The sequence below is a fragment of the Emydura macquarii genome, unplaced genomic scaffold (genome assembly GCF_026122565.2).
Source record: "Emydura macquarii macquarii isolate MOO-44397 ecotype Brisbane River unplaced genomic scaffold, CSIRO-AGI_Emac_v2 contig_1119, whole genome shotgun sequence".
NCBI lineage: Eukaryota > Metazoa > Chordata > Testudines > Chelidae > Emydura > Emydura macquarii.
Window position 1 is genome coordinate 1 of NW_027131256.1, and position 119,300 is coordinate 119,300.

The 119,300-nt window shown below is 52.1% G+C and overlaps 6 protein-coding genes and 1 long non-coding RNA gene across 11 annotated transcripts; 3 read left to right on the top strand and 4 right to left on the bottom strand.

The window, feature by feature from the left end:
• Positions 1 to 19,785: 19,785 nt before the first annotated feature.
• On the bottom strand, positions 19,786 to 36,493 carry PEX5 (peroxisomal biogenesis factor 5). 5 transcript variants are annotated; one of them, XM_067545879.1, is made up of 16 exons: positions 36,021 to 36,493; positions 35,128 to 35,313; positions 34,612 to 34,647; positions 34,299 to 34,431; positions 33,938 to 34,072; positions 32,354 to 32,459; positions 27,800 to 27,890; positions 27,390 to 27,512; positions 26,945 to 27,037; positions 26,631 to 26,750; positions 25,698 to 25,841; positions 22,902 to 22,972; positions 22,310 to 22,519; positions 21,955 to 22,120; positions 21,533 to 21,690; positions 19,786 to 21,038 (listed from the first exon to the last, which is right to left on the bottom strand). In XM_067545879.1, the coding sequence occupies exons 2-16, from the start codon at positions 35,275 to 35,277 to the stop codon at positions 20,837 to 20,839; spliced, it is 1,938 nt and encodes a 645-aa protein (XP_067401980.1). In that variant the 5' UTR covers positions 35,278 to 35,313; positions 36,021 to 36,493; the 3' UTR covers positions 19,786 to 20,836. The 5 variants fall into 5 exon arrangements, with proteins under 5 accessions (XP_067401980.1, XP_067401981.1, XP_067401982.1 ...); XM_067545880.1 differs by lacking the exon at positions 36,021 to 36,493 and adding an exon at positions 35,926 to 36,010 and having other exon boundaries at positions 35,131 to 35,313; XM_067545881.1 differs by lacking the exons at positions 34,612 to 34,647; positions 36,021 to 36,493 and adding an exon at positions 35,926 to 36,010 and having other exon boundaries at positions 35,131 to 35,313.
• Positions 36,494 to 37,990: 1,497 nt separating this feature from the next.
• LOC137151612 (uncharacterized) lies at positions 37,991 to 39,079 on the bottom strand. Its single transcript, XR_010919320.1, has 2 exons — positions 38,940 to 39,079; positions 37,991 to 38,629 (listed from the first exon to the last, which is right to left on the bottom strand). It is a non-coding gene; the product is annotated as an uncharacterized lncRNA (long non-coding RNA).
• Positions 38,594 to 53,255, top strand: LOC137151611 (solute carrier family 25 member 36-like). The gene is made up of 7 exons (XM_067545885.1): positions 38,594 to 39,471; positions 47,215 to 47,391; positions 48,975 to 49,052; positions 50,081 to 50,181; positions 51,440 to 51,506; positions 51,740 to 52,023; positions 52,122 to 53,255. The coding sequence occupies exons 1-7, from the start codon at positions 38,717 to 38,719 to the stop codon at positions 52,316 to 52,318; spliced, it is 1,659 nt and encodes a 552-aa protein (XP_067401986.1). The 5' UTR covers positions 38,594 to 38,716; the 3' UTR covers positions 52,319 to 53,255.
• Positions 53,256 to 53,660: 405 nt separating this feature from the next.
• Positions 53,661 to 78,886, bottom strand: CLSTN3 (calsyntenin 3). The gene is made up of 18 exons (XM_067545884.1): positions 78,707 to 78,886; positions 75,969 to 76,091; positions 75,198 to 75,393; positions 72,905 to 73,113; positions 72,308 to 72,457; positions 63,768 to 63,953; positions 62,990 to 63,247; positions 62,460 to 62,572; positions 62,213 to 62,375; positions 60,495 to 60,551; positions 59,638 to 59,795; positions 59,323 to 59,471; positions 58,555 to 58,781; positions 57,086 to 57,256; positions 56,242 to 56,387; positions 56,019 to 56,154; positions 54,428 to 54,645; positions 53,661 to 54,340 (listed from the first exon to the last, which is right to left on the bottom strand). The coding sequence occupies exons 1-18, from the start codon at positions 78,768 to 78,770 to the stop codon at positions 54,176 to 54,178; spliced, it is 2,889 nt and encodes a 962-aa protein (XP_067401985.1). The 5' UTR covers positions 78,771 to 78,886; the 3' UTR covers positions 53,661 to 54,175.
• Positions 78,887 to 79,788: 902 nt separating this feature from the next.
• RBP5 (retinol binding protein 5) lies at positions 79,789 to 83,006 on the top strand. Its single transcript, XM_067546339.1, has 4 exons — positions 79,789 to 80,011; positions 81,066 to 81,244; positions 81,849 to 81,950; positions 82,551 to 83,006. The coding sequence occupies exons 1-4, from the start codon at positions 79,939 to 79,941 to the stop codon at positions 82,602 to 82,604; spliced, it is 408 nt and encodes a 135-aa protein (XP_067402440.1). The 5' UTR covers positions 79,789 to 79,938; the 3' UTR covers positions 82,605 to 83,006.
• Positions 83,007 to 88,508: 5,502 nt separating this feature from the next.
• On the top strand, positions 88,509 to 97,169 carry C1R (complement C1r). The gene is made up of 11 exons (XM_067545886.1): positions 88,509 to 88,633; positions 89,534 to 89,762; positions 89,969 to 90,161; positions 90,316 to 90,459; positions 90,620 to 90,816; positions 91,403 to 91,550; positions 91,626 to 91,747; positions 92,562 to 92,640; positions 93,361 to 93,501; positions 95,059 to 95,133; positions 95,417 to 97,169. Coding segments are annotated over exons 1-11 (2,145 nt in total). The 5' UTR covers positions 88,509 to 88,631; the 3' UTR covers positions 96,232 to 97,169.
• A 5,041-nt stretch (positions 97,170 to 102,210) lies between these two features.
• Positions 102,211 to 114,361, bottom strand: C1S (complement C1s). The gene is made up of 12 exons (XM_067545887.1): positions 114,280 to 114,361; positions 113,714 to 113,783; positions 113,047 to 113,251; positions 112,087 to 112,264; positions 111,667 to 111,792; positions 110,406 to 110,605; positions 109,996 to 110,149; positions 109,683 to 109,798; positions 109,082 to 109,160; positions 108,668 to 108,805; positions 106,452 to 106,526; positions 102,211 to 103,543 (listed from the first exon to the last, which is right to left on the bottom strand). The coding sequence occupies exons 2-12, from the start codon at positions 113,731 to 113,733 to the stop codon at positions 102,738 to 102,740; spliced, it is 2,097 nt and encodes a 698-aa protein (XP_067401988.1). The 5' UTR covers positions 113,734 to 113,783; positions 114,280 to 114,361; the 3' UTR covers positions 102,211 to 102,737.
• Between the last annotated feature and the right edge of the window lie 4,939 nt (positions 114,362 to 119,300).

Consider the following 119,300-nt stretch of genomic DNA (forward strand, 5'->3'; position numbering starts at 1 on the left):
GTGTTGGTGTGTATTACTAAACTGGCAGAGGGATTTACTAATACTCATTGTGGATACTATACTTTTAGCTTAGTAAGAGGTGGGTTTTTTTTAATTAGATGGAATATTTTTACGTGGTAGTAGCTAAAATCGGCTTTGTTGTAAATTACTTTAGACCGATTTTGACACCATAACAGTGTGTTGCTTTGTGGTTTTTTGGTTTAATTTATTTTGTGTACATAAATTAAATTTTTTTGGGGGTGGGGGGGGGGGGGGGGAGTACTTATTTTGGTGACATTAATTGTGAGTTGCCCCTTAAAATTACAGAAAGAAATTACCAAAAAAAAAAAAAAGATATTACAAAAATAATAATTTTAAGCTTTAAAGCATTTTTTTTTTAGTCACACGGTAGTGGGCAGGAGTACTATTTTGCAACATTTGTTTGATATTGCATTTTTTTATTTATACTAGCATAGCACAGCAAACACACAGTCTCTTACCTTCTGAACACCACACCTTCTCTCCCTGCTGCCTTAGATCAAAGACTGAGTATCACACCCCAGCTCACAACTCCCTCTAGGATGATCTCCTTGAGTAGGAGTGAAGTGATAAATCAGACCACCAGTTTGCTGACCCGTCTCGCTGCAGTGGGCCCTTCTTTACACAATGTATGGTGGCTCACATGGACATAGGGTTTGAATACGAATGAGGAAGGAGGAGATTGTGGCCAGAAAGTCATGTGTTCCTGTGAGGTTTCCAGCCACTAGCCAAGGTAATGGAAGTTCAGGAGTTATACATTGGGTCCCTTAAACCTCAATAATATACCAATCACATTCATTTCTGGATACTTTAATTTAACAACCCCTTTAACACTGACACCTGAGAGGAGGTTACAGCTCAGAGCTCAGTGCATTTGCAGATGTGTGTGAGAAACGTGTTCTCAGAACTGCTTCAGCCTGTTACAGAGCTGGCACACACACTGTGCTCTCTCCTGGAGATTTTACTTTGGTTCTTTCTGATTATTTTCCTTTAATCTAGTCATTCAGACTGAAAACCAATGTTTGCTCTTAGCATGTGGAAAAACAGCAGACAATGTGACTGAGCTCGGACTTTCCCAGTCTGCACTAGGTACCTCGGTAGCTTAAGGACCTCAGGAACAGGAGGGCAGAAATGTCCCCTTCATCTTGGATGGATGATAAATAAGAGGCTCCCCAGTTCTGCATGAGCCAAGAAAATTCACACATGGCAGAAAAACTTACCTCAGCTCTGAGTGTCACGGGATGCTCTGCACAACCTGCCCTGGGACCTCAAGTTGTAGGAAGAGGGATGTCAAAGCTTCAACTTCCCAAATAGCTCCAGGTTTGCGGGGATCCCTCTTCTCAGGTCAATAATGTTGTCAGACAGACAGACAAAGAATACCAGCATAACAAGCAGGGTCAAACCGGAGCTACTTACACACTGACGTGAAAAGCAGAGCAGAGGGGCAGAGGGGTTGCGGATCAGGATTGAGGGGCAATGGCAGCTGGTGAAAAGCAGAGCAATAATAGGGGTGTCAGAAGTGAGGGTGTCTGTGGAGAGTTCAGGACAGGAATAGCAGGGGGTCTGCAGGGCTGGAACTGGCAATAAGGACTGGAATAACAGGGGGGTTACAGGGCCAGACTGAGGTTTAGTGACAGAGCTGTGTGTGAAGAGCCTAGGATTGGAACAATAAGGGAGGGTGGGACTGTCCCAGTACAGGGCAGCTGTACCTGTATTTCCCCTAAGTGGTTCAGCCAGGCACTCACTCCAGGCTTCTGGCTCCCCTTGCCGGGATCTCTCTGGGGTCTCCTGACCATGGGATTCCCAGGTTGAGCAGTTCCCTGCCTTCGTTGTATCATTCCCAGCAGCAGACAGACTGCCTGAGCAGACCTGCTTGCTTTCTCTTGTGGAATCAAAGAATTAATCATAAAATTGATTAATAGAATGCCTGGTCTGAAACTGGTCATAGAAGGCCTGGCCTGAAGTTGTAGCCTGATTCTGAAATAGAAGCCACAGGCTAAACCATTAACAGAATGCCTCAACTGAAATTAGGATAAAGATGTTAAAATCACACAAGAGGTCTTTGAACCACACCCAAGAGGCAAGTCTCTGTTATGAGCCTTAACTGAAGTCTGAACAGACTTCACCTGTTTTGATAAGTACCAGTACCTGCCCCCCTTTGTCTTACTGGCCCATAGAAACTCACTCCATACAAATTAGCATTTGAACAAGTATTGTGTCACCACCCATCTTCGGGAGTTAACCAGGGTCCCTGAAAACCTGATTGTATAATCAAGTGACTCATTGGGTGTTCCTGTGAGGGCGTCTGGTGTGCCCACTGTGCATTGTGATTGTCTTTTCTGTTAGGTATAAACTGTTAATCCAATTCCACTATATGATCAATGTGTAAATGAACCTAAGCAACCCCTATATAAGTCTTTGGTATCTGGTAGCCAGGGGAAGTACATTTGCCCAGCATCCAGACATGCTGCTTGACTTCCCCATAGCCACCTGGGTTTTCCCTATGGCTATAGTATTCCCCATAGCTATGATTATGTGATTGTGTGTGTCACAATTAAAGCTGCACCCGATCCAACTCTAAAATGTAGCAGTGTGATTCTTTTCCACGACACTCTTCAGATACTAATAACACAGGGACTGCCCAGTTTCAAGTTATCACACGGTGTAGCCCGTGCTGAAGCCCTGGGCCAGGCATAACTAAGGGTATGAACTAGAATGGCCCTTTGCAGCACAGTAACACACAAAGCATTGGCTAACCACGTAAACACATTCCTGACCGGAGAGGATGGTGTAGGAACACCCAGAGTTCTCACGTAACTACGGAAACCAATTCCCAGGAGATTGTAGAGGAACACCCGGACCCCGCCTAGGATATGGAGGGGTGACAGGATAACGGATGACAATGTTTTGTTCCAGCTAGCAGGTACAAGGGTGGTAACTGACAACACCTGGAGTGTTGTACGTAACTTCTTGTACGTGTATCAATGTACAAAAGGCGAAGTCAAAGGAGGGACACCACATACATATGTCCTGCATCTATATGGAGGGGACAACATCCCATTATGCTGATGGAACATTTGCCTTGTTATGGGCTGTAGCAAGGCGCTGTGGCCTTCCTCAGAGAGGAAGGGTCGTGACGCCCCTATTGGACAGAACCAGGCCCTACAGGCCAAACACCCTGGGAGCAGGGGGCGGAGCCAAGGCAGGAAAGGGAGGTATAAAAGCCGGCCCAGCAGCTCAGTCAGGGGGCTGGTGTTGCTAGAGGCAGACGTGTCTTCCCAGAGGCTGTAGTCTAGGCTTGATCCAGGCCCTATGGCTAGTCGGAGCAACCACCCCACCAACTGGAGCCTCCAAAGCCTGCCCGGCCTGAGTGACTGGAAAGGGCTGCCGGACTCTAGTGACTGGTTGGGATCTGTGGGCTCTAGTGACTGGAGAGGGTCGCTGAGCCCTAGTGACTTGGAAAAGCTACCAGAGACTGCTGAGTGGGAGAAACCCCCTGACCTGGAGGAGTCCTGACCTGGAGGAGCTGCCTGACGTCGGGGACCCACTGGAGCAGCCTGAGCCTGGTGTACCGGAGGATCCCCTGGGACCTGGAGGACCTGCCCTCCACTGAGGACCCTCAGGAGTTTCCAGCCCTGATGTTGGTCGACAGTGAGGGACCAGTGGGACTCCTCCTCGCCGTCTACCCCAGCGACCCAGACTATTTTACTAGCCCAGCCTGTGGGAAGGCCGGGGGCTGCTGACTGCCCAACCAGCGCTGCCCAGCTTGTGGGCCAGGGACTGCAAACCGCTTGCCTGCCATGCCCTGCCGGAGGGCCGGGGGCACCAGACCGCTTGCTAGCCCGCCCTGCTGGGGGCCGGGGTAAAGACTTGTAAACGGGCAGTGCTTATTCCCTTAAAAGAAGGCACTGTGGCATTTCTCTCAGCCTGGGCCTGAGGAAGGGTCACGACGCCCAGCTGGACCATGCCACCGGCTTACATTTAGGTAAAAAGCACTACAGAGAAAACATTTCAAAAACAATAAAAGAACCTACACGCATGCGAATAACTTCCCAGAGATCAGCCCAGCCCTAACAAGGGCTCTGGTAGGAGCAGTCCTTCATAAATCCCACCCAAGAAGTTTCTTGGTGGTTTCAAGTTAATCACAGCTTCAGCTCAGAACTAGCACACTCACGAAAAGTTTACACCAACCTTTACACAGTTCATGGGTCTTTGACCTGGAGTTTCCAGGAGCAGGTAATCAGCAGACAATGGGTTTTTCTCCCCAGGGTGTAGCTTCAAAAAACCACCCAAGTATCTCCTGGGAAACCCACTTCCTATGTGTTGTCCCAGACAGTTCTTTGGAGTTCCTGACATTTACATTAGTCACGTCCTTAGAAAAGTTCCACACACTCCTACAATAACACAAACAATTGCATTTTTAATACAATGGACCTCAAAAGTATTGAACCTAATAAGGTTTAGCTTAATTCCATAAGATTTGTCCAGGCTATTGCAGGATATTGTCTGTCTGTCTCAGAGGCTTGTCGTGACAGTGAGACAAACTGAGGTAACTGCCTCTGTGAGAGAGACTATAGCAGATTTAAGGTTTATGAACTATGGACTTTTGTAGAAAGGCAAGGATGATTTAACCAGTTGTGCTAAGAAGAACTCAGTGCATTCAGAAACCGAGTCTGAATTTTGTTTCACTAGCTGGACATTAATGTGTTCCTGGACTGTTTAAGAATTGATGGCTTTCAGAGCTGTTAAGATCTCTGTGATCGGAGATTGTTCAGGGTTGCCTTGTTTTTCAATTAAAATACTTTGTGTTAAAAGACCTCTGGAAAGAACTACGGAAAGCCAGGTAGTCTTTCCTGGAGTAAGGTGTTCTGAGAACCAAAGAAGTTTGGGAGCAAGGGGCAGGCTTGTTTGTGAATGTTGCAGTGTCTATGCCAGGGATGGGCGACTGGCAGCCCAGGGACCACATCCAGACTGCCAGATCATCTTATCTGGCCCACCACAGCCCAGCCCAGGGCAGGTGATCTGACAGTACCTGGACCAGGAAGGGGATGGGGTGTCCAGGGGGAGGGCCCTGCCTGCCTGCCTGCAGATGTGTGCACCACATGATGCAGTGGCAAGAGTGTCTGGTCCTTGTGAACATGAAGTCTCTCTCAGTTTCTAACATACCATAGCCAGGTTTGGATTTGGTCTCTGTCTATTCATCTGACATTGTCTCCACTAATTCCTGCTACCTGAAAAGGGAAGCAAATTTCATCCAACAACTGGAATTCACATCCCACCTAGTATTCCAGCCGTCCTCAAATGGACCGCGGCCCTGCCTGCCTCTGAGATCTGCCACTGCGGCAGCCGGCACCAGCAACACCTGAGAGCTTTTGTATGCCTCGTCCTCTTCTGCCTTCTCGTTTGTGTTTGTTGGGGAAATGGATTTGACAAAACCAACAGCCTTGGTGAGTAAGCTGAGAATTTTGTTATCACAACCCCATTAACATTTCCATCATTTACACAAACGCATAAAGAACACAGCTGGTTGTGTAATTTACAACAAGGCAGGGTCTGCGTCATGGTGGGGTTACTGAGAAGTTAATATTTAGACTGTGACTAGAATCTCAGATAGTACCACTGGCCGTGGGGTGTGTAAATTAACATCTAAATAACTCATAAACCATGACAGGCTGCCAGTCGAGATTCAAGGACATCTACAGAGCTGTGTGTGGGGATCCCAGGCCTAGAACAGTGCGTGTGGCAGGAGGGGCAGAAGTTTGTCTGAGGTGGATCAAACTGAGCAGCACAGAATAAGGAATCATTTAATCAGCCTCACAGACCCTCCTCACTGAGGAATCCTTTCCCCAGGGAAGGGGTGGAAGTCCCATCTCTTGGGACATAGACTATAGGTCAGAGCAAAATCCCAGAGAACAGGCTGTAGAGAACAATCCTACATTAGCCACAAGGTGAGAGTGGCAGATGGGGGAAGGGAGAATAAATAAGTCAGGATTTATATTTCTTTTCCACCTGTCATTGTTTGGAACCTAGAAGAATCATCCCAGGGCTGGATGTATTGTCAGTGAGGTACGGTCTGAGGACATGCCTGAGAACGGATACTATGTGGGTGCTATAAACTACTGAGAAACTTTGCACTCCTGCCCCGCAAACCATGACCACCGCTATTTTCTATCCCATGAGGTTCAGGTGCTTTCCACGATCACACCTAGAACCTCCATGTCTGAGAAAGAAGGCAGAAGTGGTCACAGTTTCCACACACTGCAATGTGGGTACTATAAACTATTGAGAAACTTTGCACCTCTGCCCCACAAACCATGACCACCGCTATTTTCTATCCCATGAGGTTCAGGTGCCTTCCACAATCACACCTAGAACCTCCACATCGGACCAAACACAGGGTCACAGTTTCACACATTGTAGTGTGAGTGCTTCAAGTTCCCAGCCAATAAAGAAGCAGCATTTTCAAACATTCAGACAAGAAACATTCTTCATGGTGCATTCTGGCCAGGATGGAGGGTGTCAGCAGAGAGGGGGAAATGGGGCCCAGGTCAGAATAGTAGGGACATGCTGCAGTGCAGAGCTGAGAGGCACTGGCAGAGCTGTGTGGGGAGCCCAGGACTGGAACAGCAGGGGAGCTTCCTGCACGGCAGGACTGAGGAGCTGGAAGAGCAAGGGATTGTGGGTGAAAGATTCCCTACCTCCATAGGATGTTGTGAGGGTAAAATCCATTAATGATGGTGAGGTGCTCAGATACCATGATGATTAGGGCCCTATAAGACTCTAAATAGACAGAGATGCATGAAGCCGAGCAAAAGAAAATATTACCAACTATGGCTAGAGACAGCTAAGGTGCTGGCAGAACTCAGCCCATCCACCCAGACCTGAAAAGCAGGGAAATACCAAGTTAGGGGAAAGACGTGTGCATTTCTTGCCACCTTCCTGTTTCCTACGACACTGTCAATAACACTCCGACCATCCATCCCTCAGACTTCCACTTCCACCTCCAACAGATATCCGCACGCAGTGTGTAGGATGGTTGGCCGTCCCTCCCTGTCTGTTCTGGAGGGAGGCCGCACCCACTCCCTACGCTGCTCCGGCAGGGGCTGGCCCAGGGCGGGGCAGGGGAACCGTCTCCGGGCTCGGGCCCTGCTGCCCAAAGACGATAGCCCGAGTGCCAACAGGCCACAAAAAGTTCAGGGCCCCGGTGGGCAGCAAAATAGTCTAGAAGCCCCAGACGGGGCAGCACACAGTTCAGAGGCCCCAGGCGGGGTGGTCAGGGAAGGGGGAGGGGGACATAAGCCCACCCGACTCCACTACGTCCCAGCCCAGGTCCCTAGCCGTGGCAGAGGGGTACGCCATGGAGTCAGCAGGGTTCCAACCACAACACACTGACTCACAGTCCGGTTCCCCAGTCCCCGGACCGGGTGGCCCCTCCCCTGGGCTACCTCCTTCCCCCTTTCCCTTGGGTACCTGGTGTGCCGCCGTCCAGTCTACCTCGTCGGGGTAGGCGCCCAGGGGCAGGTTGCAGAACCCCTCGATACCATCAGGGGGTGGTAGGTCGGGGAGGTCGGCGGGGGGGCAGTTCCTCCAGGTCCGGCCCTGATAGGGCCTGCACCTCATCATCATCCTCTGGCGCCTCCAAGGGCAACTCCTCCAGGTCTGGCCCCAGTATGGCCATCTTCTCCCCGTCTGCATCCAGCAGCTCCTCCAGGTCTTGGACCCTCTGCATCACCAGGTCCAGCGGGGTGGTCAGACCCAGGGTACCTCTGGGCCCCAGGCCATGTGCTGCTCGCTCGCTAGCACCCAGGCCCTGGTCCACTTACCCAGGTACCAGGCCGCAGGCAGCTGTGGAGGAACATCCTTCCCCTCCGGGAGCTGGCTGCCGTCTGAACTCCTGAGCCTCTTTTATACTTCCTGTCCCGCCCTCTCGCTTCTGGGTGGGCGGACAGGCAGTCTCTGGCTCCGCCCCCACAGGCCCCATCTGTTTCTCCCTGTCTGTTTCAGAGGGAAGCCACACCCACTCACTACACAGCGCTCACCCAAACTGCATCACACTTTCATCGGACACAAAACCTGAACGATGCCTTCGTACGCTTTTATAGCAACTGCTCAGCACATCTGACTGTCCTGCATTCCAAGCATTTGGGAAGCTAGTCTGCCTGAACACAGCAGAGAGAAGCTTTTGCATTCTGCATTTTCACTCCGAAAGGCAGGGTGGTGCAGTAGCTACCATTGGATTTGTCCTGTTAGAGACCTGGGTTCTGTGTGTACAGTTAGCCTGCTCATGCTAATTTGTTTTAGGAATGGCAGAGGGAGCATTCCAGAGCTCGTCCCTAATTGTCTTCTAGGTTGAAGGTCATGCCTGCAGACAATAATAAGAGTAATGAATTGCATGGAAATGTAAACAGTGCTTAGAAGAGCTAAGAGTCAAACTCCTGGCCTCCTTATTCCTAGCTCAGGGAATCTGCCCCTAGATGACATGGTATTTCTCTCTCTTCACACACACACAAACGAAAAGTTATAAAATAATCCATGGACAGCACACCCTGTGTATAAGGGATATTTGAGCAATCAGCACATAAGAAGCAACTATGTGGCCAAAGGCCGGATCCCAGAGTACTTTAGATTTCCTGCAAAAGGACCACAAAGAAAGTGAACAAATTGTCAAAAGGGGTGATTTTTAAATTCTTATTATTCTCTGAAACAATTCATTTTTTCATCAAAGCACCATGAATGTAACATTACATTTGGCAAGTCTGTGGTTTGGCTTTTGCCTTTTCAATGAGATCTTTACAAAATAAAGGTTTAAAATGCCTGTTAAACTGAACTTTGTAATGCAGCTTTGACTACAATGCAACCTCCACTACCCCATAATACAGTTGGCTTTCATGTAGCTTGTGTTAATGGTGAGAATTCAGGCTGGTCTCTGAGATATTTAAAACCAGGGCTGGAGAAAGTGCTGGAGAACTGGAGAACGATGACACCAAGATTGGCTCCACTGTGGCCTACAGGGGGGAAATGGGGTAGACGTAGGCGGAATGTCCCCTGCTGTTAAACAACTGAGCCCAAGGTCCCCCTGTTGTGAGTGTGCTGGAAAAGCAAACACACACAAACCGGCCTGCCTGCTGAACTCTAACAATGCTCATGACACATTCCCCACAACATCTGTCATATCCTCCCATGCTGGGTGAAGAACAGCAAGTGTGAAAAGTCACATAGCCTCAGCCTTCCTCACATGGGAGCACTTGGTTTATGCAGTCTCTACTTTTTACTTAGACAGAATCAGAGAAGGGTTTCAAAAGGTATGTTACCAACAAGAGGAAGATTAGGGAAAATTTGGGCTCCTTACAGAGTGCAGGATGCAATCTAGTGATGGAGGATGTGGAGAAAACTGAAGTACTCAATGCCTTTTTTGCCTCTGTCTTCACAGACAAGGTCAGCTCCCAGACTACTGCACTGGGCGGCACAGAATGGGAAGGAGGTGAACATCCCTCAGTGCTGAAGGAACAGGTCCAAGACTATTTAGAAAGATTGGACATACACAAGTCCATGGGGCCAGATGCAATGCACCCGAGGGTGCTGAGGGAGCTGGCTGATGTGATTGCAGAGCTATTGGCTATTATCTTTGAAAGCTCGTGGCAATTGCGGGAGGTCCCTGATGATTGGAAAAAGGCAGATATAGTGCCCATCTTCAAGAAAGGGAGGAAAGAGGATCCAGGGAACTACAGACCGGTCAGCCGCACCTCAATCCCTGGAAAAATCATGGAGCAGGTCCTCAAGGAATCCATTTTAAGGCACTTGGAAGAGAGGAAGGTGATCAGGAACAGTCAACATGGATTCACCAAGGGAAAGTCATGCCTGACCAACCTCATTGCTTTCTATGAAGAGGTGACTGGCTCTGTGGATGTGGGGAAAGTGGTGGACATGATATACCTTGACTTTAGCAAAGCTTTTGATGTGGTCTCTCACAGTATTCTTATCAGCAAGTTAAAGAAGTATGGGTTGGATGAATGGACTATAAAATGGATAGAGAACTGGCTAAATCATCGGGCTCAACGGGTAGTGATAAATGGCTCCATGTCTAGCTGGCAGCCGATCACAAACAGAGTGCCCCAGGGGTTGGTCCTGGGGCCGGTTTTCTTCAACATCTTCCTTAATGATCTGGAGGATGGGGTAGATTGCACCCTCAGCAAGTTTGCAGATGACACTAAGCTAGGGGGAGTGGTAGATACCCTGGAAGGTAGGGATAGGATACAGAGTGAGCTAGACAAACTGGAGGATTGGGCCAAAAGAAATCTGATGAGGTTCAACAAGAACAGGTGCAGAGTCCTGCACTTAGGACGGAAGAATCCCATGCACAGCTATAGACTGGGGACCGACGAGCTACGTAGCAGTTCTGCAGAAAAGGACCTGGGGGTAACAGTGGATAAGAAGCTGGATATGAGTCAGCAGTGTGCCCTGGTTGCCAAGAAGGCTAATGGCATATTGGGCTGCATTAGTAGGAGTATTGCCAGCCGATCGAGGGAAGTGATTATTCCCCTCTATTCAGCATTGGTGAGGCCGCTCTTGGAGTATTGTGTCCAGTTTTGGGCCCCCCACTTCAAAAAGGATGTGGACAAGTTAGAGAGAGTTCAGTGGAAGGCAACAAAAATTATTTGGGGGCTGGAGCACAGGACTTATGAGGAGAGGCTGAGGGAACTAGGCTTCTTTAATCTGCAGAAGAGAAGAGTGAGGGGGGATTTGATAGCAGCCTTTAACTACCTGAAAGGGGGTTCCAGGGAGGATGGAACTAGGCTGTTCTCAGTGGTGGCAGATGACAGAACAAGGAGCAATGGTCTCAAGTTGCAGGGGGGAGGTCTAGGTTGGACATTAGGAAAAAGTTTTTCACTAGGAGGGTGGTGAAGCACTGGAATGGGTTACCTAGGGAGGTGGTGGAATCTCCATCTTTAGAGGTTTTTAAACTGCGGCTTGACAAAGCCCTGGCTGGGATGATTTAGCTGAAGTTAGTCCTGCTTTGAGCAGGGGGTTGGACTAGATGATCTCCTGAAGTCCCTTCCAACTCTAATATTCTATGATTCGATGATCATTTATGAATAAGCTGAACAGCACTGGTTTCCGTACAGACCTTTGGAGGATGCTGCTATTTACCAAGTTACACAATGACTATTTCTATCCCTTGTTTCCTATCTTTCAGCCGGTTTCTGATCCAGCAGAGGACCTTCCCTCTTATTTTGCTTAAGCGCCATTGGTGTGGAACCTTATCGAAGGCTTTCTGAAAGTCCAGGTATACTCTAACAACTGGATCAACCTTGTCCACATGTTTGTTGACACCCTCAAATAATTCTAATAGATTGGTGAGGCATGATTTCCCTTTACAAAAGCCACGTTGACTCTTCCCCAACATATTGTGTTCATCTGTGTCTTATAACTGTGTTCTTTGCCACAGTTTCAACTAGTTTGCCTGGTACTGAAGTTAGGCTTATCAGTCTGTGACTGCCCGGATCGCCTCTGGAGCCTTTTTTAAAAATCAGTGTCACATTAGCTACCCCCTAGTCATCTGGTACAGAGACTGATTTAAGTGATAGGTTACGTAGTTAGCAGTACTGTGTTCTTTGTGTACTGCTATGCATTCTGTAATATGTCTTGTGAACTAATAAAGATAATTCTATTTTCAAAGAATAGAAAATTGAGTTGCAAAAACATTGCAAAAAAGCATGTGCAAAAAACAGGCAATGCAGTATGAACTTTGAGCATAAATTAATGGAACAGAACTTTGAAATTAGAAAGTCAGCCAACAACTGTTTTAGTGCACAAATGTGGCTACTCATTCAACTGCCATAGTTCTCACACACACTATGTGAAGCTGTGGTTTTACTTGCTGGCCTCCAGTGTGGAGTGGTAGAGGTAAGGCTGCAGCTCATGGTTTGTTGTGGGCCGTAGGGAGCTGCTATCCTGCAGACGGTGGGGAGTCTAGGATTTTTGGACTTGTAGGTCAACCAGGAGCTGCAGCATTTGGGTTTGCTGCCTGAGAAGTCCTGGTGCACTTCCTGTACCTGCTGGGACTCTTTCCTGTACCTGCTGGGACTCTTTCCTGTCTGTCCTTTCCAGCTCCATGCTGTCTGCCTTGTTTGCCCTCCAGGCCCTTTGTTCATGGTCCAATGCAGCACTGACTTGCAGGATCTCGCTGAACATGTCCTCCCTAGTTCTTTTGTTTCTCCTCCTGGTCAGGGTCAGGCATTCTGCAGGTGTGGTGGGGGCACCCCCAGGACGTGACAGCTGCTGATAAAAACAGACAGATGTATCCTTGGATGTACTGTCACAACACAAAGGAAAAGATAAGTTTCAAAACTCCCTTCCCTTGCTCCCATGAAAATTTGTAATCAGACATGCTTATCTTCAGTTCCGCTTTGGAGCACTCGACACAGCATTGTTCTCCAGCACCAGCCATGGTGTGTATGGCCTGCTGGGGGTGAAAGGGAGGGGAAGGGATTCTGGGTGCATGAAACAATTACCCATGGAATAGGGTCCAAAATGTCCGAGCATAGGGCAATTGGACTGAATACTGAGACTGGTTTCCACAGGCGGTGGTGGTGTTGGCAGATAGCTTGCTCCTGAGAGTTACAAAGGTGCAGAGACTACAGCTGCTGCTAGTGAAGCTGGCTGGGCCTGTATGCCACTATTCTGTTTACTAATATGGTGCCAGCTGAATTCATTGTGGACTGGTGCAGGAAAGTGTCCCGCCGCAGAGGAAGACATGAGGCAGCCATCTGTAGAAACCTTGGTGAGAGGATTGCAGCGTGCTCCATGGACGTTTCAGAGAGATTCCCTCAGGAGGATACAAGGGGCATTCTTATGCACATAAACTGCTCCACACGGCCTCCTCCTGCTGCCTAGCCCTACAGAGAATGAAAAGCAGATAACTCTCCCGCCCTGTGCTGTGCTGAGCTGTGCCACTACCTCTTCTAGACCAGGTAAAACCGTGACAAGGCTGGGCCAGGTGCCATCTTTAAATGAAAATGGTGTAAGGAAAAATGCATGTACACACTGACCAGAGGTCCCTTCCCCTTCTCCAGGCTTGCCCATGGTTGGCTGGCAGGACTGTGGCAGTGTCTTGAACAGGTCCTGGCTCGTGGCATGGCGGACCCTACCATGTCTCCCCTCTCCTCCTTGCTGTTCATGGCAGGGGTCTCTGCCTTGGGTTCCTCCGAGGTATCCACAGGGGTCTGCAGGGTGCTGGTGGGATCTCTGCCGCATATGGCATGCAGCTCATTGTAAAAGCAGCTCAGCACCAGATCAATAGTTGGCTTCCCTGGCCTCATGGTACCGCTGGCGCAGATCCTTTGCTTTTGTACAGCACTGCTGCTGATCCATCGTAACATCCCCCGTGCGATCTCTTTGTAGCTATCCATGTTTCTATAGCTGCTCTGTAGCTGAGCTTGCAGTGTCTCTTCTCCGCCATACCTCTTGTCTACTCCAAGCAGGAGTGCAGCTAGGCGTGCTTGTCAGGAACAGGCATTTCAAAAAGACACAGGGGTGGCTCCCAGGCTCCGTGCCCCTGGGCAGGGGAGGGTTACAATGGTGAGCAGAGCAGTCACTGTCACTGTCACAGGGGATGGGGCATTGTGGGACAGTTGCTGGAGGACAGTCAGGGTCCACACAGCCCATGCAGTGTTTACCCTCGCACTGCGTCACCCTCAGTAGGTCGACAATGGCTCGATGCTGTTTTGAGGAGGTGGTTTTACTGCGTCGCTGTAGCGGGGCGCTTCTATCGGATGGAGACAAATCTCAGTAGAGACGCACGTGTAGAGGTCCAGCTAGATAAAAGGAACTGAATTTATATTCCAAATGAATTGGCTTTACTGTCTATATAACACACACTAAAACCACGCCAATTGAGCCATTCATAAAATCACACCGTGTGCATATTAGCAGACGCTTGGCAGAGCCGCCACTTTCCTGCGTTCTCTCAGGAAGCTGCTCCTGTTAGTTACCACTGACAAAACTGTCTCCAAGTCACTTGCTGCTTGCTCCTCTGCTGCTTAAATCACTTCTGCTTTTATTATTATCACGGATAGAAATTGTCTGTCTTTTAAGGAGCTCATTCTTTCATGGTAGCCATTAGAAATTGCCTTTCGAGTATCTGTTAGTCAATATTGTGTATCTGTTCGTTAATGTCATCACTAAAGTACCTCTGTAACTCTGTTTGGTTACAGTGTAACAGGACAAGCTAGTCATGTCCCACGAGACTCCATATTGTAAATTTGGAACTCCATCTAGAATAACGTACTCCATTTTGTACTCTGGATGAAACTTGCTTTTAGGTGTATACTGTGTCATTTCATTTAGATGTGTGACTGAAGGGTGCGTGTGTGATGGGATCAGACTCCGATGGCAGCCTGTCCTGATGAAATGCAAGTACCACCTTAATGGCTGAAGGATGCAGACAAATCTCTGAAAAAGCAAGAAGAAGGATCCACCCCAGAAAGAAAAGAACAAAAAGTATAATCAAGACAAGATGAAAGTCATGTCTGCAACTGCCTGGTGATCAATGAGCACTGAGGCAGCGGGACATAGCGGGACTCAAAGACTCACATCAAAATTAAAACCTATAAAGAATGGGTGAGATAGTAAAGCTGTGGGTAACGTTCTGCACAGCATCAAAGATAGTCAGTGCGCGCCCGACAGAGACCCCGCTCTCCCTCATGTCCGGCTTCCCGGGCCAGGCAGCTGGCACGAGCTGTGAACACCAGCAACGAACTCAAGCTGCGAACTCAAGCAATGGTCAGGACTGGTAACTATACCTGACAAACTGCAGAACATTGGGGGAGGGGGGAAGGTACTAGATATTAGCTATTAACATAATTGTGTTTTTCTCCTAATAAATATGGCATATTGATTTGTCCCCCTGAATAAGATCCTGCTAGTCTTTTCTTTTACAAGTATAACATTTTGGTGGAGAATGCACAAGGGGGAGCATAACAGTATCCCACGATGATTATAAAAACTGGTGTGCACACCTCTGGCTTTAGTGAGCTTGGCAGTATAGAGGAAGATCTAAAAGTTTGTTTGTGTTTGTTTCTTTGTTTTTCTTTTCAGTTAGCCAGACAAACTCTGAAGAATATAGGAGTTCGTCTAGCCTGACTCTGAAGGATATAGGAGTCTGGGTGTTATCATTGTTCTAACCAGGTTAACCAGACAGAGTCTCTGAAGGATATAGGAGTTCAGGTTTGGGTGTTATTCCTGTTGTTGTTCTTCCAGGAGTTGATGTTATACAGAGAGAGAGATGTTGTTTGTTTTATTGGGGAAAATGTTTAAGAAAACACAGTCTAGAAATATCGCCAAGGAAAAGCAGGAAGCGCTGCCTTTTGGATAAGAACTTACACCCTTTAAGCAGGTTTGGCAAAGATTCGGGCACAGCTCCTGGCCAGCAGAGCCACTGTCATGTAAGCCGGGATAGGGGCTGTGGCCCGGGTTCAGATGCTGTGGCCCACGGAGCCCCACTACCAGATCTGTTGTTCCTGTCTATACTTTTCTTGGCTTAGGTTTTTCTTCTTCCTCTGCTAGTGCTTCTCTCTTCTTCCGCCCTCCCTTCTGTTTTTCTGAGATTTTGATGGGAATGATATCGCGTGTGCAGATGAGTGGAAATGGATCCACGCTTGGGTAGTAAACAACCCTAACCTACTGCAAATCCGACACATTAAGGCACATAGCAAGGAATCAGGTGCGGAAGCTATGTGGAGCAACCTGTCGTTGCCATCGCTCCGCAACATAGCATAGCCGCGGTTACTGGAAGCCAGAAACTGGCTGATAGAAACATTTGTTACTTTGCTGCTACCTAGTGACAGAAGTAATGATTGCAGGAGAACCCCGGGCAAAACTGAGAGACAAGAATTTATCAATGTAGCTCCCCAGTTTATGCATGAGGGAAGAGAAGGGACTCTAAGAAGGCTGAAGCAGGTAGCTGGATAAAAGGGGTGGAAGATGATTTAAGGACATGGGTGCAAAATTGTGTCCATTGTGCAAGGGATAGAGCTCGCCCTCCACACTGGCAACCAATGATGCACCGGCAATGGTTGGGACCGTGGCATAGAATTCAGATGGATTTTATGGATAAGTTGCCCAAAAGTAAAGAAGGATTTCAGTAGCTCTTGGTTATCGTGGACTCCTTTTCAGGATGGGTAGAAGTATTCCTGACCAAGGATAATAGCGCTAGAACAGCAGCTTAAAAAAAACCTTTTTACTGAAGTGGGTGCAGATAGGGGACCCAGAGATCATAGATTCAGATAATGGTGGTGCATTTGTGGGGAAATTTTTACAATGATGATGCAAGCCCTAGGGATTACCCAGAATTTCACATCCCCATACCGACCACAGGCCTCTGGCCAGGTGCAGAGGATGATTCGCACCATCAAGGAGGCATTGCAGAAGTAAGCACACTGGTAAAGATTGGCCTGAGCAATTGCCTTTGATCTTAGCTGCTATTTGCAGTAGTGACAGGCTGAGAACTAAGATCCAGCCATACCAAATTCTCTTTGGACAGCCACTGAAGTTAATGCTGATTCTGAACATTTTGCTGTACACCCCAAAGACCATCCCACGGCACCCTAAAACACCTACTGCACTGGCTAAAACAATTACCGGAGGATAAAACCACGTTGCAGTATAGGATCAATCAAGCCATTGAACAGATGAATCAGAAACAGCAAAGGCAAAAAGCTACTGATTGCACCTTATGGGAAACTGGAGACGTGGTGTAGTGCCTTGTCCCCCTGAATAAGATCCTGCTGGTCTTTTCTTTTACAAGTAGAACACATGCAATCGGTTGATGCAAGGCAACTTATGTCGATCTAATTTTGTAACATAGCCAAGGCCAAAGAAACCACAGAACTAGACGTCCCAAGCTGAGATCTAGTGCACTAACTGTTTAAAGACAGAACTTGAAATATGAAGTTAGCCATTTATTTCAGTGCTACGCTGGAGAGAATTGGCGTGGAAGTGTACCAGAGAAGCTGAGCTGTTCGCTGACAGGTTAGGCAGGGAGAGGGAGTCACCGGATAGCTGAAGCTCTCAGGAACACAGCTCCCAGCTCAGCCCAGCCTGCAGCTGCTGAACTGCCAGTAGTTCACGGGCTGCGTGTCCAGGGCTGGTTTCTTGGACCAGGAGCGGAGCTGGGTTTAAGTCTAAAGAAGGTGAAAGAGGCAGGACTGTCTTTTAGTCTCTCATGTTCTGTAAAATCATTGCTGAAAGGAAGCTCAGACTAGAGCCTAAAGACTGATGAAAACTGAGTTTGTCTGAACCAGAAGAACTATTGATTAAGGGAGTTTTCAAGTCTCCTACCGTGGTTACAGAATTAACAGTGTTTAGCAACACATTCAAACACTGTTAAAATGACAGGAAGTGGCTGTATGTGAGACCCTGAATACTTGCCTGTTTTGATAGCTACCGTGTCAACCCTGTTTTGATATTACTTGGCGGAGAGCATTTGACAAACTCTGGGATGTGAGATTTAAGAGTCCTGCCATCTCCCCTACCTGTGTCTCATTTCATCCCCACTCTAGCCGCTCCCCTCTCTTCCTTTCTGGCTTCTTCTTGATTCCAGAAGTGTTGCCACCCCTGGCCATTTTATCACACATCTCATGATCTGTGTTTTCCTTAAACCCTTGGCTGCTGGAGCCACTTGCCTGTGGGAGAATCTCCGCTTCCAATAAAAAATAAGTTGCTATCCATCCCCTCCTAGCGCTGGAGAAAAGCCTCCGACCGTGAACAGACTGTGCACCACAGGCACAAAGCCCAGCAGGCAAAGAACAAGAACTCAAGGCGTGTTCTTTTTAAATCCTGATTTTGGGGGCCCGATGCTGATTTTTGAAGGATAGGAGCTGGTAATAGCATGAACTCCAGGATCCCGTCACCATACCCAGTCTGCCTGGCTAAGACCACATAGCAGCTTTGGCCCAGCATGAAGGAAGACAGCGAGCGGGAGGGCAGCAGGGCATGCCAGGTAGATACCATGCAAGACCAGGGAAGCGAGCAGGGGCGCTGCATCTCCTGAGCTGCCCGTCCTGCCTCCAGCACATGAGTGAAGCCAGCCTCAGTGAGAGGCGTTCATTTCCCTTTCTTTTCTGTCCTCCCCCCGCCTTACGTGCACAGGTCGGTCACGTTTGTCGAAAGAGCAGGACTAGGCTGCACGCCTGCTGAGCCCGACTCCCACCATCAGCTGTCTTTTCCCAAACAAAGTCATTTGAGAGCAACACGCCCCTGTTGTCTTGGATGGCAACGTTCTAAGTGGTGAAAACCAGACACCAAGCACTGGAAGCTTCCCCGCCTCCTGCCCCACCTCTTCCCCCCACGCCCTGCCCCTGCTGCGCCTCTTCCCGCAGAACCCCCCCCCTGCTCCCTTCTCTTCCCCCTGCCCCTCACTGCTCCTGACTGAGGCTGGACGGGGGAGGGAGAGCCATGCTCCGGCGGGGGGATGGGGGATATGGGGCAGGATGGGGGGCAGGGGAGGCTCCAGAGGGGTGGCTGCTATAAGGAGAGCAGACTGCAGTCAGGCTGCACAGCCTCCCTGCAGCGCGGGCCCTGAGCGTCCCACTGAAACCACGCAGCCAGGACCAGCAGGTCACACTCCTGGGCTCCTTCCACGCCATTTCAGAGCAGTAAGTCGCAGGTTGCAGGGCTCTGGACTCACTCGAGTGTTGCTGCAGCTGAAGAAATGTAGCAGGGAGGCTGGAAAGCGCCAAAGACTGACAGGAAGTTTACGTCTACACTGACGCACCCCTCCTTCTGAGGGCCATGGAAGATACAGGTCTTCACCGCCACGTCTCACGCTGGGCACCCGAGAGCAGTGGGTGCTTCTGAATAGTTCGGCCTTCGAGCCACGGCCAAGGTCTTCCCACGGGGAGAAATTACCCAGGCGAGGGTTTAGCGCAGCACGGCAAGGAGACGCCGCCCTGACAGCCGCGTGCTGCACTCCACAACGCGGGGGGCCACGAACGAGAGCGGCGGGGGCCACGCGGTGCTGTATGAGCATTCGCCGCCCATGGAGCCATCCGTTACCTGCTGAGCCGAGAACGGCTGCAGCTCAGCGCACCTGTCATGTTAATGGGATTAACCCCTTCCTTCCTTCCTATAAACTGATCTGGGATTTCGGGGGGGGAGGGAGGGAGGGGGAGACCCTTGCAGCAGAAGCAGCTGTCAGACTTCTTCGAAGATGAAGTGCACCCCCCTTGCTCCTGCTCCAAGAAATACCAGGGCAAAGCCCCCCCGTACGAGCAAGGGGCAGGGCTATGCGGGCTGTGACCTGTGCAGGGATGCAAACTGGCAGATTTAAAATGTTCCCCTCACTTCCTCCCACAAGAGGAGCAGGGGACAGGAAGAAACCTAGGACAGACAAAGGTACTGGGCAGGGGGCCGCTCTCCTGATCCAGCTCAGACAAAGTTCCCGGTGCAATTCTCCCCCACCTCATCCCACCCCACCCCACAGGGGGAAAGGGCCCAGGGCAGCTAGAGTACATGCTGGTCCTAGGCAGGGACAGATCAGGTCATAGGCCCAGACTGCCGTAGTGTCCCAGGAAGGTGCAGGGTAGGGGGGAGACACACACAGACAACAGCAGCATCCCTTTACAGTTACACAACATCCTTTCTGGATGGGGGTGGGGTCGAACCATCTGAGAACAGGGGTAAAATCCTCTCAAATTCCAGACACAAGGGCTCATACGCCCCCCCAACACCCACCCACCCAACCACCCACACACACAGCCAGAAACTACAGTATTTTGGCAAGTTTAATTTTTTCCCTTCTATTATACAAAATATTTTACAATTAAAAACATTTTCCCAACAAAATCATATACAGATATTTATAATTCACAAGTTTCAATGGCAGGCTGGGGGGCGCCACCCGCACAGAGAAAACAGCTCCCATTTTATTCTACAACGATGGACGATCAAGAGAAAATTAAGACCTCACCCCTGCCTGCCGCCAGGGTGCTTCTATATTCAGCCAGCTTCCCCCTGGTCCCCGGGTGACCCTCAGACTCCGCCTCAGCAACTCCTCTCCTGACTGCAGTCTCAGAGCCTCCTCTCATGTCTGAAGTGAGAGTGAGCCCTGCCGGGCCCAGTGAGACACGCGCACAGCCAGGACCCCGCGCTGCTCTGTAAAGTTCCTAGCAGCCAGAAAAGGGGGGGAGGGGGGGAATCCACAGCCTCACAAAGCGACCCCCCCACTGCACACACCTGGTGCAGGAGGTGCTGCACGCTCCGCCGGGAAAGACCCTGGTAAGTAGTCACCGCACGCACAGACCCCACAGCAAGCCGAGACAGGCACCGCCAACACTCCAGGGCAATCCTACATCTCACCAGCACACCCAGAGCCAGTCACTCGAGCTGCACGGCCCTTGTAGCGCAGGCTCTCCCAGGGCAACGGGGGCAGCCGTGGGGAGGCGGCACAGGTGCCAGCTTGTTATTCTGCCTGGTAAGAAGTGATCCCGACACACTTCTATTGCCCCAGCCCTTCCGCCCCCACCGCTCTGCGTCCCAGGGCCGGCAGCTCACGTCCCAGCAGAGGGTCAGAGCCACGTGGGGAGATGGCGCCACGTGAGCTGCTCAGGCCACACGCCGCAGGCGAGAGAAGTTACGCTCGGCCTGGGAAGTCCTACAGAAACGGCAGCCAGGGACCTGCCCCCAGAAAGCGAACGGCAGATCTGAAGAGGAGACATGTATGAACCCCGGTACACCCTTTTTTTTTTCCCCAGAAGGGGCTTGGGGGCCATCAGTGCTGGGTTGGGCCCATCCTGCATTCACAGGGGAGCCCGTCCTCTAGTCACTGCTGGAGGCCAAAGGCCTGGAGCAGGGCGGGAAGGTCCCGGGCATCGGCCGCCCCATACAGGTCGCTCTGGCCCAGCATGGAGAGGGCCATGCGGAGGGTGCTCCAGATGTTGTCAGACATGGCGCCCTGCTGGCCCCGGGGGCCCCGGCTCTTCTGTTGCGTGTGCAGGGCCTCCAGGAAGTGCTCCACTGCCTCCCTGCCAGCACGGGGGGAAGGGGGAGAGAGCGTTAACCGGGGAGGGCAGCGCATCAACTACATCCCTTCCCTGGACAGCTCAACCGCCGAACTCCCACACGGCCTCCAGCCCCTCTTCCCACCCCGGCTCCTCCCCGGCCTGCACTGGCCCCGCAGGCCTGATGGAGCCGACAGCCACGCTGCAGCGGGTCTGGCTGGGCAGCCTCGCCCCCATGCACCAGTCTCACTTTCCGTCTAGGCAGAGAAGTGGTCGTTTTAAGATGCTCCCTGCCTGGGACGCAAGGGTGCATGTCAGCTGGGACTTTGCTCCCGGGGCAGAGTCTGCAGACAGGTGTGCTCTGCTCCCTCTCTGCCAGAGAATCCTGTGTCCAGAGAGACCCCGCGGCTCACCCTCACCAATAGCCCCTCACCCCCCCCACTGATGGGGCATTACTGATACTCGGGTCGAAGCAGACTGGGCTGCCCCGCCGCCCGTCCCCCCCGGCTCCCACTCACCGATGGGCCCCCAGGTTGATGCAGCTGATGCCCAGGTTGTAGCGGGAGCGGATGTAGCCTGGCTGCAGCTCCAGCGCCCGGCGATACGCAGCCACGGCCTCCTCGCTGTGATTCCCGTTGGCCAGCGTGGCGCCCAGCTTGTTCCACAGCAGGTGGTCCTGGAAAGGGGAGGGGGCAGGAAAGATGTGAGGGGGGCATCAGGCATCCCACTCTCCCATCCCAGAGAGCCCGTCCTTCACAACCCTCCTCTCCTCTCCCCCCGTCCACCCCGCATTCAAACCTTCCCACCCCCTCAGGCCAGGCCGCGGCTCACCGCACCATCCTTCCGCCCAAAGCAGGGCCCAGCCCCACCCCCCAGCTCCACCCGTGTGAACCTGAAGCAGCCCCCCGGCCCCGGGCTCCTCTCTGCCCTGCCCCCTTACGTTGGGGCGCACGCTCAGCGCGGCGCTGAAGCAGTCCACGGCTTTCTCATACTCGCCGCTCAGATTGAAGAGGACGCCCAGGCCGCACTGCACGTCCGGGTCCACGGCGGAGGGGTCGCTGCGCACAGCTGCCAGGAACAGCTCCTTCACCTCCGTGAAGAGGGAGCTGGGGAGGGAAAGAATGAGGGAACTCGCCCATTGATGGGTAACAAGGCCCCCTCCAATCCTCGCTAGGGTCACCCCTCTTCCCCTCCTCCCCCGTCTCAATGGATCCAGCTACAAGGCCACAAGCAGGACTGGGACCACCCTGGGGAGATTCTGCACCTCCCCCCGTCTCCCCATCCCCCCGACTCACTCAGACAGCAGGGAGCCCAAGATGCGCCGGGAGGACCCCAAGCCTGAGCTGCTCCCTTCTGGCTCCTTCGCCATCAGGTGGGCGTAGGCCGGCTTGTGGCGCAGCCAGTCCCGCAGGGTCTCGCAGGCCTGCTTCTGCAGAGACTCGTTGGTGAAGCTGACGGCCAAAGCCATGAGTGCAGTGAGGTTCCCTGGCTGCAGCTCCAGGCACCTGCCGGGCAGAGGGGAGAGAGCACGCAGCATTAGCGTTGTTGGAGATGTGGAAGAGAGGCTCAGTGGCCCTGCAAGAACTCTTCTCCAGCAGCTGACTGGGCTTTGAACAGGCAGAACAGCAAGCATCAGCGTCCAGGCAAACTAGGAAGGATCCAGGAGACCTGGCTTGGGTCAGAAACCAGCTCTCCACTGCAGCCAACAGGCCACAGGGAATTTATCCGTCCCAGTTTGCATTTGGGGCAGGGAAAAAGCTCTGGCATTTTGTTCAGCCTTTACGCAGGGCACCAAGATAAAGTGTGTCTTTAGTGGCCAGCTCTTCTGGGAGCCGCGAGCCGAACCCAGGAGTCCTACCCGAGATCCCCTCTTCACGGGTTACTCACCGCCGGAGGGCGCTGATCGCAGACAGCTCTTGTTCGTTCTCGGCTTGGGTGGTTCCCAGGTACTGCCAGGCCTGACACAGAAACAAACAGAGACAAGTTTATTTACCCCTCTGCAGACTGAGGGTACAATTGCAGGCACCATCTTGTGCCCTGGGCACCATTTTTGGAGATTAAAGAAAAACTGATATATCCACGTCAGTCGCCTCAGCCCACGCCACAGAGCTGGTGTTAACGAACCTCTCATCAGCACCCTCCCCTCTCCCACACACCCCAGGAAAACAGATGTGCTCTGCAAAGCATCCTGGGAGCCGGCAGGTTTGGCTAGTTGGGAAGATGGAGGGGAGTGATTTCTCCCTCACAACATGCTGCCAGCAGGCCCTGCTCTGCTAAACCCAGGAGCTGCAGTTTTAGCACCTCCCCCCGTCACAGCTGGGACTAGATCCCAGGGGGAGGAAGAAAGAGGGGGAGGTCCCAGGTCATTGAGAGCTTCAGAGAGCTAGCACGGCCCAGCGGACAGGACACTGGAGTGGGAACGCCAAGAGGTAAGAGACTCAGCCACGAGCAGCCCGCTGTGGTCCACAGGCGAATCATTATTTCATGATCAACAGCCCCGAGGCAGCCGAGAGATCTAAATGTAGCAGCCTTGACACCTGATTCGATCTGCATCCATCAGCAGATCATCTACCCACGCGGCCAGCACAGCCGCCTTGCGGCACCCACTCTTGTCCCCTGATTGACTCCGGTGAAAGAGGTTTAAATCAGCTAGATATTGCGCGTGGTCTCACCCCCTGCCCCAATGTGCTCCATAATCTCACCCAGATATGGAAGGTTTGAGCCAGGCTGACGGCTGGCTGGACTGACAGCATGACGTGACGTAAGCCACACACAAGTTCCCCTGACTCGCAAGGAAGCCAGCACCCTCCTTTCTTTCAGGGAAGCGTTAATCTCCACCAGCAACGGACCCAGCCACTTGTCGATGGCCTCCACGAGCTAACACAGGCAGTGACGGAGGGTCTCCACCCCTCCAGGGTCTCAGCGTGAAACTACCGGAGACTCACGCAGAGCGGACTCAGAACACTGCCCTGTCCCCAGGAAAGCAGAGTTTGGTCCGAATCGGTTTCATCCTCACAGCGAGGACTCAGACCGGCCTGCTGAGCAGGGCTCCGTGGATAGGAAGAAGGCAAGGCACCTCTCTTTGCCTCCCGCACGGCCGTAGCGCACCATAAAGAATGGGCCCAAGACTTCCTCCACTGCCATTCCAGCCACGCTGCCTCTCGCTGAGTCTGTCACAGCCCTCCAGAGTCTAGACCATGTGATTTGTGAGGACAAAGCCAAGGATGTGGGGGCCTAAGAGGCAACACGATCAATGAGAAGGACAAGAGACCATAGCCCTATCACACCACTGATGGAATGGCATTTTCATCTCCTCCAAGTGTTCCAGTTCCAGTGCCGACAGCAGATTCAGAACCGGTCCTTCACCCCAAGCGGAGCAGCGTGCCCTGGCCTCAAACCACAGGAGATGGCTTACTCCTGGCCTGGCCAGATCACTATCCAGTTGCCCAACCACCTGGCCTAAGCAGGACACCAAATCAGGAGTGAGGCCAGCTGCATGAGTTGAGCCAGACACCTCTAGCTATCAAGTCCTCAGCTGATTCAAAAGACTCAACATTTCCACGGCTATTGAAGACACCGAGCACCACCACCACGGTGACTCCACTGCCACTACGGTAAGGACTTCAGCAGCTCATGCGTGAAGTCCTGTCCTTCAGGAAGGCAGGTACCCTAGAACCTGATGCATCTCAATTATATCCCCAAGAGTCTAGCCAGCTTTGTGCTGGGGAGACTTTCTGCTCCATAGGTCAGGTGCAAACAGCCCGACCATCTTCTCAGTGAGCCCCCTTGCCTCCACGTCCAAATACACAGGCAGAGTTACACACCAGAGAACTGGGGCCACTCTCACCACCCCCTGCAGCACAACTGCCCCAGTGGTGTGACATGCTGCAACCCCAGGCTGCATCTTTGTATAATACTGGTGACAGTTCTAGGTACAACATGGTGTTCTACTCCATGGGGCAGGTGACCACAGCTCCTCCAGGAACTAAAAACAGCGGGGAGTGATTGTAAACATCCCCAGAGAAGCACCACGCCGTAGGGAGGTTTGCATATACTGGGTCAAGCTGGGTCTTCCAGAGACCAAGAGACAAAGAAAGGGCTTTTTGGTATAAAAGGCTGAATTTAAACAGATTCAGGACCTTCATTTTGATTCAACAAACGGACAGGATCTTCTGCCCCAGCGGAGGCCCCAAGCCTTACGGAAGGGCGTTGGCCTACCAGATGGCCCCATGTGGAAGGTGGCGATGGCTGGTGTGTTAGTAAGCACGTAAGAATATGGTTTCTCTGTAGTGCTTTTGCCCCAAGAATAAATGCACTTCGCTTTGGAAGAGCTGTGTGGTCACTGATAAAACACTCTTGCCCTTGGAGAGAAAACAACACGAAGGCGCTAGCCATTAGGCAGACTGGCTTGCTGGTGATATCAGTCTGCGGCAGGGAGTTGTGCAGCTTTAAAACTCCCTGACAGAAAGGGGTGGGACATGGGCCCCCTGCCGAGAGACAGGGGAGGGCGAGAAACCAGAGACGTGACCGAGCACCCCTGGAGCGGGCCAGGAAGGGGGCGATACAAGTGCCGTTGCTTCGAAACTGTGACAAGTTGGTCTCCCGTCCATAGGCGTAGGGAGCTGGGCCAGGCTCCGAGTGGCAGGATACCTGGAGCAGACCTGTTCTCCTTGCGCTACTCACCTCCATGTGGTCGGGTTTCTGCTGCACCGCAGCCTCGAAGAGCAGGACAGCATTGGGGAGGTTACCCTTCTCCAGGCACTTCAGCCCTTCTTCAAATGCCTGCGGATGATCCCTCATGGGATTGTCCTCCTCAAACTGGTAACCCTACCACAGACAGCAAGCCAGGGGTTACAATATGGGCAGGAGATGGGGACCGAAGACAGGACTCAGAAACAGCTGGCATGCAACCACATGCCATATCAGCAGGTCTGTGAGCCCGCCGTCCTCCTCTCCCGCCCTTTTCAGCTCCAAGCCAGACACACTCCAACAGCTGATGGTCATGTGGTCATGCTGCACACCAAACAGCTGGTACTTCCTCCTGAGAGCACAGGGGCGGAGTGGGCCAGCTCACAGCAGCTCCTGCCCGCTCCGACCCCCACCCCGTCTGGGGTGGAAGATGCCCCAGTTCTGGTGCCTCCACCCCGCCATCGTGGGGAAAGATGCATCAGTTGTGCAGGGCTGTGTGTGTGAATTTACACAATTCAGGGAGTCTGCATCAGTTCGGGGGCACAGAATGAAATGACCTGTGTGGTGGGGGCACCAGAATAACTGGCGCTGTGATTACGGCTGGTTTGTGTTTTCAGCAGGGGGCAGGGCTTCGGCAAGAACCACCATGTATTTCTTCCAGTCTGACCCCTGCTCAAGGGTACTGACAGAGACTCCGGCAGCAGCAAACTTCCTCACAGCCGCGCTCCACCCATGCCCAGGTAAGAGCCGGGCTGCCAGGAGCAGCGCTGGGCTGGAGAGGCGAAGAAGGGATCCCAGCCGCATGAGCCATCTTACAGCAGCCCTCAGTGCCCAGCTTGGCAGGACAGACACTGGGAGCGCTCTGGGCTGCACGGCACCGCACAGCACTAGGATCTGCATTCCCTGCCCGCCCTCACCCCCCATTACCTTGTCGTAGGAGGCGGTGCTGAGGTCCTCGTAATCCGAGAGCCAGGGGTGAGCCTCAGCATCTCGTTTGGCCATCTCCTCCCACTCTGCCTGCAGCTTGTCCCAGAAATCCACATCTGACTGAGGAGAGGAGGAGGAGGAGGGGGTTAAAGGATAGACCCTGCTGAGCTCTATGTTCCCCACAGGTTCCTCTCTCTAGGGCTCTGAGCCCCTCTCCTTATCTCTCCCCTACACGGCAAGGAAGGGGCCTCATCCAGTTCTGGGGCCCTAATGCACCCTTCATACCCCATCCTCTTCCTCCCCTCCATTTTTACCTCCACGGCAGTCTTGGCCTGCTCAAATTCTGTATCCAGAGTCGACACAGTCCCGGCTCGGGTGAACTGATCCACCCAAGCATCTGACACCCCCTGGAGGGAAGGAAATAAAAGGGAGCGCTTGGAGATTGCAAGATCTGAAAGCAACGCACTGCATCTCTCCCGCCGGCAGGAGGCACTGTGAGGACTTCTCCTCTCTGTGAGCCAACACTAATTGCACAGGGATTCTGGATTCTCCCCCCTGCCCAGGCATCACTGTGAGGAGTTCACACTGCCAAAGCCCATCCCTGCTCCTGGCTAGGCACTGCTCTGGAGAAGCTCATGCTCCTGGAGCCCCACACCACCCTGGGCAGAGCATTAGGAGGGCATGGCTGAGGGAAACATCACCCTGCTGTTCTGCACGGAAGCTTGCACCTCTGTGAGCAGCTGGGGCTGGGGGTCCTACCTGCTGCTGTATAAACTCAGCTGCCCACTGCTCTGCCTGATCCTGGTCTCTGGGGCTCAGGGTCACCTGATTAGCCTCGATCGACACCCTCCCGTCTCCGATCTGGCGGACAAACTTTAGGAACTGTGGCAAAGAAACGAAACGTGGGAAGAAACCTTCACCAACAACCCCTCCCCCCCAAACTCCCCAGCCACACATACCCCTATTTGCTAGGCAGATATGGGCCCCCAGAATCAATAGAAGCAGAAGGAAGAGGGGATCCATCAGGGTTGTGTGGTGGAAGGCATGGTCCTGGGGGTTGCAGGGCTCAATCCCCAGAGCTCCGGGGAGAAAGGAGGGGAGACGCAGAACGGCAGGAGCTCTCTCACCCCCACACACGCACCTTTGGGGGGCACCAGGGCATTACTCACCTCAGAGCTGCTGAGTTTGGGGTCATCCACTTTAGAAAGGAAATCGTTGGCAGTTTTCTTAAGATCCTCCTCAGGCTGATATTTCTCATACCTGTAACCAGACAGAAAGAGTCAGATCTGAGACCAAGCAGCAGGTGGGCTCCATGTTTATTCACAGTCTGCCCCTCTCTCTCTCTGCACAAGGCCACTCCACAGTCCCTGGGGCTGGAGAACCCACAAGATCTGTTCTTCACCCAACACGATTCAGTCTCTTCATCAACCATCTGGAAGTCATTGCTGGGTTAACTGCGCCAGATGAGACAGAGATTGGCGGAGTGAAATAAGAAGGATACGTCAGTTATAGAGAGCAATCTGGATCACTTGATAACCTGGGCACATTCAAACAACATGTGTTTTAATACGGCCAAAACCAAGGTCACACATATAGGAATAAAGAACACAGGTCACACATACAGGATGGGGGCTGTATCCTGGAGAACAGCGACTCTGGAAAGGATTTGGGGGTCAGGGTGGATAACCAACTCAACAGGCCCTCTTAGTGCAAAGTTTGGCTAAGAGGGCAAATGCAATCCTTGGATATATAAACATGGGAACATCAAATAGACGTAGGAGGGGTGGCATTACTTCTGCACACACATTGGTGAATTCACTACTGGAAGCGTCCAGTCCTGGTGTCCACATTTTAAAGAGGATATTGAAAAATAGGAAAGGCTTCAGAAAACGAGAGCAACAAGGCGGATTCAAGATCTAGAAACCAGCCTTCCAGTGACTTAAGACTGTTAGGCTTCTTAAAGAGGCGGTTAAGGGGTAATTCAGTCAGAGTTTATATGTATCGACAGAGGAAGAAGATAATCTGATGGGAGAGAGCTCTTCTCTTCAACCTAACCAACAAAAGCAATACAAGAAACTGGAAACTAAAGCTAGATACATTCAGACTGAAGATGAAATGCAACTCTTTTTTTAAAAAACAGCAAGGATAACTAGACATTAGAGTAACTGCCTAGGAATGCAGTGCATTCTCCATCTTGAAATCTTTAAAGCAAGACACTGCAGACTCATATCCAGCTTCTTATCCACTTCTGCAGAACTGTTGCCTAGCCAGACAGTCCCGTCTGTAGCTGTGCATGGGATTCTTCTATCCTAAGTGCAGGGCTCTGCACTTGTCCTTGTTGAACCTCATCAGATTTCTTTTGGCCCAATCCTCCAGTTTGTCTGGGTCATTCTGTATCCTATCCCTACCTTCCAGGGTATCTACCACTCCCCCCATCTTAGTGTCATCTGCAAACTTGCTGAGGGTGCAATCTACCCCATCCTCCAGATCATTAATGAAGATGTTGAACAAAACAGGACTGACCCCTGGGGCACTCCGCTTGTTACTGGCTGCCAGCTAGACATGGAGCCATTGATCACTACCCGTTGAGCCCTATGCTCTAGCCAGCTCTCTATCCATTTTATAGTCCATTCATCCAACCCATACTTCTTTAACCTCCTGATAAGAATACTGTGAGAGACCATATCAAAAGCTTTGCTAAAGTCAAGTCGTATCACGCCCACCGCTTTCCTCACATCCACAGAGCCAGTCACCTCTTCAAAGAAAGCAATGAGGTTGGTCAGGCATGACTTGCCCTTGGTGAATCCATGTTGACTGTTCCTGATCACCTTCCTCTCTTCCAAGTGCCTTAAAATGGATTCCTTGAGGACCTGCTCCATGATTTTTCCAAGGATTGAGGTGAGGCTGACCGGCCTGTAGTTCCCTGGATCCTCTTTCCTCCCTTTCTTGAAGATGGGCACTATATCTGCCTTTTTCCAATCATCAGGGACCTCCCCCAATTGCCACGAGCTTTCAAAGATAATAGCTAATGTGATTTCAGAGCCACTGGCTAACTCCCTCAGCACCCTCGAGTACATTGCATCTGGCCCCATGGACCTGTGTATGTCCAATCTTTCTAAATAGTCTTGGACCTGTTCCTTCAGCACTGAGGGATGTTCACCTCCTCACCATTCTGTGCCGCCCAGTACAGCAGTCTGGGAGCTGACCTTGTCTGTGAAGACAGAGGCAAAAAAGGCATTGAGTACCTCAGCTTTCTCCACATCCTCTGTCACTAGGTTGCCTCCCCCATTCTGTATGGGGCCCACACTTTCCTTAATCTTTCTCTTGTTGGTAACATACCTGTAGAAACCCTTCTTGTTCCCCTTCACATCCCTTGCTAGCTGCAACTCCAACTGTGCTTTGGCCTTCCTGATTTCATTCTTGCATGTTCAAGCAGTATTTTTATAATCCTCCTAGTCATCTGACCAAGCTTCCACTTCTTGTAAGCTTCTTTTTTGTGTTTAAGCTCACCAAAGACTTCTTTGTTAAGCCAAGCTGGACGCCTACCATATTTGCTATTCTTTCTGCACATCGGGATGGTTTGCTCCTGTGCCCTCAATAAGGTTTCTTTAAAATACAACCAGCTCCCCTGGATTCATTTCCCCACCATATTAGCCTCCCAGGAGATCCTGCCCATCAGCTCCCTGAGGGAGTCAAAGTCTGCTTTTCTGAAGTCCATGGTCCGTATCCTGCTGTTCTCCTTTCTTCCTTTTGTCAGGATCCTGAACTCGACCATCTCATGGTCACTGCTGCCTAGGTTGCCACCCACTTCTACTTCCCCACCAAATCTTCCTTGTTTGTGAGCAGCAGGTCAAGAGAAGCACGGCCCCTAGTTGGTTGCTCCAGCACTTGCACCAGGAAATTGTCAGCGACACTCTCCAAAAACTTCCTGGCTTGTTTGTGCTCTGCTGTATTGCTCTTCCAGCAGATGTTAGGATGATTGAAGAACCAGGAAGAGAACGAGAATGAATGATTCTCCCCCATGAGAACCAGGTCCTGTGAACTGGAAAATTTCCCTAGTTGACTGAAGAAAGCCTCTTAGAACCCCTTAGAATGTGGACCCCTTGTACCGTTTAGAATGGGATTCACAAAAGCCAGCACGCTAGGTGAGAAGCCATCTAAGCTAGCCAATAGGAGATGCCAACACAGGGCATGGAGACAGGCACCTGTGTCTGCTAGTGATCCCCAGCCAGGACCCCTCTCCTGGAGTCAGACTGCTTCAGCTTAAGTGCATAAGGTGTTTCTTGTGAAAACAAGTTAGGCAGATGCCTAGCCCCACATTAAAATTCCTAGATGAGGAGGATGTGGTGGTGGTACCCAACTTTTTTTTTTTAAAAGCCCAGTGTTTAGAGCACTCACCTGGGATGTGGAAGACCAGATTCAATTCCCCCTCTCTGTGTGAGTGGGAGAAAGGATTTGAACAGGGGTCTCCTGCCTCTCAGGGATATTCTGATGTAGGTCTCTGGCAGTCTCTCCTGTTGAAGCTGCTTCACTTTAAGGCTATGTCTTCACTGTCAGCGGCATATTCGCTGCCGTCAGATCGACTTATCTGGATCGATTGAGCAGTCAGTGAAGACCTGCTCAGTTGATCCAGAAATCAACGTATTAAGACCACCTTCTCAAGTGGTGCAGTGCAGTGAAGACAGCGCGCAGAACAGAAGCACAGAAGTCGATGGGAGTTACGCAAGTTTTTTGCGTAGTTTGCGTAACTCCGGTCGACTGCCGCCGAATCTCCAAGGTAAGTATAGACAAGGCCTGAGAGTCATTGGGCCAAAAGGAGAGAGAATGACTCTGTAGCCCAGGGGTGGGAGGTGGGAGACTCTGAGTCCAGTCCCCTGGCTCCAATTCATTTTTAAAATTATTTATCCACAGTAGAACAGCTTCAACAGATAGAATGGGGGAGTCCCACACCAGAATATCCCATAGCACAGCAGTTAGATCACACCCCTCAGAGGTGGGAGACCCCTATTCAAATCTCTTCTCCCCCTCCGGCACAGGAGGGAATTAAACTTGGGTCTCCCAGACCCCAGGCAAGTGCTCTAACCACTGAGCTAAGAGTTATAAGGTGGCCGCCGCCACCACCGTCTCCAGATAAGTTTTGAATGGGACCTGCTCCAGTAGACAGCCTCTGAGCCCATCTACCGGACTGGGCACCCACATAAGACTTAGGCGGGTGAACACCAATCTTCCCCAAGTTTGTGAATCACTCGGGGGCTTAGGCAGCAGGGCTCACACAGAGGCAGAAATTTTGGAACCTGGAGAACTTTTACCCTGTAAACTTAGACACTAAGTGAGTTTAGGCGCCTACAAAGTTTGACAGGAGTTGTGGATTGCAGTGGAGCCAAAAACTGGCACTTAAATCTAGGGTTTAGGCACCTCAGCACCTTTGTGAATCTCGCCTTGTGTTCATGTGTTATGCAGGAGGTCAGACTAGATGGTCATAATGGTCCCTTCTGGCCTTAAACTCTATGAAACCAGAATCCCCCTGTTTAATTATGTTGTAGTTGAAAGCTCCAGTCTTGGGAAGAGGCAGAGCTTCCTCCACCCCTTTCTTCAACCAAGGATCTGAGAACTTGTTTGAGACTCAAAAGCACTTAGTTCAGAGTGGATTTCTGTCATCTCGCCACACCTCACCCACCCTGGACACTAGAAGTGGGTGCAGGAGGGAGAACAGACAAACTTACCACTTATCTGCTAGTGACTGGTCTTCAGTTTCCCCCAGCCACAGCTTCTCCTCTGACTGCTCCAGGTATTCTTCTGCCCACTTGGCAGGTGATACAGACAGAGGGTCTGTACATCAGATTGGGAGATTGAGAGAGGAACAAGAGTTAAAAACGGACAATGCTGGTCAGAGAAGTTTCAAATTTGGATCTTCCAGTTTACAGTCCAGATCGTTACATTAACAGAGGTTGTTGTTTTTTTTGTTCAGTTCATTTCCTTAGTTTCATTTGTTTACTTTGAAATAAAACAAGCCTCAGCTTCAACTAATCTATTCAGGCAGATGTAGGCCAACTGCTAATTTTCTTACTTTTTTATAGAACATACAAATATATATATTTGTATTTGCAAAATATAGTCTCATCCCACATGGACAGCAGCAGAGTGGGCTGTTGTATGCATCAGGAAAATGAATAATGCATTGCAAATTTCTAGCTCCTTTCATCAGAGCCTCTCAAAGATCTTCCTACATGTGAATTATGACACCTGTCTCCAAGAGGTGTATGAAAGAAATAAATACAGATTTCACTGATCAGTGAAAAGAAGCCACCTCTGGGGTGGGGCATAGCAGCTGTTTAACTGCTGCCCACCACTTCAAGATAAGGATCCAGTTAGTCAGAGCAGAGGAAACTGGAGAAGACTAGGGTCCATTCCCACATCTTCTACATGTTGTGTGACCTTGGGCAAGACACTTCCCCAGCCAATGCAACAAGAAGCGAGTATTCCCCTCCTGGCAGGAAACATTAATTGCAGCTGTTTCCAGGCACGGAAAGGACCCCACAACATTTATTTTGAAGTGGGAAATGTAGATTTCCCGCCCTTCTCTCAGATCACAGAAATGGATTAAAAGATTTGGTTGAAACAGTTAATAAAATATCCCCCTCTGGGCCAGGACCCAAGTTTAACCCCCACAGGGAGCTTCAGAGAGCTATATGTAGCTGAGGAGAGACCGGGCTTGGCCTTGTCTATGTGGGAAAGTTGCACTGGTTTAAATTAACATTTTTTAAACCAAATTAGTTAAACCGGTGGAAACCCCTCTCTGGACACTCTTATTTCAGTGCAAGAGTCTCTTACTGCAGTTTACCTTAAATCTATTCCCAAAAGACTTGAGCTAAACCAAAATAAGACACTCCTGCACCACAGCAAGAAGGCCCATGCAGGGGTGATTGCATGGTTTAATTAACACATACATAATACTCTGGTCTCCTGGGGGCTGTAACACTTTGGTCTCATTTTCGATGTTGGGTTTAGTGTGTGGGTGTTGGTGGCCTCTGATATAGAGGAGGTCAGATTAGATGTTCTGGTGGTGCCTTTCATCCCGAAATTTTATGACTCTAAATCAGATTAATTTCACCCCCCCAGGTAGTACCAGTGTAACATTCCCACCTAGGCAAGTCACTAGGGCGAAGTGCCCTACTCCCAGTACTGTCTGCTGTGTCTACAGGATGCACTCTAATCTCACGCACAGCAGACACCCCTGCAAGGAAGAATGGAGGGGGGGCATGCGACCAGGCAATGCCCCACCCAAACGTCACAAAGGGAGCCCTCACCTGTCACCTCCGCAATGAACTCCTGTGACCAGTCAGTCTCGTTGTAATCTGGGGAGACGTCGGTTGTGGTATCCGTGGCCGCCAGAAATTCCTGGGCCCAGTTCTCAGACAGAGCCAGGGCTGCCACACCCGGCGCTGAGGGAGAGCAAGAGATAGGGGAGGGTTCAGTGAGAAGCCCCAAGATCCCCACCCCCACGAGAATGAGAGAAACCCTAGCCTCCTGACCGTCAGACACCCCCTACCCTAGCTAAGCAGGCCCTCTCTCTCAGTTCCCCTCAAGACATACCACCTCATGGGGCAGTCTGGCAGAAGCCCCAAGGCCCCTAGCTCTTTGTCCTCTCCCCACCCCACCCCACCCCACCTCTCTGCGGGGCTTGGCGGAAGCTTGACTGCTCGATCTCTTGCATCTCAGCCAGCAGATCATCCATTTTAAAGGTCTGGGGGGCACGGGCGAGCAGAGGGGCATTCTGTTCTTGTAGGAATTCTGCAGCCAGCTGCCAGGGAGAGAAAAAGAGAGCGTGTGATGGGGAATGCCCCGCAGGGACTCTGGAATAGGAGACTGGGCAGAAAGGAGGGAGGGCGAAAAGGAAACAAGAGATGGGGAGAATGAAAAGGGATCAGACAGAACGAGGCCGTGAGAAAGGTGATAAGGAGAGTGATACAACTGTTTTTACCTCATCTTCGGAAGCCAATCCCAAAGGTTTGGACACCTGTAGAAAAGAGGCCAAACAATCACCCCAGTGATGGGACCTCACATCACCTCCCCACCACAATGGAACTGACTTGTACCACACTCCCACTCACGACAGACCCACACCACACACACAGCTGGACCAACATCCCACTGAGACAGACCGCTGGCTATGGATGAGACAGCTGCCACATCTCTCCTGTCTGGGCAGACCCCTAGTGAGACAGGACAGACACCCAGCACCAGCACCACTCCAGCGATCCTACAACCCCTGCAACAGGACCAAGCCCCATAATCCCTGTCCAGATAGATCCTTACCCCTCACAGCCCTTCTCCCACTAAGACAGCCCCCTTGCTGCCTCCCCGCTCCCCCTACCCCGACAGCCTCCCACCCCCAGGCCCCAGTGCATCCCTGCCCCGCATTCACCACAGAACAGCCACCCAAACATTCCTCACACCAGCAACCTGACGGACGCCCCCACCACCCCCCAGTACTCACTACCTCAGCCCCAAGATCTGCAGGGGGCCAGGCCAAGGGACCCCGGAGCCCCTCCTGCCGCAGGGCCTTGTCCTGGGTGAAGTGGCCAGTCAGCTTCATCAGGGGGTTAGAGCCCCCGCACTCCGGCTCCACCAGCTCCCTCATGGCCATGGTGAGGGCACCGCTCTCGAGGGACCCTCGCCCCGCCTGGGGGAGAAAGCCACAAAGCAGGCATGAACCCCTGGCAGACAGCCCACTGCTAGCAGAGCTGCGCCCTGCTCCATAAACCAGCTGGTGGGGGGCATCTGAGCTGCAGGGCGGGTACAGGCGTTACAGACCCGCCGCCCCCCCCCCCCCGAGCAAAGGCCAAGGACCGAATGCCCCTTCCCCCTGCAGGGGGCAGAGACCCCCACTGCAGGCTGGGGGCCCATACACCAGACTAGAGACCGCTGCACTGGTCGTGGTGCCTGGGCACCCCTGGAACGGCTTGCCCGGGGGGGGGGGGGGCAGCGATGCAGAAAGGAAGCGCTATGGGCGCCATGTGCCACGACAAAGGGGGGCCTTAACCCCCCAACATCCTCCCTGCATCCGCCCTTGGGACGGGGGGGGGGGTCCCCTCCTCTCCTCTCCCCCCAGCGCTGCCGCCTCACGCAGTCACTGCACCGCGTCCCTCCCTCCCTGCCCCCGCACGCTGCGGCTCCCCGCCCCCGGGGGGGGCTCCCCGCCCCCGGGCATTTGCAATCCACCCCCCCGGAGCTGCAACAAGGCCGCAGCCGCCCCGGCGTGTCAGTGCCGAGCACCCCCAGCTCCGCTCCGCACCCCAGCCTGGCCCGGCCCGGCCCGGTTCCCAGCCGCAGCCCGCGGGCCGGGCCCTGCTCGGGGCAGAGGCCGGGGGCGCCCCCCATGCACGGTACCTGCGCTCCGCCGCTGCAGCTTGCAAGACCCAGCGGGCTCCAGGGGGCGGGGCTAACTCTTAAAGGGCCAGGCACCCCGCGCGGCAGCGCTCCTGCAGCGCCGTTCACACGAGGTTGAACCCAGGGGTTGCGCTAAAAACTGCCCTAAGCAAACGGGATTTAACGAAACGGGTTTTTTCAACTGATGTCCGTTAAACGGGTGCCGTTTGTGTGTGTAGACAAGGCCCAGGAGAGAAGGCAAGTCTCAAAGATCAGGCAGGGAGGAAGAAGAGCTATGGGAGTTCTGAAAGAGCCACGCGCCCCTCGGAGACAGCTCCCCCAGCCAGACACCCCGAGAGCGCGATCATCAGTGGGAGTTTCTAAAGGGTTCGGCACCCTGGAAGAGCAGCCCCGGGAACTCCTTAGCACCAGGCATCATGAGAAAGCGCCCCATGAAGTTCTCAGACGGAGCCTGAGATGGGGGAGAAGAAGAGATGGGGGCTGAGGAAGTTCATCCACATACCCCAAGTGCCCCGCTCTCCATGAGGACTAGAAAAACCTTAACCTCCTGATCTTCAGACACGCCCTTCCCTAGCTAAGCATGCCCTCTCTTGGTGCCCCTCAAGACAGACCACCTTGCTGGGTGGCCTGGCAGAAGCCCCGCAGCCCTGAGCACAGGACAGCCTTTATTTCCCTAGCCCCACCAGTCCCCCTCATCTCACTGCAGGAGCTGAAGCTCAACTGCTCAGTCTCCAGCAGCTAGGCCAGAAGACCCTCCGTTTTAAAAATGTGGGGTCAGAACTGGCTCGGAAGGAAAAGCACGCCCCACTGTGTCACCCACGTCACTCCTGGCAGCACAGAGCCTCTAGCGTCCTGTTGGCAATGGGGGGTCAGCACGGAGTCAGAGGGGAAAGCGTCACTGTCTCCTGCAGGGCAGATTCCAGGCTCTGAATGCTCCAGCCTACGTTCCTGCAGTTTGGGTCTTATGGTTTACTTCTGTCTTATGGCTAAGGCTAAGATTTAGTCAGGGGTATTTTTAGTAAAAGTCATGGACAGGTCATGGGCAATAAACAAAAATTCACAGCCCAAGACCTGTCCCTGACTTTTACTAAAAATACCCGAGTCAATCTTAGCTGCTCTCCAGGCCCTGCTGCTCTGGGGAGACCCAGGGGCACACTGCTCCAGGAGGCCTTGGGGACACCACTGTTCTCGGGGGCCCTGGCCATCCACTGCTCTGAGACCACCAGGGACCATTCTCCAATGGCCTTCGGGGTCACCCCTGGAGACACTGCTCAGGCTACCCCCAGGACCACTGCTGCCCCAGAAATCCCCTGGGCTAGCCATACCAGCCACTCCAGCACGGGCCGCTGCAGTTGTGGCAGTTACGGAACTCCTGACTTCCACAACCTCCGTGACTTGCAGCTTTAGTTATGACCACCACAGGGCAGAACAGTTTCAGGGAAGGACAGATCTGAGAGCTGTGAATCCTGCTGCTCTGGTATCAAACAGCAGCTCCTGCACAGGGAGGACTGGGACACACTTCAATTTTCTAACCCCTCCACAGATGCTATATCATGGGAGAATCAGGATTCTCTATCCCCTCCCCTGACTCTGACTATCAGAGTTAAGTCCTAGGAGAGTTGGCGACACTGGATAGAAAGCAGACAATGGATTCAGACAGGTCCAGTTGCAGGTACTCAAAGACATTTATAAAGGTGTCAGCACCTTTGAAGTTTTACCTGTACCTTGGGGGAGGGGGGAGCGGCCTGGCTGGTGAGTGACTCAAGGTAAGGAGGATGCAGTAGAGAAATCTAAACAAAGTGCTTTGGAACTAATAAGAGCAGCGCCTCGAATGAGGCAGAGAGAGACTGGATCTTCATGGAAATATGTCACATCCCAGAGGGGTGCAGAGTGAGGGCAGCTGGCTTCAGCAGGATTACTGAGCATGCTCAGTACAAGCCAAGCAGGAAAGGGTGGACACGTGATCCCACACTCGCACCCCCCCCCCCAAAGGCATTGCTGCCCTGCCACTCCCATGTGCCGGTTTTCACTGTAAGATTCAGCCTCTGGAGGCTGCCAAGCTGGTGCCTGCACCAGCCACCATCTAAAACAGGATGGAGGGAGACATTAAACTAGAATAACTCACAGGATCCCAAATCCCACAGGTGACCTGAAACCCACAGCATAAAACGGCCCTGTTACTGTGATTTGTGTGCAGACTCTGAATCAATGCAAATGCACAAAACAAAGAGGAGTCTGGGGAGGCCCGAGCAATTTCTTGGGCTGAAGGGCTCTGGTCTCCTGTGTACATTGACGTTCAAACCGCAGTATCAGGTCTAGGCACCTTCTACATCCACCGCCAGGGACTTCATCCTTTCCGGAGACGTTTTGCCTTTAGAGTGTGTACAATTATATATTGGCATTCAGAGCTAGAGGGAGAAGTTAGGACTCCTGGGTTCCGTTCCCGGCTCCACCACGGCCCTGCCACATGATCTCGGACAAGGCCCTTTGCTTTTCCGTGCCTCTGTTTCCCCCATCTCGAAACTCAGGATAATAACGAGAGGTATTTTGTTGGGACAGTGGGTCAACCGCTTTTTGCAAAGACCTCCGAGTTCCGGGGATGGAAGGCGCTGCAGAGAGCGAGAATCGTACCCCGTCACTGCTGGCACTGACAGCCCCAGGGAGCTCACCTGTCTTTCGGCAGGCGTTACCGCGAGATGCACACACACACACACACACATTCCCAACGCCCACGGGCACGTTTCGCGCCGCGATGGCGTTCGGAGCATGGCGAGCAGCCAGGGGAACCCGACCCACCCCGGGGGCTGCAGGCACGCTGCATCCTGAACCTCTGCCATGTGGGCGCTGCACGCAACCTCTGCGTGACGGCCCTCCCCCAGCCTGTGCACCCTTCCCCGTCGGCCGCAGACCCTGCCCCACCTCGGCCCGGGCGTCCCCCGCCCAGACACCACTGCAGAGGGCCGGTGACCCCCGCCGCGCCCGCTCTGCTGCACGCCCTGGAAGGAAACGCTCCGTGCGCCGCGCCACCACTCTCCGCCCCCCCGTGCCGGAGGGACAGCAGATCCCTCCCCTCGGCCAGGCGCCGAGCCGAGCGGGTGCAGCGGGCCGGGCGGGCGGGTCTCGAACCCGCGGAGCACAGCACACGCTGCCCGCCCCGCCCTGACGCGCTCCCTAGCGGCGCGCGCCGTCGCCTCCCACCACGGCGGCCGGGGGGGGCCAATGGGAGGCGGGTGCGGCGCCGCTGGGCGGGGCCAATAGGGGAGCGGAGTCGTGACGCACAGGCAGCGCGCGCGCGAGTGGGCCGGGCCGCGGGGAGAGAGAGAGAGAGAGCGCGAGCGAGCGAGCGAGCGCGAGACCAGCCCGGGCCGGGCCCTGCTGCTGCGAGCGCGAGGCGGAGCGCGGCGCCGGGGATGCCCTGCCGGAGCACGCTGCTGCACCTGCTGGCGGGAGGGTGAGCGAGCCAGCCAGCGCGCGTGCGCGGGGGGGCCCGGGGTGCAGGCTCGGCTCCCCCCCTTGGGCTGCGGGGAGCCCCACGGCCAGCAGCAGGTCCCCGCTGGCGGGGGGCAGAGCAGGAGGTGGTGTCCGTGCACGTGGCCGGGTCTGGCAGCCAGGCCCCCACGTGTGTGTGTGGGGGGGATGCACTTAACCGGGGGCCCGGCCCGGGCTGCAGCCCCCCTGGGTGTGGGGCCGTGTTACAAGTTTGTACTGCGCCGGACAAAAATTAGGCCTGGGCCCTGCTGGTAGGCGGAGCAAAGCGGCCCAAGGGCGGCCGGAGCCGGGACCCGGGCAGTGAGATAAGAGGGGCCCGGCTGCACGGGAGAACCCGCCACACCCCGCAGCACCGCTGAGGGGGGCGGGAGCAGGGCCCCGCCCAGCGAGCAGAGGGAGAAGAGGTTGTGTCCTGGCCCCAGCAGTTGGCGTTTGCGGGGTGCACGCCCCTGTCTCTGTCACCCCCGTCACCCTGATCCTCTGCTTTCCTCCGCCGGGATATCGAGCAGTGCCCGTGTTCGGATATGTGCTTTTATCTCTTGGCTACCCCCGCGCTCAGTGCTGCACGCGTTTCCCCATCTCTGAGGCAGACATCTGGGATCTGTCTTGTCCCCCACGTGCCTGACCCCAGCCCGCCTTCTGGGGTTATAGGCTAGTCTCAGCCATTCCTCACCCAAAGGCCTGGCTCTCTATATCTGGGGTACATCCTTACATATTCCTCTGCAGTCTTTCCCGAGTGCCAGATTCCTCCCACACTTCTGGGCTATAAAACCCTTGTATCATTTCTTGTTATCCCCCCAAATCCCTGACTCTCCCGTTCTCCTGCCCAGGTGGGGACGTGAGTCTCCACTCTCCCATTACACCCTCATCCTATGTTCTTCCCCTTCAGTGATTGCTTCTGTACACCCCACCTCTCTCCCTCCTCTGCTGAAGGGAGCACAGGGTGGGGTCAGGGACACATCACCCCCAGATTCTCTGCGTGAATCTGCCTCTGTCTGTCACTCTCTTGGTGCCTGGAACATGAGACGGGAGGTGTCACCTCCTCCCTGGAGGATGCCAGTTCAATACATTCTGGCTCCCTTCCCAAGAGCAGCTGCTCAAGGGTTCAGTGCAGAGAAGTCTGCCCTTCCCCACACCCATGTGACTACCAATGCCCTTCATTCCTGACCCACATTCTCTCTCCTATTCCAATCTCAAGTGCAGGCTCAGTCGTGTTGGACATGCATGTGCAGGTTGCTGGGACTTCATACTCCTGAAAGGCTCCGTCTCACCCGTGTGCAGAATAGAATCTCATCTAGGGCAGAGAATGCAGTCACTTGAGTGCTAGACCAGTTTTTTCAATGAGGTTCCCCCACCTGAATTCAGCAGGAAAGGGGGGAGGGGAGAGGCTGACGTTGAGGGGAGTTGAGGAATGACAGCTGGATCAGGACCCATTTCAGCAGAGTCAGTCCAGGGGCGTCTTGGCTGCTTGCCCCTCCCACACCCCCAAAAACCCCTCTGATTATCAAAATAAAGGACAGATTCCTGCATATCTTCTTCTGTTTTAAATTATGGTGTAGCTCCTGTACTTGAGGTATTCATTAGGCTAATTATAGAAGGGAATGGGGGCTGGTGGGTAGATGGGCGGGCCTGGGAGTCAAGAATCAAGTTTTGTTCCCAGCTATAGGAATAGGTGGATGGGGGGGTGACCTAATACCACTTTTGTCACTGATTGGCTGTGTGACCTTGATCAAGTCCCTTCCCATCTTTGTATCTCATTTCCCCCTTTTATATAGAGAGGGGGAAATAGTAGCTATATGTCTGATACTGGGGAGATACCTACATTATTAATGGTCTAAAGCAGTGTTTCTCAACCTTTTAAGTAACAAGTACCCCTTAACTTCTGAAAATTTTAATAAGTACCCAACACTCGGTTTTCCACTCTGAGAAATACAATCTTTTCCCCCTTCACTGCTGGACGACTGTATTTCTCATACAGCAGGAGAGTTCTGAGTTCTGCAGTGCTATGTGGCTGTGGCAGATCACAAAACCCCCTGCAGTTTCTCCCCTCCTTCCCTTCCGCCATATAGAAGCAGAGGTCAACGCCAGCCAATCACTATGGCCTGACAGCGGGGTCAAGTGGTGTTCTCCTCACCTAGGCCGGAACTTGTGAGGTATGAGCAGGCACTAGCGGCCCACCAGAGTGGATAGCAGCGCTCCCCATGGCCATCCCTAGGGGGGTGCAGGCTTGGAGCAAATCACACTGTGTGGGCCCCCTTAACATTTTTATACTGGTAAAATTTGGGGCTGTCATAGTTGTCAATTTCACTGCTCAACTAGTGAAATTGACAAGTAAACCTACTGTAGTGCCCTGCTCCAGGACTGGGCAAGCAGCTGGTGCTCTCCGCCTGGCTTTCTGGGCACCGGCCTTTGAGCCGGGGAGGGGAGCTGCCACCTGGGCAAGTTGCAAGTGGCTGCCACCTGGCTGCCAACCCGGGAGGTGGGCGACTGCCACCTGCTCTGAGCTGGGGCGGAGGAGGCTTCCATGCAGGCTGGGACCCGGGCATGTGGGCAGGTGGCCGGCAGCTGCTGCCCGTCTTCAAGCCAGGGTGCAGGAGGCTGTCTCTCAGCTCAGAGCTAGGGCGCGGGTGGCAGTCACCCAGTTGCGAGCCCAGCTCGCAGGGTGCAGGAGGCCGCTGCCGGGTTCCCACCTGGGAGCTGGGACTGGGCCGCACGTGGGCGGCTGCCGCCTGGCTTCCCCAGAAGTTGGTGGCTGCTGCCCACCTCCCTCCACTGGGTTTTTCACCGGATACCCCCTGCCTGTGTCTTGTGTACCCACAGAGGTACGCATACCACAGGTTGAGAAACTGTATTCTAAAGTATTTTGTGATGCCCTAATTACTGGTGCCATTAAAGAGCAAAATATTATTATATATTCAGATATCCATTTTCTGTTTGCTCTTATATTTCACCGAGCTCAATAACTGTCTCCTGGGAACTGCCAGATTAAGTCCAACCAGTGGCTTGTTTAGTCCAGTGTTCTGTCTCTGACAGTGGCTTGTACCAGTAGTTTCAGAGGAAGGGGCAAGAAAGCCTGCAGGGGTTAGTGATGGAATGAACTGAAGGATAGGTAATGTGACGCCAATTTATTTAAAAGGCTCCAGAGGCAATCCCAGCAATTACAGGCTGGTAAGCTTAACTTCAGTACTAGGCAAATGGGTTGAAACTATAGTAAAGAACAGAATCTACTAGAATTCTTTGAGGGGTCAAGAAGCATGTGGACAGGGATGATCCACTGGATATAGTGTACTTTGATTTTCAGAAAGCCTTTGGCAAAGTCCCTCATTAAAGTCTCTAAAGCAATGTAAGCAGTCATGGGATAAGAGGGAAGGGTCTCTCCTAGATCAGTAACTGGTGAAAAGATAGGAAACAACGGGTAGGAATAAATGGTCAGTTTTCAGAATGGGGAAAGGAAAATGGTGTCCCCCAGCGCTCTGTACTGGGACCAGTGCTGTTCAACATATTCAGAAATGATCTGGAAAAAGGGGTAAACAGTGAGGTAGCAAAGTAGGTAAAAAAGCTAACAATGTTGGGAATTATTAGGAAAGGGACAGATAATAAGACAGAAAATATCGTATTGCCTCTTTATAAATCCGTGGTACCCCCACATCTTGAATGCTGCATGCAGATCTGGTTGCCCCATCTCAAAAAAGATATATTGCATTTCAGTCTTTTTGATTGGTCTCTTTAAGTCCCTCACTATAAGGCATTTTCCCTAGCCCTTGGATCATTTTTGTGGCACTTCTCTGCACCCTCCCCAAATTTTTCAACATCATTTTTAAAATGTGGACACCAGAGTTGGATGCAGTATTCCTGCATTGGTCTCACCAATGCCGTATGCATGGGTTAAATCACTTCCTGTTCCTACTCACTCTTTCCTTGTTTATACATCCTAAAATCATATTAGACCTTTTTTGCCACAGCATCCGTCTGGGAGTTCATGTTAATTTATTGGTTCATAGTGACCTCTAAATCCTGTATATAGTCAGAGCATCTCCAGGAGACAGTTCTCCATTCTGTAGGTGTGGCCTGCATTCCTTGTTTCAAGATACAGCTTTTGGCTGAATTAAAATACATTTGTTTGTCTCGGTTTGATCAGTTTACCAAATGATCCAGATAACTTTCTGTGACTGGCCTGTCCTCATTATTTATCATACTGCCAATTTTTGTGTTATCTGCAAATTTTATCAGCAGTGATTTTATGTTTACTTCCACATCATTGATGAAAATATTGAACAGCATCAGGCCAATAGTATCAATCCCTGCAGTACCACACTAGAAACACTCCCATTTGATAATTTCCCCATTTGCAACTTCTTTTTGAGATCAGTTGGTTAGTCAGTTTTTAATCCATTTAACGTGCTTTGGTACTGTACCGTGCTCATTTTTTAAATCCGAATGTCAGGTACTAAGTCAAATACTTTACAGAAGTCTAAGATTATTACACAGAAGTGGTTAGCTTTATCAACCGAACTTGCAATATCATCCAAGAGCGAAATCAAGTTAGTTTGACACTGTTTTTCATAAACCCATGTCAATTGACATTAAATTCCCATCCTTCAATTCTTTATTGATTGAATCCCATATCATCGTTTCCCTTATTTTGCCCAGGTTTGGTGTCACGCTAATTACCCTATAGTATCCCAGGCCATCCCCTTACTCTTCTTGAATACCGGCACAACATAAGCACTCTTCCAGTCTTCTGAAATTTCCCGGTTGTTCCGAATTTATTAAAAATTAACCTCTGAGAGCCAGAGATCTCCTCAGCCAACTCATTTAGAAAGCTTGGATGCAGATTATCTGGGCCTGCTGATTTTAAAATGTGTATCATTAGTGGATAGTATGTCACATCCTCTTTAGTTACTAAGGGACGAGAAGGTGTTTGTCAGCCTCGTGATAGGAGTACAGCAACCTGCTTCTTTCCGAACGCAGAACAGAAATATTTATTGAACACTTCTGCCTTTTTTTGCATCATGATGAACCATTTTACCATCCCCATCTAGTATTGGAGCTATGCTTTTCTTAGAGTATCTTGTATTTTGCTCCATCAGAAACCCTCTTGAGCCCTGCCATTTAGCCATAGCGGTATGCAGCTCTGCATTTCTTTTGGGGCTCCCTTATGGTTGCAAAAAAGCTTCCATAATGAACTTAAGGGTTTTAATTTCTTAGCTTTTGACCTTGTGGCCTGTTTGACTGGCTTCCTCGCTTTATTTTTAAACCCTCTTTTCTAAAGTACAGCATCACGTTGCCAGTTCTCAGTATCTTCCCTCCCCTTAGGATGTTGAACTCAGTGAGGTTGTTGGTACTAACTGCAGTTATTGAACAAACTGTGTGTTCCATACAGTGGAGTTAAGAATAGCTTCTCCTCTTGTGTGCTGAAGCACTAGCTATTCCAAGAAGCTTTAAGATACCAAGAATTTGCTTCTCTAAACCGTGTCCTGCTATGACATTTGCCCAGTTGAAATCACACATTTAGTAACATTTATTAGACTTCGTTACCTCTGTGATCTCCCTCACCATTGTGCACTCAGCAGCCTTTCCCTGATCTGGAGGCAGGGAGTGTAACCCTGCTTGTATGTTTCTATTCTTATGATTTGGGGTTTGCATTCTTACAAGCTAGTTTATCCTACTGGAATCTATTGGGTCTAGCACGGCTCCCTCCCCACTACCATCTAATCTGCCCTCTGTGTTATGGTCCATAGCTAGGTACTGTGGTATCTCATTGATTGGTAAGTCGTCTGTGTTTCAGTAATGCCTGTTACATTAAGCGCCTCTTCCACGGCCAGGCGTTCTAGGTCATCTAAATTTTGCCTTCACGCTTCTCACCGGTGTAGGTTTTATTTATTATTCACACTTCTCACTGGTAAGTTTTCTTTTTGCCCATGTGCTTACTGCTGTTTAACTCCTTGCTCTGATGCCTTAAATGACTACCAGCTTTTACCGCCGAGCCCTCCAGACTGTATGACGCTCAGTGATCTGACATCGGCCCCCAGTTGTGCTGACTCTTGGATCCCATGTTTTGTCAGGCTGTTCAGCTGAGTTCTCCACCCGGCCTCAGTATTTGTCAGAGTTCTCTTTTGAACCTGACGCACTCTCTCTAGCTAAATTGTGTCCAATCCTTGGGTCCTACCAGCTGTAACTCCTGCTGACGACAATCGCAGATATTGATTTTTGACACTGAAAGGCATCAGGGCTGCCCAGACCCTCCGTCAGGACCTTTCTGACCAAGCCAAAAATAATCCAGGGAGACAGGGCTGGAGTACAATACTGATGCAATGGGGCTGGAGTTGCCATCTGCGTGTTGTTACCGTTTTTAACCATTTCCGCTGCTGGAGTTACCTACAGCAGATCTCTAGAGCCTCTTTCTGCTCCAGAAGTGAGGACAGAAGTGAATTTAACTACACAACGGGGGGGTGGGTTGGAGGGGTGTCTCTGAGCTGCACGGACTGCGTCAGACCATTCTTCAGAACTCCGGCTATTGCAGTCCTCTGCCCCACGCAGCTCTATTGATGCCCCTCAACCCTTCCCTGCTATCCCACTCCGAGGCGCCCCACTCCCGGCCCTAACCTGGCTGGGTAACTTTTTCCTCTATCATTAGCAGTTTGAATCGTCAGATCTCTTGGACAGTTACCTCAAATACCCATCACGCTGCCTCTTTCCCTGGGACCTCTGGTCAGAATTTACCCTCCATGTCCCCTGGGACACAGGGCAGAGGGCAAAGTGTGGAGATGCTCAGAGAAAGAGACTTAAAAAATCCCCATCCCAGGAAAATTCTGTCAGCTCCTCAGACCCCCTCGCCCACCCACGCTGCAAAGGGCAAAGGTCACCAGCTAGAATTCATCTCTGTGAACAAGAAATCTCTTGGGCTGTAAACCAGCCCGGCTGGTTATGTAAGACCGGAGCCCTCAGCCATAGGCCCTGAACCATGAGCACTGACTGGGGGGGCCTTCCCATTTTCTGCTTCTAGTCTGGCCTTCCGGTCTGCCTCAAGGGACTGGAGAATGGGATACAGGGTCTTTCACCTTCAGGGCACCCGCTCCGGTCCAGCCCCGGTCGACAGTGACCAAACGTCATTCCCATTTGATGGCCATTGGTGGCGTCTATGTTGAATGATTTTGGTGGGTGTCAGCCTGGGTCTTGGAGGGACACATGCGACTTGTTAACTGGCCCCTTGGACGGCAGCTTCAGCAATAGCCCGGGGTGAATGGGTCACACACTGACAGGAGGTTCCTGCGTGGCAAGCAGAGGCATGTGGGTGTGGTGCAGTGCGCGGGGGGAGCTTGCCCTGCTCACGCAGGGGCCTGCAGAGCATATCCTGGTTGGGGGCTGTCAGGCCAGCAGCTGACATCAATCGGGAGAGTCCTGCAGTGGGACGGGGCAGCAGAGCTGTGCGCTGTGGGCAGCTCCGGTGCGAAGGTCATGAGTTTAAATCCTCTCCATGGACTTAGGACTCAGCTTATCCCAGATGCTGACACCTGGCGGGGCTGGCCAGGAGATGACGTAGCCAGCATGTCAGCACGTTAATCAGTGCCGGAGGCAGAGGCCTGTGTGACGAAGGCCTGAGGGCTTGGCCATCAGGGAAACAACGGGGATGGGAGGTCAGAGCTGCTGCTTCCAGTCTCTGAGGAGTAACCTTTGTTCACTGACTCTCTCACGGTCTCCCCAGATGTGGCGGCACAGCTGGAGCCATCCTGACCTGCCCCCTGGAAGTGGTGAAGACACGTCTGCAGTCATCCTCGGTGGCCCTGCGGCCTCTCTGCCTCCCTGAGGTGCAGCTTCAGGGGCCGAGCGGGGGGCTCGTGCGTCCAGCCCCACCCGCCCCTGGCGTGCTCCAGCTGATGAGGTGAGCTGGGCAGGGAATTAACTGCACCTGTTGGGCTGTAGTGCAGACCTAGCCTGCCTCGGCAGAACTTCAGTTGCGCGTGGGGGTGAATAAATCACGCCCGTGTGACATAAGTTACACCAACATACACGCTCGTGTGCACGGCGCTATGTCGGCGGGAGAACAACTCCCACCAGCCTGGCTTCTGCCCTTCACCGAGGTGGTTTTATTAAGCCGGCGGGAAGGCTCACCGCACACCTGCACTGCTGCCGTGCTGTACGTGGAGACGTCAGGGATGTAAAATAAAGAATCCCTGTAACAGAAGGATTAACCGCTTGGGGGGAGCCAGGCTGGGCTCAGCTCTTCACTGCCTAGCTGGGGCCCTCCCATCGCACGTGCAGAGCCGTAGCTGGGCAGCTCTTGCTCGCGGGGAGACAGCCCAGCTGCGGCTCCCCCACACGCTGGGCTCCATGCCTCTCTGCAAAGGAGAGCTGCCATGGAGCCGAGCCCAGCTGCTGCTGCCCTCCTCCCCCAGTTTAAACAGTAATCAGCTGTTTAAAACGTTTAGATGTTTAGGCTTTCACATCCCTGGTAGACATGGCCTTAGCAAGGTGAGGGGTTCAGGCTGGGAGAGCCAGCCAGTAACTGGAGATGGGGATGTTGAGGGTATGGAAGTGGAGCTTAGAAATGAAAGCTGGGGGAGGCTTCAGGGCAGAGAGTACGTCTCAATGTGCTTTGTGCATGTGCGTGTCTCTCTCTCAGCTCTGTGGGTGTGTTTATGCTGCAGTCAGCACCCCCGGCTGGCCCATGAGAGTGGACTCGGGTTCCCGGGGCTGTGTAATGGCCGTGTAGACATTCAGGCTAGGGCTGGAGTCTGGGCTCTAGGACCCTGCAAGGTGGGAAGATCCCAGAGCTCAGGCTGCAGCCCAAACTAGAGCATCTACACTGCAATTAAACAACCCCTTAATCTGAGCCCCACAAGCCTGAGTTAGCTAGCAGGGGCAAGCTGCGGGTGTCTGATTGATTGCAGTGTAGACACACGCTCTGAGTCTGAAGCCAGGTCTGCACTGCAGATCTGTATAGTTCCATTGCTCAGGGGTGTGCATTGTTCACTCCCCTGAGTGATGTCGTTCTATCGGCCTCACTCCCGCTGCAGACGAGCAGCGTGTCGGCGGGAGAGGTACATTAACTACACTGACGGGAGAAGCTCTGCTGTCGGCGTACTGGCGTCTTCACTGAAGCGCTACAACAGCACAGCTGCACCAGTGCAGCGCTGTACAGGAAGACAAGCCCTGGGCAGCAGCTGCTGGGGCTGGGAGAAAGGTCACGGACCTTGAATAAGCAGACTCTGGGTCGGGCAGGCAAATGAAGGGAAACGAAGAAATACTGGGGGGAAGAGTGAGGAAGTGGGGGAAGAGAAAACCAGGGGAGCAAGGTAAATGTGGAGGAAAGGAGTGAGGAAAAGGAGAGCAGGGAGAGATGCAGAGAGAATGAGATGTAAAGATACGGGTGGCGAGGATGGACGAAGCGAGGGGAAGGAGGGATAGGAGAGCAGGCAGCCTGGTCCCACTCCTCCTCTGATCTTTTGTTACCTTCTTCCACAGGGCTATCCTGGAGAAGGAAGGACTCCGCTCCCTCTTCCGAGGCCTGGGTCCTAACCTTGTTGGGGTCGCCCCTTCCAGGTAAGAATCACTCAGTGAGGATGCTCCCCCCTCAGCAGGGTCTCTCTAGGGTACACCCTCCTGGGGACCTCACCAGTCACTGCCCCACCTCCCCACAGGGTCCTGGCCCTGGACACAGTGCAGTCTCTGGGACCTCCACGGGGGCACTCAATGGAGGCCTCTCACCATGGCTTGTGGGGCTCAGGGTGACACCCGGTTTCCGGGCATGGGCATTATCTGAAGCGTCCTCAGCGCAGGGTCTGTCTGTCTGGCAAGTTATGTGGAAGCAAGGTCATAAGAACGGCCGTACTGGGTCAGACCAATGGCCCATCTAGCCCTGTATTCTGTCTTCCAACGCTGGCCAATGCCAGGTGCTTCAGAGGGCATAAACTGAACAGGTAATCATCAAATGATCTATCCCCTGTCGCCCATTCCCAGCTTCTGGAAACAGAGGCTAAGGACGCTTCACAGCATGGTTTTGCATCCCTGCCCATCCTGGCTAATAGCCATTGATGGACCTATCCTCCATGGACTTAGCTAGTTCTTTTTTGAACCCTGTTATAGTCTTGGCCTTCACAACATCCTCGGCAAAGAGATCCACAGGTCGACTGTGCGTTGTGTGAAGAAATACTTCCTTTTGTTCGTTTTAAACCTGCTCCTGTTGATTTCATTTGGTGACCCCTAGTTCCTGTGTTATGAAAAGGAGTAAATAACACTTCCTTGTTTACTTTCTCCACACCGGTCATGATATTATAGCCCTCTATCATGTCCCTCCCTTAGTTGTCTCTTTTCCAAGATGAGAAGTCCCAGTCTTATTAATCTCTGTTCATATGGAAGCTGTTTCACACCCCTAAGCATTTTTGTTGCCCTTTTCTGAACCTTTTCCAATTCCAATGTATCTTTTTTGAGATGAGGCGACCAGGTCTGCACACAGTAATCGAGATGTGGGCGTACCATGGATTTATAAAGAGGCAATAATGCTATTTTCTGTCCCTTGTTGTCTCTCTTGGGTGCGTTGTGACCGCAAGTGTACATCTCTCCCCAACCAGGGCCATCTATTTTGCTGCCTACGCTGGGGCTAAGGAGAAGCTCAATGTTGTCTTTGTACCAGAGTCCAAGAAAGTTCATGTGCTCTCAGCAGTCTGTGCAGGTGAGTTTCTCCCACTCCGGTTTAGACCAATGGGCCGGTTCAGCCTGGAATCCCTGTAAGCATGAGGGGATATGACCCCCTTGGTGTCCCTGCTCAGGCTATGCTCATTCACACAATCATCTCATTTCTTTGTTATGTTAATGCTTCTGGAGCTCTTTCTCCCACCCCGTCCTGCAACAGCAGCTTCTCACTTAGTGTGAAACAGAAAACAGTCCTCTTAATTCACCTTAAATTCATCAGCTGCTCAGTGTCAGTGATCTAGGCCATCGCTCTTTAATTGCCTTCAGAAACAGGGCTCCCTTAACAGGGTAGCCAGACAACGTAACCCACACACGCAACCCCAGCAGTCCCACTGCCTTTCCTGCTCCTGTTGTCTTCCCTTTCTCTAATGAAACCCCCCATCCACAGCCGTGCTCATGCTCCCTGCCTCTCATTCCAGAGTCAGCATCTCTCTTTCTGGTTCCAGGCACCAGGAATTGGGGAAGCGAGACCTGTGAGATTCATAGATTCCAAGGCCAGAAGAGGGACCGTTGTGATCATGTCACTGACCTCCTGTAGAACACAGGCTTTGGAGCGGCCCCCAAATAATTCCTAAAACACCAATCTTGATTTAAAAATTGGCAGTGATGGAGAATTCACCAGGACCGCTGCTAAACTCTTCCAGTGTTTAATTACCCTCACAGTTAAAATGTATGCCTTTATTTCCCATCTGAATTTGTCTAGCTTCAATTTCCAGCCATTGGACTGTTCTCTCCTGTACTTAGGAGCCCATTATTAAACATTTGTTCCCCATATGGATTGCGATCGAGTCACCCCTCAGCCTACTCTTTGTCAAGCTTATCAGATTGAGCTCTGCGAGTCTCCCACCCTAAGGCAGGGTTTGTAATCCTTGAATTATTCTCACGGCTCTGCTCTGAACCCTCTCTAGTTTATCCACCTCCTTCTTGAACTGTGGACACCAGACCTGGGCGCAGTATTCCAGCAACAGTCGCACCAGTGCCAAATACAAGAGTATGCATAGGAGGGGTGGTTCCCAGTGAGGGGAGGCAGAGCCAAACAATCTTGGCCTTAGAACTCTTCACTCCCAGCAGAACACTTCCAAAGGACCCCAAAACTGTGCCCAAATTGCTAAACAACTGCAGACTGACGAGCATTCAAAGAACTAACCTGCCAGTACCTCCCCACAAACTGTCTGCACTGTTGTAACACCGCGGTGCCACCTACCATGACCTCTGAGCTTTCCCCTTCTACTCCCTAGGCGTCACCTCTGCTACACTTACCAATCCCATCTGGCTTGTGAAAACCAGGATGCAGCTGGAAGTCAGGTAAAGAAGGTAGCACATGGATGTGCGTGCACAGACTGCGTGGGACTGGGGGGTGACCCACAGGGCAGACCATGCTTCAGGACACTGGAAGAGTAGCAGTTATTAATGAGCTTCTAAACCCGGCTGCGGGGTGCCCAGGCCAGGAATAACCAGGGCTGCAGGTGTTGATCAGTATTGAGGGGCAGCGGCAGAGCAGAGTGTGGGTGAGTCTAATCCCTCTTCGGTCTCCGCAGGACGAGGGGGGAGATGCACAACAACGCCTTCCAGTGTGCCCGACGAGTGTACCGCGCGGAGGGCCTGCGGGGGTTTTACCGGGGAATCAGTGCCTCCTACGCTGGGGTCTCCGAGACAGTCATCCATTTTGTCATCTATGAAGCACTGAAACAACAGCTGAGGGAGCAGCGGCCGTTCCTTCCCACAGCGCGTGCGCTTGCACCGAACGGCCACGATTTCTTTGGACTCATGGCGGCTGCTGCCATCTCCAAGACGTGTGCCTCGTGTATTGCCTACCCCCATGGTGAGCAGCCCCCACCCTCCCCTCCGCCACCCGCCCTGCTGGGAGAGGCCAGGCCCGGGGGAGGACTCTGCTAACGATCCATCCCTTTGTTTCCCCAGAGGTTGTCCGGACGCGGCTGCGGGAAGAAGGGTCCCGGTATCGCTCCTTTCTGCAGACCCTGCGCCTGGTGGTCCAAGAAGAGGGGCCCCTGGCTCTGTATCGAGGGCTCCTGGCCCAGATGATGCGCCAGATCCCCAACACAGCTGTCATGATGGCTACCTATGAACTCATCGTCCACTTGGCCACCAAGCTGTGACCATGCCCAGACACAAGCTAGCCCCGTGCTGGCTGTGCACGGGAGAGTCAGGGTCGTGCGACTTGACGTGTTTCCCTGTTTCACAAGATAGTGCTGTCCGCTATTTAGCAGGAGGCCTGCGTGGCGATGAACGTGTCTCTGGCATTGGCTGCCTTCTGCTGACAGGATACAGGGGTGGTGCTGCGTGAGGTCTTCAGCTCCACTGGGTAGCCTGCAGCCTCTAGCAGCAACCTCCAGCCAGTGTAACTGGTCTGATGTTCTAAGGGGTCAGTGTGCCGGGCGGGCTCCCTGTGCAAAGCAGACAGGCATGGAGTTCATTGGGGAAGGCGACAAAGGGGGATAAATAAATGGAGGCAGGCAGGACACCAATCTGACATATCAGGCAGGTGCATGGTTCAACCCTTCCTGTGTTCCCAGCTAGCCATTCCCATGCTAGAAAGTACATGTATAGTTAACAGCCCCAGGGGCCCCCTTCTTTTGGGGGCTGGCTATGGTCATGCAGTCAGTGGACAGGGAGAGTAAATAAATCTCTAGGAAATCATGCAGCCAGCAGCGCTGCTGGGATGAGGCCTTCAGCTAGTCGGTGGGGTTCTTCACAGAGTCCTACATCCACACTGTCCTTCCAAAGGATTCTCCCACCCTGACTGATGGACATGGTGGTAGTGCATGGGACTCGGGCATCTTACATCATCTCTCGGGACAGCGTGACCGCAGTCACCTGTGGAAGGAACCATACGGCTGAGCAATGAACTTCGCCTCTCTCCCCTCCAGAGAAGAGAGGCTGGGGCGAGTTAGAACTGAGCCCCGTGCACCAAGGGAAGTGAGATGCACCCCGGCTGGGGAGCTGGTGTTAGTATAGCTTCCATCTCCCCCTCTCAGGTCTGCTCTCTGCAGGAGCCAGGGCAGGGAAGGAGCCGGCAGCTGCCCAGTGCTGTGACACTAAGAACAGTAAATATGAGCAGCTGGATGTGAAAGATTGGTTTGTGCTTCTGAATGTCACTGGGGGTGGATGGCGGTGATTGAGTTGAGGTTTTGTTACTACACTAAGTGTATGGAAAGGGGTTTTTCTTACAGGAAAAAAAAAGATTCTATAAAGTGAAAAACATGGACTCTCTTTGTAACTGAGGGGCTAATCCCACACCCTCCCTGACCCCACTGCCAGCACTCAGACTGCCTGAAACGAAGGCCCTGCCTTGCTGGACAGAAGGCTGTGGGGTTCAGGTACCTCACGGGCGGTGCCACGTTGGAAAACGATGCCAAGAAAGGCCATGAGGGCTAGTTGCACTTCAGGGACCCTCTGCAGCACCTCCCTCTCCGAATGAAGACTCCCCGCAGCCTTGCGTCTTGGTTTATTTTAAATCCTTTTATTTTAAAATCCACCTCCTTCCTTCCTTCCTTCACTCACTTAGGGTTATTGACAATTTTACAAAGCAACACAAGCTGCAGGTTTTTTGTTTTTGCATCGAACAAGAATAAACCTCAAATGACAACATTGAAAAAATATACAATATATATATATAATATGGGGGGGGCTTGAGCTCACCCCGTTAGCCCAACCCGTGCCGTTGGGCGTCTCCTTCCCTGCTGTTTGCAAGTGTTCCACTCCCATCATGGGTCCTTGAACCATCCCACCCCCCCGAGGAGGACCTCATGTTAGAGTGCATGGGCCAGGAGCCCCAGCCGGTGTGTGGAAGAAGAGGGGTTAAGAGGAAAGTGCCCTCTCCCTGGGCATGACCCCCCAGTGAAAATGGCCAAGGAAGAGGGAACAGACAGAGGGGATCGGGGAAGAGTGTGTGTGAGGAGGAGAGAGGAAAAGGAAAGAGGACCGTGGCCCCCCCTCCCCACAGCACGGGGTGCTCAGTAGCAGCGGGGGCCATCTCTTTTGCCCATGATGCACTGGTCATCTGCATCATCACTGCCTGGGGTATCCGGGCTTTCTGAGTCGCTGCTGTCCTCATCCTCTTCCTCCACAGCTCTGGTCTCCCTGCTGTCTACTGCCCGCTCCTGGCAGCTCTGGTATGACTAGGGAGAAGGGACGCAGGTCAGTGGCGGACTTCGAGCATCACTTGCCACCCAGAAACCAACCCCACCTTCCTGCTCCCAGCTCACCTCCATGGGGTTGACGATGATGGTGAGGGCCGAGTCGTCCCAGAACATGTCGCTCTCCTTGGTGCTGGCTCCTGCGGGGGCCCCCCCAGCAGCCCCAGGGGCTTCGGGCCCAGCCCCCCGGCGGTGCAGGGAGTGGATGCGCAGGATGCCCAGGATGACCATGAGTGCCAGGAAACCCACGCACACCATGATGATGGTGGTGGCTGCGCTGGGGACCACTGGAGGGGGCGGGATAGAGGAGACGTTACAAGGATAGAGGAGACCCACAAGAGGCCAGGGCTACTGGGGGTCTCTCTGCAGGGCCGGCCCCAGTTGCAGGAATCTGCCTCTGCTCCTCCCCTGCAGTGCCACACGCCAAGCCTGTCCCTCACTGCCTTCATAAACTCGCAGTGCCCCCAGACTTCCTGACTGCCCCAGCCCAGCCCCCCATTGCCTGGCCTCTAGCCCCAGCTCCCTTGTCTCCTCCGCTGCAGAGATCCCAGCTGGCCTCTCCTCGGAGGCGCTCCAGTCAGGAGTGCACACGTAGGGGCGAAGGCGGCGCTAGGCGAAACCACCTCAATGCCTGCACTGCTCTGCAGCCTTGCACCAGCTGCCACTACCCCCTCCTCCAAGAAGCAGATTTCTAGACGCCAGGAACAAGGGAGCACGGCAGGACCCAGTCGGGCAGTTCTAGGCTTGCCTCACTTCGCTCCCCACACGCACACCCAGCAGGGATCCCCCAGGGGCCAGTTAAGCTAGCTTAATAGCTGCCTTGTGTTGGCAAAGTGGCACAAAGCAGCAGAGCACACAGTGACCCTGGCCCCTGCTCTGCTCCTTTCCTTGTCACCTCCCCCCTCTCGGGAGCTGCTTCCCCGTGTCTCTCTGCCTTGTTCGTGGCCTTCTAGTCCCAGTTCTGCTCTGAGATCAGCTTCCGCCTGGACTTTGTTCTCTACATCTCTCCTGCTGCTGGGGTCTCTCTGGAATTGCATTACTCAGCCCTGCACAGCGTGTCTATGGGAAATGTAAAACGAAGCAGTGTTAGCCCAGGACTCGGTTCTTCCTAGCCCCTTCTGGAGGAGGACCTCGCAGAACGATTACGCACATCAACCAACCTCACACCGACAGACGGGAGCACTGCACCCAGCATTAAAATGCAGCCACCTGCGGGCTGAGTTCTGGTAGTGGATAAACAACAGTATATGCCAGAAAGCCAAGAAGAACCTTCTAGGTGATTGCTAGGAAGGGAGGAACATAGGGAGCCAGAAAGGAATCGCCCAGTACGGGGGTTTGCCTGGACCCCAGGGTTAATAACCTGACCCAGGAAAACTGAGGAGATCTGCAGTGACCATGAAGAGTCATTGCTTCGGTTTTACGTTTCATCTGAATCACACCTCCCTAGCACCACCCTGGGGCCAACCTGATTGAAGGGGGACAGCACCCCCTGCTTAGTCAATCTCACTGCCCCCCTGCAGCACAGTGCCGGGGTCCGTCCCGAAATGCCAACAGGGAGTCACTAGGTTTCTGCACAAATCTGCCCCCTCTTCCCTCCCCCACCCCCCCCCACGGGGTAATTCTGCTGGTAGGCTGTCACCAGATCATGAGAGTTACATACTGGAGTTGTGATGGACGTTGGCCAGGCTGTGCCCAGATAGTTCTGGTGGTAGGTGGTGACCTCGGTGCATGAATTGCTGGGAGTTTAGGATGTGGCTGGGATGAGCTGCCCGGTTCACGTTATGAAGGACATTCACCTGTGAGAGGGAAAGAGGAGGAGATTCAGCCTCCAGGTTTATTGAGACTGGGCCTTCACACACACACACAAATTGATGGCCTTGTACCTCAACAGTAAACTCGTTGCTGGAGTATCGTCCATTCATCTCAGTGCAGGAAAGGCGGAATTTCCTCTCATAGAGGGCAGCGCCATGGTGAATGTGATAGGAGACCTGGCGGAGGATCTCCTCATACACCGCAATGCTCTCCACACCTGGGCCAGGGGGAGAGAGAGAGAGAGAGAGAGAGCTTCAGGTGTGGGATCAGGGATCTCCCACATCCAGATGATCAAGGTCCACCTGGCATAACGCTATTGAGTCTAAAGAAGAGCTGTGTGGAAGGACAAACCAGGCTCACACCTTCTAAATGGGAGCAGAGCATCCAGCAGAGTTAGGTGTAGCTCCCTGGGGGTGTCAGACCTCAAAGGACCCAGGAAATCCCTAGCGGCTGTCATTAATGCCCACAGAAGAGAAGGAAGGGTCCAGCCCCCACAATCATACTCATCAGGTTCCAAACCTGCCCTAGGAATCGCACCTGCACACAAACCAGTGGCCTCCACTGCCACCCCGAGGCATCATGGAAAACACTACTGAAACTGGAGAGGTGCAAACCACAGGGGGAGGGGGAAAATTAGTGGGAATGGAGTGAGACTGAATCAAAGGAAAGGAACTCAGATCTCATACCGCAGCATGAGAGTCTGGGTAACGCCTCCCAAGGGAAAGACCTAGCGCCCCATCCCTCAGGACACGAAGAACCAAGAGTCCAGGGAATGGAAGGACAGGACCGATCCTCCCCTGCTCTCAAGAAGTGTGATGAGGCTCCTCCATCTCTAACATTTAGTAAGCAGTTCTTCTGGCTGTGGCTGACAGGAAGTGGAGGAAACAGGAAGTCCTGCCCAGTGGGAGAGTCTACCTGTGATGGTGAAGTAGGCAGAGGTGTTGATGAGCTCCAGGCCCCGCTGCTGCAGGGATGCTCTATCCAGGATCAGGTATTCCCTCTCCAGGTCCAGGTCATCTCCCACCAGGGAGATCTCACAGCCATCCAGGTTGTGGACAATCTCATCTGACATCCGCGTGTCTGTCACTAAGAGGTGAGGAGACAGAGACAGACAGGGGTCAAGAGATCCAAAAAGCAAGACCACTGCTCAAAATGGACAGAGCTCATGATACCCACTTAATAAAAGACCCTGTCCACATCACACCTGTGCTGCACGATGCCACTTTCTGCTGGTGGTTCTCATGGTGAGTGATATCGTTCTGCCTGGGACGTTATTTGCTGGTGGGATTGCCACTTCCTGTTTCTAACGACATCCCTTCTGCCTGCTTTACAAAGGTCACTTCATGCGCTAACCATGGGCCACTTTGGAGGTTTTTGAGTGACAGCACGTCTCGTCTGTAATAGTGCTACTGCCGTGCTACCAATGTTCACCATTTCATCACAAGACTTTAAAAAAACAAAAAGATTCCCCACAATCATCTCACAAATGCTGGTGTCAATCTCCTAAATAGTCCCTTATTCAGAATGGCCACCGTCTCTCCTTATTTTTAATGGGGCTAAAGCCAACCTATCCTCCGTCAAGACAGCCATAATTACGCGGAGAAGTAAGGCTGCCCTTAGTAAAGGTGGCCACTAATCCCCATTGTTTTAAATGGGACTGAAGCCAGGCTGCCCTCAGGGAAGATGGCTGTAGTTTCCTGTCCAACCTCCATACAGCTGAGAGCAAAGTGGGAAATGTGGGCAGCAGAAGGGCGGCTGAAGGAATATAGAAAGAGGGGGGTGCAGGAAGGGAACCTGAAGGGGATGCAGGAGGAGGCTGAGGAGCAAGATAACAGTGGTGAGGTGAAGGAGATGGGGGGAGGTTCAGGGGATCGTGTGGTGTAGGAGGATGTTAAGGGGGACAGGGACGTGTGGGGAGCAGGAGGGAGACTGAAGAGGAGGAGGAGGAGGTGGCTGAGGAGAGTTCAGGGCACAGTGGGGTGGCAGAGTTAAAATGTGAGGTGCTGGACTCTGGAAAGGGAAAGGAAAGTAAAATGTGGGAGCAGATGGGACCAGGAGACTGGAAGAGGAGCACGGAGTGAGCATGCGAGGCAGGGAACTGGGTAAGGCAGAAAGCAGCCCAGGGAAAGGAGAGAGAGGCAGGGCCCGGTTCCAAGCGCCAGCACTTCCTGTTTCAAAGCACGTCACTTCCTATGCGAAGTCTTTCCAGTCGCGGTTTCCCTATTTCTAAGCAGAACTACTTTGTTTCTGGGTTGCTAGTGACACCACTTCCCGCCATTGTCTCTTCTGGTTACACCAGTGCCCGTGTTTAAGTAATAACACTTCCTATCGTGTCTTCTCACTTCCGGTTTGTGAGGAAGCGCCTTCCCCTGTGCCCCACTCACCCGTGCCGTGCCAGCTCTCATCCTTCTTGGCCTCCACCTGGTGCGAGATCGAGCAGGTGACCTGGAGGTCAGAGAACAGAGGGACCCCGTCCGGGCTCTCAAAGTCCGCTGCAGGACGAGCCGAGTGAGCAGGGCCACTCAGGAGGATCTGGGGGGCGTCAGGCTGCAGCACCATCACGTAGCCTTCCACGTCAGGGATGGAGACACAGGATTCTTCACTGAAGCACCTGAGAGAGGAAAGGACAGAGCGTTAGCCCCCTGCACACTGACTTCTGCCACCCCCATCCTGGGGTACAGCTGGCGCTGGGCGGACCATCCTGTGACACCCAGCTCCTAAGCACTTCCCCACAGCCTCCTGCGCTCTGCAGAGTGCTATTCTGGGAACTGCACCCTTGCATTTCAGGTGGCATCGTGAGGTCGTCATTACCATAAGCTCCAACCCATAGGCAGAGCTAAGATCAACATGGGGTGTCTGACCAGACGCCAGCGCGCAGCGGCCATTGGTGATGGCTCTGTATCCATACTATATTTATACTCCCAGGATACACCCGGGCAAGTGCTCACAAACTTTGCTACTATTTTTTTTTAAGGTTTATTCTTGTACATTTTGAGATCATTAACCCAACATGAAAAGGCAGCCAAGGGGAGTGAATTTGAACACAGTCCTGTCTGACGGGTGAGCTTAGTGCTGCGTGCCATGAGCTACAAAGCGGTGCATTGCCGTGGTTCGCCTGGGAGACGGGGTCCAGCCGGAGTTCCTGCACTCACTTGACGGTGGTGGTGAGCTTGAGCGGCCGGACTCCGGGCGTGGCAAAGCGCAGTGAGTTCATGTAAGCCACGTGCTGGATTGCGTGGTTGAAGGTTTCTACGTCATCACCCTCCAGTGTGAGCAGGGACTGTGAGGGGTTAACATGAACCTATGGGGGGAAAGGAAACAATGAACTGAAGATTCCCTGGGGGATGCTTTGATTCCGGACTGAGAGAGATGCAGAGGAGGAGCACAGGGAGATTCCTGGGGCGTGGCAGGGACGGGGCTGAAGGGGAGAGTGGGGGAGGTCCATGCGAGCTGGGAAAGGGGCATACCTTCATCCCTTTGCCAAGGCTGTCAAAGTCACTGTAGTCAAGCCCCTCCCGGCAGGCATAGAGGCACTCAATCACCTCCCGGCTTTCCAGGCTGCCGGGGCGCATGGTGAAGCCAGCCAGGTAACCGTGGAAGTAGTGGTGAATCGGCAGAGGGTCTCCTAAGGGGAACACAGGAGGAGGAGGAGGATGTGAGAGACAGAGACAGTAGGAGCGGGAGAAACAGACAGAGAGAGATGGAGAGAGGAGAAGCAAAGCAAGAGTGTGAAGGAGACACAGGCAGAGTGAGACAGAGGTGAGTGTGGGATGGGGAACGACAAAGACAACAAGAAGAGGAGGGGGAGAAAAAGTCTGGGAACCCCAGATAGAAGGAAGGAGACTAAGGCAGACAAAGGTGGAGAGAGAGAAGTTTCTGCCAAGACAAGAGCCCTTGACACAGACGGTTTCCCGCACCCAGTCTCGTTTTGCTCTCTGTGGTTCCCATGAGGGCATTCAGAAGGTCAAATCCACCCAAATCATTTAGGGTGAGGTTGCATCTTTTGTGTCCCGTGCTCTTCATTTCCCCCACTATCCTCAGTCACCCACTTCAATGCTCAGGAGTGGGGACTATTTTACCTGTCTCCCACAGGATAAACATATTGAGTCTCCCCAAAATACACTCCGCTGCTCCCGGCACCAGCCCTCTCACGCACCACAGAGACCAATATGCTGCCATCCAGGCTGCCAGATAAGGGTTTTCCTCCCAGAAAAGATGGAGTAGAGGGAGGGTGGGAGCTGTGTGGAACAAATGCCATGCGAGAACAGGCTGAAAGTCATGCGTGGTGGAGAAGTGGGCAATCCTCCGCACTCCCAATCCATACCTTGCAGGGGATCTGTGGAGTTCGCGTTCCCTCTGGTTTTCTCTTTGTTTTTCTCCTCTGCAAGAGGAAAACATTCAGACCATTGACGAAGCATCAGACTTTGGGAGCAGGTGTGTTATGAAGTCAGGAAAGGGTGAGAGGGCTGTGTCAGCCGAGGAGGAGAGACACCTGGCGTACTCTGCCCTTTAATTGCAAAGCCCTGACATCGCAGAGCAGGGAGGGGATAGTCAGATGACGGACAGGTGTGGAGGTGAATGTGGGGGTTTGTTCTGCTCCCAACAATGTTGGCCTTATGAACTTAATAAATTGATGTGTTTTATTGATCCTGGCCAGGTTCTCACAGGCCACTTGGCTTTTCCCTTTGAAAGCTAGGTTATTCCAGGGGCACGTCACAGAGCAGCTGAACAGACATGGCAACAGAGGCATGCTGTACCATGAGAGGGTTTCTGACCAAAAGGAGGCATGCCTGCAAGATGGATCCAGTCCCGCTGGGAGCTTCTGCTGGGGACAGACAGACAGCACCTGTATTTAGCTGGCTGCGCTCCGAGGGTTTTGAGCAGAGGAGTTAGAATATACACAGGGTGCCGTACAGAGGGTCTCCAGCGCCCGGGGGCCAAGCATTTGCACCCCCGCCAGTCTCACACAGGGCAGGAGGGTCCCGGTGCCAACCCGCAGCTGCCCCGGGGATGGGGGGTCTGTACCTGCGGGAGGGGGGGAGGCGTGAGGGGAGGGTGCAAATGCAGGCTTGGCTCTGCCATCCCTCCCCGCACTTCCCCGGCACATGGCGCCCGCCTCTCCCGCTGCAGCCCCGCAGCCCGGTGCCGGCTCGGGTGGGGGGTGTCCTCACCCTCCCAGCCTGGGAGTGGGGGGGGGGGGGCGCCGGGTCAGCCTTTTGCGGAGGGCGGCGGTGCAGGAGGCTGAGGGGTGTCTGCTCCCGCTTCCGCGCCCCCCTCCCCACACGTCATGAAGGGCCTGCCCAGCCTCCTCCCAGGCCGGGGGCTGAAGCGGTGGGTAAGTGAGCTCCAGGACAGCCCTTCATGAAGGGCAGGGGATGCAGGAGGCTCTGTGCCCCTGAGAGCGTCCTGCGCCCCCCACCTCCTGCGCATCGTGAAGGCTGGGCTGGTGCCCCAGGGCCTGAGCCCCCCCGCCCCGCTCCTTGATACGCCACTGTGTGGAGAAACGGAGGGAACTGGGGAATGCGACTTTCATTGGCTCCGATTTAGCCCCAAGTTTCTTTTCCTGTCTGACGGCCGTTCACTGCTCTCCCGCCCCGCCGCCTCTTTGGCGTGAGTCGTGGCGTCTCAGCTCAATTCCTACTGATACAGGAACCCTCACCGATGAAACCAGCATCACAGCGGGCACTGACTGAGCAGAGAGGCCGAGAACTGAATGACTGCAGAGACCCAACTCTCGGCTGACCCTAGAGGGGGTCCGTGCAGCTGCAGGGATCTATAAGGATGCTTTTACTGCCACTGCCCGTTGGGATGCTGTTGGCGTTTCACTGAGCTGTCACCAAGACACTGTTGGGTTGGTCCATTGGGGGACGCCATATTGATTTTGGTGCTGAGAATGCCTCTGGAGCTGGCCACGGTGTTCTCATTGCATTGGCCACTGCTTGGCGTCAGGTAGAGCTTCTTCCGGACCCTTCTGCCTGCCCTCCAGCCCACCCCCTCGTCAGGACAGGGCTGGGGCGGGGGAAGGAAGGTGGAGTCACTCACCAGCCCAGCAGGCTCCGATCATGAGGGAAAGTTCCCGCCGCGGGGGATGGATGAGGCCATTGTCGTGTATGAGCGCGGGGTCATAGGACACCCCATCCACATAGAGTGTGACGGTGGGGAACTCCAGGTTGAGGGCGTAATGGTGCCATTCATCATCACAGACCTGCAGCAGACAGGAGGCAGAGAGATCAGCAAACAGAGGAGAGAGGGGGGAAGGAGAGAGAGAGAGAGGCAGATCCTTCCTCACCTGCTCCAGCTTCCATAGGAATTTGACAGGTCTGGCACTCTCCAGCAAAGGCCAATATAGGAAAGCAATTCGGCAGCCATGCACAGCCAGGGAGTAGTGAGAGTAGCCGTCCTCTGCAGAGAGGGATGGGGGGCAGAGAGGGAGATGAATCATCAAAGGAGTTCCACAAACCACGATCCTAGGGCCCTTGGAGAGCTGGGCTAGCCTGAGCAACTGGGCTGAGATCCCACACACTCATCACAGAGGACAGGAGCCCTGCACTTAGTAGCACAGAAGAAACCGTTCCACCCCCTCTCCCTTGCAACACGCTCACGGTATCTCTCCCGGGGTTGGCTGCTCCCAGAACTCACAAGGGAACCCAGCCTGGCTGGCGAAGGGGGCAGGGAGAGAATCCCTCCAGGGTGGAGTGGTCCATTCCAGCCTGGAGCCGGCAAGAGAGAGCCCCCACCTGGAAGGAGAATCTACTCTGATGGGTTCGGAGTGGGGACTGTCAATCTCCCAGACAGGGCGTCTGTCCCCGAGTGTCTCACCGCTCTGCACCGTGCTGCAGATCACGGTCTCCTCCTCCTTCTTGCCCTTCCCAGGCACCACAGCATGTTTCATCCACAGCGACATGGTGAAGTGGTCGCTCAGCCCCACCGCGCTGCCCACAGGCACCTGGGTGGCCTGGCTGCCGTTGAACCAGTAGATGAGGCTGCTGTCCTGGCTGTAATGCACGGAGAGCCGGGCCGTCCAGTTGGCCAGGGGACTAGGCACAGGCAACAGGTCAACCTCCCCGGAGGCAGCACCTGCCAAGGGAGATGATCCAGATATAGACCTCAGCTAGGGCAGAGACAGACTCGCGAGCAGAAGGGGCTGGGGGGAGCATGACATGAGGACGGGAAGGTGCAGGGGGTTCCTGGCAACTCCCCTCAGGACAGTGGGGGATATACCCCAGACTGCCCCTGACGGGAGAAGGACAGGGGGTGCTGCCTCTGGCTTCTTTCGTGGGAAAGGATGCAGGCATTGTTCCCGTGGCTCCCTCGAGTGCTGGGCCCATGACTCCCTGCAAGGCAGGGGCTGCAGAATGGGGTAGGGGGACCCCTCGGTGTGTGGGTAGTGTCCCATGACCCCTCTCAGTGCTGGGAGTGGGCCAGGTATCCCCTGGGCTCTACTTGGTGCAGGAGTTGGAAGGGCTGCATTCCCTGTGGCTCCCCTGGGCGTAGGGGATGTCACAGGCTCCCGGTGGGGTAGAGTGGGTGAGGGGAGGCAAAGCCCCCTCTCCCACCACGACCCCATGGCTCCACTGGGGGAAGGAGGAATGCACACCGCAAAGTTTGCGGAGCGACTTCTCGGAGTAGTTGTCCCGGTCACATCCCTTGGCCACGTGGTTGGTCTGCAGCTCCACTGTGGCTTGGATGTTCCACAGCGGCTCATCGCACGTCTCCAGGTGGATGCTGGGGAACAGTGCCAGACTGCCTGCACCTGGTGTGTACTCAATCCGCTTATTCCAGCCTATTGGAGGAGAGGGAGAGAGAGAGAGAGAGGAGTTAGGGTCCTTCCCTGGGGTATTTCCAGGCCAGGATTGCTGGCACTGACCCTCCACCAGATTTTTGGCCCTTTTCACACTGAAAAATTAACCCATCCACTGGGTTTTCTGGTGCTGGTGTCAGCACAGGGGGAATTTTCCCAGGAGATTAGAGGGTGGGTTTTGTGTGTTTATAGCCATGGCACTGATGGATATCACAAAGACCCTTGAATTTTTGACATTTCTCATCATCTAGGGCCCAATTTTCAGAGGTGCTGAATTCCCCCAGCTTCTCTGACGTCAGCTGGACCTGTGTGCGCTCAGCACTTCTTAAAGGCCCACGTTGTCTCAAATGGAAGCACCCAAAAACCAGAGGTCACTTAAAAACACTATAACACACCAAAAACCACACATAAAAACGACATTAAGATTGCAAAGTCAAGCACTCACAAGTTAGAAAATGCCAGAAATTCTGCCTGCTTGTGCGTATGCATCATGGGACAGTCTTTAATGACATGATCACATACTGCTCCACAGGACCCATCTCATCCAATGCACAGTACGGAGGGTGTTCTCCAAATAAGCAGCTATCCAATACTTTCTTTGCTCCCTGTGGTTCAATGTCTGGCCCCAGGCCTCATTTCCTGCACACTATTCAACCCCTGCTCTGAAGGGCGAATTAATTTCCTCATGGACTTTTCTATGACACTTGTCACTACAGTATCTGAATGCTTCACAAACATCAGTGAACTTATTTTCACAACACCCCCTGTGAGACAAGGAGATGGTATCCCCATTTTACAGACGGGGGACTGAGGCACAGAGATCAAGGGCAAAAATGAGCACTAATTTTAGGTGCCCAATTTGAAACACCCAGGACCTGATTTTTCAGAGTACTTAGCATTATACAGCAATTTATATGTCCAGAGCACAGTTCCCTTTGACTTCAGTTGCAGATATGAGCACTCAGCACTTCTGCAAATCAGACCAGGATCTGAATGCAGACCCCAGAAAATGAGGAACACACAATTAGTGACCACCTCTGAAAAGTCTGGTTGACGTGACTTGCCCAGCATCTCACAGGAACTCTGTGGCAGAGGCAGGAATAGAATCCAATTCTCCAGGCAATGTTCAACTGCCTTAACCATGAGACCTTCCTTTCTCTTCCTGCAACCCCCTGTCTCGTTCACTAAACACTTGCCAACTTCTGCAACAAATGAGGCAGAGGTCCTACAGACAGCAGTAATGTTCCCTATATAACCCTGATTTATCTCACAGCACGGTCCATTCGGTGCTCTGAATGAGGCAAGGATTCTGGGGGGGAATAAAAGAGTATGTGGTCACACAATTAAAGACTCTATTATAATGCATGTGCACAAGGCGGCTGAATTAAAGTTGCAAAAGCAGCCTTAATACTGTCAATTCCTTACTTCTGAGCAGGACTTGTTCTTTTAACATAGTTTCTTGTATGCAATTTCCTAGGTTTTTAAAAAAGAAAACTGAATAAACAGAAATTGCATCATGTGGAATCATATTGACACCCTCGTGGTTCATCAGCAGGGTTGAAAACTCTAGATCCAACACCAAGACCCCTACCACTTGAGCTAACAGAGTAACTGAGCACAATAGTAGGTTGTTATCCTCTGTTCTGAGCAGCGCGTTGGGGGAGCACTTTGCCGGTGGGTTTCAGAGATATTGGCTGACAGCAGAGGAATGGTGAGACTCAGGGATCTTGGGTTCCACTCCAGGCTCTGGCGGAGAGTGTGTTCGAGTGGGCACAGACTGTTCTGTCTGTTCTCCCTCCAACTTGACCCCTTCTGCCCCATCCCCTCCAATTTGTCCCAATCCCAGTCCAGTCCCATTCTCCTCACCTAATCAGTCCGTCTGCAGTCGTCAGACTTCTGATCCCAATCCCAGGCTTCTTGTCCAGTAAATTCTAGTCTCACCTCTCCAGTCCCCCCATCCCAGTCTACCCTGGCTCCCAGTCTCCTTGCCCTGCCAGTCCCAGTCTTCCCCAGCTCCTCATGCAATCTCAGTTTTCTTCCCACCCCCAAATTTCCCTCCTCTGGCTCCAGGACCTAGTCTCATTGCCCAGCCAGTCCCAGTCTCTGCTTGTCCCTGGCTCTCAGCTCCCATTCTCTGACCCCTGCTGGCCTCCAGTCCTAATCTGTGCCCCCCACACACCTAGTCCCATTTACTCCCTCAGCCCTTCCCTGCAGCACCCCAGGTCCACCTTCTCCATTTGAATCAGATGGCTCCCTCCTCCATGCCGCCTAGGTGCTAACAGGCAGGAGGAGGATCACTGAGACCACAGGAGAGAGAGGCTTCCTGTTCTCAGTTCCAGAGTCCAGTCCCAAACCCAGCCTGGAGTAACAATTACAGGGAAAGTCTGCTGTGCCGCTGTAGCCCTGGGCTGGATGGTGAACGCTCAGTCATTCTGTAAGAATGACACATGCACTCTTTGGTCAGTTCTAGGAGCTGGGAGGGGACGGAACATGCTCAGTCACGCTATGGGGGTGGCACATGCATTCTCTAACCAACTCTAGGAGCTGGGAGGGGTGGCGCACGCTCCATGAGGATGGAGTCTTTGGAGATTTTGGCTGTTAAACTCTAGTGGGTCTTTGCTGAGCACGTGCACACCGTGATTTTTCAAAGCCTTATAACTTGGCCAGATTTGGTTGGGTTTTCCAGCAAAAGCACATCCCTGACACAAAGGCCCCCCACCCTATGTCAAATTTCAATCCCTGTTCCAAAGCATGGGGGCTCTAGAACTGTCCAAAGAAAAGATCACTAGAATTGTTTTAACATATTCCCCCCCGAGGCAGGCAACCAGCACGGGAATCATAGAAAATTAGGATTGGAAGGGACCTCAGCAGGTCATCTAGTCCAACCCCTGCTCAAAGCAGGGCCAACCCCAAATAAATCATCCCAGCCAGGGCTTTGTCAAGCCAGGCATCTGACACAGCGCACCCCCACGTACACCTTTAAGGTGTGATTGTGTATCATTCACGTTCACCCTTACAGTGTAACTGTGCATTGTTTAACGCAAAGTGTGTCATGTAAGGTGGTTCTGGAATGCTTGTGGCATACTGAACATTATGGTTGTAGTAGTATGTGTGTTGCAGTGTCATGTGTGTGGTTATGAGGCTTCGCTGTGTAATCTTCCCAAAGATGCATCTCACGGCTTGAGGCAGATCTAGGCAAAACTCTCCAGAGCTGAGAAGCCATTCACACCTCACTGGGACTTGTGTAGAGCAGCCCAGCTCAGCGTTCCGAAAGAAAGGACCAGCTCAGGTGTCAACAAGCAAATCCACAGAGAACCACAGTGTCTCAGGACACGAGAAAACCATGTGGATGCTGTTTGTCACCTGACCCTGAAAGGGGCGGGGGGCAGAGGGGAGTGAAGGAGATGGTAAAAAGGGGAAGATTTTGGCTGTGAGCTCTCTCTTCTACTCCCATCTACAAACAACATCAAATAACTGAAGCATGGATCACAGGGGGAAAGCCTCGCTGGAGGCCAAACAGCCATCCTGTGGCGAGAATCATCTAAGACTGTAAGATTTCTGAAAGTATAAAGCTGAGTTTAAATTGTGATTTGCCTTTTATTTACTTTTGATCAAATCTGACCTGCTTTCCTCTGATTTATAATCACTGAAAATCTTTCTGCACTTATATTTGTTTGTTTGTTTGATCTAAAGCAGTGCATGTGGTTTGCGTGTGTGTAGAGACTCCGTTTGAAGTGACAAGGCTGGTGCACATCAATTTCTTTGACAAATTGATGAATTGATTATGAGCTTGCAGTGGGCAGCACTGAACATGGTAAGACAGAAGTTCCTAGGGTTGTATCTGGGACTGGGAGGGTTTGCTGGGGTCATTCTATTGCATAATCCCATGAGTGGCTGGCTAGAGGCACGCACTCACTGAGGTGAGAGCAGCTTGCTTGCAGGAGGCTGTGTGTGGGCTGACCCAGGAGTGAGGGTTCACACAGCAGAGCAAGTGCAAGACAAACCCCAGGAGTGCGGGACTGGGATGACACAGTTATACCCCGATCCAGATTGCAGAGGAGAACATCACAGACCCTTAAAAACCTCTAAGGATGGAGATTCCACCACCTCCCTAGGTAACCCATTCCAGTGCTTCACCACCCTCCTACTGAAAAGCCTTTTCCTTATATCCAACCTAGACCTTCCCCCCTGCAACTTGAGACCATTGCTCCATGTTCTGTCATCTGCCACCACTGAGAACAGCCTAGCTCCATCCTCCCTGGAACCCCCCTTCGAGTAGTGGAAGGCTGCTATCAAATCCCCCCTCATTCTTCTCTTCTGCAGACTAAACAAGCCCAGTTCCCTCAGCCTCTCCTCATAAGTCTTGTGCTCCAGCCCCCTAATCATTTTTGTTGCCCTCTACTGGACTCTCTCCAATTTCTCCACATCCTTTTTGTAGTGAGGGGCCCAAAACTGGACACAATACTCCAAATGCAGCCTCACCAGTGCCGAATAGAGAGGAATAATCACTTCCCTCGATCTGCTGGCAATGCTCCGACTAATGCAGCCCAATATGCCATTAGCCTTCTTGGCAACCAGGGCACACTGCTGACTCATATCCAGCTTCTTATCCACTGCAAACCCCAGGTCCTTTTCAGCAGAACTGCTGCTTAGCCAGTTGGTCCCCAGGCTGAAGTAGTACATGGAATTCTTCCGTCCTAAGTGCAGGACTCTGCACTTGTCCTTGTTGAACCTCTGTAGCAGTGCATGGGAACCTTCCATCCTTGTTGAACCTCATCAGATTTCTTTTGGCCCAATCCTCCAATTTGTCTAGGTCACTCTGTATCCTATCCCTACCTTCCAGGGTATCTACCACTCCCCCCAGCTTAGTGTCATCTGCAAACTTGCTGAGGGTGCAATCTACCCCATCCTCCAGATCATTAATGAAAATGTTGAACAAAACTGGCCCCAGCACCAACCCCTGAGACACTCCTCTTGTGACCAGCTGCCAACTAGACATCGAGCTGTTGATCACTACCTGTTGAGCCTGATCTAGCCAGCTTTCTATGCACCTTATAGTCCATGAATCCAACCTATACTTCTGTAACTTGCTGGCAAAAATACTGTGGGAGGCTGTATCAAAAGCTTTGCTAAAGTCAAGGTATATCACGTCCACCGCTTTCCCCACATCCACAGAGCCAGTCACCTCTTCATAGAAGGCAATCAGGTTGGTCAGGCATGACTTGCCCTTGTGAATCCATGTTGACTGTTCCTAGTCACCTTCCTCTCCTCCAAGTGCTTCAAAATGGATTCCTTGAAGATTTACTCCATGATTTTCCTGGGAACAAGGTGTGGCTGACTGGGCTGTAGTTCCCCAGATTCTCCTCCTTCCCTTTTTTAAAGATGGACACTATATTTGTCTTTTTCCAATCGTCTGCGACCTCCCCTGACTGCCACAAGTTTTCAAAGATAATAGCCAATGGCTCTGCAATCACATCAGCCAACTCCCTCAGCACCCTTGGATGCATTGCATCCGGCCCCATGAACTTGTGCTTGTGCAGCCTTTCTAAATAGTCCTGAACCTGTTCCTTCAGCACTGAGGGATGTTCACCTCCTTCCCATTCTGTTCTGCCCAGTGCAGCAGTCTGAGAACTGACCTTGTCTGTGAAGACAGAGGCAAAAAAAGGCATTGAGTACTTCAGCTTTCTCCACATCCTCTGTCACTAGGTTGCCTCCCCCATTCTGTAAGGGGCCCACACTTTCCCTGACCTTCTTCTTGTTGGTAGCATACCTGTAGAAACCCTTCTTGTTCCCCTTCACATCCCTTGCTAGCTGCAACTCCAGTTGTGCTTTGGCCTTCCTGATTTCAATCCTGCATGTTCAAGCAGTATTTTTATAATCCTCCCTAGTTATCTGACCAAGCTTCCACTTCTTGTAAGCTTCTTTTTTGTGTTTAAGCTCACTGAAGATTTCTCTGTCAAGCCAAGATGGTCACCTGCCATATTTGCTATTCTTTCTGCACATCGGGATGGTTTGCTCCTGTGCCCGCAATAAGGTTTCTTTAAAATACAGCCAGCTCTCCTGGACTCCTTTCCCCCTCATATTAGCCACCCAGGGAATCCTGCCCATCAGCTCCCTGAGGGAATCCAAGTCAGCTTTTCTGAAGTCCATGGTCCGTATCCTGCTGTTCTCCTTTCTTCCTTTTGCCAGGATCCTGAACTCGACCATCTCATGGTCACTGCTGCCAGGTTGCCACCCACTTCTATTTGCCCTACCAAATCTTCCCTGTTTGTGAGCAGCAGGTCAAGAGAAGCACGGCCCTCTAGTTGGTTGCTCCAGCACTTGCACCAGGAAGTTGTCTGCGACACTGCAACCAAAAACTTCCTGGATTGTTTGTGCTCTGCTGTATTGCTCTTCCAGCAGATGTTAGGGTGATTGACGTCCCCCATGAGAACCAGGGCCTGTGATCTGGAAACTTCCATTAGTTGGCTGAAGAAAGTCTTGTCTACCTCATCCTCCTGGTCCGGTGGTCTATCGCAGATGCCCACCATGACATCACCCTTGTTGCTCTTGCCTCTAGCCTTAACCTGGAGACTCTCAACTGGCTTTTCTCCAGTTTCATACTGTAGCTTTGAACAATCATAGTGCTCTCTTACATATGTTGCAACTCCTCCACCTTTTCTCCCGTGCTTGTCCTTTCTGAACAGTTTATGCCCATCCAAGACAGTGCTCCTTGTACCCCATCAAGTCTTAGTTATTCCAATCACATCATAGTTCCTTGACTGTGCCAGGACTTCCAATTCTTTCTGCTTGTTTCCCAGGTTTCTTGTGTTCATGTGCAGGCACCTAAGATAACTAGCTAATTGCCCTACTTTCTCAGTATGAATCAGGAGGCCTCCCCTGTTGCACCTCCTCCTTGTAGTTCCTCCCGGTATCCCACTTACCTTTGGGCCTAGGTTTCCATCCCCTGGCAAACCTAGTTTAAAGTCCTCCTCATTAGGTTAGCAAGCCTGTCTGCGAAGATGCTCTTCCCTCTCTTCATTAGGTGGATTCCCATCTCTTCCTAGCAATCCTTCTTGAATCATCATCCCATGGCCGAAGAATCCAAAGCCCTCTCTCCGACACCACCTGCGTAACAACGCATTTACTTCTGCAATTCGATGGTCCCTACCTGGGCCTTTTCCTTTCACAGGGAGGATGGACAAGGACACCGCTTGCACCTCAAACTCCTTTATCCTTCTTCCCAGAGCCACATAGCCTGCAGTGATCCACTCAGGGTCATTCTTGGCAGTGTCATTGGTGCCCACGTGGGCAAGCAGGAAGGAGTAGTGGTCCGAAGGCATGATGAGTCTCGATAGACTCTCCGTCACATCCAGATTTCTAGCTCTAGGCAAGCAGCACACTTCTTGAGTTTCCCAGTCTGGACACAGATGGATAACTCTGTCCCCCTTAAAAGGGAGTCCCTGATCACCACCACCTGTCTCCTCCTCTTGGGAGTAGTGGTGGTGGAACCATCATCCCTAGGACAAAGCATCCCATGCCTTCTGATTGATGGGGTCTCTTTCTGACCCCTTCCCTCAGATGCCGCTTCCAAACCATTCTGTGCAGTAGTACCTGTGCAGAGAGCCTACAAATGGTTGCTTACTTCTATCTGCATTGGGTGTATATGGGCTCTCCTCTTTCTTCTTCTGGAGGTCACACGCTGCCGATTTTCTTCCCTGTCTTTCAGTGCCCCCCTGCGCTGCCCTATGCTATGCCTGCAGTACCAAATCCTGACTTCTACCCAAAGTCTTCATTTTCTCTGGTTCAAATTTCAGCCCAAACATTTAAAGTTTAGCAAAGTTATAAGAAACTGAAAACAAGGTCATGTAAGGACAACCACCATAACAGACAGAGCTACCAGCCCCACCGATAATATTGCACCTGGCAAACACTCAAGGCTTCCCACAGATGCAAGCAGTGATCTCCCCCCACTGGTGTTTGTACCTCATTGCTTTGTAATAGGGTGACAGTAGACGGGGGTCTGAGGAGTTTTGACTGTAGTTAAGCAAATACATGAAAATGCATACAAATTTGTGATCAGCTTTTTGTTTGTCTGAAGATGTTGGTGGGTAAGATGAACGGTCGGAGGTTACAACCTTTACACTACCATGGCAGACTAGGTGGGGGAGTCTTTACACTGCATGCGTTTGAAGAGAAGAGGGATGGGTTGGAGTCAAAGGGGAAGGTTTAGAAGAGGCGTTAGGGTGTGAGAAGGAAGGGGACAGGGTGAGAGGGGGGATGGGTCATGATGGGAGGGGCTAGGGCGAGGAAGAGGTCATGGTGGGAGGAGCTGACTGGGAGAGGAGTCCTCATACCCTGCCAGCTGGGTTTGCAGGTGGGCTTCACTTGGATCTCCACTTCGGCATCATCAGATGCCCGCTTCTTGCCACAGTCGTAGGCTGTCACTGTGAACTTGTATAGGCGCTCTCCACTGTATTGCAGTTTCTCTGTGTTCTCAATGTTCCCTGGTAGAGAGAGACACAAGCGTTAGGGAAGCAGAGAGACTGGGACAGACAGAGAATGAAAGAAAGACAAGAGTCAGGAGACAGTGAATGTGAAAAAAGAGCAAGAAGGAAAGAGAGATGTGCATTAGCCGAACATTGCTCCATTTCCCCTTTCACGATTCACAAGGAAAGTCTCATTTTAAATTAATGTTATTGTTGATTTATCACAACAACAAACAAGGAAGAACCACAGTGAAGTCCTCATGCAAATGTCATTTGATGTCTGCTCTGTAACATGCAAAAGAACCTCTGGAACCAAACGGGCTGCTGTCTCTGCTGCAAGGCGGATAACTGAGGAATGCAGAGATCTCAGGAGCACACAGACATGGAGGAATGGACCAGGCAGAGATGGCAGGAGGGAAACGGGGTGAACTGACATCTCAGATGGATAGGGAGGCAGGTTCTCACCATCATTGTCGATCAGGAAGGGAATGTTGGGGGTGAGGATCTCGTAGTAGCAAATCTGGCTGTACTGGGGGGAGCAGTCTCCGTCGATGGCCTCCACCCGCAGGATGCGGTCATAGAGTTTCCCCTCAGTCACCGCCATACGGTATAACTTCTCCACAAAGACTGGAGCAAACTCATTCACGTCATTCACCCGCACGTGCACAGTCGCCCTGGTGGAAACAGAGGTGAATAAGCAGCTGATCGACGAGGCAGTGATACAGGGAGCAAGAAATCAGGTCAGGGAATGAAACCTAGGGCTTCCGCAAGAAAGCACAAGGCACTGACACCCAGGGGGCACCAGCATCATCCTCAAAGAATAAACCAGGTCAGGAACTAACATTTAGGTCCACACACAGCAGCACTGACCTCTAGGGGACTCTAGGCCAGGCTCTTTCTGGAGAGAGGGACTGGGATGGAAACTGATTGAAACTATAGTAGAGAACAGAATGATCAGACATAGATGAACACAATTTATTGGGGAAGAGTTAACATGGCTTTTGTAAAGGGATATCATGCTTCACCAATCTATTAGAATTCTTTGAGGGGGTCAACAAACATGTGGACAAGGGTGATCCAATGGACATAGTGTACTTGGACTTTCAGAAAACCTTTGACAAGGTCCCTCACCAAAAGTTCTTAAGCAAAGTGAGCAGTCATGGGATAAGAGGGGAAGTCCTCTCCTGGATCAGTAATTGGTTAAAAGACAAGAAACAAAGGGTAGGAAGAAATGGTCGGTTTTCACAGTGGAGAGAGGTAAATAGTGATGTCCCCCAAGAATCTGTTTTAGGACCTATGCAGTTCAACATATTCATAAATGATCTGGAAAAGGGGTAAAGAGCGAGGTGGCAGAGTTTGCAGATGATACTAAATTATTCAAGACAGGAGCCCAAAGCTGGATGCAAAGATTTACAAAGGGATCTCACAAAACTGGGTAGCAGTACAACAAAATGGCAGATGCAATTCAATGTTGATAAGTGCAATGTAAATGTACATTGGAAAACATAATCCCAACTATACACACAAAATGTCTAAATTAGCTGTTGCCACTCAAGAAAGATCTTGGAGTCATTGTGGATAGTTCTCTGAAAACATCTACTATCTGTTCAGTGGCAGTCAAAAAAAAAGCTAACGGAATGTTAGGAACCATGAAGAACGGGAAAGGGATAGATAATAAGACAAAAAATATCATCAAACCACCATATAATTCCCTGGTACACCCACACCTTGAGTACTGCATGCAGTTCTAGGTGCCCCATCTCAAAAAAGATATATTAGAATTGGAAAAAGTGCAGAAAAGGGCAACAAAAATTATTAGGTGTATGGAACAGCTTCCAAAGGAGGAGATTAAAAAAATTGGGACTGTTCATCTTGGAAAAGAGATGAGTAAGGTGGATACAATAGCGGTCTATAAAATCATGAATGGTGTTGAGAAAATTATTAAGGAAGTGTTATTTACCCCTTCACATAACACTAGAGCCAGGGTCACCCAGTGAAATTAATAGCCAGCAGGTTTAAAACAAACAAAAGGAAGTATTTCTTCAAACAATGCACAAGCAACCTGTGGAACTCATTGCCAGGGGATGTTGTGAAGGACAAAAGAGAGGTCAAAGAAGAACTAGATGCGTTCACAGAGGATAAAGTCCTGACTATTAGCCAAGAGGGTCAGGGATGCATCCCCATGCTCTGAGTGTCCCTAAACTTCTGACTGTCAGAAGCTGGGACTGGACAACAGAGGATGGATCACTTGATGAATTGCCCTGTTGTGTTCCTTCCCTCTGCAGCATCTGGCACTGGCCACTGTTAGAAGACAGGTCATGGGCCCAGATGGACCATTGGTCTGACCCAGTGTGGCCATTCTTATGTTCTTAAGAAACGTCACCTGGGGCTCCTGCCTGTACAACAGCACAAAGCACTAACCCCTAGGATGCGACTCTCCGACGCCCCTCACTTCAAAGGGTGTCACTCATTGTAGCCCCCCAGTTACTGACGTCCACACACACACTTGGTGTCCCCCAACAACAGAAGAGAGAAATAACTAACGTCAAAAATGCAGACCAGCGACCTGGAGGCTCTAGAAAGAGTCCGTCACACTGAAAGGAAGGAATCCCACAGCAGTTTTTGTTTCCTGCGTGAACCATTTGTGTCCCATCCTTGCCACACTGGGTGTCTGTGACACACTGAATAACCTGCCAAAGCCCGAATGGGGTAAGAGGTAGGCTCCAGCCCCCCACAATCCCCCCCACGCCTGCCTCACTTGTGGGATTTCTTGGTGTTGGTCCCGTCAGGTCCCTCTCCGCAGTCGTATGCCTGGATGGTGAATGTGTGCTCCTTGTGAGCTTCGCAGTCCATCGGCTCCTTGGCCCGGATCAGCCCCTCACCCGTGGCCTTGTCCAGGATCACAGCTTCAAAGGGCACCCCTGCCCCATGGATCCGGAAGCCGCAGATCTCACCTGGTGCCGCCCAGAGCCGGGGGGAGGGGAAGGGGGAGAGAGAAAGGGGAAGAGGAACAGTCCAATGAGGACAGCACGGAGATGCCTTTCCCTGCCCCCTAGCCCTCACCCCACACCTCTCCGCTCTCTGCAACTTGTCCTTCTCCCCCACCCCCACTTCCCATCATTTCATCCCGCAAACACCCTCTTTCCTCTGCCCCTCACCCGTTCTCTTCTCCCATCTCCCCCCGGGGGCGGGTTTATGGACGCCGCCTGGTTTCTTTATGCCAGTTCTAGGAACCGTTACCAGGGTAGATGACCTCTGCAGGAGCCCCCAGTGCAGGGCATTCCTAGGGGAAGGAGCCTTCACCAGGGTGTTCCTAGCTCCAAGAAAGGCTCCCGGGACCGCTGGCAACTGATGCAGGCGAGGGCAGCCCACACACTCTTCTACCCTGCACTGGGGCCCTCACCAGAGGTGCTGTAAAGCCATCAGTCCCTGTGTTGTCCAGCACAGGGACAAACTGACCCCTCTCTCTTTCTGTGTCTGTCCCTGTCCGTCCCCCCCACTCCAACCCCCAAGCCTGTTGCTCAGGTACCTGCATAGTGCAGTGGTGCGTCCTTGTCCAGAGCAAACAGCGGTGGGTTGAGCAGCACCGTGTTGTCGTTCTCCATGACAATGCCCTGGTACTCAGCCTCAATCCAGGGCTTGTGCTTGTTTGCTGAGGGGATGTGGGGGGAACAGGAATGAGTTAGCCACAGCCATAGAGCGACCGTCACCCCAGACGCCGGCTGGGGGCAGCCCCCTCAACCGGGACATAAAGAAGGCCCAAGCAGACCGATAAGGGGCAGGGAGGGATTGTCCCTCTCTGGGTGGCTCTGGAGAGCTCCCACGAGGGATGCTGTGGGCCCTGCATCCCTAGAGAGATAGCACAGAGCTCACCCAAGAGACACAGCAACGCTCCAGGGGCCAGAGGAGTCAAGTTCTGAGGAGAGATTCCCCCTCCCTGGCCTAATGAAGTCACAATTAAAGGACAGAGCCACCCTTAGAGTCTCCATAGGGAAACATTCCCCAGGAGTAACCTTAGCCCTCCTGTCCCACCTCCTTATGGGGCCAGGCTTTGAAGGGCTCCAGAGTAGCGGCCCCAGAGACTCCACTGACATACACTCCGTGCTGCTCTCTCCATGTATACGTCCCACTGCCTGAGTCCCCTTCTCCTTCGTCCCTGGCTCCATGGCATGTCCCACATTCCCTTGGCCCCGCCTTGTGGCCCAAAGTGCTAATCCCGTTGGCTGGAGCCTGGCCAGACTCAGCATCAAGACAGCAGCCGGCAGGAGGCTCTGAAAAATGTCACAGGCCCAGAAATAGCAAATTAATCTTTATCACACAAGCTCCGGGGCAGGGAAAGAGAGAAAGGAGGAGGGAAAGGGAGAAGGAAAATCATTACAAATGAGTCCCCCCTCCCCACCATCCAATCCCTGCCGAACTGGTCTCAGAGATTATATCGCAATGGCCTAGTTTCAACCCCCATCTCCCAGCTAATCCTCCCCTCTGTGGAGACAAGGATTCAATCACACCCAGGCAACGCTCTGGCCACACAGCCTGGGCTCAGAGGGGCTGGGGAATGGGACACAGAGTCTTTCATCAAGGGCGCCATTTCTAATTTAGGGATCCTTTCCCGCAGCAGAGCGCTGCTTAGCTCTGTGGTGGGGCACTGGGATCCATACGGACTCAACGGGGAGAGAGACCCCTCCAAGACTCAGCCATTCTCGTTTCCACAGATCAGAACTGAGGTGCATCGGCAAAGCTGTGAGCAGGCAGGTCAGGACTCAGCCAGCAAGCAGGAGTAAGGTGCATGAGAAGAGCTGTGTGCAGGGATATCCAGCCTGCATAGCCGGGAAGGCTGTGGGTTGGGATTTACACCTCACCGTATGGATGAACACTGCGTCGTGTAGAAAATCCAGAGAAACATCCATCATCCCTTTATTCTCATCAGTATGCAACTGGGACCCCTTCTGCGTGAAATTCCCACCTCCCCATACCTCCCACAGAAAAGCCCTCATCCCTTCCCACCCTGAGCCGGGTTCTGGTTTATAAACTATGTCACAGAAGTGGGAAGGATGGCGGTAAATGCCAAGTACACCCCGTTGCTGGGGCAACAAGCTGATGGCGGAGGGATAAATTTTGATTGCATCCGTCCATCAGTTGGAAGGCACCGGGGTGATTTCTTGGGAGAGGAGTCTCCAAGGATCGTGGGAAGGTGTTGGGGAAGCCTCTGGGGGCAGAGGAAGGGTCTTGCCACCTCCAAGAAGATCCCACGGGAGGTAAAGCGACTTGCTAACGGTGGATACGTGCTTTGGATGGTGCAGTACACAGGGGAAATGGAGGACATTTAGTACAAGGGGCCCTGCTCCATGACTGGGACCCTAGGTGCCAGTACAAAAAATAATAAGGATAAGGGAGTTACCCCTCTGCAAAACCAGTATACACACAGTTCTGCACCCACAGCCAACAGCACCAGAACCAGCTCTGCATCTCCTGCTGGGCCCAGGAATGCCCCCGTCTCAGACATCCTTTCTGCCCCCTCCTATGCTGCTGTATCCTACTAGATTGGTCTCTCCTTCTAAACCCCACAGAACAATTCTCTTGCATCTGTGCCTGCAGCCATAGATCTGGTAACCCACATCTCGCTCTCGTGTGTGTGTGTGTGAACAACATCCGTGCTCGGAATCTCTGAGCTGCAGAGTTGATAGCCCATATTCAGCACCTCAAACACGCTCGCTTGTACATGCGACTCCCCTAGGTCGGAGCTTCCCATATATCCCCACAGACCGGTGCTGGACCGGCAGATTCGGATCAAAGACCGCAGCTGGAGAAGAGACCGAGCCGTTTATCACCACGCAGAGCGCTGTCATTTGACATGCCACATTTCCACAGACTGAGCGGCGGCAGGAAAGGTAAATCCAGCCAGAGAGAGAAGGGAGACAAAAGAAAGCCGCGTGGGGAGAGAACTAAACTCGGGGGGAGAAAGAACCCGAACCCGACGGCCTGAGACCGTGGGAAAGAGCCGGCGAGAGGCGGGTACCAGAAAGCGAACCGGGGGGGCGGTGTGAGCGAGACCCGGAGGGCTGAGCGGAGAGCAGGGGCCATCTCGCGGAGCGCCCAGCACCGCGCTGGGGGCGCCCAGCACCGCCCCGCCAGGAGCTGGATGAGCCGAGCGGCTCGGCGCTGCGTGGCATCCCTGGCCGTGCCGGGGAAGGGGCCTTCCAGCCGCCGTCCGGAGCGGCTCCCCGGGACACCTGGCCGGGGGGGGGTCGGGGGGGGGTCCGTCCTCACCTTTATTGCAGAGGCTGCCGGGCAGCAGGGCGCAGAGGAAGACGAGGGGCCACGGGCAGCCCATCCTGGCAGCGGCTCCGGGGTGGGGCGGGATGTGCAGCCGGGGGGCGCCGCGCCGCAGAGCCCGGGGCAGGTGGGCGGCTGATGCACCGGGCGGAGGATCCGCACCGCACCGCTCCGGTCCGCGACCTGCCCCAGCCCAGCCCAGCCCAGCCCGGCTCGGCTCTACTGCAACATGATGTCAGCAGAGCCCGGCGCTGATTGATGGGCGCCAGCAGCCAATGCGAGGGGCGCGGGAGCCAGGTGCTGCAGGGGGGCGGGCACCACTGGGGGGGGGGGGGCCAGGGAGGGAGCCAGCCGGTCTTTCCCCCCGCGCTGCAATCTGGGGAGCGGAGCGGAGCCTGGGGGCCGTTCCCGGGGCTCTGCAGGGGCGCTGGGCTGCAATGGGGGGGTGCGGCGGTGGCAGAGCTGCGGGCAGGGACTGGGGGCTGTGCGGGGAGGGGGTGGGACCAACAGCGCGGGGAGGGGCCGGAGTAGCAGGGAGGCGGCCTGGGGGGGGGGCGCTCGCCCCCCGCTTTCCCACGGGCCCCAAGACTCAGAGCCCAGGGCGCAGTGGTCATGAAGCTCAGCCTGCGAGGGAGTCTCCTAGGTTCGGCAGTGGCAGGGCACTGCTGGGGGGAAGCTCACAGCTGCCGGGGTGTCTCCCGGGATGAGCAGTGCCAGGACACTGTTATAAGGAAGCTCACGGTGTATGGGGTGTCTCCTGGGCTGGGCACTGCTGGGGGGAAGCGCACAGCTGCCGGGGTGTCCCCTGGGCGGGGCAGTGACGGGGCACTGCTGGGGGGAAGCTCACAGCTCCCGGAATTATGGCGAGAGGACCCCCCTCCCCGCCCCCCACGAGTTAAACTACCCAGTGTGGGACGCCGGGGAGCCTGAACCTCAGCCTGGTGGGGGACCGACTGCTGCTCCCCTGCTCCTCCCTGGGATTCGACAGCCAGTCCCAGCCCGGTCTGTGTCCCCCACTAAGGGACCAGGGGACTCTTACGGCTGCGAGACGCCTGGCACGGGGCTGCTATATAAACCCAGACACGGGCGGGCCGGGCGCGAACTGCTGCAACAAGCGAGCAGAGGGGCCAGCCGGGAGGCGGCAGTCCAAGCTCCCCAGCTTTGTCTCGGGCTCGTCCCTCCGGGTCTCCTTCCCGTCTCGTTCCGTCCATCAGTTCTGCCCTGCGATGCCTCCCGACCTGACTGGCTATTACCGCTTCGTCTCCCAAGACAACATGGACGGTTACCTTCGGGCTCTAGGTAACCACACCTCTTCCCTGCCGCCCGCTTCCCCTCCCGTCTTCCTGCCCCTCCCGCTCGAAGATGTCACCCCCCAGGGCGGGTGGGATTGTTGGACCCGCTCCTGTCCCTCTATCTTTGACTTTAGCCATCAGAGGAGTTCGGTGCTGGAACAGTCCCCCAGGAAGGGGGGCAAAATGAGTTTTTAGAAAGAGCCGGACATGTTTAAGAGGGATTGTAGGAGGGGGGGTTTGTGATGGTGGAAAATAGGGTTCGAGCAGCCCTGGGGGTCCCTTCTGGCTTCTTATCTGAGCTTCCTGAAATCCAACCCTCCAGGGTTTCAGCCAATCGTTTTCAGGGATCAGGAAGAGATCCCCCCCCCCCCCGCACATGTGTTCTGGGGTTTGGGGCTTTTCTCCGTCTCCTTCCTCTGAAGCATCAGGGGCGGCCACAGCTCTCCCGTGGCACTGAGGGGGCCCTGACCACTCTCGCTCAGATGCTTGGCTGGCTGGTTCTTGCTCACATGCTCACGGTCCAACTGATCTGACTATGTGGGGCCAGGCAGGAACCAGTGACCTTGTGGAGGTGGGGTGGGATTCCTCCGCTGTGTGTGGGTGCGGATCACTTGCCAGGATCATCTGGGTCTCTCCCGTTGAATTATTTCCCTGCCGTTGCAGGGCCTCGAGCGCAGGTGTGCACCTCGGTCCTTCCTGTTCTCTGCCCGGGGCACTTAACAGGCTAAGCTCCTGGCAGCTGTAAAGTCTGGTCTCATTCTGGTTGTTCGTTTTAGTGTGCAGGCGCTGGGGGTGCTGGTGGCCCGCGATATACAGGAGATCAGACGAGATGATCAGGTGGGCCCTTCTACTCTGTACTGCAGCCCTGCAGGAGGGGTGAGGCGTCAGAGTGAGGCCGGTGGAGCCTGCATGGAGGAAGAAATGGGATGTGTTGATGGGGCAGCGCAGGGCATTGAGCATGTAGCAAGGGAACCGAGGCGCAATAGTGAAGGGCACTACTATGAGGAAGCTCACTGCTGGCAACACCCCATTACCTCTTCCCTCCGCCTCATCCCCCCCAGACATTAATGTGGCCCTGCGAAAACTGGTTTGCCTCTTGAAACCCGATAAGGAGATAATCCATGCTGGGGATCACATGACCATCCGCACGCTCACCTCACTGCGCAGCTACATCATGGACTTTGACCTGGGAATCGAGTTTGAAGAGGACCTGGGGCCGGTGGATGGACGCAAGTGCCAGGTGAGGGGGCTGAGAGGATAGACCGGCGACTTCAAGGGCAGCTTGACTGTGGACAGTGGCAAGAGGTTTGCCTAATAACCAGAACAATCCTGTTTCCGATGCATGAGCCAGAGTAGAATCCAGCTCAGAGCTGTGCTGGCTCTGCCTGGCTAGTAGCTTTCATAGTCAGGTCTAACGCTGAACACGTGTGATGAGCGGGAACTGACAGTTAAGGTTAAATGTACAACAGAGCCCAGAAGTCTGAAATGTCAGTACCCAGACACCTTCAAATCTGTCTCTCTGCAGCAATGCCCTGAAAAAAATCAGGCATTCAGATGACTTATCCACCAGAACAAACAGATTCATCACATCTCATGAAATGGCTGACTTTATAAGATGCTGAGGTTACTCCGCATGCACGAAAAACAGGCCCAAGGGTCTAAAGTTAGGCACATTTAAAAAAAAACAAACTTCAAAACAGGATCTGCAATGGGAACCGTGTCTCAGAGAGAGGGGCAGAGAGACTCCAGGAGGGGAGTAGTGGCTCTGTGGAAAGGTGATCGTATAGTACAAAGAAGCAGACAAGGCCTTTCCCCATGCCTGTCTCTCCCCCAACCCCTTTCAGACAACCGTCTCCTGGGAAGGAGATCAGCTGGTGTGTGAGCAGCAAGGAGAGAAGAGGAACCGGGGCTGGAGGCACTGGCTGGAGGGAGACCATCTGCATCTGGTGAGAAGGAGCTCTGAGCAGGGTGCTGCGCCAACACAGCAGAGAGGGGAGTCTCTAGGCGACTGTGCAGCCAGAGGCTCAGCACGGGATGATCATTCCTCCCCCCTCCCCCTTGGATCCCAAGCTAGGCCCCATAGTTATGCATGGTTCCTCGGGGGCAACGGCCACTTCACACAAACATCCTCCTGTAGGGTTCAAAAGTTGACTTGGCTGAGCTCAGTGTTAATCAGCCAATGTCCCGTCCCTGCCCTGAAATTCGACCGTAGCTCCTGGGGCTTTGTGAGAGGAAAAGATGAGCTGAATCGGACGTGAGGGTTCCTGTGTGTGACACTAAAACCTCAACAAAACTGAGGCACAAGGGAAAACTGGAAATGCAGGATGCTGTGGGTAAGGGTTCTGGGGCACTGACAGACCGGTGTGCGGGTGGCAGGACTGCAAGAGCAGGGCGGTTGTGGGTCAGATTGGAGGGGCATTGGCAGAGCTGTGTGCGGGGGGAGCCAGGACTAGACAGCATGGGGACTGTGGGGTGCAGCTGAGAAGCCCTGGCAGATCTCCCCCAAGTCTCTTCTTTTATCTCCCTCCCTCCTTTCTTCTTCCCAGCGCATGACCGCAGAAGATGAGGTTTGTGTACAGATCTTTCGGAAGGTGAAGTAACCACAGCACCTGCCCGGTACTGAGCGCTAACCCATGTGGACAGAACTAGTTTCACTGCAGAGTCAAGACCAAAGCCATCAAAGCTCCCTGACTCCCCCCCACCCACACACACACCCCCCTCCTCCTCACACACTCTCTCTTTGGAATAAAAAAAGACAAGTGGCCAAAACCTCTGTCGCATTGTGTTTCCTTGTTACCATCTGCATCCATCTTCCACCTCTCAGTGACATCCCGCTGGCCTCCCCCAGCCCACTCTCTCACTCCCTGGGTGGGGACGGGGAGACCTGCACGGTTGTTTCGGTGCCTCCTAGAGCTTGGAGCCCCGTGCTGGCACGTGGGAGACTGATCTTGTTCCCCTTTCTGGTCCCTCACTCCTCAGCGCTGGGAGAGAAGCCGAGGCCTGGCTCCCCGGGGGTTAGTGCTCCTTGGCGGTGTGCTGTGTGGACAAGCTGAGACCCACTGCCAAGAGAACTCCCTGGCAGAGGGAGCCCCAGATCTGTCTGCAAAGAGGGGAGTTAAAAGAGAGGGGGAATTTCTGATGGCTGGGGCAGTCGGTGGGGTGAGGGGGTCCCAACCAGCCTGGGAAGGGGGAGGGAGGGAGGTTGTGGGGGTGGAGCAGCCAGGGAGGTTTGTCTGTGGGGTGGGAGGGAAATGTGGCTTCCTGTTTCAGTGTGATCTTTTCAGAATAAGAGCTCTGCCAACCCAGCCAGAGGGGAGGGGTGGAGAAAGGCGGAGTGGTGGAGTCACTGCTCGGCTGAACTCCGGATGGAAGCAGGAAACGTGGGCCTGAATGGATGTGGGAAGTGAATCTCTCACCCCCAGAGGCAGCGCTATGCAAGCAACTGGTGCAGAGAGAGGTCTAGGGCTTGTGTTGCCTGAGTGATTCTTCTGCTACCTTCACCCTATGGGGCCTCTCTGGGATCTCTTCAGGCTGGAGGGGGGGAATAGGGCAGGGGCCAGACCCCTCAGGTCATGATCAGAAGTAAGCAGGGATTCCATGGTCAGCACATCTCTCCCCATTCACCAAAAGTAGAATAATCCTTCCCTGCAAATCTGGATCCCCAAACATTCTCAGGACTCCTGCTGACCTCTAGTGACCACTGCTGGTATCCAGCACCTCCCTCCTCCCTTTAACTTGTCCGTCTGAACTGGACTGGAACCAAAGACCCTCTGGGAAGCAACATTACCAGCCCAAGCAGTCAAAAATCATGAGTCAGTCCCCACCAAAATCACAAGAGTGGCTTAAAAGTCATGGTTTTTAAAAAAATAATAAACATCCTTTTCTCTGTCTTTGCTTTTTGGATTTTATCGCTTTAGGGGGTCACATTTTCAAGCCTTTCTCTGCAACACTGAGGCCTAGAAATTAGAAATTTACTTATTTAAAACAAAAGATGAGAGTCTCACTTAGTCACATGACTCCAGGAGCTGGGGCTTTAAAACAAATGCCAAATTCATGGGATTCATGACAACATTCCAAAAGTTGGCAACCCTGAAAAGGACTCTTCTTCCCATTGAAGGAGGAAAACTGGAACTGGTTCCCATGCCCCCTGCAATGAACTCTTCTCCTCCCTCTCTCCATTTGCTTGTCCTTGGCTGTCCCCTCACTCCCTGCTCACAACCTCTCCTTGCAATCCGAGGGTGAGGAGTACAGGTGAGGAAGGGAACATTTCCTGTAGTGGAAAGATGCATTTGACAGCAGTGCCCCAGAGGAAGGGGCTCCCCAATAAACACTGTGGTGGGAGCCCTGCAAGCCTCTGAGAAATTAAGCTCCTGGAGAATTTTCAGGTTACTTGTGTCCTCCACAAAGTTCCAAGTGCATAACTGGAAAGTGCATTTTTCCCTCCAACAGCTGAACTCAAAACCAGCATTCCCCAGACAGGCGCTTTGCAGGGAAACGTCAGCCTATGAGGAGAATCTCAATGCTAAGCACACATAGAATAGAGGGGGTTAGGAGCTGTAACCCTAACTGTAAAGACAGCTACGCGCATGGAAGCGATATGGCAAGACAGCCACATGGGATTTGATGCTCACATCCACAGCACGCTGAGGCCACAAAAGAGAGGTGTCTGGCCGGCAGGTGAAACATTTCTGCCTTCTTTAGGCGCATGTAAAACCCAATCCTGACTTGTAGCACACACACGTCCCCTCCTATCCCCCACCCTCATCATTCTAGGCTTTGGCTCCTTCCACACACCCAACTGGCAGCAGATTCCCACACAGATGCATTTCATGAGGTGACATTCCTTTGCAGGAGTGTCCTGATGTTATGAGCTTCTTTCACACAGTGTCCTGTGGGCACCGTTCCCGTGTGTATTATCACTCTCCTGCCTGGCGGTGCCTGGGGGGGGGAAGGTTCCTTGTCAGCGGTGTCTGGTGGCGGCAAACTTCCCTGCAAATAGTGCCTTATACCTGCAAACTTTGCTACTCTGGAGCGTCAGGCTTTCCTGCAAATAATGCCCTGTGACCCTAACCTGTGCCCCAGTGGTGCCCCGTGGCTGTGAGCTTCCTTCCTACTGGTGCCCTGGGGCTGTAAGTTTCCCTTCTAACTGTGTCCGGTGGCTGACAGCTTCTGTACAGCTTGAGCCCACTGGTTGCGAGCTTCATTCCTGGTGGTATCCTATGCCTGCCAGCGTCCCTCCATGGCCTTGATTGGGGCTGCCCGATGGCTGTGCCATCATGCACAGTGAAGCACTCACAAGTCAGGAAATGCTGGCGTTAAGATCGCCCATTTAACCTTAACTCTGATCCCATGTGTGTGCACACTATGATGAGAGCGTCTTTAATTACATGATCACATGTTCTTTTTCAGACAATAGAATAATATTTAATTGTATGATGTACAATTTCTCTACAGCTTTAGCTACACGTGTATACATATCTTGAAATGCTTCCTTCACCCTTGGATGCTTACATTATTTCATTGTTAAAACAACGAGAGTCCTGTAGCACTTTAAAGACTAACACATTTAATTTCTGCAGACATAAGCTTTCGTGGGCTGCAACCCACTTTGTCAGATGTAAGGAACAGAAATCAGATAGGAGGTATAGATATACATATCCAAGGGTAAGGAACAACAATGGGGAAGGTAGGTATAAGCAAAGTCCATTCAGTTAGAGTAGTTGAGGCCTATTCACAGCCATTGATTAGGAGGTGAGAATGTGTGAACAGTGACAATTACTTCTTGTACTGAGAGAACCATTCCAAGTCCTTATTCAGACCTAGTTTGATTGTGTCAAGTTTGCAGATGAGTTCCAGCTCTGCAGTTTCTCGTGGAAGTCTGTTTTTGAAGTTTTTTTGTTGAAGTATGGCAACTTTCAAGTCAGCTACAGAGTGACCTGGGAGATTGAAGTGCTCTCTGACTGGTTTATAGATGTTACCATTTTTTATGTCTGATTTGTGTCCATTTATTCTTTTGCGTAGTGACAGTCCGGTTTGGCCAATGTACATGGCAGAGGGGCATTGCTGGCACATGATGGCATACGTTACATTAGCAGATGTGCAGGTGAATGATCTCCTGATGGTGTGGCTGATGTGGTTAGGACCTGTGATGGTGTCACTAGAGTCGATGTGTGGGCAGAGTTGACAACGGGGTTTGTTGCAGGGATACGATCTTGGGTTAGTGTTCTTGTTGTATGGTGTACGGTTGCTGCTGAGTATTTGCTTCAGGTTGGGGGGCTGTCTGTAAGCCAGGATGGTTCTGCCTCCCACAGCTTGAGCGAGTGAGGGATCATCTGCTAGGATAGGTTGTAGATCCTTAATGATGTGTTGGAGAGATTTTAGCTGGGGGCTGTAGGTGGTGGCCAGTGGTGTTCTGTTGTTTTCTTTGTTGGGTCGGTCCTGTAGTAGGTGACTTCTGGGTACCCGTCTGGCTCTGTCAATTTGTTTCTTCACCTCTCTATTCATAATTCAGGTCTTGTACATCCTGTTTCCCTGAAAGACTTTATAGTGGACTGCAGAACAAACAATGAGGTCTGACTAATTAGAGAGAAAGGTATTTGTATTCAGAGACAGTATTTTAAACTCTCTGAGTTTTGTTTGTTATTATTAACACCTATTTAACTCAAATGATTAAGAAACATCTGAAAGAAAATTTCTTCTTGTTAAAGATTTAATACTTCTGCATCTTCATCAGGGAAGCTGCTGATCCACTCCTCTGAGGAGTTCTTCAGCAAAGCAGTAAGGATTCTGCTTTGATCTGGCATTCTTGATATTTCTAAGGGAAAAAGAAACAGTTTTTTAATATGTTTAAGAATAAAATTTCAAGTCTTCTTCCCACATCAAAAAAATAAATAATAAAGAAACAAATAAAAAGGAGGGCAGGGACACAAATCCTATTTCTTTTTCCTTTTTAGCACATCTTTATAAACAACACCACCCCCAAAAAAATTTGCACTTGAATACAGGGAAATTCCCTGTTAAGTGTCTCTAGAGCAACCTTAGCTCTGTCCCAATGTCATGGCTGTGCCTTTTTTATAAAAGCTGTGAGGGGTATCCAGGTACCACAGGTGTTCTGTTCACATACACACACACACCCTTTGACAGGTTCCCCCAGAGTACAACCTGGGACTGGGGCACCGCTGTGCCCCCTGAGCCTTCCAGCCTGGGCTGTCCCCCACAGTGCTTCGCTAGTGACAAGCAGCAAACCCCTCCAGATGCTGTTATCCCTCATCCCAACAGTATGTGGAGGCCACACCAAGCTAGGTTCGTTGTATGGATGGTCCCAGAGCCACTCACGAATCTCACAGAGAAAGGCACCAGCCAGGTCACTCCAGCTCTCTGCCTTGCACCCTGAAGTTGCACCATTCTGCCCTGGTCAGAAACCTGACCAGGATAATTTTATTACCCAGTCTGCCCCTCCCTCAATGTGGGAAGGACATACACAGGCCTTTGTTAACTGAGCTGAGATTTTCCAAACACTTCAGCGGAAACACACTGTTTAAATTAAAATATAAAACAGGTTTATTAACTACAGACAGGTGGATTTTTAAGTGGTAGGCATAAGAGATCAGATATAGGAACCAAAGAAAATAAAGATAAGCACACAATCTAAATCTTAAACCTTGTAACACGAGACAGTAACTAGTTTAAGCAATTTTTCTCACCCCACTGGATGTTACAGCTCTTCCATACACAACCTTCTCCCTGAAGCTTGGAGACCTGTCTCCCATTGAAGTCTCTGTCACTCAGCACTCTCATTGCTTCCAGCGTAGATGGGGGAGAAGAAAGGCCCAGGCATGCAACCTCTGTCCCTTCTTTTATACACATCCATGTACTTGGAAGACACTAATCCGGACATGTCCAGGTGGGTTCTGCTGAGTCACAAGGTTGCTCAATCTCCCCCTCCTCCTCTCCCAACCTTGGTGTCACCTCATGCCACTGAGTTGTAGAGTTAAGCAATCTCCGTTGTATCGTCTTGTGCAACTGTCATTGTATTGTAAATCCTTTGTTCACAACTCCTTTGCTGGTTGATGGTTGCTGAGCCCCTCCTGAGCATGGCCTCCTCTGCTGTTATTAGCAAGCTTATAACATATTTCAATAATAGCAAACTCTCATAATTTGATACACAATAATAATACACGTTTTGAGAACACAACGAGTTTTAGCAGATTATGACCTTTCATTAGATATCTTATATGGCATGTTCAGCATGAACTATTACAACCCTACAGGAATGATGAATATGGGGTTTACAGGGTGCTGCTTCGGGGTACAATGTGTCACAGACCCCCCAAATGTGTACAACTCTGTTGGATTTTGATGCTTTTTTAAAAAATGTTCATGGCCACTGTTCCGGCAAAGAGACAGCAGAGGGCAGCACAATATGGGCTCATGAAATCCATTAAGGATGCCAATCACTTTGTAACCTAACTGTCTCTCTTCCCTCCCTTTCCCCTCAGTCTCCCCCCACATCGGTGAATTATATCTGGCAGGGTTAAGAGTTTCCATCTGGTTACAACTCGCAAGCCCTTGTTAGAGCGGTTGGAGCGAGAAAGAGAGACACAGACACATCAGACAAGACTAAGAACATGTGAGTGCTGCCAAGCTGGGGACGGAGGTGGTGGCTTCTTTATGGGGGAGAGGACTGGAGGGTCAGTTTCCTTGGGGAAGGATGAGAGGTGGAGGGGTCGCACTCCTACCCCCTTAATCCTCCTGTTAGAAGTGGCCCAGTGTGTGAATCCTCCCAGCTGATCTCCTTCCAGGGAAGGGGAATGAGTGTGTATTGGAGGAGCGTAATGGCCCCATGCCCCGAGTTATCCCCAGATTGGGAACAGGATGGGAGGGGGCAACTAACCCACCCAAATTTTCATACCAAAGCCTGTGGAGAGGGAGAGGTTAATAACTAGCCCTTGCACAGATCCCTTCCCTCAATGTGGGGTCGCAGGAGAGGGACCCAGGCATATGACTGTGGGGGAATGGCTGGGGATCAATCCCCATCAAGCTGAGGTCATGAGGTCACCTTTGGACCCTGAACTGCTGAGCTGGACAAGCTCCCAGGTTGACAACAAACAAAACCTGAACCAGAGTTGACCCAAAGCCAGGAGGAGGGTCAACCTCAGAGCCGATAAGGCTGGATCTCTTGCTGTTCCTCCCTCTGGTTCTGAGAGCCCCAGATCCATGGCTGCTGTGTAACAAATAGCTGGGCCCTGGAGTTCTCCCTTGAAATGGCTTCCTGGTCTGAGGGAGCCATATCCTCGGCTGTTACCCAGTGCCCAGCTGGTACCTGATTAGATCTTGGGTCTCTTCAATGTTTCTTATGTCTCCCTTGGCTCTGAGTGACCCAGGTGATATATAACACCTGGTCAGCACCCAGCGTATCCATGGGTCCATTGGACAGTGCATGAGCCTCCCAGGAAGTCTCCTCTGGTTGCAGGTGACCCAGATGTATGGCTGGTCCATAACTCACCCCCCATGTACATTGTGTTCACAGGTTCCCCCTGCTCCTCCTGTGGGGGTCTCTCCTCTTTGGAATGGTTGGTTCCAGCCCAACCCCCAAGAAACTTTTTGGGGAGATCACATCCCCCAATTACCCCAAGCCGTACCCCAACAACAACATCAGCATCTGGGACATTAGAGTCCCAAAGGGCTTTGTGGTGAAGCTGAGCTTCTGGCACTTTGATCTGGAGCCATCTGAGTCCTGCCTCTATGACTACGTCAAGGTGCGTGCAGCAGAGAGCTGGGGTGCAGTGGGGATGGGGAGGGGAAGCTGGTGACCTCAGGGCACAATCAGTTTTCAACAGCAACCAGGCTCTCCTTGCTATCCAACAGGCACAGAGGAGCGGGAGGGAGCTGCAGCAGTGATACACAGAGCAGGCTGAACTTCACAAATTCTCATGACTTTCCCCTCATCCTTTCTCCTTGACAGATCACAGCAGATAAGAAAGACCTGGGCCGGTACTGTGGCCAGCTAGGCTCAGCCAAGGGCAACCACCCAGGAGTCAGGGAGTTTATGTCCAAAGGGAACCGGATGAGGCTGATGTTCCACTCTGACTTCTCCAATGAAGAGAACGGCACTTTTATCCCCTACAAGGGCTTCTTGGCCTATTACCAAGCCGTGGGTGCGTATGAGAGCTCCACACCATGCAGGAGAATGAAGAGGAGCCTGGGGCCCCAGGCCCGACAGGCAGAGGCTGGGGACAGTACGCAGACCCGCAGCACTGCCAATGCCGAGCTTTCAGTCAGGTTTAACTCTTTCTTTCCCTGTCCTCCTAGATCTGGACGAGTGCGCCCAGGGCAATGACGTTGAGGAAGATGAGGGGCTTCTGTGCCAGCACCTCTGCCACAACTACGTGGGTGGCTATTTCTGCTCCTGCCGCCCCGGTTACCAGCTGCAGAGTGACCAGCGCTCCTGCCGAGGTGAGTGAAAGGGGAAGAGACTGGCGCAGAGACAGTAGGGTCCAAGTGGGGGAGGTGCCCAGAGGGGAAGGGGAGGGAGGAATGACCTAGGAAGCAACTGGTGGGAAGAGAAGCTGCCCCCTTTGTACCCACTGTAACCCCTGCTCTCGTCTTTCCCCAGTGGAATGCAGCAGTGAGCTGTTCACAGAGACCTCCGGGTACTTGTCAAGCCCAGAATACCCCCTGCCTTACCCTGCGGAGCTGCGGTGCAACTACAGCATCCGCCTGGACAGGGGGCTGGCCATCACCCTCAAGTTCCTGGAGCCCTTCGATATCGATGATCACCAGCAGGTCCACTGTCCCTACGACCAGCTCAAGGTACTGGAAATCAGCCCAAACCTGCGTCCCACCCTACGGTCAGGGTGCTCCTCCCAGGGCAGATCTCTCAGGCCAGCACTGCTGGCAGCAGGGATCAGAGATTAGAAAAGGAGGGATGCCCCAGGGTTCAGAGCAGAGTTGTTTTCCCCAGACAATCCCCTGGGGTGCCTAGTTCCCAGCATCCTGAGCAATGGGGCTCCGGGCCCTTCCTAGACCTCTCAGTGCTGGATGTGGATCCTGGATTCTAACCAGAAAATGTGCTCCTGTGCTCAGTTTCACCTCCTCTTCCCTGATAGTCCCTTCTCCACTTCCCTTGATTCAGGATTAGATGGCCCCATGGGTCTGACCCCACGCTGGGAAAAGCAGGGACACTGGGTTGGACAGGCCCGTTAGTCTTATCTGACAGTGGGACTCCCACATAGATGGGTCACAGGCCCATTGGTGTTATTCCTCATCGGGAGCACACACTGGGGCAAACGGGCCCCTTGGTCTGGCCTGATGCAGGAGAGGAGGGGGGTGGGGGTCCTGGTGTGGAGAGGCCTGTTGGTGTGATTCTGGCTCAGGCGAATCATCTCTTCCTCTGCAGATCCAGGCACACGGGAGAGAGATCGGCGAGTTCTGTGGCAAGGTGTCACCGGGCAGCCTCGAAACCAGCAGCAACGCGGTGGACGTGCTGTTCTTCACAGATGAATCAGGATTCAGCCACGGGTGGAAGATCCACTACAGCTCAGAGAGTAAGGGGCTCCCTTCCCAGAGCCTGCTCCAGGCCTGAGATGCTGTTTGCTGACACCATGCTTGTTCCCCCACAGGAATCCGGTGCCCACAGCCTGTACCGCGGGACAAGTTCACCCTCATCAAAAACCTGCAGCCCGTGTACCGATTTCGCGACTACTTCATCGTCAGCTGTAAGACTGGCTATGAGCTGATGGAGGTGAGGCCCCCCCCTTCTCCACTCCCTCCTTTTCTCTTCTCCACCCCTCCTTTCTTCTCTTTTGGTGACCTCTCCCCATCTCCAGGCTCTTCCAGGCTCTTCTCCCCGCTGGCCTCCTCTTTTCCTCCTTCCAAAGCCCTCCCCACGCCTCGCTCCCTTCCTTCTCAGAAGAACGGGCTGTGTCAGGAGATTAAGAAACCACATTGTCACAGGTCTCCAGAATGTTTGGGAAGCAGGAATCACTCCCTGGAGGGGCCAGAGGGGCCCCCACACGGTGCTCAGGGATCTGATGAAGGGCAGAAGTTTTTCACTAGGAGGGTGGTGAAGCACTGGAATGGGTTACCTAGGGAGGTGGTGGAATCTCCATCTTTAGAGGTTTTTAAGCTGAGGCTTGACAAAGCCCTGGCTGGGATGATATAGCTGAGGTTAGTCCTGCTTTGAGCAGGGGGTTGGACTAGATGACCTCCTGAGGTCCCTTCCAACTCTATGATTCCATGATTCTATGATTCTGATTCTATCCCCAGGAATGGGTGTCTCTGAGGTAGAATCGGAGCTCACCCTTTTGGTGACTGCAGGTTCTTCTGGCTGGGACAAAGAGGCTGCGGCATGAACCTGCTGAAATAGGGGAACTGAGGCCAGTGTATGATGGGGTAGGAGGCTGGGTAAGAGGTCAAGCGCACTGAAGCGGACATCAGGAGGAGAGTTGGGTGGCAGTGACAAGTCAGGTGGGAGGCTCTGTCCCCTTGACTTGGGGTTGAGGGCAGAGACCTGAGGCTACACATGGTCCTCAGCTCTTCTCTTCTTTTTCCTGCAGGGTGACAAGAAGTTAGCATCCTTCACCTCTGTCTGCGAGGATGATGGGACATGGCACCGACCCATGCCCCGGTGTGAAAGTGAGTCAACCACCCCACCCCCACATGGATTGCCCCCCCACACACACACCAGTTCCTGACCCCAGGGAGTGAGTGGGGAGTTCATCCTCCATGACCCGTGTAGTCCTTGGCCTTTCTACTACCACAAGCTGACTCATAAATGCCAGCTCTGACAGTATCTTAGTCATTGTGGAAAATGTCCTACCCAAACCTAGACTAAGTCCTCCCCTCCTCTCCCCAAAACCATTGCCCTCAGGGTGTCAAATGGCCACCAGGCTTTCCACTGGGGCTGGGCAACATTTTTTAAATAAAAACTTGTTTAGTACAAAAAATAGCCTTTTTTTCCCTAGAAAACTACTGCAAAAAAAACCTCCCAAAAACTATTGACATTCTCCTTTTTTTGGCTTTTGTTTTCTGCAAAATTTTGGGACTCGTATCAGAGTTATTATTGAATTATTGAACCTTTTTGGTAAAAGTGTTGATAAAGCGTCATTGCATTAACAAGATACGTCAGCTTTGAAAAGCTTTGAATTTTTGTGTGCCTTTTTCTCCATTTTCCAAGCAGCTCCAGTCTCTGCCAAGTAGGGACTGGACTTGCGTCTCCTTCAGCTGGCTCCCAGACAGGCCCCATCCCTCCCTCAGGAACACCATGGGCTCCGAGTCCAGCATGGGCCTCCGAACCTCACTGCTACAGGGAGCAAGGGGGCTGCACTTGATTCCTCTCTTTGTTCTCTTTTGTAGTTGTGAACTGTGGTGACCCCAAAAATCTGACCAATGGGGCCTTCAGTTATGCCATTGAAGACAGGAACAACGAATACCAATCAGTGATCACCTACCAATGCAGGGAGCCTTATTACCGCATAGTCACCCGCGGAGAGGGCGGTGAGTTCTTTTGAGTCTGACCCAGGAGCTGGGAAAGCCCCTGTTACAAGGGCGGTAACATGCCTATTTAAGGTTCCAGGAGCTTGGGGGTACATGAGGACCTGGGGAATGGCAGAGGCAGACACAGGAGAAAGGAAGCAGTCCCCTGGACTTAGTGCATGGGGAAAACCCAGGCTACTATCTCTTTAAGGGCCTGGGACCAGGAGTCCCCTAGTGTAGGATGGGACAGGACTCCCTTCTCTCCCAGCTGATCAGGATGAGCCCTGGGAAGGAGAGCAGCATATATGCTGCCTCTTCTCACCTAACGGGGGGCTGCTGAGCTTCCTTCCTGCAGGGCTGGAAGAACAGAATTGAACAAGGACCAGCTGGGAGAAGCTGGTTTAAGGCCACAGCTGGCCTGAATTAGCAGAGTCCTGGGAGGCAGGCCGTGGAACTCTTTAAAGCAAGGAGAGTAAGCCTGCCTGAATTCTCACACAGGCCCAAGGGGAGGCTGTGGCCCTCCTCTGCTTTTTAAGAGCGGGGGCCTGTCTGAGTTAGCAGACAGGCTCCTAGAAGGAGGGCGGGGTTGAGGGGCTAAAGAGTTCCTCACTCTGTTCAAAAGTGACTAGATAAGCCCCACAAAGAGGGAGTCTTGGTCTAAGTACTGTGATCTGGGAGTAAATCGCTGCAAGACCCAAGAGGGAGAGGGGAGGGCAGTGGGCCTGCAGGGCCACATGGACCTGTGCTTGTGAGCGGTCCCTGCTACACCCCCTCAGATCTCACCTCCGCTCAACCCCTATCCTAGGTCCCTGTGCCCTGGAATGGGGATCTGGACCCCTTTTGGGGATGACTCCCAGGCTTACAGTGCAGGGGGAAGGATCGTGAGCTCCTTTGCCTTGGTTCAGTGCCAACCTATTCTTCACACACACACCCCAAACCCTCTCCATAGGCTTGAACCCCTCAGACACTTGCAGAAGACCCTGGCATTTCCCTCACCCCCTCTTTAGTCAAGACTGCTCCAAGCCAGGTGCATCTAGCTCTTTGAGTTTCTCCCAGAACACCGCGTCATGATACGTGGAATCAAGGAATCTCAGGCCTTCGTACACAGGAGAAATGTATTAGATGAACCAGCTGTACGCTACAGATACAAATAAACCAGCTCAAGTTCCAGCTTCAGCTGGCTTTGTGTACTTGGGATCACACCCTGAGGTCTATTCAGCACTCAGGTCATCTAATGACTGAATATTATAGCTTCAAATTAGCATCTCATTAGACCCTCCAGCAGCCTCGGGGTGTATCTGTGGCTCTTCTCTGAGCTCCCTCAAAATGTCACACTTTCTGGAAGTGAGGGGCCCGGAGCTGAGCACAGTATTCCTGCAGGAGGCTTTCCAGATGGTGCAGAGAGGGACTGCCCCCTCCCTATCTGGTATGTGATGCCTGGGGGGCCCTCAGTGAGCAGAGCATGCCAGGTGGGGTTGCACCAGTGCTCTAGAAAGAGGGGCCATCACCCCATTCCTCTGTGCCTGATGATCTCTCCCTGCAGTCTGGGTTTCACTACCTTCTTGCCTTTTTCCTCAGTAAACTACATGTGCTCTGCTAAGGGCTCCTGGGCGGACCAAAGTGGCCATGAGGACATCCCAGTGTGTATGCCAGGTACGTAGGGAGCCTCTCACTGTGCTCAGCTCTCAGCAACGTGCCGTCAGAGTCAGCACTAACCGAGGGAGACAAGCGGGGCGAGGGGGAGAGATGAAGACGGGGCGCCGGCAGTAATGTGGGACTGTCTGAGCGGCAGGTGGCAGGGCAGGAGACGAGAAATCCAGATGGAAAGGCAAGCGTGAGAGAAGTGGACGCAGGGAACTGAAGGGTATGGGGCGGAGAGAGACAGAGCAGGAGAAGAGAGCACGTTACAGCCTCTTTGGTTCCTCTCCCTCTCCAGTTTGTGGGAAGCCAAACAAGCCCATCATTGGAACCCAGCGGATCATCGGTGGCAACATTGCGCCACCAGGCAGCTTCCCTTGGCAGGCGAAGACGTCCATCAATGGGCTCGGGGGTGGGGCACTGCTGGGTGACCGCTGGATCCTGACAGCCGCGCACACCGTCTACCCTAAGATGTACGACTCAGAAAAAGCTGGGAGGAAGAACCTTACCCAGGTGGCTGAGGAAGCTGAGGTGTTCCTTGGCCACACAATGGTGAAAGAGATCCATGAGCTAGGGAACCACCCCATCCTCAGGGTAATTGTGCATCCCGATTACAAACCTGATGACGAGAACAACTTCGATGGGGACATTGCGCTGCTTGAACTGCGGGATCCAGTGCCACTGGGCCCCGACCTGCTGCCTATCTGCCTCCCAGATGCTAGTAACAGCTCTTTCTACAAGAGCCAATACAGGGGCTACGTGAGCGGCTTTGGGCTGGAGAAGAACTTTTATGCAGACCGGCTGAAGTATGTAGCGCTGCCAGTGGGTGACCAGGGATCCTGCAAGAAATGGCTGGAGGGAAAGAAGGTCAATGAGAAGCCCATGGTGTTCTCTGGGAACATGTTCTGTGCTGGCTCCCCCCATGAGGCGAAAGACACCTGCAGCGGGGACAGCGGAAGTGCCTTCACTGTGCAGGATCCAGAGACCGAGACCTGGATAGTCACAGGGATTGTCTCCTGGGGCATCGGCTGTAAGAACAGCTATGGCTTCTACACCAAGGTCATCAACTACGTTGACTGGATCAAAGGGATAACAGGGCTGGAGAGGCTCTGAAGGCCGCTATCCTGTTGGCTGAAGGCTCAGTGATGTCATCCAAACACCAACACATCATCAGCTGAAGCATTGTGATGTCATAAAGCCTTCTCAAAACTTCCATAGCAGAGGCTGAATTCTTGGTGACATCATCAAAGCTTCCCAATTCCTCTATGCCAGTGACTGAAGCTTTGTTGGTGTTCTAAGGCTTCCAAATGCACATTCACTATTGGCTGAAGACTTGACAATGTCAAGAAGTCTTGTGAAATCCAACATGCTATTGGCTGAAGTCTTGGTGATGTCATAAAGACTTCTGAAATCCTTCATATTATTGTTTGAGATGCTTGCAAGGCGGCAGAGCTTCCTGGAGGGTGCCGAGTGCAGATTGTACACATGCCTTGGGACCAATGAGGTTCTGTCAATATTAAAATCACTGCTACAGGAACCAGCTGTTTTTGTTTCACTGTCTTCCCCTCCAACCTCTATTTTTTAATAACTAAAAAGCACCTTCCCCACAGCAGGTTCTCAAAGCAATTTGCCGGCTGTGCCTATACAGATTGCTTCATCCAACATTGAAATGCAGCCACCTCTGGAGTCGTGTACAGCGGGTATTGAACAGCCACACTGAACATCATTTAGGACAGTTTAGAAGGAATTCGGTGACCAATCCAAAAAAGTAGGGGATATTAAGCAAGCATAAAGGAATTACCTGAACGATGGCATGTCCAGGATCCAAGGGTTAACAGCCCAGCTCATGGAGGAAAGAGACAAGGGATCTGTAGAGACCACAAGGGGCCAGGACTTTGATTTTACATACCAGATGAAATGTGCAGCATGGCACCCTCCTCCCATCATGCTGAGGAATTGGGGTATTAGTACTGACTCAGATGGGGAGAGCACCCCTGTTGCATTGTGGGTATTTGCTGGAGGTCTCCCTTCTAAATCCAGCCTACACCTGCTTATACTGAAAAATCTGATGGCCTGGCTCACCCATATGTGAAGTTCCCCTGGTGCAATTTGGACTGGTGAATCACTGTCTCACGCCAATCCCCCACTCCCGGAGCCCGTCCTACTCTGCTCTGCTGTGAGAACCCCCACTCCCGGGCTGTTCATGCACAACCTCCAGCATGTAAGCAGCTCCCAGCTAAGTGAGGGAGTGCTTCTAGCCATCCACTCTCTGGATTACACAACAGAATGACCCCAGCCACTATACCCCCTGTCCCAGATGCAGCCCTAGGAACCTCCATTTTATAATGTTCAGTTATGCCCACCGAACAATATAAATTCATCAGTTTAACAAAGAAATTGATATGCACCAGCCTTGTTATTCCCAGTGATGTCTCCAACACACTTCAAAGCAAGCATTATCCCACTCCTAGACTGGTGTCCCCGGCTACAGTACTTTGTCCCCCCAACAAGTCCCACTTGGCTCAGTAGCTGCAGTTCTTTCCTCCAGGATCTTGTGACCAATAGTGAAAACAGTGACCCCAAACCGCTTTCTTAGAGTCTGGTTTAATCTGAACCGTGGGAGCACAGCGTAACGGGAGAAAAGGATTACAACAACAGAAAGCCCACATGCATCTATATCTTACCAAACCTTAAGTAGGCCTCACTTTCCCCAGATACCCCAGCCCCTGGAGACTGGGCTTCGGTCTGCTCTCAGCAGTCTCTGCCTCGCTCCCACAACCTCCTGACCCCACTGAAAGAGCTCCATGGAGCTAGCAAACTGAGCCAGTTCTTCCCCAGGCTCATTGCTTGTATGTTGTATCCCCAGTGTTGCCAACTCTCATGATTTTGTCATGGGTCTCATGATAATGATTGCTTTCCTTAAAGCCCCAGCTCCTGGAGTCAAGTGGACATGTGAGGATTTCAGCCTTCATTCTTAAAGAAAAAGTGGGGAACACAGAGCCTCCAGCATGGAGAGGGGGAGAATGGAAGACACTGGTTTGCTGGGTTGGGAAAGCATGGGAAGAGAGAAGGGGAGCACATAGAGACCCCACATGCGGGGCGATTGGGGAGAAATGGTATGAGGGAGGGGAACATGGGGGACATGCTGAGCCCTTGCTGTGTGGCAGATGGGCAGCAATGTGGGGCACAGACATGGGGTAAGAACTGGGGACCCTGGTCTGAGAGGAGGGAAGAACGGAGGACACCTGGAGCCCCAGGCACGAGGACAGGGTGTCCCTGAAAGAGGCAGACGGGGGGGTAGCACATAGGTGCTTGGTGGGGCGGCAGGGGAGAATGCAGGGAAGCATGGAGCCCTGGTGTGCGCAATGCGCTCAGCCTAAGGAAGCTACAGAACAGGCAACCCCCTACGATCTTAAAGCACTTGACAAATGTTAATGAGAGACGTCCCCTGTGAGTGTTCCTCATTGTACATGTGGAGAAATGAGGCACAGAAAGATTCAATGACTTGCCCAAAAAGCACACAGGAAGTGAGTGGCCAAGCTCAGAAGGGAATCCCTAGCATCCCAGTGCCCCCTCCTGCTCCCCACCCCTTGTCCTGGCCCATTCAGCTCCGTGTATTTCCCTGTTTCTCGGTCCCCTTCTTTCTTCTGAATTGCTGCAGCATTTTCTCCTCCTGGCCTTCCGATTGTGTGGAGGCCTGTGCTGCATTCAGGCCAGCAAAGTCCAACTCAGCCTGCTACAGAAAATTGTTTCCAAAAAGGGGGCCAGAGACTGAATTAGTCCAAACAACAAAGTCTGCTGATACCAGCCGTTTAGAGATAACGAGGGGTAAACAAGGGGAGAACAGAACCTGAAATGAATTAAATGATACGGGTGCGTTGGAAATTAGGCCTACTTGGCGGACAAAATAACGAGGGGCTGGGCTGGGCTGTCCACTTATCACCCCCTTTTGGGGTTCTTTCAAAAGAGACTTAGTGGGCAATCGAAACAGGGGGATGGGTGGACTGAAAGGAATGAGCTTTGCCATTCTGGCTGCCACCCCCTCTCCACCTTCTCCTGGGACCTCGGGAGCCACCATGCCCGTGTTGAGCTGTCATGGTCCTGATCCTGAAAGGTGTCCTGACCACACCAGGCCAGAGACAGGGAATCGATTACTTCACCACCCCAGGGACTTCAGCCAAGTCCTGAACACCTGTGACCCTTGGCTGCCTGCTGTCAATCCCTCCCTCCGATGTCCTTTTCCTTCCCCAATTTATTTTTTCTCTTTCCAGATGTAAGCACGGTCTGAGTGCCTGAGTGGCACTCCCCCAGCTCAGCCAGCTGAAGGGGGGGGCACTTTATTTGCATGGGCTTTGTATTTGCATGAGTACAATTAAGCATGATTGCACAGTATCTGCATGAACACACCTGGGTGCTGAGCATGACAGGAAATGGTCAGTTTGGCTGGTGCTGGGTTACAAATCACCGCAGGGGTAACGAAACGTTGTCCCCCTATTGTGTGAACAAGTGGCAGCAGAACTGGGTTTAGACTGTTCGGATTAAAAATTCACTCTCATCTACAGACAGCTCAACAAGAGAAGCATACGAATGTCCAAGCATGGTAGGAGGGGGAAGGGGTTTGTTGTTTATTGAGATGGCATGAGCTTCCTTAAAGGACTAACCTCAGGCATAGATTGACTATTCCCCCCCCCCCCCTGTTAAAAGGCAGAATTAATCATTCCTTTTAGAGTCTTTTGCTTTGTTAAAAGCAGGGACATTGCTCCCGCGTCAGAAGGTTTTCTCGTGAGCTGGATATCACTAAAGGAACTGGGAAACCTTGGCTGGCAGCCAGCAGAGAGAGCCTGGCAGGGCCTGCAGATGTGGGAGCCAGCAGCGGTCCATGACTGCAGAGGGCAGGAGAGCAGCAGTGGGGACTCGGTGAGGCCCGGAGGTGGCAGGAGCCTGCAGATGGTGGGTGACAGCAGCGGAGGTGGCCCCCAGGCAGTGGGAGCCAGCAGTGGTTGGGGCCTGCAGACGGCAGGAGACAGTGAAGTGGATCGGTCCAGCCCACATTCTGGACTGGCTGAGCCCCAAATGAGAGGTGGACACTGCAACTACAACGGTGGTAGGGCAGGGGAAGCGAGAAGGGAGAGGTGAAGGACATGCCCCATGTACTCTAGGGTGGGTTCAGCTCATTGTGTTAATGAATTCTGTTTCCAAAACCAGCGCTGTGTTACTTCCTTCCTGTTATTAAAAGGTTTACTTTCTACACTCAGAATCTGTGCTTGCGAGAGGGGAATATTGCCCTTTGGGGCACCAAGAGGACAGTGTGTGATTTCCCAGGTGACTGGGTGGGGGCTCGAGCCGGTTTGGAGTTGTATCATTGACAGGAACCCCTAGATATAGAACCCAGCCCTTGCTGCTGCCGGCTCTGCCTGGCAGAAGGGTGACACTATCACACTTGTTTGCCTTCTATTTACTAACAGGCTGGCTTAGCTGACCAAGACTCTCTCTTTCGCAACACTGCTGTGAGCACATGACCAGAAAGCAAGGTCTTAAACAGCCTGATGTCCATATCCATTTGTCAGGCTCTTGTCATGGCCAATAAGAGCACATGCCACGCCTGTTTCTCCAGTAGTGAAACTGCAAGTCAGAGTCAACACCACAGATGGAAACTGCAGTTTCTGTCTTTGCTGTTCTTTTCCGTCCCCTTTTGTGTGTGTTTGTCTTGTTTTGGCTTAAAGGAAACAGGATCAGACTTCAACAACCACAGCAAAAACGGCAGCTGCAGGCGACCCCTCTCAACAGTTTCTCTTTCCCCACAAAGGACAGATGTTGTTAAAATGAACGCCTTGTTTAGTACTTTACGTTTCAAGGTTTTAACTGCTTTCCCTTCTTTTTCTATATCTTTAATAAAAGGTTATGCAGAGTTGTAATGGTGGTTGTTGCCATGGAATTAAGCAGGCCGAGTTCTCTGTACGCAAAACCCCAAACAATGTTTAACTGGTCAGTGTTGTACAATGACCGGGCCAGGATAACATTTTTGATTCTCTGGGTCCATTTTATCCCATGAAAATTAACACAATGCTTCCCAGTACACATAGGAAACAATCTCTCTCCAACAAGGGCCCAGGGAAGAACTGAGGGATAGTGCTTGGCTGAAGTGGAGAGAAGAAGCTAAAGTTTCCTGGGGATAAAGAAATGTCTTTGTTTAATTTGGGGATCCCCATCTCCAGAGCTTCCAAAGCGTCAGTGTTTCCCAGATTCAACTGCGCAGAGCTGCTTCTGCTGAAGGACCCATCAAACATCAGACACCCAGGCTTCCAGCTAGCCCAGATCTGACTCTTCTGAGGACTTCCTGTGGCTTTTTCAACCAGAGCCCTTTCTAATAAAGAGGCCTAGTTCTGAGAGCAGGCCCTCAGGTGGGGTCTGTCCAAGGTTGAATGGAAAGGTAGTGTCCTATCCCTGTTCAGGGACGAGGCCTCCAGGACTCAAGGACCCAGACCTGAGCAGAGTATCCAGGTGGTGTCTCCCAAGAGCCATACAGAGAGGTGTTATCCCCTCCCTGCTCCAGGACATGAAGCCTCAGGGATTGAGGATCCCAGAGCAGAGCACAGTAACTCTGGTGAAGTCTCCTCAGAGCCACATAGAGAGGGACTAGTCCCTCACTACTCCAAAACAGGAATGGAGAATTCAGGACTGGGCGTAGCATGCTGGAAAGGAAGATGTCCGTGAGACATGTAAGACAAGTACATCTCTGGTGTAAGTCTGCTGGCCTCCCTAGACTTTGTGTGTGTTGCACGATGTGACTAAGTTTGAAAAGCTGTCCCTGAGGCAGCTGAATGTGAGAAGAATCCCTCCCCTCCGCTTGAATCCTAGATCTGGATCTATGAAACAACTACTTCTCCCTGAAAGTCGCTGCCACTGAGGATCCAGCCAGTACAGCTGTGGCTCACACAAAGGTCCCCGATGCAGCAGTGAGGTAGCATGAATCACAGCTTTATAAAAGGCCTATGGCTATTAGAATGGGAGTGAGGAGGGAGATGGGTCACGTTAGGTGGGAACCTGGGTCTAGTCTGAGAAGAAAGGAGATAGTACACACAGGGAGGTGATTTGGTGAGCCTTTAATGCAGTTAGATATTGCGAGTGATACAGAGAATACATGAATTGGAAGTCAGTGAGCCTCTGTTGTCCCAGTGAGGAGAAGGAGCAGCCCTCCTTCTGTTGGTTGGTCAGGCTCTGAACCTAGTCCTTGGAGACCAGCAATTACTCTCTATTGTCCCCACTGATGAGTCTGAGCCTCAGAATTATCATGTGGGTGGGGCATGGCCAGCTCCTCTCTGAAAACCAAGGAGTTGGAGCAGAGAACGTTATGGGAAAAAGTAAATGGGGGCCTCTTTACCCAGCATGCTCTCTGCTCTTGCTCCACCACTTCCAGTGGAGGAAGGAAGAGAGATGCCCCTCCCTGATGTAGTTACAATGGAATAGATAATCCATTGTACCTGACTCCCTACTCGGGCATAGCCGCAGTGGATTGGAATCAAAAGTCAGCCATTCACTCTTTGTGCAATGGACCAATCTGCTGGGGCACCTGACTCTCAGCATCTGGTGAGATATCAGTGCCCCAGGATGGGAAGGATCTATTCGTCTGATCCCTCTGCCTTCTCATTTCGGCTCATGGTCTCAATGATCCAGTCCCGGTAGCGCCCCACTCTGGTGTAAAGGCCATAGGTGCCACATCTCGGTCCCCAAGAGACCAGGCCACCCACATAGTACTGTGTATCATTGTGGGGATCTTGGATGGCATAGGCTCCACCACTGTCCCCGGAACAGCTGTCCTTGGTGCCATCCCCAGCACAGATCATGTTGTCAGTGAATTTGAAAGTGCTGGAATCAGCAGGGGGGATTGGCTTTACACTACGGCATTTTTCCATGTCCACCACAGGGACCATCGCCTTCATGAGATGGACGACTCTGGCTCGTTTCTCCGTCTTGCCCCAGCCAGCAATGTAGCCCGTTCTACCTTTCTCCAGCTCATACTCAGGGGAACTACCAGGAAGGCAGAGTGGTGAGATCTTGGGACCCATCTTCACAGGCTTTTTCAGCCTCAGCAATGCAATGTCATTATCAAAATTCGTCCGAGACTGTGGGTTTGCCATCTTCATCCAGCCAGGGTGAATGAACACTTCTTCTTCTTCTATCAGCTCTTTGGGCTCCTCCTTCTGGACTTCTTGGAGGATGTTGGTCACCCCAGCATACATGGTGGGCTTGTTGTTTAGATCATCCAGCACATGAGCTGCAGTGAGCACCCAGCGGTCAGAAATGAGTGCCCCAGCTCCCCGTGGATTTTGGAATAAGACCTGCCAGGGGAAGTTTCCTGGCTTAGCAGGGGAGCCCCCAAAAATTCTCTGCTGCTCCTGAATGGGTGTACTGGGGATCCCACAGACTAGAAGGGAAAGAAAAAGGGAGAGACACAATGAGAGAATTACCACTTGCTAGTAGGGGAGCTGTCTGTGCATCACTAAAAATCACATAGTCCCCTCTCTCCTGTCTCCTTGACATCATCTCTGGTTCAGAGTAACCTCTTTCCAGGACAGTTCTATATCAAATAATTTGCATCCAAAGTTTACAGAAAAGAAAAACTAAGGAATAGGACTGTCAAATGATTTTAAAAAATAATTGCAATTAATTGCAAGATAAATAAAACAGTTGTGATTAATTGCAGTGTTAATAATAGAATACCAATTTAAATTTATTATAAATATTTGTAGGTGTTTTTCTACTTTTTCAAATATATTGATGTCAATTACAACACAGAATACAAAGTGTGCAGTACTCACTTTATATTTTTATTACAAATATTTGCACTGTAAAAAAATAAACAAAACAAAATGGTATTTTTCAATTCATTGCATACAAGTACTGTAGTGCAATCTCTTTATAGTGAAAGTGCAACTTACAAACGTAGAATTATTTTTGTTATATAACTGCACTCAAAAACAAAACAATGTAAAACTTTAAAGCCTACAAGTCCACTCAGTCCTGCTTCTTGTTCAACCACTTGCTAAGACAAACAAGTTTGTTTACATTTACGGGAGAGAATGCTGCCCCCTTCTTATTTACAATGTCACCTGAAAATGAGAATACGCGTTTGCGTGGCACTGATGTAATATAAAGTGAGCACTGTACACTTTGTATTCTGCATTGTAATTGAAATCAACATATATGAAAAATCAACATATTTGAAAATGTAGAAAATCATCCAAAAATGTATAGTAAATTTAAATTGGTATTCTATTATTGTTTAACAGTATGATTAAAACTGCAATTAATTGCAACTATTTTTTTAATCTAGTCAATTTGTTTTGCATTAATCGCTTGAGTTAACTGACAGCCCTACTAAGGAAATTCTGAAACAAGAAGTTTGTTAACTTCAACGAAGTATAAAAATGCCCATCTTCAAATTGTTTGCATTGTCGTTGAAGAAGAGCTTTCTGTAGCTTGAAAGTTTGAACCTTCCTTCCACCAACAGAAATTGATCCAATAAAAGATATTACCTCGCCTATCTTGTCTCTTATGCATCATCAAATTCTAATTTAAGAAGTCAAGAAATTCACAGTTAAAGTCACCCAGATAGGCTCAGTTCTGCCTTTGTATCACTGCCAAACTCCTATCTTCCATCCACTGTACACCTCATGCTTGTTTTGCAATATATTCCCTTAAAATAAAGGATTTCTTTTTGAACGAGCGTATGGTAAAGGCCTTAGAAAGAATTAAATCAGACAAACCCACTCTTTTGGAGAATTTATACATGGATTCTGGATAGTATGAAGTATAATGCATTGCTTTTACACACATTTGTCTTTGATCTTTTGCCATCACACTCTTCTCTGCTGTTGGTATGTAAATCCTATAGTGTTGGGGCATTGGTTAGGAGGGTCACAGGCCATGAGTCTCATGGATGCTGTGAAGCTGTGTGTTCTTTGAGGACAAAGTTGGCTGTGAGATTCTGCTTATTCAGTGATAATGAAAGGGCCTACACGACACTAAGGCCGCTCACATTACCATATTCTGTGAAGTCTGTGACTTTCCATCTTTTGTGGGTCTTATTCTATTAAAGTTAATGTCCCTGGTTTAGATTGTTAGGTTATACAATTGCCAGGCTTCAGTTTCAACCTTTACTGTAACTTAATTCATTGTTTTGTCATGGAATTTCCTTAGTTTTATTTTTAAAACATGTTTCAGGAATTGCTCTTTGACAAGAGTCTATGCAGACATTTCAAGGTTCATACCACAGGGTGGGCTGGCCCTTTAAGGGGAGCTGGCTCAGCCCCACCGGTGCCTAGTTATCCACCACCCGTATGATGAGTTTGAGCTTGGTCTGGTGATTGGGTCAGGTGACCAGGCATCATATACCTGTAGCCACGAGTTGGTGCTTCCTATCAGAGGGAGCCTGCCTGCTGAATGAGTCACAGGTGAGAGACCTACAGGAGACCCAGAGAGCACTGGGGAAGAAGCTCTCCATACTAGCTAGACAGAAAGGCCCGTCCAGAGCTAATTGCAGTAAGGGACAGGAGCAAATCCCCCCTTAAGGGGAAATTAGAGGCACTGAGAAAGGATATTCAAGGTAGTCTGGCCAGGGTAGTGTGGATGAGTGTTGAAAAGAGTTAACACCTATGCTTTCTTAGGGGTCCAGGCTGGGCTTTCCAGCAAAGGTGGGAAGAAGACCCGGTCTATTGCCCTGCTCCAACAGCGCATAATGGACTGTTGAGCCCAAGAGGGGGCTACAAGAGAAGCTACAGCCAAGAGAGAGTGAAAAGTTTATGTGGCCTGCTGACGATGCACCTGATAAACTGGGGAAGACCCAGCGTGAGGCTGCTGGGCAACTGCTTTGTGTTTTAGACTTCTTTTGTTTATCTGCTGGAAGGGGACGAACTTTAATTTGTCTGAAGAGCTAAAACATGAGAACCAGCATATCCAAGAGTAGGACAAATTGAGGCAGCAGCAGGGTCCAGTACTGGGTGAGGTGAGACCCTGTTCTGGGTCACCAGGTGACCAGTATAGTTTATGTACGTCCCAGTTTCCTTCTGCTGCCCCTCTAATCTTTCTCAGGAATCCACAGATCTCAGAAATGCCCTGTCTAAGGTAATTTAAATTGCCCAGTCCAATTCTACTCTGGAAAAGGAACCAGCAAATTTTCAGGCAGATTGGTTCAGCTTTCTTTAAATTAGAGAGAAATGGTGGAGAGGAAACTGTCTGGTCTTTAATGATGATTGGGTCTCCACAAAACACACACACACACACACACACACACAGAGAGAACATGTACACATAGACAAAGTTCTTTGTGATACCTGGGACACATGCTGGAAGTGTTGTTCCCATCTCTTTGTTGACCCACTTTCCACTGGCTGAACAATGATAAACCCCTTGGAAAACACAGAAGCATAGAAAGGATTTCAGTACAAAACACTATGAGAATGTGACCAACGACTCTGGGGAATTGGTTTTCATAGATTCTATGGCCAGAAGGGACTACCATGATCACCTAGTCTGATCTCCTGCAAAACACAGGCCAGAGGACTTCCCTTAATTTATTAATTCTTGTGTGAGCTAAAGCAGATCTTTTAGAAAAACATCCAATCTTGATTTTAAAATTGCCAGTTCTGAATAATCCACAACAACTCCTGGTCAGTTGTTCCAATGGGTTAGTTACCTGCCCTGTTAAAACTTTGCCTTATTTCCAGTCTGAATTTGTTTAGCTCCAACTTCCAGCCACTGGATCAGGTTATATCTTTGTACACGAGACTGAGAAGTCTATTATCAAGGTTCTTACAGAGTCACCCCTTAACCTTCTTTTTGTTAAATTAAATAGGTTGATCTCCTTGAGTCTCTCACTATAATGCAGGTTTTCCAACCTTTTAATCTTTCTCATGGCTCTTCTCTGATCCCCCTCCAATTTATCAAGATCTTTCATGAATTATGGACACAGAACTGAACCCAGTGTTCCAGGAGTGGCCACACCGATGCCGAATACAGAAATAATATAATGTTTCTGCAGCTACTTAATATTCCTGTTTACATACCCAAGGATCACATTAGCCCTTTTGGCCACAACATCAGACTGGGAGTTCACAATTATCCACCATGACCCCCGAGTCTTTCCCAGGGTCACAGCTTTCTAGGCTACAGTCCCCCGTCCTACAAACATGGCCTACGTTCTTTGTTTCTAGATGCGTACTGAAAGAAAATAATTGTTTGCTTGACCACAGTTACTCCATTTTAGTTGTTTTTAGTGTTCTACTTTCTGTTGAAATCACCCACCCCCTCCTCTTTTCTTTGTTTATGGTGCTTATCTCTGCCAAGGTCAGAGAGAAAGATTAACAGGAGAAATAAGGAGTCAGCCTGTAGTAGTTTTTCCTTTCTCTTCAGTCTTGGGAAATAGACCAGACAATTTTGATAGATAAGTTGAAATCTTCTGCCCTTATCTTTTATGTTATGCATAATCATTATAATTAGAAAATGTAAAAAATGTAAGCCAATAGCAATATAATAATAATTTAAGTATACCAATAAGCATTAAAAATGTATGCATATGTAATTTCTTTGTCTATGTTTGTATAAATATGCAAAAGAGCATGCCTTCGAGGTCTCACCCTGACTACTTGCTGGGAAGTGTCCAACCTCTGCAGAAATAAAACTTAAAGACTGCCCAACTACCTGCGTAGATCTCTTTTCTATCTGGTGCAGGGCTAACAAACCTCATTTAAAATCTTTTTCCAACAGTACGTTTACATTTGGCTGTATTAAAATGCAAATTGTTTGCTGTTTACCTACCAAGCCAGGTCACTCTGTATCCGTGATCTGTCCTTTTCATTATTTACCACTGCCCAAATGTTTGTGTCATCAGCAAACTTTGCCTGTGACAATTTTATGTTTTCTTCCCGCTCATTGATAAAACCTTAAAAAACCTAGGGCCAAGAACCAACACCTGTGGATCCCCACTGGAAACACTCCTGCTCTATGACGATTCCCCATTTACAATTACATTTTGAGCCCTATCAGTTAGCCAGTTTTTAATCTAGTTAACGTGTGGGAAGGGAGGGATTACTGTGTAAAAGTGATGAGCCAGTCTCCGTATTCCCAGAGTGAGTACAGCTCCCCATCACACAGACACAGAACCTGGGCAGGGAGCACGGTCTCTGGCCCATTCTATCCTTGACCTCTCTGTTGAAGCTGCCAGTGACAGAGGCTATTGGTGCCAGTTGTGATGGGGGGCACCCGGGTACGAGGCTGGGCGCTCACTAGCACAGTTCAAACAGACCGCCAAACTCAGACACCATGGCAGTGGCCATTTAACAGCACCATTGGCCACAAGCCCACCAATGAGGGGATTTTATCTGGGCAAGGCTGGGACACACTAACCACTACAGTCTTCTCTAGAACGATAACCCCAGCTTTAGCCCTGAGGGGATCTTACTGGGGGCAGTCAGAATACAGCAATTGGACAATGCTCTTCCTCGGGCCTTTCATCAAAGGCAGATGCTACAGTGGCTGGGGAAACGCCTACCGTCCCCTCTGGTTTCCAGGGTATAATAAGGCTCTTCGCAGCTATAGCGGATAACGGCTCCATACTGAGTCTCCTCGAAACCCGACTGGTAGCGGGCCATGCCATTGGGAATAGTTTCAGGGCCCCCACAGTCCACAGCTGCAGAGAAAATCAGAAAGGATGGTTATCACAGGGGGCTCTCCACCCAACAGTCCATTTCGACTGGGTGCCAAGGAGCCACTGCAGCTCCTCATTCATCGCTGCTCATCCATCCTCTCCTGCAGCCAGTAGGCACACTCGGGTCCCATTCCTCAGCCCCCTGCGGATCACCCATTCCCCCTGATCTAAGGCCAGATGGGAACTAGTGGCCTAATGGTGACAGGCCCATATCCCATTTCCGGATCGCCTACAGCCACACAGGGAAGGGACACTTACGGACACATTCGAGATGCGAGTTGCTCCATTCTCCATTGCTCTGGCAACTGGAGTGAAAGCCTGCTTGGCTGTCTTGCGCCTGAGCAAAAGAAGAATGTGTGTCAGTTACGGCCTGAGGAATGTACGCGAAGTGAACTCTCCAGTGGAGGGATTTCACTGAGACAGTCTCACAGTGATGCAGGGGTATCTGCAAAGCAGTCAGGTACGGAGGGAGGCAGCGTACTCGGCTAGACAGGGCTATTGGTCTGGCCTGGTCTGGAGTGGGGCGGAAGGTGTGACATTGGGCTAAACAGGCCCAACGGTCTGATTCAGCAGTAGCAATTTCCTGCTTCAAGACTAGTGAGGGCATCCAGAGCACTGCAGAGCGACTGGGAACGGGGTCCCCACATTTTCAAGTGCGTCTGTGCTGAAATTGGCACATGACATATTCCCTCCAGGTCAGGTTTTTAGGAAGTGGCCTTCAGCTTCCTTGGTGGGGAGGGAGGAAGGAGAAGGTGCTTTAGAGTGGCTGGGAGAGAGACTTAGAAATTGACAGGGCTCTCAGGAGATCTGAGGGGAAGGGAATGTAGGACTCCAAGGCAGGGCTGGATGGGCAGCTTACCGTCACAACCTCATAACCTTCTATACAGGTCACCGTCACATAGTCCTTAAAGATGTAGTTGTCCTTCAGGGGGTCAAGAACAGAGTTTGGGGTGACACTCTGGGGACAGGGTATTGCTTTGGGGAGGAAAGAAGATTTCAGTGACTGATTGGTTTGAGACTCTCTCTCTCTCTTTTCCCACCTTTCTCCCTTTGACTCCCAGCCAGTAACCACCCTTTCACCCAAGCAACAGGCATCCACTTAGCCAAACCATCTCTCTATCCTCTCTGTCCCACAGCAGCAAAATGAGTATTTTCCCGGGGTATTTACTCACGGTCCCCATAGTAGCGCATTTTCCAGCCTTTCTTTTGTGCTGTTCTGTCTGTTTGGAAGATAATATCAAGACGGTTGCTCCTGGTTTTAATTACTGGAGGCCCTGGGAATCTGCTGCCACAGTAAGGACCAAAATGTTGTTTTCCAGCTATGAACTGGGAAAATAACAAACAAGAAGTAATGACAAATTGGAAGAGAAGAGGAGGAGACAAAGTGAAAGAGCCAGAGTCAACAAAAGGGAGTTGGGAATCTTTACAGGGAAATATAGGTGGGATTAAGGTGGAGCAGGGAGAGGGGACCCTGTGTGTGAAGGGAGGGGACTCTCTAGGGAAGACATGGTGGGGATTAGAGGTGAGAAGGGTAAGGGGGACCCCAGTCATCGAGCTATCCGGTCTGTACCCCAGCACCTACTGTTAAGCTGTCTTGGCAGTTCCCTTCTGAGTCGGCTGGTTCCACATCAAAGTCCCTATCCTGGATGTTCAGCACCACGCGGTAGCCCGGCTCCAGGACCACACGATATTCACAGCGTGAACTCTCGGGGTACAGGTTGGGGTAGTTGGGGCTGGAGATTTCCCCTGACAGCTCAGTGAATACATTCCCACTGCAGTTCACTAGGGTGGAGAGAGGAACATGGACTGGCTGGTCAGGAAGGGCGATGGCAGGAGAGCCCCCACCTTCCAATCCACTTCCAGTCTCCTGTCACCTGCATTAACCATGTCAAGACAGTGCATCAGCCAGAAATGAGAACCTGTCTCTCCCGTGGTGGGCCAGGAGAGGATTGTTCTCCCAGCCACTTTCTGGGGACCCTGCTTCCTAGTGTCCTGAGCAGTGGTGCTCCGGGTCCTTCCTTGTGGGAGACAGCTGCACAGACTCCTCCAGCATGGGGGACGGCTCCGGAGCAGCTGTCCTTTGGTTCAATCTCACCCCCGTTTCCCCTAGTTCTCTCCCTTCAGCCTCCCACAAACAATCCCCCTTCATCTGTGATTTGTGCCCCTCACACACTTGCAGATAGTGCTTGTGTTACACAGCCAATAATGGCTTTGGCTGGCTGGCTGGATTTAATTCTTTGGATATACCCCTCTGATTCCCTGTGCATTTCAGGCTCCCCTCTGAGTTCCCTCAGTTTGTCCCTCTTTTTCCACAGTTAAAGATCCCATTTCTGCCTACAGTGCCCCAGGTGGGGGTCTTTATGGAGAAGGACTCTCCCCTCTCTGCGCTGTGGTGTGAGGCCTCTGGGACTGAGAGTCCCACAGTTGAGCACAGTATCTCAGTGGGATCTTCTCAGGCCGGTACTGATACTTCCCTGCTCCAGGGTACCTCCATTTATGCAACCCCCAAAATTGCAGTGGCCTCTCTGGAAGCCAAAATTCTTTGCAAACTTCTGATTTACTGTACTCTTTAGTTCTTTACTGCCTTCCACTGCTTAGAGCTATTTCCCCATGTACATTAGCTACCCAGATGGTGAATCATTTTGCTATTCCTATTCTATATCCCATAGGTTTAATTTCCTGTCCTCCCAGTTTATTGCAGCTTCTTCCAATATGCCCATTTCCCATGTGCCCTGTGCATTTCCTTAGCAGCAGACCACCGATGGAGAAGTCCCTCCCAGTTCAGGGTCAGTGGCGCATCTGCCGCCTCCTGCTGTTGGGGGTAGCGTGTGTGAGGCTCTTACCTCCACAGTTCTTCTGATCGTCATGCAGAAAGTAATCCGGGGGGCAGGAGCAGTAGTAACCACCAACGTAGTTATTGCAAAAGTGGCTGCAGGGCTCGTCCATGAAATCCGTGCACTCATTCACATCTGCCAGGGGAAAAGGGAGACCAGAGTGAGCTGAGCAGGAGCGAGGAGACTGAGGAAGAAGGCAGGTGAGGAAGTGGGGTAAACGGGCCTGGATGCCGAGGAGGGGAGGTCTCTAGAGTAGAAGCACTGAAGCAGGATGCGGCGAAGATGCTCACTCTGCTGGGGTCTCGCCCTGTTGGGCAGAAGAGCTTGCTGCCCAAGCAAATCCCTCCTGCCAGTCCCTGGGCACTGCCGTGTGGAAGCTCACATCCACAGGGCGCTCCAGAGACTAAGAGGAGGCAGGCCCGGTCTTACCTATGGCAGTATAGTAGGCAGCAAAGCCAGTGTAACGCTCCTCATTGGAAAAGTCCGACTGGAAAGTCACAGTCAGGGTGTTATAAGGGACATAGAATTCCTTCAGGACCGGGGAACCGGGGATGCTGCTGGTCTTTCGTCCACAGAGCAGGCCCTCGACGTGATCATTGGACAGGATCTGCAGAGGGACCGACAGAGAGGTCTTACCTCACTAGACAAATGTGTTGTGGTTATCAACATTTGGGCCCCTTGGCACAACAGCAACACCCCCCAGGCCTACACCCCAGCGCCGTGAGCATCTCGCTATCGTGCAGCCACTTACGCGGCGGCGTTTATGGTTGTTCAGAGGTTCACTTCCAGCCATTTCAAGCGTAAGTGTTTGGGTGCCAGGGTGACAGCCAGTGGCCCGCGTAGCTAAAATAGCCCTCCCACAATCAGGGCTCGCTGGCTGAGGACGTGACTGGAAGGGGACATGGGTGGCGGCTGGGAGGCATTTCTGATGGCGACAACGTGGGGGACGGTTGGAAGGGAAATGGGGAGTGGGGTGAGAGCGGGCAGTGAGCTGGCAAACAGCAGAAGGCTCAATGGCTGCGGCAGCCGTGAATGGCGCTGGTGGCTCTGCTTTTAACCCTGTAGTGAGAACAGGTGACCAGAGGGCACTGAAACTGGATTGGTTCAGAACAGCACTAGTGTGGATGCCGGGCAAAGCTCGCACTGATTCAGCCATGGCGGGGGTAGATGCACTGAATCATTTGTGCCTCGATCGGTTCGGCATCAGGAGGGGCCGTTAGCTCCCCTATTCCAGGCCTGGGCTCCCATAAACAGCTCTGCCGATGAGCTTCCATCCTCCCCCAGCCCCTCCTGCCCTTCTAATCTAGGCTCTGCACACTGAGCTCTGCTGCTCCCCAGGCCTGCCCACGGTCCCCTCTGTTCCCTGGATGGGGGGATGGGGTACTGTACCTTTACGAAGTCATACTCGCAGTTCTGGGATGGCTCTATGTCTAGGTGTGTGAAATACAGGCGGATGCCATACCCTGGGGGGACACTGATTTCCCAGGACTCCTGCACGTCATTGGGGTACATCTGAGGGTAATTAGGGGACAGGATCTCGCCGTACAGGGGGGCCGCATCCGCGCAAGCCAAGAGGCAGCAGAGGATGAGCCACCTGAGAGAGGGGAGAAGAAGGCAATGTCACAGGCCTGCTCTATGTCTGGTTATGTGTAACTAGTTAATAGCACAGTGCCCGCTCTCAGGGTGAAGATGCAGCACAGTTCCTGAGTTTGCAGTAACAATCAGACTTGCTGTTGTACACTGAAAACAGTTCCCACCTGCAGCTCTTCACATGCAGCTCTTACCAGGTGAGACATGGCCACAGATTCCAGGCCCTGCCCCGGCCTCCCACTTCCTAGGTGCTGGAAGCGCTACAGGAGCTGGGTCCAGCACCGCCTGGGGTTAGTCTTTGCAGGGGAGCTAGGTCCCATTCCCTGTCCCCATCCCTCATTCCCTGGGGGCTGGGAGAGCTGCAGGTAAATCCAGGCTCCAGAGTTGATGCAAGACTCAAGGAGAGCCACATCGTTCCTTAAATCATTAATACGCCAAAGCTCCCCTTCTACGCCCAGTAACTCACCCCATCTGCGAAAGTTCCATCCCGGGTCCTTCCCGAATAGCCTCCGCTTCTGGACTTTGGAGTTATGGGACTGGGACAAAAACAACAGCATCGGTCAGTGTTTTCTCTGTGTGTGTGTGTGTGCAGCTGGTGGGCAGGACAAACGCCTCAATGTGAACTCATTGGGAACGTGCCAAAGCAACTTTAGTTCCCGTGCCTGGAAAGGAATGTACATCTCATCCAGACAACAGCACCTCCCGCTCTAGCGCACCCCGGGCACGGGGTCAGTACGGACTCAGAGGGGAGAGCACCCCAATGGGACACACACACACCCCCAGTAACACAGCATCCTCAAGTACCAGGCTGGGGTATTCAGCTCAGTACCGATGCAAGGCAGAAAGTGCTGCCCCCTGAGTCACCCACCCTGCTCTGCACAGCACACAGTCCCCTCGTGCTATGCTGGGGTCTAGGGACAGCGCCCCTACTGCTTTCTGCTCTACCACACCGATTGACCTCTTCTGCCCCAGGCAATAGCACTGGGGGATGTTGTCCATGCCCATTTCTGGCGGTAGTTTGGGAGATTTTACCTTCTCTCTCCGTCTTTGCCTCTGTTTCTCTCTCCCTGTCCCGTCACTTTTTTCTGCCTCCAGACCACATCCAAGCCAGTGATGTGGGGATTGAAAGGGAAGGGTTTGAGCCTTTACTCACAGTGCTGTAGCACCCTCTGCCTGTGGAAAGTGGCTTCCCTGCCTCTCCTGCTCAGATAAGGCTCTTTTGCTTCCTAGACTCCCACCAAGAGGGGAATTTCCAGAGCCTGTTGCACAATGCCCTTGGCTGAGTCCCTGGGGTGGGAGCATGTGGATCTGGGCTGGGTTAGCACATGCTGGTTTTCGGGGAAATCAGGTGACTTTTGGGAAAAGGGAGGAAAAGCGAAATTCCAGCTGGAAGGAATCAATCTCTGACTGCCCCCACCCCCCCCCCCACACACACACATACATACACACACACACACACACACTCCCAACTCCCAGGAGACTGGCAGTGAAGGTCAGAGGATTTGGAGAAGGAGGAGCCCAGATAAGAAGTCGTCCATAAAGGCTTTAAGTGTTAAGAAAAGGTGCTGGCTCCTCAGCTCCAGGCAGTGGCAGGGCAGACCCCACAACCACACGGCCCCTGCTAACGCGCCTCATCCTTCCTTTCTAAGGGGAAAGGAGATTCCGTTTCTGCGGCCCATTCGCTCCTGGGTCTCTCTGCTTGAGGCTGCCAGCGAGGTGCATGTTAGTGTCAGTTGTGCTGCTGTTTTTGTGATGTGACCCCTTACCGTGTTCGGAAGTGGGCTGAGAGCCCACGAACTTGTGCCAGATGAACCCACCAGTTGACCATGAGATTCGATGTAGGGCCATCATCCCAGTCAACCTGGGCCATGTTAGAACTGGGTCCTAGAGAAGTTTCTTATTCTAGTCCCAGACATTCCCCCTAAACCACCCAGCATCCCATTACTTGAGACCAGATTGGAGCCTGTGTCCTTGGGGTGAAAGGATCCATATTGCCTTGCTCGACCCCTCCTCCCAGCCCTGAGCCAGCCAAACCTCCCAGCCTGGCGCTGGATTGCCAAGGATGCCAGTACAGGTTCCAACTCCCATTCCTACCCTTCGCCAGGAAGCACTGCACAGCTGAGGGCTTCACTCACCGTGGCTGAGGTTCAGAGGGACATGGCTAATGTGCTAGCTACACCCCACATAAACCCCACCTGTTTTCTAGCGTGGATGCCGGGTAACACCTGAAGCTTGATTTTAGCTGCCTGAGGTGTAGCCTAAGCAAGATACAAGTGTTCTTCGCATGGCTGCAGACGTGCATTCCACTTAGCCGTGTACACGTCCAGGGCACTGGAGCGGGAGAGTTTTCTGCCACAGGACCTGTCAGGGCGGCACATGTGTCCTGTGCATCCTCAGGGCCCCTGCCGAGGCTGTACATGGGCAGCACCACCCCAAACCTCTCAGTTCCTTCTCAGCACCCAGGGCCTGAGCTGGAGCTCCCCAGGAGGCTCACCGCACGGTTCTTTTCTCTACGTAGCCAGTGACTTCAGCTCTTTCCCTTGTGTGTAAATAGCTAATTAGCAGCGAGTCGCAGTGGTTAGGCTTCCTTTGTTATTCCAGCGTATGGGGTGCCTCTCCCAAATAAAGACCCCTCCACACAGTGTTGCCTTGTGTCTCAGTGAGGGGCACATTAAAGAGGGGTGCAGTATCTGCCGCTCCTTCAAGAAAAGGACAGCGGTTGGCAGAGATCTGTGTCTCAAGCAGCACCTCATGGAAAGTCCAGGAGGCCGACCTCAGCCCCGTGGCTCTAGACCGAACGCTCTGCTCCCTGCACGCAGCCCACCACACAGGCTGCAGTAGCCTCCCAAAGACCCCTGAACTCCAACTCTTCTCCTCAGAGAAAGTGGGCTCAGTCCCCCTCTCCAAGGCTTTGCTGAAAGAAGACCCATAAGACAGAGCAGAGCCATCGGAGGTCAAAGAAGTCTTCTTCTTCTTCGTCTTCATCTTCTTCTTTGAAGAACGACTCAGGCCATGGCCAAAACTCCTCACTCAGGCTAGAGCTGGGCCGTCAAGCCACATCTCCCCAGCAGCGTGGCAGGAAGATAGCGGTACCGTGCCCTCCACTCTGGCAGCGTCTGTGGGATGGCCATTGAGTCCAGGGCCAACGGATGCTGTTTGGTGCCGACGTTATCGGTACTAACAACCCCACAGGCTCATGAGGCAGCAAAGGATGCGCTGCAGATTCACCGGTCGTGCAGGAGTCCATCGCACTGGTGGCTCCTCCTGCGGCTCCTGGCCTGTCCAGCTGTTCGAGTCCAGTGCAGAGACCGCGAGCAGTCCCGCTGTTGGGACCAGCTAAGAAACACGGCAAAGACTCAACCCCTTGTCGGCGCCTGGGAGATGAGTGATCGTGCCTAGCCGTGAGCACAGGAGTCATGCCTAGTGGTTAGAGCAGGAGTCATTAGCCACAGTCAGAGCTGGAGTCAGAGGCCAGATACCAGGACTAAAAGGTCAGAGCCGGAGTCAGAAGTCAGGAGTTGGAGCCGAGGATCAGAGCCGGGTTAGCAGGAGTGAGGCAAGGCAGGGGCAGGACTGGAACAGGCAGGAGCAAGACTGGGAGTAGGCAGGAGCTAACACAGCCGTGAGCAAATGCTTTGCCATCAGTTCTGCTCTCGAGTGGCTCCCAGTCCAAGCTTGCTGATCAGTGCCTTTCTCCTGAGATGGGGACTGGAGCTCATGGATTCATTCCCCCCGTTCTGCCCATCCCTCAGGTCACACTCTCGCTGAAACAAGATGGTGCCAAGATCATTCTCGTTGTGCCGATGTGGTTGAGATGATGTTGGTTCTTCGATCTTCACAGTCTCTTGATTCAACCCCTGGGGACTCTGCCTCCTCTTCCAGGTGTGCTGTCCCAACAGCGTGGACAAACGTGGCACCCAGATCTGAACAGTCTGCACCTCACGGCACAGCTGCTGAGTAGTTAGATCACGCCGAGAACGCTCAGTCGCAGTTCAGGAGATATTACTTAATAGTAGGAAGCAATCCACTAGGTTCACTTATTTAGCTAAGAGGATTTTCTGATCCAATCGTCAGGGAATGCAGCCAGTGGAGGCTAGGATTCAAGACGTTTTAGAGTACCTCTTACACCTTAAATCCTCAGGTCTTTCTCAAAATTCCCTGAGCAGCAATTTCAGCTATCCAGCCTCCCATTCCAGAGAGACTGGTTTTTTCCAACCCCAGGGTTGCTAGATTTTTAAAAGGGATTTTTCAGTTTTTTCCTCCTGTGAAAGAAACGGTCCCATTTTGGAGCAAAGCTGTCTTAGCAGCTCTGATGTGTCCGCCAGCTGAGTCTTTGGCAACCTGCTCTTGGCCTCACCTGTCAAAAGACATCCTCTCTCATTGCCCTTCCACCCGCCAGAAGAGCAGAGGAGAGTCAGGCTCTGACGGCAGGACTGCAGTCCAGGCTATTTTTCAAAGATAAAGTAGCCTTGAGGCCCCTTCCAAAATTCTTAACTAAAGGAGATTGGCTTTTCACTTGAACCCAACAACACCCCTACCTTTCCCTCCCCCCAAAGCCAGACTCAAATACGGGCAAAGAGCAGCTGCATACGTTGAATGAAAGAGCGAGCACTGGCCTTCATCTGGACAGGACCCAGCCTTTCAGACTCTCTCCTTGGCTCTTTGCTTCGGATACTGACAGAATGGGAGCAGCTCAGGCAGTTTCAGCGCAAACACATTCTAGATGGATTATTTCCTGTAGGGTGGCAACCACAGACACCTCCTCCACAGAGACTACTGGCCCATTCAACAAGGGCTCCAGTTACCTTGGTAGTGTTTCTAAAGGATGTCTCCATAGGTTATGTCTGCACAGCACACTGTGCCCAGGCTCTGACTCGGGTTTAAGACCAAGCCCCCTTTCCATCCCAAAACTTCTCATTTGCTTCCCAGGAACTGGAAGCAAACTCCTGGTTCAAATGCAGCTGCTTGGCATTTAACCCTTCATTTCCACAAAGACTGCTCCACTGGAAAGACAGTCAATGCTGACGGGTGTTAGCTATGGCCAGCAGTAAAATGAAGTCCTGTATCAACCGGGATGCTAGCAGGACAGAGGAAAACAGCTGGATTCTGGCCAACCTCTCGTGTAAAGTGAGCAAGGCCTTTGACTGCAGTGTCGTGGAAAAAATCACACAGCTACTCAATTTGAGTTAGATCGAGTGGAACTTTAATCATGACAGACACACAGGAAGCTATAGCTATAGGGAAGCCCAGGTAACACGTCCCCGTGCTGATCTCTGGAACTTCGCCCTGGTTCAAAATACAGATGGTTTATATAGGTTTGATAAGATTACTTTTCACATACAGAGGATATAGCAGAATTCCTAATATGTAACGGGTCACATACCGCACATAGGGTGCTTATAACACATAATGTGATTCTCCCAGTGCTAACAAGTCCCGGGGACCCTCCCGGTGCCAGCAAGTCCCAAGTCACATACAGTCACTTGTTATCGATCACAGGAATCGCTGACAGGGTATAGCTGGGTGCAGTTACAAAGGTGGTTAGCGTCTTCCAACATAGACCAACGATTTTGCATTTCTGTCATCGTTTCAGTCTAAGGCATCCCGCCTGAATTTCTGTGATTCCACGTAAGCAAGAGCACAAGAAAGGATCATGCCAACAAAACTATATCCAAGCAGCTGACAGCGTCGGGGCTCGACCAGACAGCAAAACAATGCCGAGAGCACATCACGCATCTGAAGACAGAGTGCTGCAAAGTCAAGGATGCTAACGGCACCTCTGGAAACTCCCCGTCTGCCTGCCTCTTTCACTAGGAATGCAGCCAGGTATTGGAGCTCTACCAGGCACGGAGCCCACAGTGGTGCATGGCAGTCAGCTGAGCAGGGATGGTGCTCTGATAACCCCCCACAGGCACCACCGGAGGAGAGCCTCTTGCCAGATGAAGTGACCTAGAGCTGAGGCCGGCAACCAGACAGGCTGTGCTGCCAGAGTGGCTACAGCACACGCTGGGTCTGTGCTCAGAGGAGCTCTTTGGGGATGGCCCTGAGGAGAA

Coding starts and splice junctions, on each gene's coding strand:
- C1S (XM_067545887.1), bottom strand. CDS start 113,733: ATGGAACTTTCGCAGATGGG. Junction 110,606..111,666: donor CGATCAGAAGAACTGTGGAG/GTAAGAGCCTCA, acceptor TCTCCACCCTAG/TGAACTGCAGTGGGAATGTA. Junction 106,527..108,667: donor CCTGGAAACCAGAGGGGACG/GTAGGCGTTTCC, acceptor GTGTTTTCCAAG/GGGTTTATCATTGTTCAGCC.
- C1R (XM_067545886.1), top strand. Junction 90,162..90,315: donor GGCCTATTACCAAGCCGTGG/GTGCGTATGAGA, acceptor CTGTCCTCCTAG/ATCTGGACGAGTGCGCCCAG. Junction 90,460..90,619: donor TGACCAGCGCTCCTGCCGAG/GTGAGTGAAAGG, acceptor GTCTTTCCCCAG/TGGAATGCAGCAGTGAGCTG.
- RBP5 (XM_067546339.1), top strand. CDS start 79,939: ATGCCTCCCGACCTGACTGGCTATTACCGCTTCGTCTCCCAAGACAAC. Junction 80,012..81,065: donor CGGTTACCTTCGGGCTCTAG/GTAACCACACCT, acceptor CATCCCCCCCAG/ACATTAATGTGGCCCTGCGA. Junction 81,245..81,848: donor TGGATGGACGCAAGTGCCAG/GTGAGGGGGCTG, acceptor AACCCCTTTCAG/ACAACCGTCTCCTGGGAAGG.
- CLSTN3 (XM_067545884.1), bottom strand. CDS start 78,770: ATGGGCTGCCCGTGGCCCCTCGTCTTCCTCTGCGCCCTGCTGCCCGGC. Junction 72,458..72,904: donor CTTCCTGATCGACAATGATG/GTGAGAACCTGC, acceptor TCTCTCTACCAG/GGAACATTGAGAACACAGAG. Junction 57,257..58,554: donor TGAGAGCTGGCACGGCACGG/GTGAGTGGGGCA, acceptor CTCACCTCTTAG/TGACAGACACGCGGATGTCA.
- LOC137151611 (XM_067545885.1), top strand. CDS start 38,717: ATGCACACACACACACACACACATTCCCAACGCCCACGGGCACGTTTC. Junction 47,392..48,974: donor GGCGTGCTCCAGCTGATGAG/GTGAGCTGGGCA, acceptor CTTCTTCCACAG/GGCTATCCTGGAGAAGGAAG. Junction 49,053..50,080: donor GTTGGGGTCGCCCCTTCCAG/GTAAGAATCACT, acceptor CTCCCCAACCAG/GGCCATCTATTTTGCTGCCT.
- PEX5 (XM_067545879.1), bottom strand. CDS start 35,277: ATGGCCATGAGGGAGCTGGTGGAGCCGGAGTGCGGGGGCTCTAACCCC. Junction 27,038..27,389: donor CTGAGTTTATACAGCAGCAG/GTAGGACCCCCA, acceptor CCTTCCCTCCAG/GGGGTGTCAGATGCTTGGGT. Junction 22,121..22,309: donor TTGGGCTCCCTGCTGTCTGA/GTGAGTCGGGGG, acceptor TTCCCTCCCCAG/CTCCCTCTTCACGGAGGTGA.